We start from the raw sequence: 143624 nt of genomic DNA on the forward strand, positions 1-143624 counted from the left end.
TGGTAACCATGGCAACACTTTGTGAAGGCACAGCATTAAATATTAAGAAAATTTATCTACATTCTCCACAGAGGTTTTTTTTTTAACACTGGATAATGAATGGAGAGTATAAAAAAGACCATTTCAAATTTAAGAAATGTCTGCATGGAGTATATTTTAATACAGTGTAAATTGAGATCATGGAATAAGAAAAGGCAACACTGCTCATCACCTTGTCCTACTAGGTTATATTGCAAGGGAAGCAGTCGACATCTGTGTAAGCACAAAGACTCCCCAGCTTGGTTTTTCTCAGTCAACTCTGTGAATGTGGTGCACTGTCCTTTAAATAGCTGACCTGGCCAGGTTTACACCCTGCAGCTCCCCAAAGGCAGAGCGCTCAGCGACTGAGACGTGATGCTTGAGGCCGGCCGACTCAAATCGAAAACTTGTTCACTTCCTGCAGTGGTCTGATAAAACACAGACCCTGCTCTTAAAGTGTCCACTATTTGCAGCAATGTTTTGTGTCCTTTACATTATATACTACATCAGTATGAGTGACCTGTCCTGTAAAACAAAACATAATTATACACTTGTTAGTGTAGTTACAGAGACACACGCATTATAATATCCAGCCACAGCATGAACCAACATAGCACTGACACTTACAACATCTCTATCTGCTTATGTGAAAGTCACCTGATGGAGGTTAATAAAACCTTAAACCTTGGTAGCTTCGGCTGACCCTTTTGACATTAATGTGTATTTACACATTGATGCAACGAGATCCCCACTTGCTGAAGAAAAAAATATTCGCATTTTATAAAACACTTAAAGCTCCTGTGAAAGCTTTAAACTGGTAAGTTTAAATTCAAAACACTTTTTTTCTAATACCTACAAAACCAAACGAGACTATGAGCCACAAGAGTGGTTATTCCTCTGTTGTTATTATTAGTGCCTGAAACCACAACGTGTCTTTCTGTTGCAGAAATAAAGCTGCAAAGCCAAAAGTACATCAATCATGTATCTTCTGAAGGGCCAGTAGGTTTCTTATGTACTATTGGACGAAGCTACAGCTGTTTGGCTCGGTTTCTAGTCATAATGCTAACATAAGCTAAAGCTTTCCTGCCTAATATTTGCTATGAAGACTGGCTGTGTCTTATACACTGGTCCAACCAAAATACAGGGTAAAATGATAAGTCATGCATCGTCATGAACACAACTGCAGCCTCCATGGTCCCCCACTGCATGCGACGTGACATGTTTGAATATTCACTCATGTTGTATTGCAGAAGGATACTTTGTCACTCAAAGGTGCTGGGATAAATCTCACAGACCAAGCTGGAGGTACCACCTTTTGGGCAGCTTTTATCCCTCACTAAATTACATCAACACATTCAATAAAATCAGTGGTAAATAGGTCTTGTAAAGTGCTGGATAAAAGTCAACAACTGGCGAAGTTGGATAGTACCACTCTTGGTTAGTTATGGTCTTTGTACTGCACAATCACCGTTACTGTAGGCAGAGAAACTTCCAGTGGAATTACAAACACACATGGTGTGATTTTAAATTCCATACTTTCCGGAAATAAGCTTCAGTTAGTTATTGGTACAAACAAAAAGGTAACATACTGTCCACCAGAGTGACGTTCCACAGAAGGCTATTTACCTATAAAAAGCCATCTTGCAGGTTTCAGATTAAAAAAAAACCTTGTTGCCGAAAGGGTAAACCATCTGACAGCTTGTTGCTCAAAGGACACAATGTACCTACTGCTTCTTTACTGTGTCACAACATCCTTACACCCACCTCCCATTTTCCAAATTCCCCAGCTGATGTATTTGAAGAGACAGAGAAAACTCTGTTGCCCAAAGAAACCGCATTCAGCTGCACTGACAGCACTCTGTCTGCAGGAAGACACACGATGCCAGGGAACACTCTTCCTGTCAGAGGCACAGACAGCCAATTTCTCCGTCTTATCTTCTAATTGTAACAAGCTTGTCCTTTCTGATGGTGAGGTTTCGGGGTCTAATTAGCGAGACAATAGAGGAGAGCTTCAGGGGTGTCATTATGTCACTTGAGGGTTTTTTTTTTAAACCCAGCTTGAAAGAATGACAAAGCAGGATAGCACACCACAAGGAAACACAAATCCACAGAGAGGGAGAGCTAAACCTCCGAAACAAAACAAAAACATATATCAGCTTTTTTTTTTTGCTTTAGACTAAAAACAACACAAGTTTCACACTGAGTCAGAATTCCCAGAATGTATTTTTCATGTTTGGAGTAAGACTAACAAACAAAAGAAAAGCCTAGTAGAGTTGTCTGCTTGTGTTCTCCGCCGTCTGACGATAAAAATGTAGCTCGCTGATATTTGTGTCTGACAGTGTTTGTGTTTGCGTGCTGCGAGGTATTCAGAAGGGGCAGGTTGTAATCAGTGGAGACGGAGCTGTGAGTCACACGGTGCATACCAGGTGCTGAAGGTCTCCATGAACACAGAGGCTGAGGTGTTGTCAAATACAATGTGTAGGCGGGGCTGTGCTGTGTTGTGTGCTTGAAATCAGTCTCATTGTTTGGAATGAAGAAGAATGGTGAATGTCGACAATAGCACATATTTAGTCTTGGATGTTCATTATTAATGTCACGATGTGTGATATTTCCAAACAATCTGGAAGAACATTTCTGTAATCTTTTCTTTTTTTTTTCTTTGTGCTTAAAAACCAGATGGTTCCCTCATGATTTGGTTTTATCTCTGCAGTAGCTCATTGAAAAATAAAAATAAAGAAATCCATTTCAGAGTCATAAAGCCTGACATAACTCCCCCTTATTGGAGGAGAGTGAGGGGTTGCTTCACATACCACCAGCATATACAACCTTAAACTTACATATAGCATTTGAGTATTGCTTTAAGATGTACTTGCTACACGTCCTGATGTACATTTATTCAGTGTTAAGTTTCCCACCCTTTTTTAAATCTTGAAAAAAAAAAACTTTGGTCACTTTAGTGAATTGGTGTTTGGTTCCCTTAAGTGTAGCCGAGGCCTCGCATTTAGCAGCCCAAGATCGCATTGACCCAAAGTGATACAGAGCTAACTCAGTGCCTGGGTAACTCAGGAATAAACAAACCACTTTAATAACTTTCCCTCTTGCTGGCTGGGACAATATGGTTCCCCGAGGCTACTCGCCAATGTCTTCCATCGAAAAATAAGGACGCCTTAAAACTTCCCCCGAGCTGACATCTCCCATGACCTATTTTTCGTCATGGCGGGTGGTTTGTGAGTAGTCGCAGAGTACTAAATGGAGAAAGCACAATACATAGATGAGAGCACACAATGTGATGATAGCTGTTTGCCCGGAATCTGACCTGTGTTAAGTGATGACTAATGCCACCGTCTAATTTCAGACTTGCGCTATCGGCTAAATGCTGAGAAAAGAATAAAAACAGGGGAAAAGTGATAAGATACCCCGAGGACAAGGAAGCGGGGGTATTTATAGTTTCACTAGGGACATTGCCCCACAAAAGATGGAGGAAAGGAAGTTGTTGATCTCCTCTGAGATGATGAAGAGGTCAGGCAGGAGACCAAAGCAAAGACAAGATGGGAAAAGCAGCCTGCGGTCCCCCAGGAGCAGTTGAGCTGAGCAGGGGTTGGAGGCTTACAGTGTGATGTCTCCGGAGATGATGGAGGGGGAAGGGGGAGTCGGGAACAAGGAAAGCTTACAAGAAGCAGCAGCACTTTAGCACAAGACACATCCTCAGGGTTAACTTTGAGCACTTTGTTTAGTGTCCATGTTGAGCCTTGGATATTGTGACCACTAGCACACTTGCCATTTTCCGATACAGCATATACGCAGTATCAGAGGCCTTTTCGATAATGGTATACGTATCAGAGCAGCTCTACTTCTACTTCCACCATATACAGTATAAAGAACCTCAAGGACCCAGAGGATTCAAACACTGCACTAAGTCAGCTCAATATCCTCCACCTCATTCGAGCTTGTGACATTTGCAGAGAGCCTTAAAGAGGGGGGATAAAGAGGGATGAGAGCAAGAGAAGGGGGGGGGGGGGGGGGGAGGGTTGCATCCTTCTCTCCTCCCTCATTAGAATTCTCTCATCAGTCTTTCCCGGTGGAGGAGGAGAGGGGGTGGACATGTCAGGGTTTATTAATCGCTCCAGGAAATATTATTGACCTGGACCTTCTGCTCCCTCTCTCCCTGCTGCAGTCAGTGTCTCTGCTCTGCTGCCTCCACATTCCTCCGGTGTCCTGCTTGGACACATTACAGGACACTGCGGCACAGCATGGAGGCTCCAACACACAGTGTCTTCATTGACGATGCACTCGGCCTGGGCTTTTCTTTTCACCACAGCTGCAAAGCCCCACACACACCCAAACACACCTGCAGTCCCGAGGAGACAAAGCACACCCTGCTCTTCTTCATTATGGATGTGAAAGCAGCTCTGTGCTCTTTTTTTTTTTTTTTATTAAATTTGGCACTTTTTTTGTGCTTTTGCACAAAGAAAAGAAAATCACAGAAACATCTTTAAATCTCATGGCCTAATGGTTTTTTAAATCTAACCAGTAGCTTTCAAAATAAAAGAGGTGTGTAAATCAATATCAAGTGAACCCCTTTCTGAATGCTGAAACAGAGACACTGATTAGAGATGGTCCTTTATCCTCCCCCCTCTGCTTTCTTCAACAAGGAGAAAATAAGTGAACGATCCGAATCATTCAGCGAAGACTCCTGCTGGGGTCATGATGCGTTTCGGTGCTTGCATGCAATGTGTGTGTTTGTGTGTGTTGAGTGTGAGTCTTTGTGCAAGTGTTTGTAAGATGGCAAAGGGCAGAGTATGAGAGTGAAGGTGCTAAGCCTCTTGCTGCATGCACCCCATGGTCTGATGCTTCCACTTTAACTTTGCTTATCCTCTTATTCTGCAATGTCGTGCGTGTTACTCTTCATGTATCAACGGGTGTTTCTAGCACACTAAGACCCTACACATGCTATATCCTAGAAATCACATGCGTCAGTATGGCATTGCCACGGAAACAGCTGAAGGAAAACAGCTGTTATCAGCTTAGAGTGTCATTTCCTTGACTTCCTTTTGCACAATTTGACAATGCACCGATTTCAACATAAATAAATGCCCTTTTAGAAGATCAGTAAGGAGCATTGTAGTGAGTGTGAATGAATGCATCACCTTTCCTTATCATGCAAACGACAAAAATGTGCAAAGACTTAAATTCTCAAAGAGTAAACTGTCATCATATTTGTTAGTTGTATGAGCTAACATGTATGTAAAATGTCCAGTTCTCCCCTGGTATGGATGTTACAGTTGTAAGTTTTTCTCAATGGGTTTGTGATACCAGCATGTGATCGCAGCCAGCCTTGTTTTTATAATATTGGATTATTGTGCCTCCCTGTGGCCTTAGAAGACATTACACTGCAAGAGTTTTTTTTTCTTTATGACAGGAGGACTAATGAATGACCAGGATATGAGTGTTGTTCCATTGTGTCTCAGTGAACTTTGCACCGATGTGCACATTCCTGAAAGAAGCAGTCATCCAATAAAGAAATATGCTTTAGATCTGTCAATAGCATTTGTGCTCTCTGAATGGTGATATTATCCAGCAGGGCATGTTCTCATGAATCTTCACTTTGCAAAGATGTCTGGCACTAAATTTAATATCCGTCTTGAATTTGTTTTCTTGCAGTCACAATGGTCCCACTTCTGTTTTTAGTGGCAACCACAACAACATCCAATTCCACCGGTAGTGGCAACAGTACAAAAGGTAAGAGCAACAACATGAGCAATGCACCTCGACATGTGAGACTGAGCAGCACTTAAGCTGAGATGGCAACAAAAAACATTGCAGCCCACAGCAGTCATCCCTTTTCCGAGAGATATGATTGTTCTATACCTTCTGCCTCATGGCATTCATCTGCGTGATAATAGCCCTTTTCAACAGCCTTCTTATTACCAGATCACAATAAACTTCAGCAGCCTTGGACAGTAATTTACGGCTCATTTTGCATCCTTGTGAACACAGTTAATTGTCGGCTGTGTGGTTGTGACTCTTGGCTGAGTAGGCACTCTCAGCACTGCTCATTTTCTGTTAGTTGATACTTATCTTTGCCAACAAAATACTGCTGAAGACAGTTATTAAATCAGGCCTGTGGCCATAAGAGAGCACGGGTGGCACATTGCTGTGCATGCAGAATTGATTTTGTGTTTTTTACGTGGCTTTAAAGCATGTATGAGGCCAAGCTTTTGCACACACAAACATATATATCGTTTGCCTTGCCCCTTCTTCCTGCTTCTTTGTTGCCGGTGCTCCCTGACCCCCGGCTCTGCCTCTCCTTCTTCCTTAGAAGACGTTACATCCCCCAGCCAACACATCCTCCCCACCGTGCTGGTCCTGTCCCTGCTGCTGCTCATCATCGCACTGCTAGTCTGGTACTTAAGAAGGTAAAAAAAAAAAAAAAAAACGAACAACCAAAAAACCTCCCCACCCAGCAAGGACTCACCCACCTTACCTTGTCACCCGCCCTGCTCTCTGGGCTTTGCTGACGGGCTGTGGGCAGAGCTCAGGGTGACAAACACTTCCTCCTTTAGTCACTGAGGCGGAGTCCTGTCAGGAAGTGCAGCGAGCTGACTCCCTCTCATGCCTAGTCAGAAGAGAACAAGCTTCAACATTGAACCTACAGAGAACAGCGGAGAACAAATTCTGTACCACAAGTGGACTAGAACACTCTTATTCGACATCAGCTAATGAGAAAGAATAACTTCTCAAGTTTTAGATGGTAGGATAAAATACTGCATTGCTTTGTTATTAATATAAATGGAACTTAGTTACTTATGACATGTTCTGTCGTTGCATGTTATTTAAATGTTTTATTTTGACAGGTTAAAAAACCAGAGAAAAGCTGTTGTCACAACAGTCGACAAGAAGGTACCCAATGGCATCCTGGAGGAACAAGGTAACATTGTCTTTATTTGGACTTTATGAGAAACACAATGATAGGCTATTCAAGCAACAGAAAGGCATTTAAGAAAGACTTTCTGAAAAACGATAATGAAAGTGGTCAAGCCAAACGGCTAGAGGTATACTGAAGCATTGACTTGGTTTGAATTGTATGTGCATTTTGCAGGTTGTCACATTTTACATTGTGGTGAATTTAGACTTCCTGTGGTTAATGTCATGAAAAAATGAGCTTGCTATCTTCCCCACTTTTAATAGCGTTTGCCACTGCATGTGAAAAAGAAATGTGAACCATCATCTGTGCATAGACCCGAGCAGATTTCACTCTATTTTAATTTTAGGTTGTGATAAAGTTTGCTAACAGCAGCTGTTGTGAAGGACTTGTTTTCTTATCTGACATGACAATGGCAAGTTTAATTCTGAAGGAGGTTGTAACATAAATTAACAGCAAGAAACACACAGCCCGGCTCAAAGTAGATGTGACAAACTCAGTGTTAATGTCATAGTATTAGCCATTTTCCTATGAAGTGATGTTACATGTCATTTTGACTTTTAAAATTTGCTGTGCTGGGAGATCTTTATATGTATATTTAATGTTGGCTTGGTTCAGGATTGAAATGTTCTGTAATTGATGAAAAAGTAAAAGCAGAAGGGTCTTGTGAACACAGTGATGTCCAAATGATTTAATAGTACAGTATTATTTTGCATTTGTGACTCTGTACATGTCTGCTGTTTGTGATATGTTTGACATGTGTTGTGTTTTAGAGTGTGGATACAGTACTGAGTCCCTATACACCACTATACCTCCAGGTCAGGTATTCAGTGTGGTGTTATTAGAAACCACATTACTAACACTCTCTGAGTACTTTTTTATTCTACATTTTCCAAATTGAAAGAGCTAACCAAATGGCTAGTCGAGTCCCTAAGAGAGGTTTCCGCTCATAAAATCTGACTACATGGTGCTGAAAGTGGCTTATCTCTTAGGGTCCATTTGTTCCCTAACACCTGATTGGGGGCTGATATTAATACGTGTCTCCTATTTTTAAACCATTGAGGTGTTTGTAGGGAGACAACAAGACACCATTATGTCATAAAATTTCAGATCAGTAGGTAGTTATTTTGTTCTTTTATTAATTTTACACATCTCGTGATTTTCAGTGATTTCCAACCAGGGATAGGGCTATTTTCATTACAAGTACACACATTTAAGAAATGTGATTCGAGAAGTTTTAGTCAAAAATGTAATTCCATTCTGTTGAATTCTGTCAACATAGAGTATCATAAAAGAGCTGCAGTTGGTAGTGAGTGAAAACCAGTCAGACAGCAAGCAGAGATAGACAAGTGATTGAAAAGTTAGCTTAAAGTTATGAATACATGGGCAAAGGCAATAACCAAAACTTAATTTAGAATATAAAACTTAAAGTAATGGCTAGATAGCAAAACAATATAGTTAACAGTTTTAGTTGTAGCTAGATGTCAAGTCATTGATAAATGGTTCAACTAAATAGCTTGTAGTTAAAGTTGGTTTGATAGCTAAATTATATGGATACTAGAATAACAGACCAAATAAGGGCTTAACATCAGTAAGTGCCATATTGAGCGTGTGCCCCCCTAAGTGGTACTTATAATGCTAAGTTGACCAAATAAACTCAGACACACACACAGTTCTTTGAAAACATTGTAGAAAAATGTATCCCCGAAATACATGTATTAGTTTTAGAAACTTACATTTTGAATGATCCAAACGGACTCACTTTGAGGTGTTGGTATGAAGAGATTCTTGAATGTATCTGACTGTAAATTTTGTCTAAAGTAAACGTGAAATCCTGGTCTAATTTAACCGAATCATTTCTCGCAGAAAGTAAGTTAATAATAACTGAATAAACTACAAAGTGAAAATCAGTTATTTTCTTTAACTCACCAAAAATGTCACCGCCCCAACGTTAAACTCAATCAGTTCAGCCGGGATGATGAACTTTTAACTGTTCTCCACACAGAGCAACAAACGGTGGTCCTTCTCCCAAGATCCCCCACAGCCTCCAAGACTTACCTACCCATCCCGGTGGAACACCTGGAGGAGGAGTACCGGCTCCGCTCAGCTGATGATGGCAAGCTCTTCAGGGAGGAGTACAATGTAAGCAACCTTTTCACCTGGTAGTTACAGTAAAAGGTGGTCATAAAGCAGGAAGGGGATTTTACATCGGGCGTTAGTTGTAAAAGTAGTGGGACATTGAAAGTTGAGTTGGTCCAAAACGATTGTGATAGAGAATGATGATCAGCCTCTGGTACTGCCTATGTCAGTGTGCCAGCCAATCAGCCCCCCAACCAATCATATGGCTTTAAGTTAATTATTTTGACACAATAACAAACATATACACATGACATTTGCAGAAATGCTAATGTTAGTCAAAGCAAGCAAATTGTAAAATATCTGTTTTAAAACCAATACTCTGTTTTTTATTACACTTAAGCTGAAGGGGTATTTGAAATTAACCAATAGTTAAGTCTGGCTTTTGGAATTGGTATGGGAAAGGAATAATTTTTAGTGCTTTTAAGTTGTGCAACAACCCCCCCCCCAATAAAATACCTAAAATTGGACTTAAAGGGTTTTCCCACATCTGTGATACTAAGTGTGTCCATGGAAAGACAGATATATTTGTGTGTATTTCGTTCAGGAAAACTACTGGAACTATTCATCACATTTACCATGACACATTGTACACATGTCCCCTTCCTATTTGTGACTCTGACTGAGGGTCTGAGTCAAAATAAAGATTATCACTCAGGTTTCATGTAACACTTGTAAATGTTTAAGCAGCTTTTAAGCACAGACAGAGGAAGTCCAAGTTCTCAACATTAATAATGTCTGTTTTCTGTTGGTAGCAGAGGAACTGCATATCAATGCAGAACAAATCCATGCCAAAATGCACTTTTTAAAAGTCACACTGTTTATCTGTGTGGTAGGCATATAATTTAACTTTAATTATGTGTTGCAGTCGTTGCCAGGAGGTAATGCCCAAGGGACGTATGAGGAGGCCAACAAGGACGAGAACAAGGAGAAGAACAGATACCCCAACATCCTCCCCTGTGAGTGTACTCTCTGTGCTATAGGAACTAGATTTTCTTTTGACTCACACCCACAGCTCACAGTTTCCTGTCTGTGTGAGCATGTGTCGTTATGGGTGTTTTTTCTTTTTTGTTACAGTTCAGATACAGTAGATCCCTCCCCACAGCCCATGTATTCACTCACAATGAAACACATCAGCCTGCATAGCTTCCTCCCTTGTCTTCCTTTTTGCAGCTTATATTCCAATAACTCATCTCTGATTAATAATGGGTTTATTTTTTCATCAATTACATATGTAGTTTAAGATATATTTCACACCTTAAATAGACTTTTTCAATAGACATTTTCATTTTCCTGCTGAGGTTTAGCTTAAAAAAGATAAATATCAATTTCATAGTCAATGGCTAAATATTTGCATGTGCTTATACTGTATGTCCCAGTGTTTTATCTCAACTCTTTTTGTTTCTTGTAAAGTTTTTTGTCAAACATACAGAGATGCACTATCACAGACAAAATAAATGATAACTGGTGGTAACTGGTGCACGTTAGCTCTGGACTGGCTAGCTTTTTTACCATTATTTCAAGTCTTTATGCTAAGCTAAGCTAACTGGCTGTTACAGCACAGACATGGAAGGGTTATTGTTTTTGTTCTATTGCTTAAATATAGAGCTAGCTTATCATTTATCGTTCTTCATGTCATCTTAATGTAGTGCAGTTGCTCCTGTAACCTTTTTTCCATGGAGTCCCCCTCACTGTTATCTGAGAAAAGCTACACTCCCCCCTTACTTGTATACTTTGTGTAACAAGTGTTTTTATTCTGAGACAAAAGTCTCAGACTGCTCTAACAGACTTATGTGGTTTGATTTTTACACTGTAAACCTTTAATCTTTTTCAATGTTATTTCCACAAACAGATGATCATTCCAGAGTGGTGTTGACTCAGCTGGATGCAAATCCCTGTTCAGACTATGTGAATGCTTCTTATATTGATGTGAGTGTTTCTGTTTGTTTTTCCATCATTCACTTAATTAATGGTTTATTCCAATGAGAAATTTCAACACCAACCGCACCAGAGAAATGAGTCATACATTACTGTTTCTTGCTTCTTATGTTCTGTTTATGAGCTCCATGAATTAACTCAGACTTTGCTGCTCTTTGTTATAAGCTATTTAGTATTGATCAATTTCATTTTTGTCTGAGCTGTCTATGAACGTCATAGTTATGTTGCTAATTAAGTTGTTATTCCGTTCTTACAGGGTTTCACAGAAAAGAACAAATTCATAGCAGCACAAGGTAAGATACAATGCACATGATAATAGTACATGTCATTTTTACATTGTTAGATTGATATTTAGGTTCATGTCTTTCAAATTCACGTGGAAAAATCTATTATCTATAATCAAGATTCTGATCTTTACATTCTTATCTTCTAGATTAACTCGGTAGAATGCCAAATAGAGCAGCAAGACATTCAGGATCTACTCCAGTCATCATAGATGACTGGAGTAGATCCTGAAGTATGTGCTAAATCATAAATAGACTTTAAAACCATGGAGAAATGAATCCAGAATCGTTTTGGGTTGAAAATAGATTCTAAATCGAATGATGACCCCAAGAATCGAAATCGAACTGAATCATTAGGCACCCAAAGATTCCCAGCCCTATGTGACGATAATAGTCTTTTTAATGTCTCGACAGGTCCCAAAGAAGATACTGTAGCAGATTTCTGGAGGATGATATGGGAGCAGAAAGTAGCAACTGTTGTCATGTTGACAAATCTTAAAGAAAGGAAAGAAGTGAGTAGTTTTCAGCTTTATTTATTTCATGCTGAAGCATCCAAATGGGGGGAAAAAAAGCCTTCAGTGTTTCTATTCGAGCCAAGTCTTTGATTCTGTGAAGGGAATAATGGAGTGTTACGAAAAGGATTTCAGAAGGAGCATGCTTCAAATAGACTCCATCAGTTATGGTCAAAGGTTAAACCACGGACTTTAATTTGAACTATTCATTTCACCCGTGTGATCTCCCCTCTGACATCTCCTTTATCTGCTGTAATTGTTTCTATTGTGAAGCATGTGAAACAGAGCTTATTCACTGAACAAGAGCGAGGCTTTAAAAAAATCAATAAAAAGAGAATTGGCGAAGATTTAAATCAGCATGTGGACGAGTTAAAATCAATACCCACATAATGTGCAATTAGGTCCTCGAAGGGAGTTGTCATAATCACCCTCAGAGTCCTTTATCGAGTGCTTTCTCCTCACCCACTTAAACCAATGTGGACTGGCTGTGAAATTAGAGCATGCGTGATTTTACATTTGAAACACTTTGCCTCCTTCAAGGGAAGTCCTCTTGAAAAGTATTGAATAATGGCTGCGCTCTCCCCCAGGATAAGTGTTACCAGTACTGGCCGGATCAGGGCTGTTGGACCTACGGGAACGTGAGAGTGGCCGTAGAAGACTTCACTGTGCTCGTCGATTACACCATACGCAAGTTCTGCGTACAGTATGTGAGTTAAAAGAAGTGCTTGTGTTGTTCACAGAAATTGTATGTTAACTGACGCAGAGGGGGTGTTTGTGAAACAAGTTGTATCCTGTGTGTCTTGGTTCCCTTTTCATAGTAAAAAACAAACAGTTGCTGAACTCTTACCAGCTTTGAATTCTAACTAACTTGAATCACAGAACACCAAAGCGTAGACTGTGACAGGACTGAAGGTGTGACGTAAGAACTCTTCTTAACATTCAGATAATAGTTCTTATTCTGTAATTCAAAAAACAAACTTTTTTTTTATTATCATTTGAACTTCCTGTGTTGCTTTACAAACTCTGTGCATAAAGATGGATTCATTATTTGTCATGTGTTGCTGTTGGCCCAGTTACATAATATTTTTGTGGAGGAATCAGGTGCGCTTCGAGAACAGAGAACAAAATAGTCTAATAGATAATACAAAAGAAGGAACTGTTCAGATGATAAACTAAGTTTGAGGTGGCAGTCTAAACTGAAAGTCCGAGGCCTCTGATGTCTAATAGTGTACGTGGCTTTGAACAATGTTAAATATTTTAAGCAACTCCAGGGACGATGGTGGTCCCCAGTCTCTAGCACCGTTATATTGGGGGTCACAGGCTGAAACGTTTGGGAACCCAGCTGCCTTAGGTTACAAGAAATGTTTCAATCATTGCTCTGTTAAGTAGGGGTGCGACAAAATGTAAATAGTGCAATATATTGTTGTCCTGGCTCGTGTGATGAAATTACTGACTCATCGCATCACTACTTCTTGATTCCTCCGGGGGGGGGGTGCTGATGGTAGGATGAGGGTAACTCGGACAGAAACAATTTACAAGACAAGAAGCGGACCGCAGGATAAAAGTAAAAGACCGCAGGAAAATGTTGGACTGCGGGAAAAAGAAGTTAATAAAAGAAGCATGATACGATGTGAAACTGACCAACTTGCAGGGAAAAATACATTAATCCTGGACTTTACCTTTTTACGGGTCTCCTATTGTTTTTCTGTTAATCAAATATCCTGATATATCATTATAGGACAACTGATATATGTGTATTGTATTTCACATTGTATCATATATGGTGTTATATTAAACCATGTATTATAGGGTGAGTAACCCTGTGATATCCATCCCTGGTATGCAATTTTTCCATTCTACTACATTTTTCAATTTTGTTGTCTGTGCTTTGTGTCTCTGTGTAGCAAGCTAGCGATGCTGCCAAGACTCCCAGGCTCGTCACCCAGCTTCACTTCACCAGCTGGCCCGACTTTGGAGTTCCTTTCTCCCCCATCGGCATGCTCAAGTTTCTCAAAAAGGTCAAAGCGGTCAATCCACCGTTCGCCGGACCGATTGTGGTCCACTGCAGGTATCAGAACACTTGTTTGTTTTTGAGTCCTTGGTGCTTTAAATGGTGTTATTGTCTTATTAGTTTCTATGGAGATAGATATTTGGCAGCATGAGTATCTGCTTTGTTTGTCCGCTGGAAAACAAGCTGTCATCCACAGCTGGAAATATTTTGAATGACTTGGACAAATGCCCCTTTGTTTCACTGCTGTTGTCCATTAACATGCAAGTGTCAGCTGAGGATTGGACTTTGTTTGGTGTCTCTGCAGCGCTGGTGTTGGGAGGACAGGAACCTTCATCGTAATAGACGCCATGATCGACATTATGCACGCAGAGCAGAAAGTTGATGTCTTTGGCTTCGTTGCCAAGATACGAGAGCAGCGCTCACAGCTCATTCAGACAGATGTGAGTCGGAAAAGGGGACAATTTCTGTCAGCCACATGATATAAAAATAATACTTGACAGCTAATGTGTAATTGAGTCTATGTGCTCAATGAAAGTGTTCTTACACGTGTTGATCTGATGTTATCCACCCCGACACAGATGCAGTACTCATTCGTCTACCAGGCTCTGCTTGAATACTACCTCTACGGAGACACAGAGTTGGATGTGTCGTCTCTGGAAGGACATCTGAGCAAACTGCACAACACCTTCGTGACCGGTGACCGGGTCGGCCTCGAGGAGGAGTTTAAGGTTCAAACTCTTCTTCCCAATCCGGGCTCATAAAAAATCCTAATTGATTAAATATCAACAAGTAACACAAGAAAAGAGACCAAATAACCTTTGTGAATAACAGGAGTACACATACAACCGCAACATTTTTATACAACCACCACAAAGAAACATCCCAAGCATGAGACCAGGATTTTTATTAGCTTGAATCAAACAATGTATTGCAAATGTCCATATAAGTGATGTTGTCTTCATGCTGCTCTTTACAGACCTCCATGTTTAAAGTGTCCATGTATGTGTTTGCAACATTGTACTTCACACTTACGGTTCCATCTTGCTTGCTTTCGTTTTGAATAGAAACTGACCAACATGCGAATAATGAAGGAGAACATGAGAACGGGGAACCTTCCTGCCAACATGAAGAAGAACCGAGTTCTTCAAATTATTCCCTGTAAGAAAAAAAAAAAAAAAAGACAGCTATTAAACGTCTTTGAAATGTTTGAGCATGTTTTTCTTTTAACCCTGTGTGGCAGGGTTTCATTTCTATTTGTTTGTTTCCTCAGTGGCTCACTCGTCTCACCTGATACACTGTGAACATGTTTACAAGCTGATCTATTCTGAAGGGTTAAAAAAAAAAAAAAAAGAAAGAATTTCCTGTTTTTCTTCCATTTCAGATGACTTCAACAGAGTTATTCTCTCCATGAGAAGAGGTCAGGAGTTCACGGACTACGTCAATGCATCCTTTATAGATGTGAGCATAAATTTTTTTTGTGCCTCAGACCTTTATTCTTGCATTCATATCAGTGACAGCCCAGAAGCATTTCCTAAAAAGCACATATTGAAGGACACGTGAAGCTAAACTGAAGAGTTTGTTTGGCTCTGATTTAGGGCTATCGACAGAAGGACTACTTCATTGCCACCCAGGGCCCTCTGGCGACCACATTGGAGGATTTCTGGAGGATGGTGTGGGAGTGGAAATGTCACTCCATTGTCATGCTCACTGAGCTCCAGGAGAGGGAGCAGGTAAGCTGTGGAAGCTGATGACTGCAAGTTTGCAATGACTGATGGCTTCATTTATTTATTATGTGCGAAAAATAAATATCTCGTCTCATTTCCTGCCTCTGCAACTAAATTATGTTCACAACTCCATGTTTGTTTTCTGTCGGGGGAGAATTCACTCTGTTTTGGTCTTTATTTTGCAGGACAAATGTTGCCAGTACTGGCCCACAGAGGACTCAGTCACATATGGAGATTACACAGTGGAGTTGAAGGGAGACACTTTGTGTGACACCTTCAGTCTAAGAGACTTGGTACTCACCTTTGTTCCGGTAAGCAAATACACGTGCACTATCACACAGCTGTTAGTGAGGCAGTAAAAACACACAACATTTGACTGCGGGAGGTAACAAGCTTTTATTGTCTCCCTTGGTGTAATTCTGTTCAGCCTTCCAGCCCTTTGCAAAGAAAATAAAATAATTATTTTAAATGACCTGCTTATTTACAGTAAGACCTGTATTGCAGCCAGTTGAATACATTTGTAATAATGTCTTCCATTTTTATCATTTTCTTAAGAAGTCAAATTGTGATTTTCTAGAGAAACATGCATTTGTCATCTGGTGTCTAAATGTTATAAAAAGCATGCTTCTTTAAAACTAGATTCAGTAATAACTCTCACATTGTTTGTTGGTCAACCAGCAGAATGCTCGCCCTGCTAGCTTCTTAGTCTGAAAATAATCTTGACTCGCTGGGTATTTTGGGAATGTTTCGTTTCTCAGGCATTATTTGTCTGACTTGAAATAGTGGCGGTAATGCGACTGCTACATAGCACCACCTAGTGGAGAAGTCACAACTGATGCTGAGTTGCCCTGTGGTGATTAAACGGATAAGAAATGAGTTTGTTTTTGTACTTTTCTGCAATCTTTGCAATTAACCTTGTTACACCTAAAACAGTGATAAACACTGAAGCATCTGAAAGGAATAAACTAAAAGGTGAAGCTACCGACAAGTTAGAAGCTTTTACAAACCTTTACGGTGAAAGAAAAGTAAAACATTTAACCTAATCCCTGGATATTCCAAAGGACAAAAAAATGTAGATTTTAAGCGTGTCTCTGTGTAAAAAGCTACTTATTACCAAACAAAACTATCTTCTACAGAAGGAAAACTCTTCTGGCTAGCAGAGTAAATGTGTTTGGCAGGAAGTGTTTAGTTGGATCAGATGGGAGCCTCCCATCTGATCATATATCATATATTTCATTACATTCCACCCATACCACCTCTCAGAAGCTCGGCGGAACACCCCAGCCTCCAGAATCAGCAACCCATCAGTCCACCACTCATCTGCTGCACACTTAACCTACACTGACATTGCACCTGCCATTACACTTTCATATGCTGGTAATAAATCACATTTGAAAGGTATAATGATGTCTTGTCTGCCCATGCATTTCCTCTCAAAGGAGAAGCAGACGAGGGTGATCAGGCACTTCCACTTCCACGGCTGGCCAGAGGTCGGCATCCCGGCCGAGGGGAAGGGCATGATCGACATCATCGCCTCGGTGCAGAGACAGCAGCAGCAGTCTGGGAACCATCCCATCGTCGTACACTGCAGGTAGCTACCGATTCCTGTTTTAGCCATGCTTTTCACCAATGCGTGATCATATTTAGAGATTCTACAGCAACAACTTAACAGGGTATTTGCCAGCTTGATTGACTTTCTAAGAGTTGTTGTGTTTGCTCTTGCTGCAGTGCTGGTGCAGGGCGAACAGGTACGTTCATTGCACTGAGCAATATCTTGGAGCGCGTCAAAGCAGAAGGCCTGCTCGATGTGTTCCAAACTGTGAAGAGTTTACGCATGCAGAGGCCTCATATGGTCCAAACTGTGGTAAGCACCTGTGGAAGTGTTTATTAAATTCATTTAAGAGCTAAAAAGAAAAGGAAAAAAAAGATCTACTTCCTGTTACTTGTTTTAACTTTTAACTAACCATCTTTTCTGTTTGTCTTTTTACCTTCTACAGGAACAATACGACTTCTGCTACAGGGTGGTACAAGACTTTGTCGACATTTTCTCAGACTATGCCAATTTTAAATGACGAGATTTGCCTTAAACATGGTTTTTAATGTTGTTTTTTAAAGCTGCTTTGTCAGTTCGATGTGTTTCTTTAACTCAGTCAAATGATCTATTTTGCTATGCACTTGTCCTCCCATTAACTGAGACTCCATCCATCGCTGTAATATAATGTATGTCAGTGGATGAAAATTGTACATGGAAAAAAAGTTAGATTAATAATGTATATTTCACATCATTTATGATAATTATTTTGTCATTTCTGTTTGGTTGTATAATAATGTACCTTAAGTGTTTAAGTGTTATTTTGGATTGACCACGTAATATTTTTCAAAGTTGTAGTTATTGTAAAAGTATTTATGTATCGAAGATGACATTCCACTCTTGTGTTTGGAGAACATGATAGGAATGTTAAAATGTGTGTGTATTTTTTTTATGTAAACATACAGCACATGCTTTTGTTAATTCATGACTTCTGAGATTTAAGGCGATATTTGAACTATTTGTCATGTTCTCATGCTACGTGCCCATCACCAATGTGATAGTCTTTCCAATGGAAATACTGTCTGTAAAGGATTAATCACTTCAGCCATAAAGTTATGCAACAGAAGAGGAGTGACAACTAGAACCTGACCGATTAATTAGCGAGCTGATAATATCAGCCGATATGTCCAGTGACTATCGTATCGGCTAATTTTATCGTAGATTTGCAACCATATTATTAAATTGAATCACCTGTCAAAAGGTATTTAATTTGAGTTGCATTTTATTATGCTAGCAGTTTTCTTTCACAAGCAGAGCGTGCTACGGATTACAACAAACATCACTCTCCAGAGTGTGAAGCGAGGATGAACATTAGTGATCATGTTCTCCGCTAAACTGTATATCTTTTACAAAAAGATGGAACACAGGTCTGAGAAAGAGTTCGGCTGATACATCAGTATCAGCATCAATATCGGTATTGGAACCAAAAATCTCACATCGGTCGGGCCCTAGTGACCACTCAGGAGTCGATTTTCCAACATGGATTCAGGCAGAAGATTCACATTTTGATGTATCAAACACAGAGTCTTTAAGAAATCATTCAAACGGATCTGAAACGAAACATGGTATGCAACTGCATTTAACATGATTGTAACATTACTGCAGTCTGCCTTTTGTGTGTAGACAGCAAACGTATTTTGCTCGAACAACTGCACATTAAAAAAAAGCACATATAACTAAGCCTTTTGCAGATAACTGACAACACTCAAGAGAACGGTTATTGCTTTATTTATATTAGAGATTAGAGATTGTTCACAAATCAGTGCCATACATGTACCTTTTTGAAGACATGGATAAGAAAAGAAACCCCATGTTTGCTCTTAAGAAAAGGCTTGAGTCGGGGCTAAATGCAGTAGAGGCTGTAGGATCTCATGACTAAGTGTCAAATGCACAGCGCATACAGGACGTTATTCACCGACAACCACATCATAGAAATGTGATGCTTCAGTGCCTGCTTAACGACAGAGCTACAAAAACATTATACAATGCTTAGTTACTAATACATGTTTGTTTTTTTTAGATTACTTAGTTCTCATTGGTCAACATGAAGAACCAGATTGTTTGGAAACAAAAGCATTTATTGACTTCATTCATTAGAAGGTATCTGATTGTCAAACATGCAGTAACCCCCGTCCCTGTGGTACTCCAAACATGAATCCAAACGTTTGAAAGATTCTGACCTGGCTCTGCTTTCACCCTCAGTGACGTCATTTTGTTGATCCCGTATATGTAAACCCTACATGACAAAGTGCTAACATTGTGAACGTAAGGAGCTGTAAAGTGATCAGTTAAATTGGGTGTGTATCTGTGGAAGGTGCAGCACAAGACGAGACTAAACAAAACCGTGTGTTTCCCTTCATGGCTTCTCTGAAAAGAATATCAAGAGGTGCTGTGTAGACGTCAGCTCTTTGCCTTTGCTCTCTCTGTGAGTTGTCCATCCCCCTTTTCGGATTCTCAATGTCTTTCAAATGCAAGTTGCTATAATAAATTCTTCTGAAAAGGCTTTGGGAGTCAGTGCAAGTTTTCTTGTTGTTATTTTAACAATATAGGTTTATCTAGTCTATCTCTATCTTTTAGATGTGGTTTAAATTTGAAAAATGCACTTAATAAACTACATTTCCCTTTTAAAACAATGGCATCCTGGCCTGAATGAACAAGAAAAATTCAAGAATATAAGACCAGGCAAGAAAATTTCAGTGAGTCGATATCCTGCAGTCACATGTTGAAGTGTCCTTCAAGGGCAAGACACTGAACCAAACACTGACCAACTCGCTTGCACAGCTGCTTCGGCAGTGCAAATGAAAATATATTAGTGGCCACTTTATATAGCAGCCTCTATTATCAGTGTGTGAATGGGGTAGGCGTGATCTGCACTGTGAAAAGCACTTTGAGAAGTCAGAAGAGTAGAAGAGAGCTGTTCAAGTCTATAATGTTAAGCTATTTATGGAGCAGGCAATTCAAAGCGCTTAACACAAAAAGAAATGTAAAAATGATCAAAACAACCGATTAAGAAAGAGAAATAGGATAAGATTATTAAAATACAAGTGTAAAAGTGACAGTGCAGTCTATATATATATCAAATTATCTTCATTCTGAGATAATTTGTTAAAAGTGAGTATGAAAACTGGGGCTTAAAGGCGCTTGCCTTTAACAGGAACAGAGAAAAACATGTGACTCAGTGATAAAACCACAACGACTGACATCCAAAGAAAATCCTGAAATCCTCAAACTAATACAAAACATGCACAGCGGTTCAGCTGTTCCTGTCAAAAACAATTTCCTTTCAGCTTAATGACAAAAAAAAGAAAACATTCCCCACTGTGGGTACCTTTAGTATCATCTTCTCCTCACAGACTGCCGGCAGCACTCAACACATTTAACATTAAAGCTGAAATCGCACTGGTTATGTAATGACAGAAGTCTTGTGCTGTTGAAGTAGAATTGTTGGCCAACAGGGGGCAGTGCACCTTAATCTTTATGCATATGAGAATTTGCACCAATTAAAATCGAAAATTAAAGTTGTCAGTGAATGTCTTTTTATATTTTATTCTTTAGTCATGAATTTGTAATTCTGCTTTATCCTCATGAAGAGGAAATTTGACGATGTCATCAGGAAAAAGAAATGCTGGATGATGATTAAGGTAATTACTCCTACTGATAAACAGAACAGAAACTGTGACTCAGTTGTCAGAAAGTGATTCACTCAAAGTAATTCAGGTGTAATTCTCAGGACCTGTTGCAAGACCTCTCTTTATCTTTTGATTGATTAAATGAATAAATGTTAGGTGAACAGTGTGAGGTTTTACAGGTTCCAGCTCAGATAATTCCTTCTTATGTACTCATCTTGAAGTTGAATCTAGTTTCACCTCCATGCAAATACTCGTACAATTTATGTTGTCATAAAAAAAGTTATGTAATTTCAATAGAAATGTCTTCATCAGAAGGAAAACATTTTTCCTCTTTAAGGGTGTCATAAGATAAACAAACAAAAAAATAATGACTTTCTCCCATGTCTTAATGTGAGCCCACATAAAGCTTTAATTTGTGTGATAGCCATCTGAGTGATGTAACATGAGCAGTGAATATGTGAGATATTTTTTGCCTAACAATCATGTTTCTTATCTCACAGAGAAATCCAAGTGACAAAAAGGCTCTTTGTAGACATTTTCCGTTTCCTCTGACTCTCCATGCCATGGTTACACTACTCAGTGGGAGGAGCAAGAGCCCCCATAAAAGGTCAACATGAGTGAGGCGGTCACATGAATTATGTATTAACCCTAACCGACTCTCTTATTAAGATTGAACTCTTACTTATTATATTTTCTCTTGCACAATGCTTGCATTTAGCTTTCTGCTATAATTCGGAAAATTTATTGGCAGGCTGACCTCTGAGCGCTGACCCCGCCGCTGAGATGCTTTCATGTGTGTCTTCTGAAACTAAAAACTAGAAATGTCACTTTTTCGTGTTTTGTCATATTGAATCCATATTACATTGTTAACTGACCCTTACCAAACAGTTAAACATCTGAGACGATAGAGACTGGCTAGCTTTGTTGCTGAATAAGGAGTGAAAACTACAAGACAAAAGAAAATGCACAGATTACTGTCATACCAAAGGTTGATATAAAAAAATTAGGGGTCGGGGCGCAGATAGCTCAGCGGCAGCGACTGCGCGCGTACCATGTTGCGAGGCCTTGCTCCTCGCGCGGGCGGCCCGGGTTCGCGTCCGGCCTGTGGCCACTTTCCTGCATGTCTCTCCCCACTCTCTCCCCCCTTCCGACTCTATCTGTCCTATCAATAAAGGCAAAAAGGCCAAAAAAAATCCTTAAAAAAAAAAAAAAAAAATTAGGGGTGGGCTTTGATTTAAAAAAATTAACTAATTAACTCAGGGCTTTCTAATCAATTAATCGCGTTTTAAGTGCATCACAATATTGCCCTAAGAAGCAACACTTCTTAATCTAAACTGAATGAATGCAATGCATGCAATGTTATTTGCTTCTCAGTTTCATAAAGCTGTTGGATCTTGTTTGAAATAGTTTTTCAGCACAGCAGTTGGAAAGTTGGGTCACACGTTGCTATCTTAAGCACATTTTCTAACCCCTTATCTTCTACCACTAATAGTGGTCTAGACTCCAGAGCAATCAATTTAGCGAGTGAATTTGTAAGTTTATCAGATGTTGAATTACAGATTTTGGTCCTGAAGCAAGTCATTTGGTCGAGTTTAGGCTGCAAATGCTTCTTGTTTGTACTTGTTTGCACAAAGCTAGCAAGGAGCAATGACAAACAGTTCTGTGCTGTTTATGAGGAAAACTGTGATTAAATTATTTTCTTGTTCTTCAAATAATACTTAGTTGCCACTAATGCTATGCTACATGCTATGCTACCTCAGTTGTATTACATAAAACACAGCAACAAGGCTAATGCTATGCTACATCACAAGCTCAGAAGAAATATATGACACATAACACCCAGGCTAATGCTAACGCTACACATAGTCACTTAAGTATACTGATACTTCCAATAAATGCTGCAGCAAAGGCTAACCACATTACAAATGCACATGGTAATTGCAATGTTCAAACAGGACAGAACACCTATATTAGAATAGTTTCCATTTGCAGCTTTTGGGGACTCAGATTCTAATTTGTTGAGTTGAGACTTTGTTTGTTTAGCATGACTAGCAACATGTGCTTTATGTAAATAAGTTATGATAAAACTTAAGAATAACTCATTGACAAATGACATCAAACATTATTTTAACCCAAAAAAAAACACACATTGACTATTTTACATTAAAATATGTTATTTATTAGTGATGTTACGAGATGTGCCGAGGCTTTGAAGCGTGTGTCGAGCAATGGAGGGGGCGGTTCTGCGAAGCGCGTATTGAGGCTTGCTTCATTTAGGGGAGGAGCAGAAAATGATGACGTCTGAAGCCTCGCTGCCCCGCTGTACCACGTGACTGCTTCGGGAAGTGGTTCAGATTTTGCCGCGGAGGCTGGAAAACCCTCTGGAGTACTGGGAGAGGCAAAAATTACTGTACCCAACTTTATACGATCTTGCTCTTGCGTTTTTGTGCACACCGGCATCTTCTGTACCCTGTGAAAGGGTGTTTTCAATGGCCGGAGAGGTTGTGTCAAAAAAAAGGAATCGCTTAAAACCAAAAACTGTTGAGAAACTGTTATTTCTGAATAAAAATGAATAAAATTTCCCCTTTTCTGTACATCATTGTCCAAGTTACACAAGCATATTCAGTGCCCTTTTCCTAGTTCCACAAGCCCTTTAACTGTCCTATGCCTGCTTAAGGCCATGCCATTTTCCTAAAGTGACAGAAAAACACTACACAACCTGTCATATATATACTACCATTTTTTGAAAATGTACACACAGAAAAAATTTAAAAATACTTTATTATACACATGTGGGATAATTTATGTAGAGAAATTATTTGGTCATACATTTTTTTGTAATTCATAGTAATTCTCAAGAGCCATTACAGACACAAAAATTCAATGCATCACACATTATGTGGTTAAGATCATAGATTAAGATACAGCTGCCTGTAATTATAAACCTGGCCAGTAGGTGGTTTCGTGTGCACATGAAGCTTCGTGAGATGAACCCTTTCTCGAACCAATTGGCTCAAGTGGTCACCATCACTATTATTTATTGTTACACATCAAATATATCTCGTTAGTCATCTCTTGCTCCACAGACTTGAGTGCACTATTCTCTCTCAACCAGGAAGTGTCAAACAGAGCTGAACCCAGCCTTGGGTTCATATGGGGGTGTGTCAAGTGGAAGGTGCCATGTTTGGTAGAAGTGGAGAGATGTTTGTTGTGTAAAAATGTTATTTAAAAGGCAGTTTCAGTATTTACTTAACTGAAATGTATTTTGACATGCTTTAGCTTTATTGCATATAGTATGTGTTGTTTGTAAAACAGGTAATACTCACCTGAAAGTGAACTAATTTCCACCCCCTTTTGGTTGGTTCCAGCTCCTATATAAGAGGACGCTTAAGGGACTCTTATGCAGTTGGAGTTTGGAGTTGAAGTGGAGCAGAGCAGAGCAGAGCAGAGCTGGTGACTTTCCAAAAAATGTCAAAGAGTGTAAAGAGCTGCAAAGGCCCAGACTGGTATTGTTTAGAGCTCAGTCTCTTCGTTTGTTTCTTTTTGCCTAATCTATATTTTTCTTGCAAGAATTATTAATTCAATTTTTACAGAGTTGGACATCATAAGTGACAAGTGTATCTTACAAATTGCATCAACTATGTTCAAAAAGAGTCAGCGTTGCAGCTAGTGGTTGCCCAAACACCATGCCTGCTTTGGGGCCATCTGTACGGCATACATTTTAGGACATCCTCAGGTCTCAGACGAAGGTGTCAGACCTCAGACGAAAAAGCATCAGTTCTCAGGAAAACCTCCGTCGGGTGTCAGACCTCAGACGAAACGGCCTCAGATGAAAAAGCCTCAGACGAAACGGCCTCAGACGAAAAAGCCTCAGACGAAACGGCCTCAGACGAAAAAGCCTCAGACGAAACGGCCTCAGACGAAAAAGCCTCAGACGAAAAAGCCTCAGACGAAACGGCCTCAGACGAAAAAGCCTCAGACGAAACGGCCTCAGACGAAAAAGCCTCAGACGAAAAAGCCTCAGACGAAAAAGCCTCAGACGAAACGGCCTCAGATGAAAAAGCCTCAGACGAAACGGCCTCAGACGAAAAAGCCTCAGACGAAACTGACTCAGACATATTTATTTTATTTATTTTTAAATTCGAGGGGGGGGGGGTGACTAAACGGCTTCAGATATAATTATTTTATTTATTTATATATTTTTAAATTGGGGGGGAAGCGGAGCGTTGCCGGGGAACATGAAACGTCATCAAGATGCGACCACAACAACCCTGGCGCTCCGCTTCCCCCCCAATTTAAAAATATCTGGGCAAACACAAACAAGGCTTGCATTAAAAAAAACTTTTTTTTTTTTTTTTAGGATTTTGTTAAATCTTTGTGTATTGTCAGGATAAGTACATTATGGAAAGAACTTTGTAGCATTGATTTTTGGTGCTCTGGGTAAAAAAATAAGGTATAACAGATTGAAATACAACAAGAAACAGTTGCACAAAGTTAAAAGGCCTGTTGGAAAAAACGATTGTTGAATATTTTCTGTTTGCTTTAAAGGAGTGAGGAAGAAAGTGGTGGAGGAAAACTCCAGTATGTCCCTGACAGTGAGGTGAGTTCTGTGCTCTCACTTGAAGCTGTGAGAACAAGTATATAAGCCTTTTTTTGTCTTTTTTTTTTTCTACAGATACCCTGAGTCAAGACAAGTCATAAGTCAGGTATTTGAACAATTCCTATCAAGAACTGTGATGTGATTTTCACGATACTGTTTAGATTTCGCCAGCTGCCTCACACTCGGCAGCTGGAGTGCGCACTCGAGGTCCAGGTTCGATGGCGCCACCAGGACAACATCATCCGCAATAAGCAGAGACGGGATCCTCTTAATCTGAGGCCATGGTTCTCGACTGGAAAAAGGTGGCATCGATGACTGTTTGTTACACTGGATGTATCTTTAGCCTTCTGTCTCATCCAGACAAAAATAAACATGGTAAACATCAACACTTATGATGGTGCTAAATTGATCTTGCATGCATTAAATAAATTAATGTCTGCACATTTAAGTAACATATTTTTCTCTTTCTGATTTCAGGATACCATTTATTTAGTTTACAGCATTTGTGAAAACCCAGAAAGGAAGGATGTGTTTGATGTGCTGTTAGATAACAATCAAAAATAAATTATTGGAACATCTAAATAAAGAATTGTTTGTGGTAAGAAGTTTGACGATTAAGCTAAAATGATAAATAAATTGATTTCTGTATGCAAACTGATCACATGTGACGTAATAAAATGTATAATATGGATGGGGAAAGTTAATGGGTACCGTTTTTAGATTTAAGTAAGGTTAACAGATTCAGGGATAAACTGGCATAATTCTGACGGTCAGACCAAGAGAGGAGCGACGGCTGCCAAGCAGATAAAATCACAGGTAAGGATTTGTTGTTTTAAATGTGTTAAAGGGTGGCAGATTGACACACAAATGACAACTTTTTGATGTGTATATTTACATCGTAGAGACTTCCCAGGGAAGACTCGAATTTGTGTAAATATCACACGGTCAGTGTCAACCATATTGGGAACAAAGGGTGGTTATAGGTAACTAGTGGGATATACATTTTGAATTAGAAATTAGGGTGTGGTCACTACAGTCCGAATTTAAAGCCGATCCGGAGGATCTACGATTGGAAGGCCCGGACTCTCAAATTAGTTGAGAGCCTAGAAGCTTGGCCTTCACTCCTTGAACGGTAATGAATCATCAAACGTATTGCTGAGACATTATTCGGACTGAATTTATTCACACATGTATGATCTGTTTGAACCTCATAAATTAATAATGGCAGAAAAAGTGATTGTAAAGTGGGAGGATGGAAAAAGAAAGAAAGAAACATCATTGGTCAGGTTTGATCCTACATCAATAATGTATTCATTTTCAGGCCCAGGAGGCGTGACGCGGGGTCGTGTGAAAGATGTATATATGTATACATATCAATATTTGAAAACATGTAAAATATGTTTCTTTTCGTCAATCAAAAACACAAAACCTTCACACTTCTGTTTCAATAACTGTGTCGAAATAGGGGCAAAGGAGAATGTATACAAACACACTTTATTTAAAATGTAACTATGATTGCTGTTGAGTTTTACAAACGCTCAACAAGTGTCATTCTTGTCCTCTCAAAGTGTAGTTTGACCACTTTGGCTGTTTTATCTGAACTAACATGTCTTGTTGATTTGGTTTAAAGGTTTTCCAAGAAGACAGATGTTATCGTCTAGAAGAAGTCTCCTGCAGCCAACATGTCTCCATGCTACTGAAGAAACCCTCTGACTCTGAATGGGACTTCATACAGGTCAGTTTGCTCTTTCATTTCTCTCTCCATGTGTTGTTTCAGTTGTTTGACATTGCTACATTAAGTCACACAAAAATTGGTGTTATCTTTTTTTTTTTTTTAAAGATTTATTTTTGGCCTTTTTGCCTTTATTGATAGAGAGGAAAGTGGATAGAGCCGAAAATCAGGGAGAGAGCGGGGAGAGACATGCAGGAAAAGAGCCACAGGCCACCCGCGCAAGGAGCATAGCCTTGCTACATGGGACACGCGTGTTGCCGCTGCGCCACCAGCGCCCCAAAATTGGAATTATTATCTTTATAAGCATTGCTTTTTAGTATATATTGTTTATTTCTGATTGATTATGAATTTGTAGTTTTTTGTTTTACAGAGCGACACTGGAATAATGCTGCAGAGGGGAACTAAAAAAAGAGTCCTTTTTTTATCCTGAAGTCAAACACATGGCAACATAAGGCTTTTTTAAAAGGACTAATGAAGCTTAGTTCGCAGTGACAGCGGACCTACTACACATTTTCTTACCTAAATGTTTTGATGCATATTTTTAGAGACAATTTGTTTGTTTTGTTTGCTCAGTCATAAAATCAATCAGTATATGAAGTAGAAGATCCTCTTCCCCATACTACATATCGCACTTCTAGGACATAAAATGTAATGTTAGAATGAAACATATCTGCCTTTATTACATCTGTGTTTTTAATAACTAAAATTTGCAGTATTATTGCTAAAACTGTTTATAGTCGCCCATATGTTCCGATATTGACAGTGTCAAAGCTCGTCCGTCTCTATCGTATCAGATGTTTTAATGTTTGGTAAGGGTCAGTAACACACAAGAAATTAAAGAGATTACATTTATTGCATACTTTATATAGTTGAAAGCAGTTGCTAAGCTACGTCTGTTTACTACTCAAAACCTTTTGAACTGGAATCTTTGGGTCACCTTACAGTTTATTTGTTGTTGTTTCAATTTGACAGTAGCAGCATTCATGTTGACATTGCCCTTACAAATAACACTAACTTTATTTCAATCGTTTATAAGTTCGTATTGCTTATTTTGTACATCACATTAAAGCATTTTTTTGGCAGTTTTGTGGAGCCTACAGAATCATATATTTGTATTATTAGTTGCACTGTATTATCGCCGCAACCTCTGACCTCCCCGCTGGCCCTCCATCGTAGATGTGGGAGTAAGGCGGGTTCAGCGGAGGTCGCCCGAAAAAAATCAGAGGGGTATCACCATTATTGCCACCAGCAAAGTGTACAAGTAATTGTGAGGGTTGCATGATTGTAGAAGTAAATATCAAAGCAATCCATTAGATCATTTAGGAAATACTTTTGTCTGGACCAATTTGGGGACTAGCTAACTTATAGACCTGTAATATCAAAGAAGTTATGATGCCAGAAACCCGATAAATGTAAAGAGAAAAAAGGTCTAATCTTGAACATGTTTTTGCAATCTAATGCTTTGCCTCAGTCTGCTTTTGTGTAGCCTATGTGATAAAGAGACAGGCACCGAGTAGAACATGGAGTCTCTATCATTAGCATCTTAAGAATGAACTGGAGATCCTGACTGTCTATCTTTTGTCTCCTCCACATCACTGAGTCACGGGCTGGATAATGACTTGTTGTTAAATGTGTTCTCTCACGCTCTCTTCCTCTTCTCTTTCACAGTGCAGTGTCATGCTACACTAAACAGATTCTCAACAAAGGCTTTAAGTCTTGCCAGAACTCAATCACACAGCTCTTACTGGGGTGTTAATGTGACACAATGACCCCAAAGTGCATTATAGGCCTTACCTCCCTTGTTCCATCAGGCTAAATAGGTTTTCAATTTTCTTATTCAGGAAATACAGTGGAAGCTCAGATGACACAGCTGGTTGGTTTTGATCTGTGGTTTAAAAATAAGATATACAGAGAGAGCAACTCAAATCCTAGAGGATATGAAATCAAGATTGTGTGCATGCTTGTGAGGATTTTATCTTTTATAAATTAAACATAAAACCTGGTGATATTTTATTGTTTGCTTTTAAATAAAACAGCTAAAACTAGATACAGTAATTGTAATGCTTCACAATATTTCCTTCCCTATCTGTGGCTTTTAAATCTTTAAATTCTCCTCAGAACTACGTTAACCCGCTGTTGAAACAACACGTCCTGATATGGCTCTGTCATATTTAAAGCAAGAACAGAACATTTTCAAAAAAAAGTTCAAGCACAACATATAGGGGTTACAGTGGGGCGCTCTTTTGAGCAAGATTCACAGCCACAGTCCTCTTCATTAAATCAAATTGAACTTTAGTAATGAAGACGCAAATCCAACCGTTGCTTTGCTTTGTGAGCATCAGAGCAAAAAATGCAGAAGACCGCGGAACATAATCCGAGCTGTTGTCACAAATCACGCTTTAACATTACTTACTGTGTTGACTTGTGTTTGAGCACTACATCTCTATGTGTGTATTTAAACAGTTGATAGCAGCTAACAAATCCATGTCATAGCAGAACATAATATCTGTGCCTGTATTGATCACGGTTAACCACCCTTCTCTGGGTGAAGGCAAACATTTCTTTTTAAAAGTAAAATATTTTCTCTAGGGCTATTATGCTACTGATGGACTTCTTGTGAGCAGGGATAAAACATTTTGATTATGTCTTAATGTAAAGATTTGATTTGTTTATTTGAATTAGATACTATATTAAGTATCTATCATATTTTAATGGGCCCAAATCTGACCCCTGTGCAACTCCATACATATGTTTCTAATTTAAAGTCATAAAGGGAGATGAAAACGTCTCCAATTTTAAATGACTGATTCATTTAGGTCACTGTTAAAATATAATCAACCATTTCAAATAAATTAAATCATTCTGTCATGTGCTATTGTTTCCTAGAAAATCTGACTGGACGCTATCCAATCCTGACAGCTGAATAATTACTTCAGTATCAGTACGTTGGTTATAGGCCTATAATTTTAATTACAGAATTCACTCTCCAGTTTATTGACTTGTTTACATTCTTGATGAGAAATAAAGCCCAACAAAAGCAGAAAGTGAAACAACAGAAAAAAAATAATAATGAGAACAATCTGTAAATATGGAATCAATCAAAACACATAAAAAATAATTGATAGGCCACAAAATTGCATTAAAATGTATGCCTCCCTTTTTTTCTCAGTGAGAGGCACAGCCAGATTACAACATTAAGTTTTGTTGATTGTAGTTTGGTAGGGATTCTACATAATGAATGACAATCAATGATTTAGATAGTGGGAGAGTAGACGCCGTATGATTTTAACTGCAGTGCCTTTCTAGTTTGTTTTAGAGTAATTCACATTTTGATTTGTAGCTTTTAATATTGTTCTTTAATAAAGTTATTTTTGTTTGATTTTTTGGTTTCTCTTATTGGTGGTTTCCATTGCAGCATAAATTGTGGATTTTCTCACATGAAATTTACAGATTTTTGAGTGTTCGTCTTTCTTGCTATATATCGATAAAAAATGGAAATGTAACACCCAATGTTTTTTTTTTTACTGTCTTTGAAAAACAAGCTGTGATATAAGTCTTAATCTTTACTGTCAGAATAAGTAACTTAAATGAAATTGGGGTGGCTGTAGATCAGTCTGTAGGGACTTAGGTTGGGAACCGGAGGGTTGCCGGATCATGGTTCAAGTCCCGATGTGGAAAAAAGTATAGACATTGGTCTGGTTCCTGTAGAGGTATCAGGTCACTAGAGGTCTTAAATACTTTCAGCAGCACTTTCTGCAGCTCAAGTAGCAGTGCATCACTCTAGACATGGTTGACAATATAAATGATGTACAACATTCTTTGATAAGGTTGCAAGGAAAGCAGACTTTTACATTTTTAAATTTTGTTTCTCTTTTGAGGTGAAACAGCGGCTGGTGACTGCAACTTTTTTATCCATTTTAGATTATAGAGACCTGTTATATATGAATGCCTCAGCTAAATGTCTAAGCAAGATTGATGCTGTATACCAGGCTTCTTTCAGATTTGTTACTAATTGTGGAGGCCGGACTCATCATTGTGAACTGTATTCCCGAGTGGGATGGCCTTCTTTGTCCACCAGGAGGCTAAGACACTGGTGCACTTTTATTTACAAGGCCATGCTTGGGCTCCTGCCCTCATACATCTGTGACCTTATTGTACGGAGAAGTAATGATTCTTACAGTTTGCGTTCCAATGATCAGTTGTTGCTGTCTGTTCCATTTGCCCGGACAAAACTGGGAAAAAAGGCTTTCGTCCACTCCGCTCCTTCTACATGGAACATGCTACAAAAAGACTGGAAAATAACTGAACTGATTTCTTTAAATGCTTTTAAATCCAAGCTGAGAGAACTTGAGACACACTCCTTTACTTGTAACTGTTTTTAAAAATGTTTTATTACTCATTGTCTTTTATAATTTTAATTTCTCTTAATTGTCTGTATGTTGTCAGTCTGACTGTGTAATGTTTGCTGCCTCTTGGCCAGGACTCAGTTGAAAAAGAGGTTTTTAATCTCAATGGGATTTTTTTCCTGGATAAATAAAGGTTAAATTAAATATAAGCACTATTTCATCATCATATCTCCACAACATAGTGTTAAAATAATGTAGAAGGAGCACAAATTGATACCGATCTAAACGGGTCTGATAATCTGAAATCAGTAACAGTACTGTTAGTGGTGTCAGTATCAACATCAGGGGTCCTACAGTCACACATTTTGTTTTATTATATAAAATTTGTTAGGTGTTCAGCATTGGATCAAAGCCACTAAAGGTGTCTGCTGGCTCTGCTTTTTTTGGATTTCCAACAGCAGGCTGTTACATTTTTAAGCATCATCAATAGCTCAGTAAATTAAGTAAATAATGGAAAGATAAGAAAGGAAATATAACGTTCTCTGACTATGCAATGTGTTGAAAGCAGACCATATGAACTGAGTAATGTACACTGTTCAGACATTACCCATGATATATTGTAGTTGTGGTTGCATTTCATTAACCAGCTGCTCTCTGACTAAAAGCCCTCTGGGCGCCAGTCAGGCAAAAAGCCACAGAATTAAACATTTGATTTATTCATTGTCACGTTTCAGTGATTGATGATTGAACATGTGGGCCAACAAATATCATGAGCCATGTCTGGGCGATTTTTTTTTTAAATAGCTGTCCGCCTCCATCTTGTCTGTCATTTCCGTCTCATTGCCCGGAGGAAGTGTCAGATGTTGCATCAGTAAGCGATTTGTAAAATGAGGAAACCTAGAATTGTGAAAGGCCAACAAAAAAAAAAAAAAAAAGTTCTTGTTGCAACAGCTTCATCAGGATTATTTCAGATAACACTATTTCATTCTGTTACTTTTCAAGGTGATGATGTAAGTGTTTTCAGACAATGTAACATGTATCGAATTCTGTCCTGAACCTGATTTGTTGAAAAAAGTTAAAGGTCAGTCCCATTTGGAAAATACTGAATATATCAATAGCAGCCAGAACTACTGTATATAAGGATTTAGATCAAACATTGGTTGGATTACATTATGCTTATTTAAGGATAAAAGGGTCTGGGTTTTCTTTAAAGGAAAACATGAAGTAGTGCATACAGTTCAAATGTTCTTGGAAATAAAGAGATGTCATGAAAGCATCCAAGTGTTGAGCAGGAGGTAAATGTGAAGTGAGCTGTATTGGACTGATCAGTTCTCCTCCCTGTGCAATTTGTGCTGAGATGTTTCATCTGTGAGGGTAACATCGTAACGATCATTTCAGAGATAATGCTTTCAGTTCAAGTGGTAAAAGTATCAATCTGCAGTCATTTTTATGACCTATCCTGCCTAACCTAATGACAGTGTATGAATAAAAGAGGGGGCGTTTTTATTGGATATTTGTAGCATAGCAGAAGATTCATCTCAGATTGCAGCTGTAACGTAAATATACCTTACTGAAAAAATACAAATCTATTATTAAACTTCAGCAGTTGATAAAAAAGAAGAAAAAAACACAGCCAGCCAAGGAAGAGAGTATCACCATGAAGGGGAAATGACAAACATGAATAGAGGCTTCTTGGGTAGCTGAGGAGCTTTAACTTGTGTGAACCACTGTTACACAAGCAGGTATAGGGAGATAGACAGGCAGGTATGAAATGAACTGTGCATGCCTTCAACAGTCTGATATCTGTTTTCTTTCTTTTCACAGCATTTGTTCTGAAATTGTTTGCCATCAGGATGTATAGAAGATGTCAGCAAAAAACACAAAGAATGCCTCTAAAATAATTGCCTACGGTAGCATTAAAGTGTGGCTTTCTGAGCTTTAGTACCAGAGGCAGTAACCTCCTCTGCCCTCTCACTGTGCACACCACTGCAGAGATAGATATTCACCATGACTAATGATGATTTTCATTTTCACTGACAGACTGATGGAGCGCTTACAGATTCCAGCCCAACAACAGAACATTACTTACATCTCAAAGGAACTATTCTGCTTGTCATTTAGAATATTATTAATTGAGGTTTAATGTTGTCATAATAAATTGTGTTTGTTGTTTTATCAGTGTAGGAACAATACAGGGTGTGCTGCCTGTAAAATAATACCTCAGCCTGTGGTTCTATAGTTAAAAACTAAACTAAAAACAAAACAAAAAACGAGCTTCATACTACTTGGACTAATTGCACTATGCATTACGATGCACAGATCACACCCATATATGAAGTGTTTTCTGCTGATGGTGGCAGATTTTTCTCATGCTTGGTACCAGGGCTTAGCAGTGGTGGTTTATTGTCGTGGTTAAAGTGTAGCCTGGTGTGTGTGTGTGTGTGTGTGTGGATCTGAATCTGGTGTCCCTTGTGACCATCAACAGACAGAGCTTTGTGTTTCAGCCTTGGTAGTGTGTGGAATGAGCACACATACAGGTAGAAGAGTCAATGAGTTAGCCTTTGACTCAATGTTTGTTTTTTTTATCATTCTAAACTGTCTTATTTTGCATATTGATCTCATAGAAATGCCTTTGACAGTTGACTTTATAGTTCAGTATTGGTTTAAATACTTAAGATCCATTACATTTAGAGACTTTTTTCCCCCCACAGAGTTTAGTTTTCACTAAAATACGGTGTCAAGAATTTCAGCGGGAGGCATCAGTTCGCTGCTTTTTTCTGTAATTTCCCTCCAGCTTCAGCTCTCATCCAGATCTAGCACTGCTTTCATGTTTGACCCACTTTTCCAAGACAGAGCCAATGACAAAAAAATAAATAAAAAACGCAGAAGAGAGGCAGAAGGAGAAATTATGAAAATGACACAAGTGGAGGAGAGCTGGAGAGGGATCGAGGCAGAGGTACAATGAGAAGGGGAGACGCGAAAAGTGTGGACAGGAGGAATGAGTGGAGGAGTCGTGAAAAGGAAGAAAACGATACAAGGTGTAAAGACAGAAAGAGAGAGAGAGAGAGAGAGGAAAGGGGGAAACAGAAGGCAAAGCTATAGCGGAGCCTGGGAAGGAGGGGAGTGGGCTGAGCAGGAGGAGGAGGAGGGAAGCTCTGCTTGTCTTAATAAAACGAGTGTATGTGAAAGGAGGTGCTGAAAACGTTAGACTGAGCCGAGAGAGAGCTGTGTTACAAGAGAGAGAGAGAGAGAGAGAGAGAGAGAGAGAGAGAGAGAGAGAGAGAGAGAGAGAGAGAGAGAGAGAGTGAGGGGCAAAGAATAGAACGAGCATTGTGTTGCTGCTGAGAGAGAACCCATGTCTGCACAAAGAGGTAGGTGTACTGCTATGACTGGCTCACACACACACACACACACACACATACACACACACAAACACACGGGAGCAGGAAGTCCTTCTGACCCAACAGAGGGATAAACCAGAAGTCCCTACAGTACATGTAAAGTGTCAGGTGAGTGCGTGTTCTCTTCAGATTGTGTGACTTGCTTCACTGCATGTAGCAGCTGTGTAACAGTGTGAGACTTTTCCATAACATGTGTGGACTGTGTGGTAGAAGCAGGTGCCTCCATTGTGTGTGTGTGTGTGTGTGTGTGTGTGTGTGTGTTTTGCCTGTGGGATTCTATGCTCTCATGTCGCTGAGGATACTGGCTCACTTTCAGATCATGTGAGATTTATTGTACTTTATATGAAAGCATGTGACTGACAGTCTGTGTGCAGTGTTATCTGATTTGATAGAGTTTGATAATGACTACATCTGATCCTTGACCTAATATCTCACTGATGTTCAAATAGCTACACACATCTTTTTTTCCCCCAACAATATTTTCAGTATGTTAAACAAAGAAAGAGGCATTTAAGAGCAGACTTTGACATTATTACTACCTGTGTATTACTAAACGGTCTAGGTATACATGAATTGAAGAATGTTTCTTCAACTAAAAAATTTAAACACAACAAATGATCATATTTGACGAAATTTGAGCCAAAAGGTTATTTTTAAAAATTGAAATTGTACGAGTGTCGATTTTCGAAACTGAACTTTAAGATTCACGTCTGTTTCTGCCTATAACCTGATAGTGGTATTATTTTGTTTGAATAAATACATGTTTCTCACCTACCGTTAGTCTTCTAAGTTAATAAAAGTGTTGTGTAAGTGCAAAAAGCAGAAACGTCCGAGAACTGAAAGCAGAACTGTTTGTTTTCTATTCAGGCAACTTAAACTTTCAAAGCATACTTTTCCAATTTGTTGACTCCTAAAGAGGATTGTTGTTTGCTCTTCAGGCACTAGAATCAAGAATGTTTAGAGAATCCCAAAGATGTACACACACGTCAAATTTGTTTGCACAAATTGGCTGATACCTCTTCTGAACTTTCAGGATGAGAAACATGGCTCTCTGGTGTATCAAAGGTCAGTTCAACGGATTTATTCGCCATCCAAAGTTTGGGTTGAACATCGAGACAGACAATTTCAACATATTTCGTACATTGTTGCCTCCAACTTAATGGAGCTCATGGGCATTTAATTTACTTTTTGAATTTTACTTTTCAAAACGGATTCTATTTAACTCCAGCCAATAGTTTTGAAGCAAAAAAAAAAGAAAGACAGACAAATGGACTGTAATGTTTTAAAATGAAAGACGCTCCATGCTCAAAGTAGATGAAAAGTTCAGTAGCCAAAGAGAAACAATAACACTCTCTCAAATCAACTTATTAGAGTTCTTTAAAGTTCAACCGTAAACTGACTTGTATGCCGCTTTTCTAGTCGTCTGACAACTCAAAGCGCTCTTACATTACATGTCACATTCGCACCGCTTTCACACACTGATGGCAGAGGCTTCAACATGAAGTGATCATTCACCACCAAGGGTACTACTCCATTGATATGATGCAGTGGGAGCAATTGAAGGTTCAGTGTCTCGCTCAAGGGCACTTCAACATGTGGCTGTGTGAGCTGGGGATCAAACCCCTAACCTGCTGTTGAGAGGCAGCGATCTCCATCATCATTCATACATCCATCATCATTTGTCTGGATTGAAATTGTCTTATACCCTCTCTCTCTCTCTCTCACTCTCTCTCTCTCTCTCTATTACATACAAAAGCAAACCAGACCATTAGAGAGAGCCTGACTGTGTCTATATCATTGTTATTCTAACCCTGCTTCGGGGTAGGTGAACAAGGCATTAACAGAATTTAATTAATGTAAACTTGCTCATAGCTGTTCTTCTTTGCTGTTGATGCTGTCCATATGACCTATTTTACTGTTCTTTTGGAGCTGCTGTAACACCTGAATTTCCCCCATTGGGGATCAATAAAGTCTATCCTTATCCTTTTTTTAAATTTCCATGCCACTTATTTATTGTGAGATGCAGGTAAATTAAGGAGGAGATTGCTTTAATTGGGAAATGAACATGTATACATGTACAAGACAAGGTCAGCAAAGAGATTAATTGCCCGCCTCAACATGGGTTGCCAAATCCCCCCTGCCCCCCCAGAATGTTCTTTAAAAGAATTTTCAGGTCATTTATATGTCTAAAGTGTTTAGACGATTCCCCCAAAGTGTATACAGAAGAGAGATGTGCTATATTATTTCACTTCACTGAGGGATGTGCAAATTCTTAGAAAATGATCCAACACTACCAATGTTTTTTTTTTCTCTGCTGAAGGTTATAGGTAGCTGAGCCCACCCCGGGGTCAGTGTCAGCGTATGCTTTAGCTGAGGTCAGACTAGACCGAACACTTCTCTGTGGCAGCAGGACATGCTTCCTCTCATTTATCATAGCGCGCCGACAGAGGTTCCCTTTTTACAGGAAGCAGCAGACGGTGCCCTTTCACAATAGTTAGAACAAGAATATTTATAGAGCTGCTAAGTGTGTTGTCTCGTTATAGGGACAAAAAAGTTTCCTGGTTAACTGGAAAAAAAGTAGCACAAAGCCCAGTGACAACTCAAGGCCGCTCTGTTCACAGGCACAATGTGGTGTGTGTGTGAGTGTATGTGTGTGTGTGCTTCTGTGGGAAGCGTTTTTATTAGCACTAAGTTGTTTTTTGTGGGTGTATTTTCATTTGTGTTCCGTTTCGGAACAGTCCATCGACTCTAGCGAACATAATTGAACACAAGAGTTCAATGTTTCTAAACTTCAAATCCATCATTTTAAAGACTTTACTTTCCAATAATGTCTTCTTCTATAATTGGAAAAAATAGGTTTTTTGCCTTAGAGCATGCCTCTTGTATATGCCTCTAAGGCATGCATGCCTCTTTTGCATATAGGCAACTCAATATGCAATTACAACTTTGAGCTACTCGAGTGTTTCAGCATCAACCATTTTGACACTTCCTGACCAACCCATTTGTTTGCAACACCTGTTTTTGTAATTGCTTTTTAGCTCCAGGTATACCAGTGAAACAGCTCATAGTATTTCAATTTATTAATAATAATTACGTACAACTTTACTCCTTTTTTTTTCTATTATTATGTCACCCCATACCTCCTCTCAGTTTTGATTATTTCTTCCCTTCTTAAACTGCCTTGCGCAGCCGCAGAATTAAGAATTAAGAACTTTAAATGTGTATATAATGTGTATATTTACACTGCTTTTATTTCCGGACATTACCTTCAAAATCTGTATTTTTCCCCTTATATTTACTTGAAAGCTTTAAACGCCTGTTGTACAGTAAGGCGTGTTGTGGTGGCCCAATCTAGCCGAGTCATGTGTTTGTTCCACAATGTTCATGTTTCCAAACATGGGCATATGACTTGTTAGTCTAACCACAAAAGCAGAACAACAAATGTCAGATCAGACCTTGCTGGGATGTTGTTGCCTTGTCGTCCCTGTCATTACGAAACCACACGGTCGATCCCCAACTGTGCCACACTTTGACTCATGTCCCGAGTGTGGAAAAAAAACAAGCCTCTTGGTATGTGCTGATTCATTTTTTTTTCTACCTCTCTTTTGTTATTCCATCGCTTTTTCTCAGGAGTTTTATGGGCCCAGTTACAAATCAGCAGGGTTGTGGACTCTGTTAGGTCATATCTCGTAAAATATATAACAAGAACAAGCTGGACTGCAACATATTGCCTGTAAAAACTCCAGAGTTGTTACAGTCTTTGTATACAGTATTGCATGATGTCAGAGCCAATGTTTGAGATGTGCATCTTGGACTTTTTGCACATTGACGTGAGTGTGTATCTATGTTTGTTTGTATGAGTCCTTAAGCGAGGTGCTTTTGAAACTGTATTGGTAAAATGAGGTCATTTGCCTGGACTTGTGTATTAAATATCCTTCTTTAGAATCGGGACAGAATCAGGACAGTGACCGGCTGCTGTGCCAGAGCGCTTGTTTATTCTGTGTATTTACGTGTTTGTTTTGAAAGCTACAAAGGAAGCTAATGGAGGCGTTTCTAGTTGACTAGTTTCCTGGTCGCTTAAACAGAAATTTCAATGTAAGACTAATTGAATTGTCTAACAAGAAAAAAACAACAACAGTCAATTGAGCACAGTTCATTTTGAAATTGTCTGCAGGTAAATGATGTGATTTGGTTTGCTGAGTGTTGCTAACGCCAGCCTGTGGTCCTTCCTGCTGGTGCTAAATGTGTTAAAGGTTAATGCAGTCGATATGTCAGTTCAACCAGACTGCCTATGTACATTTTATTATTATGGGAGGGAAAGTTTTGGGGGGGGGGTTTTGTGCCTGTTTTGGAGACAGGAATAAGATACTGTCAAGCTGCACTGCTACTATGAGATGCTAACGGTTCACTGTGCTTGTTTATATCTGGGTTGTAGAGAGGCCAGAGCTGTCTCACTAACCAACGGTCACAGCCAGTCAATTTTGACAGATATTTGAGTTTAAGACCACAACTAGGTGTTACGTAGACTTCATCATTGTTGGAGATTAAAAGAAGGAGTTGGAAATGATTCGCCAGAGTCTGGACTTGAAATTATGACTGAGTTGATTGTTTGGCATCTTGAGAGGAAACTCCAATGTTAGGCAACGATGCCAGTGAGCCCAGGGACTAATGATTAGCCAATCAGCACCCTAAGCAGACAACAGCTGTTGTCAAGCACTGGTGAGCCTTGTGTTGACAATGTGAAAGAAGGAAGGTAGTTTACAAACAATTATGCCAGCTAACATGATTTGCTTGGCTTCTACAAGAAAAGAGAAGAATTTTCTCTGTTCGTTTTCACACCTAAAACAACGGCAAATCCAATACATTGGCGCTGACTCAGCATGTGGTGAGTTTTACAAATGAGTGCTGACTTCACATCAGATTATGAGTCATGCAGACTTTGTCTCTAACTAAATAGTTCACCTTGAAATATTTTAGTTGTGCAATATCGGAATAAAGATATAAATGGATTAAAACAAGTTGACAAGTTTGTACGATATAATTTAATGGATTGAATGTAGTCAGTGAGCATTAGCCGTTACGTTATTTTTAAATGTCGAAGTTGTTGAACAATGTTTTTGTAGGTTAATGATCTGACTGCTGCTCATCTAAGCAACACTGACTTTTTTTCTGCAGGCAAAAGAACTTTATTAAACCTGGAGTTTCCCTCCAAATTGCTTTTTCTTGAAGCGTCCTTCTAAACCAGACCAATACAATTTAGTGAGAAAAATGCTCTGTTATTTACTTATCTTGCCAGAAATCTATAAAAAATGCTTCAAATATTTGCATTAAACTCATAAAAAGGGCGAGACGCCGAGTGATAGCAGAAGTTGTTTACCCCTACTGTCTTCCTGTCGCCCTCACCTTCCCTCTACATTCATGGTCACACAGGCGTCCCAATTGACAGAGTTAGGACTGAATTAGTTTGGGATATGATAACATGTAGCAGTTATTATTAGGGATGCATTAGGGTCATACAATCATTCACAATCAGATATACAAAATTGGTGTGAGTGAGGTCTAAACGCCTGTGTTCCAGTCCGTGCTGATGTCCCTTTATGATCTGACGCTTTTAATTTACTGCTCAGGTAAGCCCTGTTTTCTGTCTCAGCATGTGTGTTTGTAACTGTGTTCAGCCAACTGCCAACAGTGTCGTCATCACTGAGTGATTGCACCTTATGCAACAATCTTTCCCTACTTTAAAGTAAAAGCAAAAAAAGGACTTTGGCTTTAATCTCTACCAAAACACTTTCCTCAAAGTCAACAACGCCTGGAAGGAAGGGAGAAGTTCAGGTCAGCCCAGTGAACCTCCTGCTCTTGCCACTTCCCTCGCAGACTTGGATTATCACCATAGAGAAGCTGGAGTTTGTTGTTGGAGCCAGATGTCATTAACAGAGTCATTCATTAATGCCAAAGCTTGTTATTCATGATACAGTCAGACACACTGCAGATGTTCACATGCATTTCAGATTTACCAGACTAACTCTCTGCGTAACGTCAGTATAAATCAAGGCATGCGAAAGAGTCGTAAAACGTAAACGTAAATGTAAACATATGTTGAAACCTCATGTGGTTTCATTCATGCTGCAGTGTGGTCGCATGTCTTGGAAGAAAGGTTTGATGAATCCCACAATGCCACTGAAGCAACACACTAGTCTTGTATGATTAGAATCAGACAGTCATGCAGGCAAGGTTTTGTGGTTTAACCAAGACTGGATCAGGATAAGCCTTTCATCACGCTCGTGTACTTGTGTGTTGTGTCGTGTCCATTGTCTTGGCCTTTTTTTTTTTCACTTTTATACCAACAATTTCAAAAAGATTTCCCCCATACCATCTAAAAAATTAAAGACAACTGAAAGAAGGTTTTTTTTCACAATATAATGGCTATCAAGTTTAATATGTTTTTGGCGTGTGAGCTGCACCAGCTGTCACTTTCTTTCATTCACCATACATTAATATTTGCTGCCGTCTGATTTGACATTATCACCACAGTTTTAAAATAAAGAAAGCCTCACAAATAGCTTCAAATATATTATATATTTTTTAAGCCAAATATATTGTTATTGATTTTTTATGGAAAAAATTCACAGATTGCCAATTTTCGGGCCAATGGAGAACATTTTTAAGCTGCATTGCAAAGAAACCTTTTCCTTTGTGGCTCTTTCCCAAATTCTGCATCAAAATAAAAACTTAAAAGCTACAAAAAAACACTTAGTGAAGCCTTTTAAGCACATGCACTCTAATTCCATAATGGGCATGATGGGACGAAGCGGAAATGGCGGAAATGTGCCTTTATATCAATGCTACGTGTTACTGGACGTATCAAAGAATGAGAGATAAGAACATGCACTAGAAAAAGAGTAATAAGCAGCTTTCACGATGTGCACGGCAATCACACCAGTTGCTCATCGGCCCCAGCCTTACAATCACAGTTAAGTTTCCTAAATGCTGCTGTTCACACGTGCTCAACCCAACTTGAATGGCACAAAAAGAAATGTGTATGGTAAAAAAAAAAAAATCCCCCATTTGCATTCAGAAATGCAGATCCACCTGAGAATTTTGTGAAGTTTTCAGGAGTTTTATGTACATTAATTTTGGCTTATGTTGAAAGTGTGCACGCAGAATGCTGACATGAGTTAATCTACAATAGAGAAATATCGGCCAGGAGACGAATCAGACAAAAACAAAGAACTTAAGGCTATTTAAATGGCATAATTCTTGCTGTCGTCATAGAGGATCATTCATGAAATGGTAACAAAAGCTGGGCGTGCACTAACATGATACTGAGACTTAAACCAAGAATGTTTTGTGGCTTGTTTGTTTTAAATGTCAGGTGTCTTAGCCTGACAGTAAGCCCTAGTTGTCTCTTACCTGAGTTAGCCCAACTCCACCCAGACTGTGCCACCTCAGCCAACAGAGCTGTAAACTGATAGCCATGAAAACACTGAGATACTTAAGGGTGACATCAAGTGTCTGTTATTTTCTAGAGCCATAAGTGTTATCATGGGGGGGGGGGGTGCGCGCCATGGTGGTTTATATTTTGAATCATTCATTTATTTGATTTCAAGCTTGAGAGGAAATCGAGACTTTAAAGATTTAATTTGTGCATTTGCATGAAAGCTGTTACAGAAACAACACCAAATGGAAGGTGAAAAATGTGTTCTCATTCACCGAGTGAATTAATAGCCAGACTAGACTGACTAGTCCGACATTCTCTATCTAGTTTGAACACCGCTTTGTAATGTTTAAAAGAGAGAAAAGCAGAGCCATGGAAAAGTGAAACAATTACAGGATACTTCTGGGTGGAGACGACTGCGTGTATGTGAGACGAGTGTATGTGCGTTTCCTTACCGTTGGCTTTGACTCACACAGCTCCCTCCAGACTAGGAAAAGTTAGGGAGTGATACGACATATTTCAATTTAGCATTGACAGTGTGTCTCCCGTGCATGTTTAAATATGTGCGATCTTGTATCTACACGCTTGCAGCGAGAGAGGCAAGTGACAGAATGTAACAGTGAATAGTGGGGCAAATTGGCATGCAAGACATGATTTGAAACAGCAGACTCAAAAGCACACATACACACTTGCACGCGCACACTCTCTGCACCAAGCCCCCCTTTCTTCTAAAACACACACGAGACGCACACACACTGACCCAGAGAAAAGCAGGGGATTCCAATCCGTCACACAGATGACATCACAGCCTGCAAGTAATAAAAAACAGCCAAACAAGGGAGTCCCCACTTCCCCTCCCTCCTACACATCTCACAGAGAGAGGGAGAGAGAGGGAGAGAGAGAGAGAATGCTGGGGCTCTCATTAGTTAACAGAGAGAAAAGGAGAGTCCATTTTAAGGGGGCCACATGCACACAAAAAGTGCACTGACACACGCACAAACTCACTCTAGTGTCTCCATAGAGACAGGCTCTGCTTCCCCAGCTTGGAGAGGAAATGCCAAACTCTGTGTTCCACTAGAAATACACACACACACACACACACACACACACACACAGCTCTTTTTGAGCCTCTGTCCGGCCCGATGGAAAAACCTCTCATCTTATCACCCTGCTACCTCCCTCTGTCCATTCTTTCCTTTTCCTGTCTTTTGCAGATTTTCCTCTCCTCTCCACTTCCACTCTCCCTCCCTCCCTCCCTCCCTCCCTCCCTCCCTCCCTCCCTCTCTCTCTCTATCTCTCTCTCTCTCTCGTTCTCAGTCTCTTGCTCTCCCCTCTCAGTTGTAAGTTCATTGAAGTAGACAGCAGAGGTAAGTACTCTCTTCCGCTCTGTGCTCGCTGCCTTTAGCTCGGTGTAACTTTCAGTCTCTGTGTGTTTTCCCACAGTGGACAAAGGTTAGGTTTGTTGTCCCTGCTGCAGAAAAAAAAAAAAACATGTGAGTGTACCTGTGTGTTTATGTTGTTTGTGCATTACTGACATGTGTACAGCACTCTACAGTGCGGTCTGTTTCTATAAGGTTTGTGTGTACGAGGCTTTCACGTGCACCTAGATAGAGTCTGCCGGTTTACTCATCCTGGTTTTATTCAAACAACCATGTGTGTATGTGAGTGTGTTTGGATAAAGTTGGTATCTGTTAACTCCCTTTTTTGTCCTCTTATAAACACTGGATATACAAGCTCATGTATTGCACATGTGTGTTTTGTTTAAAGTAGTCTCTTTCAATGTGTACTGAAAAAGAAATTGGAACGAAAATGTAACATTATTTTAATTTAATATTTAAAGCCTACCTGCACCACAATGTGGTAACCAATAGTATGTGTTGGCTGACACTGACTCTTACTTAAAGCATTAATCAGGATATAGGGAAGCAATTCTCTTTTTGATTGAATTCATCCGCTCCTTTGTTTTGTACACACTCTCCACTCTACTTTCCATAATAATGACTGTGAAACCTGTTGCCTTTTTCATCAACTTCCAAAGAGGAAATCTTGTTGATCTTTCAGCATTAGCTAAGTACTTAGGTGGAAATCCCTCTCAAACGCGTGGTTAAAATAACAACATCCCCCCCTCGAGAATCAGAGAACAGCTTGGCTTGAGTTCAGACATTCCAAATCAGAAATCCATCTGTAGTCGTTGGTTACAAAACAACACAATTAAACACTCTCTATGCAACACCCGGGAGAAGGGTCATACATCAAAGAACACAAGCTGTGACATCACCCACATCTGGACGCAAGACGTACGACTAACACTCCTCATTTTTTCCTCTTTTTTTTTTTTTGTCCCCATCTTCCTCTGTTTCGTCTCCGGCTACCCCTCTCACTTCTGCTTCCTGTCTGTCTGTTATTCCCGCCCACGCTCTCAGAGATGAAAGAGAAGAACCCCTGGAAAACGCCTGTGACCATCATCATCACTGTGATTGGTGTCATAGCGATTGTTGCCCTGGTGACGGTAGCAGTTTTGCAGAACAGGCCCCTCCTCCAAAAGTACAAGGTATGGTAGAGGAAAAATGTTAAAATGTTGTATAGCCTGTTCACTTTGTAACAGTGGGATCTCTGTGCAAAGTCCACAGGATAAATATGGTCTCTCATGTCAATATGACCTCAACCTTTACTACTGGTTCTGGGAATGTACGACCAAATAAGGCCAGTGGATGTTGATAAGAATTTTAAATCACCAAGTTAGTCAAATGCAGGCCCAGGTATCAGCTGAACAGAGTAGGTGCTGTTTTATGAAGCACTTCAGCTGAGCAGTAAAATCTATATTCACTTGGGTCTTTTTCATTATTTTACTGAATGTTTAAATTGAAGAGGCGTGTCTGATTTACGTCCCATAGCGCTGACCTGGTTTTCTCCCCTTTCTGTCTCCTCTCCAGTATGGGATTGTGCTGGACGCTGGTTCCTCCCACACAGCTCTGTACATCTATGAGTGGCCGGCAGAGAAGGATAACAACACAGGGAGAGTGGAACAGAAGCACTCGTGCAAAGTCGAAGGTAAAAGGTAGCAGCACACATGAACAACTTCCCCCACATGTTCACACGTACAACCACTGAAGCACTTCAATGTAACATATAAGGAAGAGATTCCATTGTGTCCACATATCCTCTCACAGTAATTACTCCTGAAATAAAAGCAGACAGTCACAACCAAAATGTTTTCTTTATGCAAACTATTAATCAATTCTCAATAAACTTTCAGATTAATTATGATCAAATGCTTGTTTGCTATAAAACACTTACTTGTTAAATACTTTCTTAATACCTAATAGATGATTGAACGTTGTAATTTACAGACATTCATGGCAGCAGAGTTAATTGCTCATCATAAAGATAAAAAGCCCTTCACAATCTTCTGATGACTTTCTCGCTGTGTGATAAGAGTAATAAAGTCATAAGTAAAGTAAAGTAGGGTTTGGCTTTCTTAAAGGTTCTCCACATGTTGTCAATCTGTAAATAATAAGTTCTTCACATGAAGCTAGCAGTGTTTTTTTTTTTTTTTTTTTTACAGCAGTTAAGTGTAGAAGCATTGTGTTAGGCTGTCCTTACTGGAAGTTGTTACACACCTGCCAAATACATCTTCACAACATTTAAAGCCAGATGTTTTGTAGCAACAATTAGCTTCATAAAGTCATTATTATGAGCTTTCAAGCACCTTCAGCGAGGGCGTTACTGAGCAACAAAGAAAGAAACAGCCCCTGTGAAACCACAATAAGTTTTTGGTCAATGAAGTAAACAAACCCTGTCCATGATTAAGTGTTTTATACATATTTGAAGTCAAGTTTGATTTTTTGCTGAGACTGGCATAAAAATCCAAACCAGTGTGCCCAAAAGTCTCAGCCTCAGGCATCTTTTACCAGCTGTTTCTGCTGCAGAGCTACAAAAGCACTTCTCAACTCTTAATGTAATATGTCTATCAGACTTATTCCTTCTGTGAGATGCTCGTCTGTAATTTGATTAAAAAAAAGGATTTTTACCTATCAGAGCACATTCTGCGTATGCCGGCCTCTCTCTTCATGTAATGTACTTTGGTTGTCAAAGTTTGAAGTGGGGCACTTTCATAACAGCAGACAGTGGATTCCCACGGATAATAGGATCGACATGCTCTGAGTGGGGTTCGCTTCAAAGCTGCAGTGCAGATGTTTTACCAAGGCCTGTTTAATGTAAAGCTATACGAGTTTGAGAGGTTTTCAATTGTGCAACATTTCAGATAAAGAGAGTCGTGACCTTATCGTCATTTTTTTCCCCAGGAAGAGTTAGTGAAAGAGTTATAACTGATACCACATTAGGTAGAAGTTGCATGTTCATGCTGGATATCTATTCAGGGCTACCTCTGGCCATAATTTACCCTCTGGGAGGCTCACATAGATTAAGTTAAGTACTTGCTTTAGGTGGAGTGCGTCAGACACGCTTACAGGAAGCAGATAACTTGATAACATTTTCACCAAACTCCCTACTCAACAGTGAACGTCTTTTCCAGCTCTTACATTTTCTACAGATCTCCTTCAACTCTCAAACAGGCCAACATCTCTGATTGTATTCGACAGGAATTTTGACTGAATTGCTTCAAACATCTTTGAACATTTTGCAGGTCCAGGTATCTCCAGCTATGCCTCCGCTCCACTGAAAGCCGGGGAGTCTCTGAAAGCATGCATGCAGGAGGCCGAGCAGTGGGTCCCTGAAAGAAGACACCACGAAACCCCTCTTTACCTGGGGGCCACTGCTGGAATGAGACTGTTAAAGTACGGCACATGTTTACATCAACGTCCCCGTAGTAAAACTTACGTCTAATGACAAGCATTCCTTCTCTTGCTAGCTCTAGGGACCCTAAGTCTTGACGGTGATCAGTGTTTCCACTAGCAGCCAAAGTGCTGTAGTCTGTAGCCTTTTCTGTCCGCCTATTTTGTGATTTATCCGCACATGAACGAAACTGCCAGAGCAGCGAATATGTTACTGTCATATCCATTATATACGACACAGTCTGTCAATTATTTATGGGCTGCTGTATTGATTTGAATTATGGATGTGAATCACTCTAATGAATTTATGTTGTGTGTGCAGTCTGGAGAATAGCTCTGCATCAGATAAGGTCTTCAGAGCTGTGGAGGGAACCCTACAGAAGACTCCCTTCTCCTTTCAAGGAGCAAGAATACTGAGCGGACAGGAGGAGGGCGCCTTCGGCTGGGTCACTGTCAACTACTTGGATGATCGCCTTGAACAGGTACAAGCAACTCTGACCACTTTTAGACAGTGTCACCCAATACCATTACCAGTATTGTAACACTATTGATATCTGTATCAGTACCAAAACACATATCAGCTCAGTCTACATACTTCAAGGTTTAAAGCCATTTTTAATGAAACACCAATAAAAAGAAAGAACGTGATCGCTGATCCTGGTAATGGTACCCAAAAATAATTAAACCGTTGATATTGGTATAAAATGGTCAGTAAACACATCAACAACAGTGAGGTGCTTGCAGAAAGTTGAACGTTAGTTTAAGCTAAAAAAACTGTTTTACCACATAGCATGGAAGGGATACTATGTATCAGCCAATACTCAAGTTAAGACATTATTGTAATTATGTATTGTCAGGAGAGATGATCAGAACATTGCTTCTTTTAGATTCTGATATAGGGATGCATGTCAGTCAATTGGTTCCTGTTGTGCACTGACCTCAATGCCTTTTGTCCCTACTGCAGGGTTTAGAAACCACAGGGGCCCTTGACCTTGGCGGGGCCTCCACTCAGATTAGCTTCATATCTGATAAATTTGACGGCTCGGAATCACAGATCAACTCTGTGACCTTCCGACTCTATGGAAACGACTACAACCTGTACACCCACAGCTTCCTGTGTTACGGGAAAGACCAAGCATTGCGACTGATGCTGGCACACCAGACGCAGGTAAATAAAAATATCTTCTCCTTTTCAACTTTGATAGACTAATTAGATTTAATACGAGATCGAAGAAATAATCATTCTGAGTGATATGAATCTTTGAAACAATATTGACTTTCAATCTAATTAGCTTCCTCTCTCTGACTTACACCTCTTTATCTCTCACTCTATATCCTAGTCAGGTCCAAATTCAATACTAGATCCTTGTTTTCACCCTGGCTACACTTCAACAAAGAACTACTCAGCCCTCTATGACAGCCCCTGCGTGTCGAACAGGAAACCCCAAGGAGCACCTCAGGCATTTACTCAACAGGGAAAAGGAAACTTCCAAGAATGCCAGGACGTGGTCAAAAATGTCTTCAACTTTACCCACTGCAAATACAGCCAATGCTCCTTCAATGGGGTCTTCCAGCCACTTCTGCAGGGGCCATTTGGGGTAAAATAGCTGTTGTTGTTTACTGTGTGCATGCATCAACCATTCCGTTTTTTGCTTTTTTTGCTTAAATTTTTTACGATATTTTGGGAAAACTGTTAACTTGTTGAATGGAAATGAATTTTTAGGGTGGGGCTTTACTTCTCGACATGCATTCAGACTGTTATGATGTAAACTCTTGCAAGCGCAACTTCCTCTTTCCTTTGTCAAAACACCTTCTTGAAACATTCAGTGTTGTTGTGATATTTACACATGTTCTGGGTAAATTTCATAATGTTAACCATAGGTAATAAATTTCCCAATAGACTAGAAATGTGATGATGTAATTTTGGAGGCCAACCCGGAAGTAACTTCGCCATGGGTTCGAACAAGAATTTCCGTATTGGATTTTTGCATGTACTGTTTACAGGTGAACACCATTTATAGGAAGTTTGAAGCGTTAATGCGGCCGAGAGAAGTAAAAAGTTAACGTTATGCTACAATCAACTACACCGTGGCCAGTTGATTCTGATGTCAGGAACGTTATGCTTCATTGATCTATTCAGCAGTTTTGACAAGCTAGCAAAACCGTAGCTCAACAAGAGGTTTATTAACCTAATATTAGCGAAACTACTATCTACTTTTAAGTCACAGACAGGTCTGAGTCATGGAGGTCAGCAAAAGCCTTCTGCGTCAAAATGTTAGTGCTAAGTATTATTTATTTATAAAGGGGTTTCCTCGTAGTTTATGTCTTTTAGACTTATCTTTTCCTTCCCGCCTCTCACTCTGTAGGCTTTCTCTGCTTACTACTTTGTGATGAACTTCCTCAACCTGACCGACACATCCATCCCTCTGGACACTGTCAAGGAAAAGCTAACAAGCTACTGTGCTACTCCTTGGAGTCAGGTCAGTGTATACAGGACATAAAAAAACCCCTTCCGCCATATCTATCATATCATCATATCTACTTTCCTGTCTTTAACTTGTCCTACAGTCTCTCAGTACTTCTCATTTGTTTTTGAACAGATTATACAGCAGCATCCCAAGGTTAAGGTGAAATATCTGGCTGACTATTGTTTCTCTGGCACGTACATCCTCACTCTGCTAACAGAAGGATACAACTTCACCTCAGAGAGCTACTCGGATATTAAATTCATCAAAAAGGTCAGCAGATCACTGTCCACTCCTTTCCTGTTTAACACACCCAATAGCCCAGACTTCCTGATTTCCGTCATAAAATATTGGTTACATGCTTTTCCTAGCATGGAATCTGATTTGACAAGAGGCACTTAAAGAGTGAGGAGAGAGTAAAACAGCACTTTTAACTACAGTATCTCCCCGCCTAGGTGTTCTGAATAACGTAAATTAACATCTCAATAAGCAAATGGCCTTCGTCATAATTGTCTTCCAGGCAGAGAGGCAGAAAGGAGGATTTTTTCCCTCAGTGTTTGCATCTAATTTGATCTGAAAAAAGGAGATTAAGGTACAAATAAAAAGAAGCTGCTCTTTACTAAGGTATACCAAGTGTGTAAGAAAATGTATTTCTTGGCAGGGCAAGTTCCCCTCAAGTTCGCACAACTTTAGATGTTTGACTCTTTGTTTCTTGTAAAACCTTATGTATTAAAGGAACATCACACTGGAGATGGCGCTGTTGTGCTAAATATAAGCAGAGCTATGATCATCCTTGTCTGAATTACAGCAGTACTGAAATGAACGACAAAAATCCCTCCTGTTTGATATTGCTTAATAAATACAAATAAGATGTGTTTTTTTTATAGCTTACAGTTGACTGTCTTTGATTGTTAGCCTTTACATTACTTTGTCCATCTACTGAGCTCCTAGTTGACCATTCAGCACTTTCAAACACATACTTTAACAACATCACCAGCCAAACACTGTAATGGATTGCCCAACTGAAACACAAACTGTGTTATCCATCAAATACTGGCTCTCAGTCTAGCTTTAAGCAATCCTATCAGCGAAAATCAGACAAATCCAAGACACCTGATACACACTTCCTCAGGTCAAAGACAGTGGTGTTAAGGAATTGACCGTTATAGTAAATGGTAATGTGGTTATTTCTTCTAGAAAAGACAGTGTTTGAGCTTCTGAAGAATCCAAACAGCTACAATGACTCTGCTGACAGACCGCCATCAAACAAATGTTGGTTTCCTGCTTTTAAAATCAAGACAAAGGGGAACTCTTCAAATGTATCTGCCAATGTCTTATAATGCACCAAAAGCCTCATTTACACACCAGCTGCCTAACACTATGCCTTAGAATAATAATAAGTGAGATATGAACAGATTTATTGTTACAAATTAATTCCCATCTTAGCTGTAACTTGAAACAGATTCTCTCATTGTGATAGGCCAATCAGGATTTTCCAAAGAATCTTAGTAGGAAAGGCAGTTTGCAATCTGCCTCCTTTCCACTGATTCGACATCACATTTTTCTTCCACAAGGAGGAGCCAGGAAATTGGACCACCAGCCATGTGATTAATGTACGATCTTTGCTTCCACAAAGACACAGCAGCAGCCCCACAAACATATCATCAGTGTGGGGAGATAAATGAACTGTGTCTATGGATAGGAATGCTCTACAATACATGCAAGCCAAATTCCCTGTTACTAAAAACCAGCAAGAACAGCCTTAATAATGGTATAAAACAATATAAAGAGGCGTAGATGTTTTCTATAACATCTTACCTGATTCCTTACACACACACACACACACACACACACACACACACACACACACACACACACACACATAATAATGATAATTAAAGCTATTGACCACTCTTTTTTTTTTCTTCTTTTTTTTTATAATTTCCACAAGATAGCAGCAACGTGACCAATATTATCTGCTGCTTGAGATCTGTATATTGCAGTGATACAGCATTAGGAGTCTTGGGGGAGATTAAAATAAAAAAATATCATGAAGTCACTTCAATCGTCCAACATGATTCAGATTACATAATTTACATAAGCAAAACTACATTTCTGTTGGGCAGTGGGCCCATCAGAGAATAAACCTTCATAGAGGCAAATAAGGTGGTGAACAAACACATCTGGAATGACCTACACAAACACAAAGTAATTTAACACTTAGAAATAATGTCAGCAATCCCATTAAATCAAAGCCTATATTCAATTAAGTGAGGTTGTATAAACATCACCAATTGTTTTAGAGTACTGTCTGATACATTTAAAGCTTAATACAAGTTAATAAATAAATAAAATAAATCCTCTATGTAAGTTAAAGTATCTCATATCATAGTGTATTTATTTAGTGTATTTACTCTGTTATTTTTTCCTTCCTGTGTTTGTGTGCAGATAAAAGGCAGTGATGCAGGCTGGACTCTGGGCTACATGTTGAATCTGACCAACATGATTCCAGCTGAGGCTCCTGACTCCCCCCCTCTACCACACGCCGGCTACGTTTCTATAGTCACCATTATGGCAATACTGCTCTTTATCCTCTTCATCGTTAGCCTGCGTCCTCTATGGCCCCGTTGTTCCAAACAGCCCCAGATCGTATAAACACACACACACACACAAATATATATATATATTAATTTGAGAAGGGGAATATCTGTGAGGGCCTGTTCGTGTGAAGTATCTCCCGATTTGTGAAACGATAGTCGACTGTACATTTCCCAGATTCTGTCGGGAGGTCTAAGGTCAAAATCTGCTGCACTACGACAGTCCCATAGCTCATGTGGATTCAAGGACATTTCAGAAGGACGAAACCTTTCTCTCTCAGGGGAGTGAGTTCTGCTTCTCTGGTTGAAGGACATTCTCTGTGTGTGTTTGTTTGTGTGTGTATGTGTGAGTCTGAATGTGTGAGTGTGAATGCCTGCTTGATTGTGTGTTCCCACATCAGTTTGCATGTTGGTGTCTTGAATTATGATGTGAATATGTTAATGTATAAATAAAATAACCCAAGTTTATATAAAAGTTTGATATGCTTGTCATGTGTACATTTTTTAAGTCATATAATCAGGTATAAGTTTAACGTTGCATGATTTGATTGTTCTTTATTTAGAGTTGACTTGATTCAAATACAATTACTATTCAGATTTTTATTAATACCTTAAAATATACAAAATAACAATGGAAATAGAAGAAAAAATATATTTGGAAGACATCTTGAATTTTCCCCTTTTTTTGAGTTGCTTTTGATCACTATCTACAAAGACATGACATAAAACATACTTTAAACAGCACAGGACTAGGACTACTATAACTGGGGCAGCTGTGCCAAAAGGTAGCCTAATAAAAAGTGTAACATGTAACATTGTGTCCCCTCACCTTCAGGTGTAACACTAACATGTTCTTTCAGTTGCATTACTGAAGGAAAACAAGCTTGAGATTCATAATGTAATCTGTCTTTTTAGTGTATAAAATGAAAGTGCTGCCCTCTAGTGGGTAAATATTGCACTATGATTATCCCAGAGACAAACATTCAGAAACCAGTGTATCAGCTAAACAGCCCAACAATGAACCCCTAAGTTTCTGAAGGTTATAATGTGATAATGTACAGGTTTTTGTCTGAATTGAATTAGAGAAGGTTTGATTCAACTGTATAGTCAAAATGACATGTTTCACAGACAGGTTTCTATTATTTTCTCTCTTCTCATCAATGATAATAGAATAAATAGGAAGTCAGGAGGAGGACAAAATTTCGATTGACAATTTGTGATCACATTGACTTGTGTGAATTCTAACAAATATAGAAACGCTGATGATGCCACAGATACCAATATTTTAATAAATTACCCCCCCCCCCCCCCCCCCCCCACCCAAAAAAAAAGAAAAAAAATATTCCCTGACACTCCTCACAAAGGTGCCACAATTTATAGCCGACAGAAGAAGTTGACATATACAAGAAGATGAAGTCAAAGTAAAAGACATAGAAGAGGAGCAGTTTCAGCCAACAGTGAAAGTTAGAGGATGAAGTGTGATAGACTGCAGTGAATAAACACATCAATCCTGCTCTCGTCCCCTTTGTGAGGGGCATTTCATATTTTTCAGTAAGTCATATATTGTGATGCCATTAAATGATTGTCTACATATAAATTGCACTTTTCTTTTATCATGATACTATATTTGTCTGTGCTATATATCCTGTACTGTATCTTGTCCTGTTGTGAGTTACCCCCAGTGATTCGCATTGCTTAATATCTCTCGGATACAAACGCTGCAAGAACTGCAGCAATTACTTGCAGTTGAATCACCACCTGTATAACCCCCCCCCCCCCCACAAAAACACATATTTTCCTCAAGTTTAAGGCTACTTGGTTGCAATAAGGACTACCTTGTACAATACACTGAGTGTATTTCAACATGCAGGATGATAAGTCCAATAACAATCTGTCGCAACCAGGAAGAGAATGATGTTTATTTTGCATCATTCAATCTTCATCTTGGAATCCCAACAGACCAAGACATGCTACGCCTAAGTCTCCTGGTACCAGTCTCCTACTTCCAACTAGGCAGATTTCCCATGCAAACACCCCGGTTTGTTATATAATATGCATAAAGCGGGTGTGAAATCATCCAGGGGCAAACTGGGATTACAACGCTGCGTCGTTGGCAGGAAGAGGAGCCTTGTGAGGTTTCCCTCCGTTTGAGGGCACAGCCTTTCCTCTGTGTCACAGATCTAGGTCTTATCTACAGGGAATAATAATACAACAGGGGGAGAACAAGAAGCAAAGCCATCCTGATCCTGTTACGTCTGTGGGTGGTTCCTGCTTTTATGCCAAAAATGCCTGTTGGTGTTGGCACTGGAGGAAAGGAATCTATTTTAAAGCAATTAAGTGACTCAGATTAAATACAGATAACCAAATAAAAATGTGCTCAGGCTCCTAATATACTCATATACTGTATGCACTTTAAGGCGGAGGTATGTCTTTAGCAGCCATAATGCGGAATCCATTTAATGAAATCCGTCACGTCAGTTTTCTATCAGAAGGAGACCCTAATGCTTGGGTGTAAGGTGTTGATTTGCTATCCCTCCGAAGAGTAGCCGCCTGGTCTGACACAGAAGGGATGACAGGTACGTGATCAAAGGTATCGGTCAGCTCGTCACTCAAGTGGTCCCTGTTGATGATGTTGGTGGTCTCAGAGTCCAGCTCCCGAACGTTTACCTCGCAGAACCTCTGCCTGAGACGCTTCATCTGAGGAAGCTCACAACACGTCTCCAGAACAACCAGGACACACACCAAGCCCAGCAGCAGGTAGACTGGAAAAAGCAAATAGCACATACTGTTTATTACACACAATGGTAGCATGACTCAACAAAGACCAGGGCAGGGTGACTGGTTTAATCAAGGATTGGTCAGTGTATCAAGGGTGTAGTGGCCAAGAGTTGTTGCTTTGTATAACTTTACCGTTTAGAAACTCTGAACAAGTGTTCAAAATCATGTTGATCCTGTCGGAGCGCATAATTCATATTCAATGGGAAAAAAGTCGTCTCCGAGTTGAGAGAACTCTTTAATGCAGATCAGATTATCTTCTCAGCTAATAGATGTGTGCATTTAAATAATTACTAGCTTTCAAGTTGCACTGACAACCCTGCAAGACTGACATTCTCCTCAGCGTCGTCTGTGCTTTACTTTAGTACAAAGAAGCAAATGTAAAGATGTTAGCAGGTTCAAACATGCTGGCAAACTCGGTAAAGAATTACCTTTAAAAACCACCATGTCCACTCTGTCTTTGTGAGCCTGTAAGCCTCATGATAGTAATTTGGCTGACAGTTCCACTCTGCCTATTTCTGTATGTCAATTAAACTAAGACGTGAATTCCTGGGTTCTACAGATTTTTACACTTGAACACATTATGAAGATGCATTTCCCACTCAGGAAAACATTAAAACATGATCAACCCCTATCTCAAAACCAAAAACCGATAGAAATTAATGCTAGTAAAATATGTAGATGCATACCCTTTATTAGCACTTTTGTACTTTTTTTTTTGCTTCATCAAATCAGCTATTTAATGGGCTGACATCAAGTGAGCCAAGTAATTGCTTGAGGCAAACCCATTTCCCCCACATCGTGAAATCTTATCCGTCTCTTTGTATTCGAACATGGTCAACTTGGGTGTTTCCTGCCATGACTTCAACTTCCATTTTCTAATGAGTCTGATCAAAATCAAAACAAATGCCTCAACCTTTAGAACTAAAAGTCTGTTCGGTAGCCTTAGCCATCAGTATCTTTACCCTTCAACTCACCTGTAATTGCTAGCCTGTAGAGTTGTGGATGTGGGTTGTCGTCCTTACTGTGCGTCTCTCCGGGAACATAATCCCCGAGGCCGATGGTTGTCAGAGAGATAAAACAGAAATACAGAGACTCCAGAAAGTCCCAGTCCTTTTCCAGGCTGACAAATATCCAGGCGGGGATGATTAGGAGCAGCAGGGTCATGATGAGGGCTAAGCAGGTAGCGTGTATGGCGGCTAGCTTGGGCTTAGACATGGCCCATCGACGATGAAAGTAGGCCACTGGACGTCGAGTCACCAGGACCATGATCCTCTGCACCACAACAGAGAGGAAGAAGAGGGTGACAGGAATCCCCATGAGGGAGTAGAAGATGCAGAATGCCTTCCCTTCATCTGAGAGAGGAACAGCATGGCCATAACCTGAAAACAGAGAAAAACAAGTACTGTAGTATAGTTTGAATTGACTATAGTTCAGATATGTTCCTTTCTCATAATGCAGGAAGCCTATCTGCTGCTATAAGGATGTACAGCTTTTTTGAGAGAACTTTTTTTTCATTTGTTGTACACATTTAACTGTGTTGAACCTGTCTAATATCTACTATCTGTTTTATTACAGATATATTTACATGCTTTAAGTCTAATTTGCTCTGCATGATGATCTTCACAGCCATGATAGGATTGCATTTAGTTAACAAGTAAGTATATATTAGGGAGCCATAGTGCTGCAAGTCTCTGTGCATCATATCTTTGTGGGTTTTTTTACAACTCAGCACCTAAGTGGTGTGTGTGTGTGTGTGTGTGTGTGTGTGTGTGTGTGTGTGTGTGTGTGTGCTGACTTCTTCTTAACTTTGCATAACATGTGGTAAATTAAAATGAAAAGGCACGTTAAAATGTGATGCACGTTTGTTGGATACAAATTTTGCATCTGAAAAAATGTTTTAAAAGGGGGGGGAAAAAATCAAGCCTTCTGCCATGATATCTGTGAAATGCGAGGAGTTCCAAGAGACAATGTTTTTCTGTCATTTCAAAACCCAACTTTAGCTTCACTGTGCATGATGTCAGAAGAAAATGACAGCTGTGTGTAATGTGTGGACAATTACAGGGTTATAATAAGAGGTGCAGTCCCTCCCCAGGCACTTGGCCTCTGTGAAGATCTACACACAGAATCAAAATTATAGGCTGGAAGGAAAGAGAACAGATGTTCATTAGAAAGCAGCTTGTCTTCATATGAAACACCAATCAGATCCAAAATCATAAATCTATCAATAACAAATTAGTTATACATCAAGTTTGAGTCCTGCTTTTCACAGCCTGGCTGAGGGGTGAAAGAACCTCTTATTTTGTAGGTTAAACTACTTTGTGTGTTATTGTATCGTTAAGGGCGTCAACTAAAAACATTAGAATTCCACTTTCTAAACTTACTTCAACTAACTATCTCTGAAGGGGAAAACTATCAAATCCAAATTCAGACTGTAGGGATCAACACACAGCTCACACTTTGCCAGTATGGACCATAGGTATGTCTGGACACACCTGTGTCCCGGGCCTCACCTGTTGTGGTCAGCACGGTGCTGGTGAAGAACAGTGAAGCCACAAAGTCCCAGTTATGGTTACTGTTGTTACCCAGCACGGACACTCCATAGTTATTGGCGTCGAGCGCGCGGGCCAGCAGCTCCTCGAGACGCTCGTCGGACACACACGGGTTGCTGCTCAGGAAGTCCTGCCGGTCCTCTAACAGTTCCTGGCGAAGTTCGTGCTCGTAGGGCAACTCGATGGCGGAGAAAATCGCGGCGCCGACTATGAGATAAAAGATATATCCAAAAACCAGGAGCGCAAAATACAGCCCCGAATAGTGTCTCTCCACAAACTGAGAGCAACAACCTGAGGGACAGACGCGAGACATCCCTCAAGTACCAACAAAAACTTGTACAAACACAAAAATATATGTTTCTAGTTTAAAAGAAAGTGGTTGTCTGCTGTAGATGGACTTGTCTTCCTCATTCTCCGCATCTCAATGGAAACAAGCACGAGTGACGTCACTCCCTCACCGCATCAGGTAGTGTGTGTGTGTGTGTGTGTGTGTGTGTGTGTGTGTGTGTGTGAAAGGAAACCTCTCTCACCGGTTCAACAGGTTTGATGTTTTGAGTCACTACAAAGGATTTATTTTCCCTGAGGCTCAAGGTCAGACCAGATTTATTTGTGGACTAACTTTTCCCCCTCACTTGTAATACTTACACAATGTTAAACACTTGCTCAAACAATCAATTAATATGAAACGTTACTGGAGCTGCACTTTAGTACTATTTTATCACTAGGCTTGGATTATTTTCATTTTTTGACTTCTTATAGAACTGAAGCCTTGAAGGGAACAATTATTTGGATTTTTACAAGACAGGTCCTTTTATGTCCAAAATTGAACAAACAAAACATTAAATCAGTACACATCACCTAACATTCTTTACAGCCAATGAATACTTTGAGTTGTAGTACTTAAAGTACACATCTGGTAATGTTTATGTACGCTCACATCTCTTTTTATTAATAGTGATTCTTAATAACTTGTACTTGTATTTTTAAATAATGCTTTTACTTCAGTTAAGAACTTGACAGAATATGAAATGATTTTAAGACTTCCTTTGCCAAACTTTACCAACTTTAAATAACCCAACCTGTTCTGCTGCTTTGACTTATACTATATGAGATGTAATTAGTACTTCTACCAGCAGAGAGTGATACAGACCACATTTCCACAGAGGTACATGCTTGGTATATACTGTATATGTGTGTGTGTGTGTGTGTGTGTGTGTGTATATATATATATATATATATATATATATATATATATATACACACACACACACACACACACACACACACACACATGTATATATATATGTATGTATGATAAAAAATATAAAAATTAAAAGTAAATAAGAAATGAAACAAGTATTTTATTGATAATTTACTGTACCTCAAGAGATATACACAACGTTCTCTTTAATCCAGCATCAACTCACCTTCATTCTCTTTTTTTGGCATCTGGCAATAAATAATTATTTACACCATTAAAGGAAAAGCTGATAAAAGTAGCAAGAGGTAACTGTCACGAGAAATGCAATCTGAGTTTTACACTTAAACACAGCGAATGAGACAGCAGTCTTTGGCACAGAAAGCTGATAGATAGATAAAAACGTATTGATAGTCTTTGCAGGTTGAAGGCCCGGCCGCTGTGCATAATAATCCATCTTTCTTAGTTTTGTTAACATTTTCTGAAATGTTTAAGGATCTCTGGTGGGTCTCTTCAGTTGTCTGAGGAAAAGAATGCAGACGAATCATCAGAGGATCATGTTTCATGAGAGGAATGTAGTGCTGTACTAGGAGTGTAGTTACCCAGGTACTTAATATTTCAATCTTAAATCTCATGTTACTACTGCTCCATTGAAGGTCAGAGGTCAATATATTACACATTTTCTCCAATGCCTCCTCCATAATTGTGGCTCCTGTATGGCTAATAAATAAATGACTGTCCTGATTACAAACAAAGTTCATCATAAAGAAAAGGAAGTCCGAGGCACTCTGATAGGATATAAAAAAATCCTTTCTTAAGCAGGTATGTGTCTATGCGTTTCTACTCAACGAAGTCCAAACTGTTGAGTAGAAACCTGGAGAAAAATACCCGTTTTATAAAAGATTATTATGTCCCACCAGAGAGTCTCTGACTTGTATTTTATACTTTTTTTCTTCACAATGACCTTTGTATGTAATCATGACAGTCATTACTGAATTAGCAAAGTTATTAAAAAGTTATCACAATACAAACCACATTTGAAAAGCATGGTCATCGTCAGAAAGTTTCAGAATAAATTTCTCCATCTTCATTTAGAGGTCTAACAGATTTTAGGACTTTTTTATATATTTCTCGCTATTTTAGAATAAAAGTACGGACAGAGGACGACTTTGTCTTCTTTCCTAATTCACAATTCTCAAATATGTAATAAAACAATATAATAGAAAGTTAAAAGGAACTGGTTTTATACAGACTCACCTGTTCTGAAAACTAAGTACATATAAAGAAATTACCCAGCTGTCTAGATTGAGACCATCGACTCATTCTGTACACTAAACTGTGAATTACTTGAGGACATTTACTCGTAATAGAATATATTTAAATTGTTGAATAATCACATGAACTGAAATAAAAGAGTCATATACAACCTCCAATCAGGAGTCAGGAGAAACAAGTGTCAGAATGTCTTACCTCTGCACTCATATCTGAGGTCTGAGAAGAGGACGTGTTCCTGAGAGAAGACAAACAGTCCCAGTCGGCCTCCAGCCAGGGTGTGATCGTAAACGGCCCCCGAGTCAGATAAAATGTTCCTGCCATCGTACACCACCACCCTGCAAATTGAACACAAATCAGCAAGCATGAGGCTCAGTGGTTAAATCTGGCGTCCCGTGTTGAGCCCTCCTGGGTTTTCACTCCCTCTCTTGGTTGATTATAGCATGTCATCTCCCACTCCCTCACCCCTTCACCCAGCTATACCCACTGTCCTGTCCTCTCCTTAAAAGGCCCAAAGAGCCCCTCCCAGCATGCTAGCATCATGAGTGTAGCATTTGTTGTGTTTTTACCAAATGATGCAGACTACCTGTAACTGATGGCATCTGATGGAAAAGGTAAGATATCAATCGTTTGAGCTTATCAAATCAGAAGTGAGGCGTAATGAAACACATTTACTCAATAATGTAGCCTACTTATCTTCCCTTTTTTTTTTTTTTTTTAACTTCTCCCTCACAACTTTTCAGATAAACAAAAAAAAACATTGATCTGCGTTAATTGCTTAAATGTTTCTGTATTCGCCTCGTCGGTTAAACATTTAAAAACGCCTTAAGTAAAAACATAATGTTACATGACCAGGTTCATATGTTCAGCCACATCACATAGGCGACTTTATTCAGAGCACATTGAGCGTTCTCTATACCGCCCACCTGTGGTCTAACTGCAATTAAGCAGAATTGAATTAACTGGAAGTAGCACACAATGATGCAACCAGAATCTTGCTCAGAAGAGGTTGGTGTAGCACCAGTGAAACATTTGTATTTGCAGTAGATAGATAGATGGATAGATGGATAGATACTTTATTGATCCCGAGGGAAATTCAAGCAGTAAATACGCTGCAAACAGTCTTTAGAAACCCTTATTTATAAATGTATTTGCCGGCTTAGTAAATCACAAAATGCTTTACAAAAACTGTCTCCCTAAAGTACTGAAACTTCTTATTCACAAGGCCATCAGGCTAGTCACAGTTGTTTACCTAATTACTGTGTCAATTTAAGAGCTGGTGAGGCATAAATGCAACAGCCTGTATCCACTCTTGTGTTTTTATTGATCAAACTGGATGTACGTACAAGTTGCAGGTTTTGGCTGCTCACTCTCGCCTCGTCTATTGTCCTTGTGCTGGGTTGATGGAAAGCCGAGTAAATTGTATAACCACCATTTTGCACTGATTTGTTGATAGTTTATCAATTTGTCATGACTCACCTGTTCTGAGAACTTCCTTTCCTTTTTTGAGGAAGCTTTCTCAAAAAAGACTACATCTAACATTTGGTACAATAAAGATTTTTTTTGAAATGGAAGCAGCTCTTTGTCAGTATCGGGCGTCTTTGGAGTGACTGCTGTCTGTTAGTGTGTTCATCTTTTTTTGTCAATTTGTGAGCAATAAGTGTTTCGGTCTAACACAATCTGACTGTGAGAACATGACGTCAAATGGAGCTATATTAAAAACAGTCCACGGCAACTGACAAAACATCAATGTGTGTGTGTGTCCTTCACAAACAAAGAGCAGGAGCCTCTTTTCAGTGAGCCATTCAATAAGCATACAGTCATCCTACAATCATTCAGAGCACAGAATGCAACACTTGCGTCCTCAAAGACAGACTCTGAGTATATTTTCAGAATAACTTGGCCTTGAACATTGCGGTTTTGTCCTTTAGTTCTGTCGCTTTAAAACCTAGTTCTTGTTCTGATACTGTCCTCTCAACGTGCACATTAAAAATAACACATTGCCCGGGGCCTGTTTTTAAAAGTCCATTAATGAGAATGACAACTAAGTAGAAGTAGATGTGGCAGGTTGTGGAGAACTCGGTACAACACTTAAAGTGAATAACATGGTTGTGATCAAATAACTCTCGGAGATTGATGATAGTCTCTCGGTGTAAGGACATCCAAGGGCAACTTTTGTTCTCAAAAAGGAGGAACTGGATAAAATTCGGCAATTTCAAGAAGTCATTCAGCATATTGTTGCTGCATGACCTGAGCCGTGAATGTGTCATTTAACGCAGCGGTTCTTAACTGTGTGTGTGTCATGACCCACAAGTTGGATTGCAAAGTGGTTTTCAGTGGATCATGAATGTACAGTATGCCTGTAAATAATGGTGTAAAAAAAGTCTATGAGGAGATTTTGAATCGTGTGTGTTTTGTTTCTTCTCTTTGTCCTGTAACATGTTTTGTACCGTTTCTTCTGTAGGTCCACACTGCACCATATTTCAGGGAATATTCTGATTGGTTGTTTAGAAATGTGGGTTGCCATCTCTCATTGAGGAGTTGGTAGAGTTGGTTGTGAGTCCTGAGGCTCCTTTAAGATAAATCACATGTACTTTACAGAATTGTTTGAGGGTTTTATTTTTTGCAGGCCTTCAAATGTTAGTGTTTAGAATTTCTCATATGTTTTCCCTCTTCAAACGATTGTATTTCTTCGTTAAAGCTACAGAGAGAAACCTTTGGTTTTTGCACAGTTTTGGTGCAAAGTCTTTGCCAGTGAACAAAACAAAAACAAAAAAAGTAGCAGAGTGCAGTCAATCCTTCTGTCTGACACCTACCACGAGGTAGCAGTTTCAGGCCACAAAAAGAACCGTGTAGATACAGTGTTTCTTCCTGCTCATCATCTCATTTTCTCTTTTGTGTCATAAAGTGGCATCGTTACTATTTTCAGGCTGTTTTGTAACCATTTAAAAACACCTCACAGGAGCTTCAAACACGCGCCTCCCCCTGCTGGCAGCGAGTGTAACTACACACACGGTGATCCTGCGTGCATCGCTTCACTCCTTGGAAGGCTTTCAATCATTTTAATCAGAGGGAAAGCGAACGCTCATGTTTATCATCCCTGTTGATCTATTTCATTTCCTTTGAGCCAAATCCATAGCCGTGCTCACTTCCTCTGAATGTCGCCACAGAAACTCGATTTTAAAGTCCCCAGAGAACTGCAGAGACATTAACCCCGTCTGAACTAATTGGCAAGTGCTTCAATGTGAAATCCTGTTGTTATCCAGCTTTAGAAGAGCAACATAACAACCTGCTTTTACTTTAGTGATCTCCTGTGTGGATAATGTCATTTTTTATTGTAAAAGGTAGCTCGATAAGTTCTGACTCAACGGAAGAAAACAAGATGCAACGAATAGTTAAACTGAAAATGTCTACAGGCTCATAGATCAAAATACTTGCTTGTGATTTTCCTTGCCAATTACAATGAGTGTTTTTTCTGGATATTTTGAGTTGGGTCTCATGTCAGTGTTATTTACCTGATGAATCCAGTCTTGGGTCTGTGGATGAGGTGCATTCGATAAGCTGTGTAGTCCTTCCAGCCTATTTTATTGGGGTCATGCCACAATGTTCTGACCTGAACAAACCGACATAAACAAACGCATGTCAGACAAGAAAACGGGTCCAGCATCTGAGCTTTACTTCTACTACAGAAGGTCTGTTCAAGGTTTCTGAGGAAAGTTTTCAAATTAGCAACGGAGAGTGAGTTCAAGCGAGCAGAATATAAAAGAGAGACAAAGTTTGCTGATTCATGCCTGGTGTCTGGTGTTTCCGGTGTGCCACAGAGCATTGCGCAGATACTCCCCCGGTCCTGTGGTGGAGTTGACCAGTTTGATGGAGACCCCCGCTGTGCCGAAAGCTTTGAACGGCTTTTTCTCCCAGTACGCCTGAGACACCTGCGCCCCCGGGAAGAAAGAATGTGGAGGTGTTGTTGTGGATGCTTTTAACGAAGGAGAGGACTGTTGCTGTGCACATAAAGCTTAGGAAAAAATGGTTTCTTTTACAGACTTTTCACTTCATTTGCAAATGAGAATATAAATATAACACTGAAGAAAAACCCAAAGTTGAAGGAGATAAATGTAGGTGAGTAAAGAGAGATTTAAACTTTGATTTAAGTGTTTTATAATGAAGTTTTGGGTAAGTTCAGACCACCATTAATGAAGCTAACTGAAGTAACAATAAGGATCGGTGGGCATTGCAATATTTGATATTCCAATACTAAATCCATAAACACATTATTGATCTTTCACTATAGGGATTGATTGAGTCAAACATTCATTCGTTTTATGAGGTTTTTTTTCTGCAGTAAGAATAAAGTGGGATAAAAAGATATATTGATGACGTTTTTGATGGAAAGATTTGACACATTTTCAGCTTAAAATGTGTCAAGAAAAGCAATACTAGACATTTTCCTAATGGTTTCAAATAGCATGAAGTTATCTTGATGTGAGTATTGCGGTAATATGGCATCATTTTGTCTGAGGGGATTCTTCCCTTTAGTCATAATCGTATCCACACCTCACCTGTTTCCACATGACAACATAGAAGCGCTGGCTGGACTGGTAAGCGAACACGATGCCTGCGTAGTCGTCATCTCGGTTGGTGTTCACATAAAATGTCACACTGAAGTCCACCGAATTGAACTTGTCATATCCTGTGAAAAAGGAATCCTTTTTTTCTTTTCAGTTCAACAACTTGAGGTTTTCTCTCTCTTTCTCTTTTTTCTGGTTTCAATCTTACCTAAAGCGATGCCGGGATCCGAGTTGGCTGTCTGAAGCAGCTCGGTGCCTTGGCTGCGGATCACCCAAAGAGGATCAGACTGCGTGGTGCCTTTAGGGTCCAACAACACAACCTGATACTTCCTGAAGTCTGTAGAGCTGATATCCTGGTTCAGTGGACAGGGATCCAACGCATCTGGAATACTGTCATTGTCAAAGTCGTCGAAGCATGCATCCCCGCTGCCATCACCTGCAGAAAGAGGGAGATAAAAAAGGCAGAGTCGCACTCTCTTCCAAATGTGATTTCCTGGATTCCTTTTTGCAAAAGACTCTACTTGGAGCTGTAAAGTGTTTGTGCTTATGTCCAACATTAACATGACCTGAATCACTGCAGACAGACTGGATGGGACTAAAAGGTTTTACTGCATGACTGTTAAATACATTTCTCATAAATGATACAAAATAATCTTCCCCGTGTGACAGCAAATCATCCGTCATTCGTTTCCATCTTGTTCATGATATTTGTGAATAAAGATATTAAGCCCCATTGTTTGATTTAAAGCCTGTTGTAGGTGAAAGTGACACTTCTTTCTGCCAACATCATCTTGAATAACTTGAACAACACTGACCATCAGAGTCCAGCTGGTCTTTGTTGGGCACCAGTCTACAGTTGTCTCGATCATCGGGGATACCGTCATTATCGTCATCGTGGTCACAGGCGTCTCCCTTTCCGTCGTTGTCGTGGTCCGCCTGGTTACTGTTGGTGACGTAAGGACAATTATCGAGAGAGTTCTGGAGTCCATCTTCATCGATATCCTCGTTGTTGTCGCACTTATCGCCCACCAGGTCGTTGTCAGAGTCAAGCTGCAAAAAAAAAAAAAAAAAACGACACGTGCAAACTTTACTCATGTTCTTTGTATAATTGTTTTCATAGATGGACAAGAAATACGTCTAAACCTCCTCCCTTAGTACTAAAAGGGAAGAAAACATATCCCTGTTATGGGTGCTGACATTTTGCACAGGTGAAGAGCCAGGCTTGCCCAGTAGAATCTTTTGTCGTCCTGCCTTTCTGAGATAAAATGTAAGATCTCTCATGTCGAGAAAGTCTTTAATATGACAGATTCTTGTGGCGGTGTGGAGCAGACCCTCAAGGTCACAGGAAGTGAAATGACGAGTGTTCATTAAATCTTGACTGGCTGCTCTTCTTCTTCTACTCTGCTCACCTGGTGCACAAAGCGCTAGAGGAGATGCTTTTGTCGACAGAGCTGTCAATCCTGGTCTTTTACACCCTTTCATAAAGCATCAAATGACCAATCGAAACGAAGCGTCTCAGAAAAATGAACACTTTAGTAAGTGTTATTGGAGGGTACTTTCACTCAGAGTTAGATAAGAGCAATGACGTATGTGTCTGGAATGTATACACGAGTTTCGTGTGCCATGCACATGCTCCCTTTAAAACAACAGTGCCATCACGTGCAGTTGAGTTACATGTCGACTACAAGTCCGAAATCTATCAGCACTTTAAGAACTTACTTAAAGACAGAAACCATTTTAGATTAAAATGTACATGATGCATATTAATGCTCTAGTTTGAAACATGTCTCATCTGTTACCATGGAGGAGATGGAGCTTAAAACCTATATCGCAGCCGGTCAGCAGGGGGCGCTCCAAATGTTTAGGTTTCACACTTGTGGAGTCAGTTGCCTGTCTTTTTATTCAGTGTATGCTTTGTATAATCCCGAAAGTTAGACAGGTTTATATGCATACATTCACCATTACTGGAATTCACTTCCAAGATGTTCCTGTAATATTTCCTTGATTGATAGCCAGCATTAAAATGTAATCCCCTACCAGATGTTCTTTGAGGCACAGGGACAAATCCAAGTTGTGATTTAAGGACATTTCTAAGTGGACAGATGAATGTTGTTTTTAAATGGACCTGCTGTGGGTTGTGCAGAAGAGGACAGTTGTCACACTGGTCTCCAACACCATCCAGGTCTGTGTCCCTCTGGTCAGTGTTGTAGACTAAAGGACAGTTGTCCCGGTCATTCAGAACATCTGGAGAAACATGGACAAAAACACAGACATAACACATAAATAACATTTGTTTGTGCTAGTTTTGAACAGTTTTATTACACACTAAAGAAATCAAGACAATATTTGGTTAAATGCAATTAAATCCATATTTCATTCTGTGCTCATTACTTCTGGATTTCATTTCCTTTTATAAAAAATGCATACAGTTATTTGATCTGTGTAAAATCTATGATATATCAAATCTATGATATATCTCCTGAAAAAATAAACTGCTAGGCGCTAAAGAAATATATCCATCTTCTTAGTGGTTTAATTTACAGTAACTGAGTAGACAATAGATAATAGATGGGTTAAGCATCACAGTGAAAGGTTCAACTGTATTTTTTTTCATTGGGATAAAGCTGCGGTAAAAAACTGCTCTTTAAAGTCAAGTTTGCACTCTTCCATTTAACATATACTTGATGCTGATTAAAGCTCTCAAGAACTGCCGTCAGTGCTGTGCTTTGCCTCTTAATGCCTGTCAGCATCTGTGTGCCCGATCGGACTCAAAGCTGGTTGTTTGTACTAACTCACATTGTTTCCTCTTTTCTAGATCCTTGCCTGTGTTATTATGAAGCAAAACAAGACAATAATCAACATGGCTGTTATTTCATATGCCTTTAACCCCGGCTGCAGGGGTGTCAGACGATGTAAATGTAAATAACAGCACACTGCTGAATCAGCATTTTTTATTTTTACTCCGCTCCAAAGATTCATAGACGTTTTGAAATACAGAAGGATGAGATTGTTGTCATAAAACACGTTTTTACATGTGTGCAGGAAGAGATGAGCAGGAGATAAGAGGTACCACATTGTTATCTGGGACATTATATTTGGTTTATTGAACATAATGAGATCCTTCGACTCTCTTTGCATACTGAATTTATGGGGTTTTTAAAAAAGGCTGGTATAATCAGATAAGTAAACTGCATATTTTTGTTCCTGTTCAGTGAGTAGTTCCCACCGTCTCCATCAATGTCGATGCTGCAGGCGTCTCCCTCTCCGTTCCCATCAGTGTCTGTCTGCAGTGGGTTGCTTTCAAACGGGCAGTTATCACAGCGATCGCCGACCCCGTCTCTGTCAGAGTCAAACTGCCGAGGGTTGTATACCAGCGGGCAGTTGTCCTATCACAGACACACATTTGTGCAACCACATTTGTATATTTTGCCTGTTTGAGCGATTTTATCCTCAGAATGACTTTGTTTTTGAGCGACAGCCTCACCCTTTCATCGAAGATGCTATCATTGTCATCGTCAGGATCGCAGGCGTCTCCCTGTCCGTCCTGGTCCAGGTCCTCCTGTCCAGAGTTTGGTAGCATTGGACAGTTATCCTGGAACCAATCACAGCCAACTTTAGTGAACTCTCATTAAACCACAAAACTTACAGCCAACCAAAATAAGCCTTTTTTTTTTCTTTTTTTTTTTAATTGTACCTTTTCACAGTGATATGTTGCATTCTGCTTGCAGGTTATACTCTCGTTAGGCCAACCATCCAGATCAGAGTCTTCCCCACACAGAGAGCCGTCACCTGCAAACCCGACAGCGCACACACACTTGTACAAAACCTCAGACGCCAGGCCCAGGTACGCACAGTCTGCAAACTTGTGGCAGGTGTGTGTGCCGTCTTTGCAAGGATTGTATGGTTCACAAACCTAAAACGAGGATACCGAAGAGATTTATGACTTTAGTTCAGAGAAAGGAAAAGTTGTCGAGACCAAAAAAAAAAAAAAAAAAAAAAGTTTATCACTGAGGGAAAACGCACACCTGCTTGATTTTCAGGGCTTCCTGCATTCCCAGGCCGTACGGCTGGGAGCCTTTATAACGAGGAGGACAGGGCAGACAGTAGAACCCAGGATCTGTGTTTACACACTGTGTGACACACACGCCCTCCACCTCACACTGCAGCGATAGAATAAAAATCCACATTAAGGACATCTCGCACTAGCATAAGAACAAAAAAAGACAGGCGGTGTTTATGAGATGGAACCCTTGTCCTGGATCACTTAACATTGACTTCTTTTTCAGATGTACGTAGTATCAGAACAGATAACCAATCACGGCTCTCACAGCCTCCATGAAGTGCTAAAGTCATCAGGGAGGATTAGGGAAAAAACTTCCACCAAACCTGAGATTTATTGTGCATGTCGCAGATTTTGTGGGAAAAAGGCAGAGACGGTAAATTTGAAAGTTTACAGTTCACTTTTTTTTTTTTTTGTACGTTTACAATGACAAAGCTTACATGCTGATAATGTAATCAGCTCAATGTGTTTGCACACTGAGATTTATTGACTGTCAGTAAACACAAAGTTCAGCTGGGGTTGATGGGAAAATCATTTGTTATGAAGGTAATGTGTACTAAAGCAGAGCGAAACACAAAATAAAACTTTGACTTGGTGGTAGAATTCATCTGGAGGGAAACATAAATGGGTGTAAAAAGATTCATTCGGTTGTGTCCAGTTGATGTGAGGCGTTTAACTCCAAACCTCGACATCAACCTGCTCCTTGCATTAGAAGAACCGTTCGGGAAACATCAATTTTTACAAGGATACGTGGTCTGGGAACCTTGAATACCTGGACTAAATTCAATGCCAATCCATCTGCCATATGTTAACAAATGTTGTATGTAACATGTTGTTTATCTAGAAGCCAAAGATCTTTGGTCGCACTGTTAAGATTTGGGTTTCTTCCTCTGGCCATTGGAGTTGGCTTGATTTGGATGAAGTGGAAACGGAGTCCCATTTCCTTTTGCGTTGTACAAAATATGATGACTTAGGAGAGTTATTGTTTCAAAAACCTGAAATATTGGGGTGAACAGATGTGCGAAAACTGGCGCGGCTGTTTAAGTTTGATCATTTTGTCTCAAAAGCTTGGAAAAGAAGACAAGATACTCTTTTTGTTCCATGACATTGAGACTTACTCTGCACTCTGATCCTGGAACATATAAATTCATGGTGTCATGTGGGCTGGGCATATAAATGAACTATTAGGGATAATTCATACTTTTTCAAGCTACTGTATTTGTGTCACCAAAGTGGTGGTGTTACCTCGCAGTTTAAGTTCTGAGATGGAGGAGCTGACTTCAGATACAAGTGCATGCCTACATTACCTCGTCCTCGTCTTCACAGTGGGTGCCATTTCCCTTTAAACCCAGCGGGCAGTGTCCACATTCCCATGATCCATTGCTATGTGACGAACACTTCACCCCCGGAAAACATGGATTTGAGAGCAAACATAAATCTAAACAAAGCAAAGTAATCCAAATAGGGGTTAAAGGTGCTTGGATTATCTCAGGAATTTCAGATATGAATCATTTGCCTTTTGTGTGAAGTTCGAGGACATCGTACGGGTTTACCTATAGGACAGGATTGTTTGTTACACGCTTCATAATCTGTGGCGTCTCCAGCGCAGGGTTTCCCTCCGTTCTGAGGAGCCGGGTTTAAACACTCCCTCTGGCGACTTTTAAGGCCTCCGCCACATGTCGCCGAGCATAGTGACCATCCACTCCAGCCGGTCCAACCTCCAGCGACTGAAGGTGATGACATAATTTGAAAGAGTTAAGGTCTACAGTGGAGCGAGTTTGTGCGTTTCTATTCACAAAACTCACCGGGGCACAGCGTGTTGTTGCAGGATTGTGTCTCCCTGGAGCTGCCTGAGCACCCTCTGCCCCCTTTCTGTGGTGGAGGGCTGTTGCAGAGGCGAACCCGCGTGATGTTACCGTGTCCACATGTGGTCGTGCACGCAGACCAAGGAGACCAAAGTCCCCACTTTCCATCAGCACGACCTGAGACATGAAACAAACACAGGAAAGTTTGTAAAAAAGTCCAGATTTTTTGGGTCGTAGCCAGAAAAAAAAGTCTTCAACACGGACCACCGCCAAAGCTCCACACTGTGTATACATCCCCAAAGCTAACACATGTTTCCAATTATGATCATAATCTCCTGAATCCATTACTCTGAAGTTCCATATTTTTTTGCTTTTTGAGGAAGGTTCAATCACTCCCTTCGAGCGGCTGTGCTAAATCAATCACTAGAATAAATGAAAGCATGACATCAGGCGTGCCGAGTGACGTCCCTCCTACCCTTGCGGTCGCACTGTGTCAGCATGCAGCTGCGGGTTTGGACCGACGGGCCGGAGCAGGACGGCAGGACGCTGTTGCACGATCGGCCTCTTTGCTGACCTCCACGTCCACAGGTGACGGAGCAGCGCGTCCACTCAGACCACGGAGACCAGCCAGTTTCATTATCTTAACGCACACGACGGAGACACACACACAGTGAGCACAGCTTCGTCATGCCTGCTTTACATCATATCGAGGACAGTTTTCCTTTGTAGGAACTCACTGAGACACACTGGACAGCACTCTCCTTCAATGAAAGAAGGATTGATACAGGAAACAGGAGGGCATGACATCTGCTGACACACCGCCTTTCCTCCCTACACAAAATGGAGAAACAAAGGAAGAAAGTGGCAAACATTATTCAAACTACGTCACGCTGAGCCACATCAGCCCGCCCTTAAAGATGAATTTTTTGCTGTCATGACTCATAGTAAGTTTGGCTACTCCATACAATCCACCCTTGACTAAAACTAATTATGTTTCATAAAGAGAAACAGACGTAGAGAGGAGGACGAAGCAAGCATGAAATATGGACTGGAAAACGGCAGCAGTGGAATTAAATGAAACCACACTGGGTTTAAGTCAAACTTTAGCATCTCCCCAACTGGTTAATAAATTACGGTGAAATTGTTTCACGTTTTGGAAAATATGCTTATTTGATTTCTTACCAAGAGCGAGATGAGAAGATCGATTGTACTCTTCAGTCTGAAAGTGGAATTGATTTTTTAAATCTAACTATAGGCATGAAAGGGAATAAGTGCATTTTCCAAACTGTTGAACCCTTCCCGTAAGGTGAAACTACAACAGAGGAGGAAGATTTGTGGATTTTTTTTTAAATCCCAGAAGTAAAAAAGGAATATCTGCAAAAAGAATATTTAAGGTTACACCTGACGTCAACAATAGAGTCAACTCCCAAGTAATCAAAGCCTTGCAGAAGTCAGATACAAGTGCAGAGAGGAAATTAATCCTCTTAATAATTATTTAAAAAAAAGAGACTTGAATATGGAGTTAGACTTTAACCGAAACAGGAATTGAGACATTATCCAGATCGGTTTTTATTGTCAAGTACATTTGCATATATGTGTATTGGTGCAAAAAAATGTTTTAAGGTCTGTTCTCTGTGCATGAAAAATCTTACATTTAATCAGAGACTTGACAGCTTACCGTCTGCCTTGAACATCTCACACGTTAGTTGCATCAGCTTTGTGAAACACTGACCTGGCAGGCACAGAAGGTGCAGCTGTCCACCTCCCAGTCCTCCCCTTGGTCGTACACCCGCCCGTCCTGAACGCACCACACCTCCCCAGCTCTGTCTACATCGGGGTCATAACCATCAAGGTCCCCTCCACCGTAGTCATCGCCGCGGCCGTCACCGTGCCAATCACCTGGGCCGTTGTTTCTACGACTGCTGCTGCTGCTGCTGCTGCTGTTGCTCTGGCTGCTGCTGTTGCTGCTCAGCTCAGCCAAAGAAAGACGCATCTCTTCATTTTCTTTTGACTGTGAGTGCAAAATCAAACGCTTAGCAATAGCAAAACGATAGAAGCATCATCATTTGCATCTATTCCCCTCCATGGTACACAGAGAGCTTTTGAATTCGACTTGAATGGTGCTTGAGTTAATTCACTGGCAACATTTTAACACCCGTGGTTTCTCTTTCTGTTTCCCCCCCAAATAACCAAGACATTGACCGCAAACCACAGAGCTTCCTGCCAGAAAGTTATTATGCCACTTGTTCCATTTTCCTTGGAAGAAGACCGATTTCATCATAAAACCTTCCCCGGCAAACACAGTGTGAAGTGCTGATTTAGCCAGCACTCACATGAACTGTCTCGATTTGCTGAAAACCACAACAAAGTTTTTTTTTTTTGTAATGTTTTATTGATATTGAAAAGTTAAACTGCAAACGGCCTTTTCAATTACTTTTCAGAATATTAAAGTGATGAATTTAAACGTGCAGACAGAGCACCTTTAAACACAAACACAGGAGGATCGTTTTGCATCATGTTGTCATTTACTTTTCTTTTTAATTCAGTTGACCCCTCCCAAAACTCCTTTGCAAATTGTCCGTGCAAACCGGCAGACTTCAATAGACTCATTTTCCTGCATACAAAAATATAATATATGGGGTGACAAATAAATCGACTGCAATAAGGTAATCATTTTCATTTGATTTTATACCTTCAGTTTATCCATAATTAAACAGCGTTAAAGAACCTTATTTGACCTATTAGTCACTGATTAAAAAGGTCTGCACAACCACTGCATATTCTAATAATATTTATTTGATCTTAAGTTCAATTAAAAGCAATCCAATCCAATTGAAATAAAAGCAGCATCAGAGAGTTACATACAAAGGAAAAAATTAAATAATCGCCAACATGCAGATCAAACATGTGGCTACTTACTACTCTGTCCAGGTCTTCCAGCAGGTTGCCGGTTACAATCCTCAGGCCGTGGATCTCAGTGAGCAAACCCACCAGCTCGTCACACGGATGACGACAGATTCGTGACGACACATTTTCCACCTTTACACCACCCACACCTGTAAGAGAAGGCACACGTGTAAGTCATCACTGTCAGATTGCAGATCGAGAAGGAAACGAGGGGAAGAATGTGGCTTTGCAAATGCAGATGTATAGATAGAGTGTCTGTTTGAGGATGTTTTGGTACCTGCACGCACAGCTGCTGCATGGAGGAATATCAGAATCAAACTTCTCAGCGGACTCATTCCTGTTCACACATAAATCACATATGCATTCACCATGAAGTATACCTGCTAAACTGCAGCACCAGCACACAGCACCAGCAGGGCTGCAGCAGAGGAGATAAAAGAAGAAGAAGATGAAGAGGGAATTAACCTTGCATACCTGCGTGCTCCTCGCTGCTCCGCTTTTCTCAGCAATTAAAAATCCCAGCTGGTAGGATCGTCCCTGCTACAGCTCCACAGAGGCTGTGATGGAATCTCTACCTCCCTTTTCCTCTCTCTTGTTTCCTGTCTCCTTGCCACCTTGGAATCTTGACTGTCACAGCTTTCAGAAATGAGTTTCAGCAGGTATCAAAATTAAAAAGGGGAAAGGTTGGTACGAGTGGAGAACATGCAGACAGCTCTGCAGAAAGTCCTAAAGTGGTTATGCATTTCTTTGAGCGTGTGTGTGTGTGTGTCATGGTGTGTGTGCGCCTGTGTGTGTTTGTGTGTGAAGCAGGAGCGGGGGCCATATTTTACCCGTCTGTCTGGCGATGAGCTGGGCTGCATATCTCCCAGCAAGAAACCCAGCTGGATGGAAGGATCTGTGTGTGTGTGTGTGTGTACTGTGTGTGTTTGTTGATGTCTCTATGCAGGTTTTCGAGACACGTCATTTATACTTGTCACTCAACCAACTCAAACACAAACAAAACACACACACACACACACACACACACACACACACACACATATAGATTGGCTGTCCGAGTTTCCATAAATGTTTGGAGCAAGAAAACTGGCACCCTATTTAATCCCTGGTGAAAATGAGAGGCTTGATGCTTCATGTGTTCATGTGTGTTTCTTACGATTCTTTTGTCTTGATGTCTGCAGGTTCAGAGGTAAAGATGAATAAAGTTGTGTAATAAAAAAAACCTCTTCCACTGGGACCATCATCTCTCTATCTTTTCTTTCCCTCTTTTTATTTCTCTCTTTTCTCTGTTTGGTCGTCTCCCCGCCGAGTCAAAGAGCCATCATCATCCTCCTGAATCATATTTTCCATCTGTAGCCTCCACTTGTGGAATAATGAATCTCACAGATGTGTGCGACTGTGCCCATACAAATACAGACTTTCGCACAAACACATCAACAAATTCCCCATTTCCAGAGAGCAGAAAAAAAACATTGCAACGAGGAACAAACAGGGACAGAGTCTATGCTTCTTTTGGGATGTGGGTCATTGGTAGAGACAGTGAAAACAGGTGCTGCCTGTCACTTCTCTGAGAAGCCACAAAAAAGTAATAAAATCTAAGAAAAAGAAGGAGACCTTGGGAAAAAGTTCTGGTACGCTAAGTAAAAGGCACACTCAGTTCTAGCAGCCTGAAGTTAGCTCTTTTGTCTATAGAGCGAGAGAGAGAGAGAGAGAGAGAGAGAGTAGTTTTAAAGATATCACATGGCTCAGGTTGTGATACGATGCAGGCAGACCACAAAAGCAACAAAAACACCACCGGTAAGATTGAAGCCAGGTTGAGAAACAGGGCACTTTATGCAATGAGGCGGCACAAGAAAAAAGGCTGAGGCATGCAGCGATTGGCCCATTTCTCTAAAGGTAACCAGACCAGTGAAGTCAAAGGGGGCTTTGTGCATTACACGCTAAGCCATGACTGTGAGACCTGACTGCTGCGATGAAGGCCAGAAAGACCATCCTGTGATAACAGCTCTAAGTATGTAGTGGTCAGAGAATTACACTGGCTTAAAGTAAAGAGATTTACATGGTAGGGGGCACATGCAAGAGTGGAGGAGGTCAGGGGGGCAATGGTTTCAATTGTAAGTCCCTTTGTAAGACATACTTTCACCTCAGAGCCCCTGTGATATTGTTACCCTATTTAAATTATTATGTTCTTATATTAATTTACATTTTTGTTCCCTAATGATAGATATATATATATATATATATATATATATATATATATATATATAGATAGATAGATAGATAGATAGATAGATAGATAGATAGATAGATAGATAGATAGATAGATAGATAGATAGATAGATTTTTTGGTGTATTAGACACTGAGACAACACTCAGTACACATCCTTCCTAAAAGTCATTCACTGTGGGTCAGTAGAACAGCACAGCCGAGGGTAATTAATCCAGTTACTGCTTTAGCAAATCCTATTATTTGTGCAGATTAGTTTACAGCCGCGAATTTGCACAGACTCTGGGACTTGTAGTCCACCATGACTCCTCCCAGCCAAGGCTTCTACCTAGGAAGCGAGCAACACCTGTTAGCCTATCCATTAGCACCTGTATATTGAAGTCTTCACATTTCAGATCCATCCCGTCTAGCCTGCTCACGAAATACAACTCCAGCTACAGCGAAAAACGACTTTGTGTTTGCCTTTTGTTCGCAGGTATAATCTTCAACGAAATCCTGGCGAGTGCACGCCAGGTTGTTTTTCTTTCAACTTTATTGAACAGTGTTTAGAGACACAAACACAGACATTGCAAACGTGCTTATCCAAAGATTTGATATTGTGACTTAACATTATGTAAATAATAATAATAATAATAATGATGATAATGATAATTGAACAAAACAAAACAAACCCGAATCGTGTCATTTAAAAACTTAATGATAATTTGTCATGTTGAAAATTAATAGTGATTAATAGTGATTTTTGATTCATTTTAAGCATAGGCTAAAGGCATATAGTGATATATCCAAAATGTATACAATATATCCTCGTATTTTACACAAAGAGTTGTTAAATATTTGCTGCAGTTGGGTAACTGTAATCTATGAGGTGAGAGTTGACGCAGCGCCTGACGTTGCAGGTTAGAGTGGACCTGTACCTGGCCGCGCTGCGCTCGGGGCTTTACTTAGCTCAATTAACGTGACACACTTTCCCCAGTGATCGCCTGTCTTCCGCCCAGCTCCTGAACACAGCGGATTATGCGCACTAACTTCAGCTCTGCGCTTCCGAGAAGACACTGAGTTTGTTCTGCTCCCTTTTACGCACGCATAACAGCAGAGAAGTGTCCAGATATGGTTGTGGAGGGGGACACCGCTGGGTTCATCCCCCAGAAGGAGATCGTGTATAACGGCTTGCTGCCGTATTCGGACAGGTTGGACCGGGAGGCCACGGAGCTGCTGGCGGAGATAAAAGCGAACCTATCCAGAGCTGTCCTCCTCAGGGAGCTTTGGCCCGGGGTCGCTTTCTGGTCCAGGAAACTCTTCTCGTAAGTGTTTTAGCAAGGTCGACAAAATGAAATCCAGAATGTGATTCAAATTATCTACGTGCAGTCCCTTAATTAGGCCCTTAAGTTTTAAGCGAATGTATGTTTTCGTTCTGTAATGCAAGCAGTCCCACAAAAAAATCCCAACCCTGAGCTTCACAAATTATCAATGAGTTGTATTAATATTTATCTGACTCAGAAACAATAACAAGAAAAATAACTGAGGTTTGTCAAATTTATGCTATCTTCAATTTTGTTGTGCAGTGGCCACAGCTGTTGTAAATTCTAACTTTTTAAAATAACTCAAATGCTCAATATCAGGGAATAAAGGCGCAAAGAGAAGTATAATTAGCCTATCTGTTTAAGTAGTATTTAATGATAGGCCAATTTAGTTTGTGTCTGGACTTACAGACAAGCACTGTCAGCCTTCAGAGATTTACCCTTTTAACTGTAAATAAAACTGACTTTTAAATCACTTTTTCTTATTTGCATCAACTCTGAGTAGAGGGTAAGATAAGGTCTTAAAATTAGAAAGTGGGCCACTGAAGCTCCATAATTTTAGTCTGGGTGAGGATGTGGGTCAGCTACAGGAAGCAGGTAGGGATCTGCTGCCCACTTCTCTTCTAGATGAGCCATTTAAATACAGTGACTAAAAATACCTGAAATTACAACTACAGAAATGTGGTATTGGGTATGCACAGATCCATAACAGTAATTTATAAGCCCCTGTCAGAAAGCTTTATTTCTTCTATCTGTAGTTTAGAGAATGAAAACAAGTATAAACACTAAATAAAGCAGTTTTTATGCCATGTCAGCTTAAACCAACAACATAAAAGCAATCATGATTTCCTTTCTTCTTCTTTTTCATGCTAAGATAATCATAATAAATTTATTTGGAAAGCATTTTCAGGTCAATGTGCTGTACAGAGCAAAATACAACAAAGCATAACTAAAACAGATTAAAACTTAAGTTTTTGTAAAATAACAGCCCAGAAATAAAAAAAGATTTGAAAGAGCCACTAGCAGAGTCGGTTTCATATGTAGGCTAATACTGCAAAATATTAACAGTCTGTGTTTTCCCATCCCAAATGTTAAGGCTGCATTTTCTTTTTCAGATAAATCACTGTAAAAGTTTAGATTGTTAACAGGTTTTAACACAAAACGAAGCATTTTTAACTTCACTTTAAAAACAGCATTTCAACTCACATCGAGCTGCTGCTAACGTTAGCTCAGCTTGTTTTTAATTTAGGATATTTTGAGTTGCATTTATTAAAATTCATTATCGTGTGTTTTTTTTAATCGTATTGCTATAGTAGGGATACTCACTAATGATAATGAACACTGAATGTTTTAAGTCAACACCCCTTCCACTTCAACCTCAGGTTTCTGCAGCTATACGGACGAAGATTCAGCAAAGAGGACCACATCCTCTTCATCAAGCTGCTGTATGAGTTGGTCACGCTGCCGAACCTGGAGCCTCACATGATGCAGAGCTACGCAAAGCTGCTCATCCAGCTTCTCAAGTGGGTGTGAAAGAAACGCACAAATACACAAAATGCTTACACAAATATATCTGAGTCCCTCAACCACAAAGGCAGGGTGAGAGGCTTGGAGAATCACTACTTCTTCATATAAATACAGTAAAAGGTTGAAGGGTTTCAGGCCTCTCTGTGCATTACAGAGCAGACCCAGATCATGAGAAGTTGGATTTTCCATCTGGCCTGGGAAAACCTTGGGATCCCCCAAGGAGGAGCTGGAGGACGTGGCTGGGGAGAAACATGTCATGTGCTGCCCGCCCCTTGATTTTGAGATGGGTTATAAAACTCAGTACAAATAAAAGTATAATATTTTAATCTCTTTTTTTTTTTTTTTTTTTCTCAATGCGTGCTCTTGACGTCAGAAAGCTGGACTCCCCAGCATCAGCATGTTGTGTACTTTGGTATCCTTTAATGAGATCAGAGAGCAGTCCGATTGGTAAACAGTGTGTGCCGCCAGTAGTATAATGATTGGAATACCTGTGACATGGATGTTTCACTTACCTTGCTGGTTCTTTAAATGCTGCTATTTATATTTTAACAACCCACAGACTCGAGTGATTCTCTCTGACTCTTTCTGAGTTTGGCCTAAATCTACATCAATGATCATTTAAGTCCTGACCTATGTCATCATTTCTTTGCTTTTGTCTCTGAAATAACATCTTCCAAACTCGAGCGTCTGTGAGACATTCTCCGAGACGCCCTCATTCATCACTTCCATTTGTCTCTAGTTGTTTCCATAATTTCCACATCCATCACAAAACGACACCTTAAGTTAGATGTCATTTATCTGAGTGTTTTCCATGAGATGAAAAGAGAAAGATCTGGGCTAACCGTATATGAAGTACCAGGTTTTCACAGCTTACAGATGAATTTGATACTCAAAGTCACGCATCAGGTCTCAATAGGCCTTTTTTGTTTTTAAAGTCTTGCCTCGCATTTCACAGTCATTTCCCTGATTGACTCTTCTTCTCTTCATTTTTCAAATGTCCCCATTGAGACTCTGTAACCATTGATGAATGAGCGGGGGAGGAGACGAGACAGGAGACAAGAGAAATCTGAGGAAGGGGAAACTGCTATTTCTCACGACTGGGACTCTTACAACTGTTACTGTTTTATTTTTCATAAATTGGGAATTTAGAAAAAAGATTAAGTAACAGTGTAATGAAAGCGGCATCAGCGAAGTACCTCAGAGGGGGTTTAAAGCTTTTAAAGCACTCTGTGGTAATCCAGTAACTGTACAAACTAATAGCTCAACAGGGTGTTCGACAAATCAAAAATCATAGTAAAAGATAACTTCAATGCTGGTTTGCTAACAGATAAACATTTGTATCGACTTCAATATTTAAAGTCCTTCCTCCCTGTGGAGCGACAATGAAGCCAGAGAAATGTGTTTGGGGAGCTTGATCGTTTATAGCAAATGCTAATCATTTAAAACATTAAAAAAATCATTCATCCTGGGTTGGCCTATATGTGGTTATTAAATGTACAACGCAAGCATGATTAATCAGAAAACTATACTTTAACCACAAACTAATGTTGCTGCAAACTAATTCAGTTGATTTCAGTTGTTGCTTCCATTACTACACATCCCTCCATATGTTCCTATGGATTTTCACTGTCCATTGTTTCATGTATTTTGTCTTTTACATCACCTCTGTAGGTGTGGTATTAATTCAGTTAAATGCTAAACGTTTTGCTATATTTTCCATAATCAGCCGATTAGAAAAATGATTGTAGCTTGCTTGACGTGAAAAGTTCATCATGAAGCACATTCATTTACAGTTAATGTGAAAATGGCGACACACAATCCTGCTAGCGACCACTGCTAGCTCTGGCTAATATTGACCTGAGGAACACAGCATTCAGCAGTAGTAGCTAACTTTCAGCTAACGTGCGAACTAACAATAATGCAAGACAGCCAGACACTTCTCAATAGCCTCCCTTTGTGGCATTACATCGTTTTCCAGAATGTAGACATTTTTGTGATTGGAACAACGTCACTATGGCCTTGAGGCCTTGGGTCCTCCCACTCCCTCTCAAAACATGGTTTATGTTGTGTACATTTTATACCAGCCGAGTCTACACCTGCAAATCACCGTCACCTGCAGCTGTCATCCTCTTTATGCTTTATTGACCTAAGAGTTACAGTAATGTTTGCACACAAGTCAAATGGCTGGCAGACATCATGTTGAGCACAGCTCCTCGAGGGACTGACTCATTATCCCACAATTACTGAGTCAATCAGACACTCTGTAGTTTCTCCCTCCAATGCATCATTAGTACTGTCACCTTGTCTTGACTTAGGTTTTTATTTTGAGAGGCTTGCACCTGACACGCACTCAATATTTGACTCCTTTTTTTTTTTTTTTTAAATAGGAAAAAGGAACTGCTGTCAAGGGAAGACATTCAATTGCCATGGCGACCGCTCTATGATCTGTACGAGAGGGTCGTCTACTCCAAGACTGAGCACCTCGGACTCATCTGGTTCCCCACGTATGTTTTCAATTTACGTGTATTTTCTAAATGTCCGTGTACTTCTTGACACTTTAAATGGCTTAATATCCAGTGTTTCATTGTATTAACTTTTTTAATTACTTTTTTAGAAATCATATCCATAATATAAAAGTTGGACATTTTTAAACGTTCTTTTGCTGAGAGTTTGATGTGAAGATTCATGCAACTTTAATGAAGCTAAAAATTAGACAAATGCAAGCAGCTAGCTAACTTAGCTTAGCCATAGACGGAGAACAGACTTGGTATCCTTTAGTGTAATGAGATAAGCGAGAGGAGCCCTTTTGGTAAAAGTGACTGAGCCAAAAGTGGTTTACTGATGGCAAGACACATGACTTGTTCAAGGAGATTTTTCACTTACCTCTGTGCCCTTTGGAGTTCTGCCATGCACGTAAACAACCTGCAGCTATGAGAAAGGGATTCAAGAAGTGATGGACCGACAGATACGTCTATATTCCTTCCATAATGCTTTTTAATGAATTATTTTTAAATACAAAATGGATTTGTCTGGCACACTGAAGTTTTGGCAGATCAGTTTTAGCCTGGATGGATGGCTAATTCACGATTGCTTTCGGTTCGATCAAGTAAAAATGTATTTGCGGTTTAGTCTGCAGACAACTTTCGCTTTTTTACATTGTACCCCAAAAGGATCTTAACTCTTATGGCTGGGAAAAATATTAAAGATAAATCAGTATATATTTTTTTAAAGAGGTATAGGGTAAGCCAATATTGTTTATGTAAAGTTGGTTGGTTTAAAACATGTTATACATTTCTTCCATAGAGCTTGCTCCGCCTCTCTCCCGCTCTGAGCAAAACTCAAAAACCACCTGCACGATAAAATAATTAGCTGTGTGTATTCTTTCATGCAGGAAAGGTACATTTTTATTCAATTTAAGGAGTTTTGTTTTTTTTTTTAAATTTTGTTTTCGGCCTTTTTGCCTTTATTGATAGAGGAGGACAGTGGATAGAGTCGGAAAGGGGGAGAGACATGCGGGAAATGGGCCACAGGCCGGACGTGAACCCGGGCCGCCCGCGCGCGAGGACTGAGCCTCAATACATGGGGTCGCGCGCCCTGCCGCTGCGCCACCGGCGACCCCTGAGTTTTTTTTTTTAGTTATTATTATTGTTTTTTTCACAAATGGTTCGTTTATTGAGTCATTTTTGTGTTTATAAAAGGCCCTGTGTGATATTTGGCATTTGGCCCATGTGGACTTGACTTAGAACCTACTTTGTTCATTTACATTTCTGTACAGAAAAAAAATATCGAGATGTATTGTGTCTCACCAATCAGCTAAAGGAATATCGATCCATATTTTTGGTCCATAACGTCCAGCCCAGCTAACAGACAAAACTTAAACATGGAGTCAGAAGAAATGTTCCCTGCAGCCCTTCCTCCTGGGCTCATCTTACCCAGTAGCACACACTCACTGCAGGACTTTAACGTGCATGTTTACTGCTTTTACCTTCACTGGAAGCTACCCAAAAATGTTACATTTGTTTGAAAGGAAAAGCAGAAAAGTTCTCACGCTAGCACAAGCTAACTGCTGGTGTTTTTCTCCAGCCGTCCAACAGAAGGCAGACCACCCACGCTTGTTTCAGAATGAGCTTTATCCGCTTGGCGTTTCGCCTCGCTATGACTGTATTTTATTTTTCCTCCTGCTTCAACCAGGTCTTTCATATTTATCAGTTTGAATCGCTTCCAGTCGCTGAGTTGTATCCACTCCAAACTCACCTGTTTGCTGTCATTGGCTGGAGGAAAGATATCAGCTTCCCACCTAGAAACGTCCCGAGTCAACCAAAAAACATCACGGTCTATCAAAATCCAGGCAGAGGACTTGGTCTCTGCAGACACAGTCACCACCACTCATAAATGATGATTGAGCAGCATTACTTCAGCAGAAGGCCAGATATTATCTTTCAGGAGAAATAATGAACTGATTTGTAAATGTATTGAGTTCTTTATTGATGGTAAACAAACTTTGATTGTCTTGATTACATTTTTAAACCATGACGGTTTTATTAGCAATACTTCTCCCAGAGCACAGGAAAACTGTTTAATGTGTGTAACGTTATCCCAACGTCTGTGTGCCAAGAAGGCCAAACCTTTAAGAAAGACGTCTCAATCAGTCCAACCAGTCTTCTTTCTTTTTCCTTATAAGGATTTTTATAATCGCTCTGTTTTATGTCTTTCAGACTGTTGGCGTTACGTTTGTATTTGAAAATGTTACCTTGGGCACTGCAAACATTTCAGTCGCCACCTTTTTTTTATTGACTCAAAGAGTTATCCCAAATATTAAGCAAAGAAAAAAGCTCAAAGCATCATCCATTTTCTCGCTCTCACACACCTCGTGTCTGTGCTTGTTTGCAGCTCAGTGGACCACATTCTGAAGGCTTTGGTCAAAAGCTGCAGGCTGTAAGTCTTATCCCCAGTGATCGGGCCATTTCTGTGCTGGATAATGTATAACTTTGATCTTTAGATGTGTACAGTAGATTTGTATTTGTGTATTTGTATATCCAGCTTGTCTTTATCTCTTTGGGCTTATGCCTGTCCTTCCTGCGTGTTTGTGTGAATTTCCCAGGTATTTCCCAGTGTCATCCACACAGGAGATGCTGGATGAGTGGCGCCCCCTGTTGTGTGTGTTTGACGTGGTCATGCAGAAGGCCATCAGCAACATGGAGCTCTTCCTGCCCACCATCATGACCCCACAGGAGCACAGCCAGGGCTTCCAGTAAGTGACAGAGGCGGCTATGTGCAGAAATTAGATTTAAATGCCAAGTGCAGCTCGACTCAGCCAGAGCAAAGAATTCATTAAGCTTCAGGAAGAGAAGTGTTTATTTATAGAACAATCAGGGCCAGGGCAGAAAAAGGTAAAATGTGTTGCTTTTTTTTTCATCATTGTTTGGTTCTGTGGAGGAGACTTAACTTTTAGCGTGTCGTTAACTCATTAATTCTTTGAACGTCATTTGTTGCTTTAAGAGTGTATGTAATGGATAACCTCATGTTTGTGCTCTGTATTCATTAAAACCTCCTTAAAATCAAATCATCTCTCGCCTTTGAGCAATGTAATTTAGGGTTTATGTGCATAAAAGTACACATGAAAGTTAGACATTAGTTTTTTGTTCTTAACAGTAACGATTATAATTTAAGTTTCTGAAAAGTGACCTGATGTTGAACATTGTTATAAGAAAATATTTCTGCTTCCATTTACAACAGGACATGGTCTGCATTATTTAATATAAAAAGTCGGATTGAAGTTGGTTGTAAAACTTTGTAGTCTTTTTTTTTTTCTTTTTTCTTTTTGGCTATCTTGCTGCCAGAATGAGCTTGAGGAGAGAGGTGTCATCACATTCGTTAGTCTCAATGAATAATGTGCTTCTTACGTGACCACCGCTCCCGCTCTCCTTATTTTGTTAATATTTCGCTTCCTTGGAAAACCTTTGCTCCTTTCCTTTCTCACCCTTCTCGGCTTGCTTCCAGCTTTAGAGCCTCTTCACAGCTTTCACGGCATTCTTCAGTGTGCTCTCTCTCTCTCTCGCTCTCTCAGGAGCGATTTGTCTGGATTAAGTCCTGGAATTATCTGCAAAGTTTCCACAAGACATCATCTTTTTCCCTTTCAGTTTTTCCACGAGATCCACATGAGAGTGGGGCTGGGGGGGGGAATATCATATTTTTGTAGGGACTGTAGATCGATGAAGGGACATTAGCTTCAGATGTGTGTTTGCGTCACGGGTCTCAGATCACTGTCTGCTTTGTGTTTGTGTGTTTTCAGGCTGTGGTTCGATGAACTGATGAATCTTTGGATGTCAGTGCAGAATCAGCCAAGCTGGGAAGGGGTGAGGTCCAAACAAACAAACAAACACACACACGCACACAGTTGCACAATCCTTTCTTTTTTTAAGTATACAAATTTACAGTGCTAACTTCACTTTATAAACGACCACAGCCCCCATCAACCCCCCATATCAAACCCAGTAACAACAAAGAGGAGAAAGGAAATGCAACAAGCGCACACTTTGTTTATTTCCCTCCTGTTTTTTATTGCCTTAAATGTCTTAATTCTATTAAACACAAGTTGAAAGTGCTGACCACTCCCCTTTTTTTTAAATCGACACATAAGTCGGCAAAAAGAACAACAAATGGTTGAGCAATACAGAACTAAGCTTTGCAGTTTTCTTAGACTCAACAGACACTTCACTTCCTGTTGATTGAAACGTTTCAAATCTTACACATTTTGGCAGTTTCCACTCGGCATGCAGATTACATTTTCCATGTGTGCCTTTGCTCTGTTTTCTTTCAACTTTCAAGACCGATTTGACCTGGCTCTGCTCTCTCTTCTTCTCTTCTCTTGGACTTCAACATTTTTCATATATTATCTGTAAATCTTGTTTTAACAGCCTTTGCTTCTGGGAATGTTCTCTGTGTTCAAGTGTTGGTCTGGTGTTTTTCTCGCAGCACCTAGTGAACCTGTTAGCTCGTCTGGCCAACGATAACATCGGATACGTGGACTGGACACCTTATATTCCCACAGTGAGTCATTAGCAGAATTATGGGGATGCATTAATATGTCTGTTAATGTGTTTATTGGAAGACTGCTGGCCTGTGTGTGTGTGTGTGTGTGTGTGTGTGTGTGTGTGTGTGTGAGGTAAAACTGTACAATATGTGTGTGTCTAGATCTTCACGAGGATCCTGCGCAGTTTCAATCTTCCAGTTGGGGTCAGTCAGATGGTCACACCAAGGTATCTGACAAACTCCTATGACCCTGGGCACTTGGTGTTGTGGATCACAGCACTTCTGGTACTCATTTTGAATACTTTGTTCTTTCAAATAACATTTCACAAAAATCTGTTTTTACTTTTTGTTTGGCTGAGGTTGTTACCTCTTTTGTTTTCCCTGCAGGGTGGACCAGGAAACCCTGCACAGAAGGAGCTGACCTGCCTCTTCAACAGCATCGCCTCCTTCTACCATCCATCCAATCATGGTCGCTGGCAGGTACACACACACACACACACACACACACACACACACACACACACACACACACACACACACACCCTTAGCCCGCTGCAAACACATTCTAAGCTGCTTCTTGTCACCCTCGTGTGATTTATAACCTGTCATTCAGCACTCTGCAGGCTCTCCTCGTGCTAACAACGCTATAATGAAGTGCACAACTGCTGAAGAAAAGAGCGATATCACAGATCTGTTTACTGCACACTGTGTGAATCTGTGTCTGGATGATAACGGTGATGTTTAATGTGCGTGTGTGCGTGCGTGTGCAGGCCCGACTGATGAGGCTGCTTCAGCGTCTCCCAGCCAGCGTCGTTCGCCGCGTGCATCGGGAGCGCCATGCAGCCCCCAGCTGGATTACACTGGTTCCTGAGAGCCAGAAGCTGACTGATGAGGACTTACAGGAGTTCACCCGCAGCCTGACCGGGGCCGCCCTGCTGGCCATGTTCAGGTACTGCTGTATGGTAGTTGTTGGTCGTGACATGGCAGAATACAGAATACATTTAAAAGAATCCTTAAAAAATACAAGGGATGTCTGTACAGGCTCTCCAAAAAGTTTAAAGCAGGGACTTAAAAAAACAACCACAGTTTACAATCTCACAATTACGACTTCATGAGAAATATTTCATTGAGGAGGAGTAATACAAAGATGGGCAGTAACACTCCTAACAGCTTGATCTCTACAAATACAACAAAATAACTGAGCTCCACTCAGGGAGTGTTTTATTTATAGAGCTTTTTTTCAGCATAATGTACAAAGTGTTAAGACAACAGACAGAGAAACATGAACATAAAACGAGATATTATTCCCTGTGATGAATACTTTATAGCTGGAAAAACTCAAAGCACCGTAACATTGAACAAAGATACATTTACAACACAACAGTTTTAATGAGAGCAGCTCGATGACATTTCAAACAAAGGCAGTGTGTAGGAAGGCCGACAGAAACTATTTCCACTCAGGCAGAATTAGAAACCAAAGGTGTCATTGTGGGAGAAGGTGTTAGCGTTGTTTTACATAGTCAAAGCCAATCAGTGTTCATGCTAATCTGCTTTCAATGACCAATAACAAACTCTCTTTTGGGCCTGATTCTGGTTCACAAATAGTTTCTGTGTGTTATCAGTAGTGATAAAAACATACAGCTAAATATCACGGCCACCCTGTGGCTGAAGAGGAAGTTTAGGCGTTATTTAGGTTGCATTATATAACAGCACTTCAAAATGATACTACTTCCGTGTATTGGTTGGCGGTGCTTTTATAAAAAATTGCTGCCTTTGAGATTGAAGTTACAGCCATGTTGAATCTTACGTAAAGCCTAACTTTATTAATCCCAGAGAAAATTCTAGTGTCAGATTTCTCTGCATAAAAAACATACATTGTAAAATTGACAGCATGAAGATTTGAGTAACACAACAAAGCATTGATCGTAAGTGACATAAAGAAAATAGAAACGTAACCTTCACTTTACTGACAAATTTAGCACCTAAAATTCATCCTATCACGGCTAAACGTGGTTTGTCTTACAGTTCACCCTCTCATTGATTACTGGATGGTTGCCATGACATTTGAGTCAGTGCTAAGCAGTTATGTAACAAGTCCAAACCCTCCTGAGTCTTACTAGCTCGATCAGTCTCTGACCTCGAGATGGAGGCCTCGGAAACACCAATCCTAATCTGCACAAAGACGGGTCACCTGGCTTGATCTGACTGTATGTGTGTGTGTGTGTGTGTCTGTGTGCTTTTGTTGATGACGCACTGATGTATGTCATTGTGCGTTCACTTCCATCTGATTTGATTTTCAGTAAAACCGGGAGCACAGATGCAGCCTACGCTCTGCAGAACCTCGCTCTCCTCACACCAGAACTCGTCATACCACCCGTACTTGAGAAGTGAGTCTTTTTGAGATTGTAAAAAAAAACAAAACAACAGTTACATATCTTTTCTAACTTTTCATCTGGGAGACATTCTTGTTTTATGTTTCTGGTTACTTCAGGGATAGGTATTTATTATTTATTTATTATATTTGAACAATATAGTATCATTAATTGTATTATAATCTAGCTTGTTGCGTTGCATGTTGTGTCCATTAAATGTCTCTACAATAGTAAATTTCACTGGATTACCTCAACTCAACTTTATTTAATTGGCATCTGTTTTGCAAACAGGAAGTACTAAGAAGTTCAAATTGCACAAACTAAAGCAACACTTAAAAAACAAAAACAATGTTCAATATTCTTAAGCATGAACTAAAAATGACAAAATCAACACGTAAAGTAAGTTAGTTAGCTAATTATTTACCTCCTCGTATGTTCTGAAAACCAGGATGTACGCGGCGATGGAGACCCTGACGGAGCCGCACACCCTAACAGCCACACTCAGCTGCATGATCGGCATGGCTCGGAGCCTGGTTTCCCCTAACAACCATTATCCAGAGGGCCGTGCACACGTGCTCCCATTGCTCATGGGCTCTCTGCCAGGGATTGACCCAAATGACTTCAGCAAGTGCATGGTGAGTAATGGATGTGTTGATTAGTAATGAAGAAGAATTGTTAGACAAGTAGACAATTCAGCTCATGCTGATTAAATTCCCTCTCAGCGTACTCTGGTCTATCCTATTTATAATTCCTGAAAGTGGAATGAATATCTCAGTTTCAAGAAGTCGTAATTACCCAGTCCCAGCCCTCACTTTCTGCTTGGATTGTGAAATGGATTGGTTTTATTCCTCCGTGTGCTCATTGTCTCCTGACTAAATTCATCCATCAACTCAGAATAAATGAATACATTTGGAGAAATCATTCCTTCGACATGTGGTCGATCATTCAACTTTAGGCCCTCATCATGTCGGATGATGTGAATCTGTTTCTCGCCGTGTCCCTCTTTTTCAGATAACTTTCCAATTCATCGCCACTTTCACCACCCTGGTGCCTTTAGTGGACTGTTCGTCTGCTCCTTCCCAGTACAGCGATCTCACAGAGGTACACACACAAAAACATGCGTCAGCGTTTCAGTCATGAAGGAGAACGCTGTCGTCTCTTTGAGATTGTCAACGCCCGGCTGCTAAGAATTTCTTGTTAAATAAATAGTCTGAGATCTTCTTAGAGATACATACCACTTTTGTGTGTTAAATACACAGCCTGTAGGCAAAAAACTGGAAACAGAGGAAAATGGTTAGTCACTCTCTCACTAACACATTCTCTTACACATACTGTAACCAAAATAGCACACATTGCCATTGCTAATTATCTGATTTTGTACTTTATACAAACCAGACATATTCTGTCTTTAAGAGGTCTCAGTAGGTTTTAAAGCAAAGCGAACCATCCCTATGGCAACAAACCTGAGGAAGCTACAGGCGAAGCGTGTTGTTCACTCGTGATAAAAACATATAGTAAAGTGGTTTTCAGTGTCACAGACTTTTGATTTAGTTCGTGGTGTGTTCCTTCAACAGTGTGCACCTGAGAATGTGTTCACGCTGTGCATGTGGTTACCCAATTATTGGCCAATTATATAATGCATTTATTGTCATAGAGCACACTCATGTTACAGAAATACACTGACCCATCATTTCCGTTTCTCCCTGTTAGATTGAAAAAGACCTGTGCTTTGCTTCCGCTGAGTTTGAAGACTTCGTTCTCCAGTTTCTGGACAGGTAGAGATAAATGAACTACTCAGACTGTCACTGTGTAAAGACTTGTTGTCAGTGTCTGAGTATGAGTGTACCTCTGTCTGTTTGAAATGCATCTGTGTGCATCACTGGCTCTGCTGGCCATGTAAAACCGCCTTCCTGTTTTGTTTTTTTTCACCGTAATGTTGTTTTTTTTATACATTTTCATCGCTGTCAAGTATAAGTGTTTTGTGTGTGTGTGCGTGCGTGTGTGCTTGCAGGTGTTTTGGTCTGATAGACAGCAGCACTCTGGAACAGACGAGGGACGAGATGGAGACAGATACCCAGACTCATCTGGAGAGTCTGGTGGAGCTGGGCCTTTCGTCTACTGTTAGCACCATCCTCACACAATGCTCCATACAGATATACAAGGTAGTGCAATCCACCCACCCACCCACACACGCACGCATGCACGCACGCACGCACGCACGCACGCACACACACACACACACACACACACACACAGAAGCTCTATCTTTGAATTCAAGGTCATGGAATCGAGCGGCCTTAAAGCTACCGTTTTTTAAAAATATTTCTTATTTCCAGTGCTATCTAAACAAAACTAATTCTTTGAGATTGTTGTCATGTTTAATTCATCTTCAATGCTGTAACTTTGAAGGTTCAAACTTTAAAGTGTAGAAGAAGCGTCATCTGATCTTTCCAATCATTGTCTTTGTGTCAGATGGCATTGCAGAAGGTCTATAACTTCGCCACCTGCAACATCTTTGAGACGTGTGTGTCGGGCAGGATGGTGGCTGACATGTGCAGAGCTGCAGCAAAGGTACATGTGTGCGTATAGGTTATATCTGCAGGAATCCCCGACCTTGTAAAGTCATGACAACACAAACTAATCACTCAGTTTTGTTTGCCTTGCATTACATTGTCACATTGTCGTCACATCCTCATTTTCTGTCTCTTGTCTTCTTCACCTCTGATGTGTGCGTTGTGTTTTTGGTGGTGTCACTTTCCGCCTGCTCATGCTTTCACTCGTGTGTCTAAATGTGTGTGTCTGTTTGCAGTGTCATCCTGCTGAGTCTCTCCGTCTGTTCGTTCCTCACTGCTGCAGCGTCATTTTCCACATAACAGACAGTCAGTACCATGTTGTGTGTTTCTGTGTGTCTCTGTGTGTGTAGAACAGTGGAGTTTAAGTGTACATAGTAGTTTTAACTGAGCATAGTAGATTCTGTGCTTTTCATGAAGGTTGCCCAAAAATCTGTCGTAGTGACTCTCAAGTCAAGCAGCGAGGCAAAGTGAGGTTAACTTTCTGGCCGCCAATGCAGTGACTGAATATAACTAAATAAGTGCTAGATTTCAAGAAAATGTATGTTTAATTAAATGACTTTACAACATAAAGTGTAGGAACTACAAGGGAAGCTCTTAGCAGACTTGCATCTATACTTCTAATTGACTCTGTGTTTTTCAATAGAACAGAATCACAAAATCACAAATGTAGATTAAAGCATTTGTGTGGGCAATGGCAGCATGGCATGTCCTTGTCTGCCTGGCCTATCACAGTGAACACCCCATTGATCTGTCTTGTTTTTCTAGAATGCCAGAAAATGATCCCTCCATGACAAAAAATCAAGGTTGTTATCTGGAGATAATAAGATAAATCATTCCATGAAAACTCGCTTTTATATCCTACTTTTGATGGAAATAACAACTGAAACTGACTCATCACTGGAAAACCAACATTTTTATCTTAAGATAATAAGATAAGTAAATCAAGGATATCAAGAAAACAACTTGTAGTTTTTTGTAGTCACAGAAAAACGAAGTGTATGGATACATGTCCCCTTTGGGCTTCCGTAGGCTACAGTCTGCACAGTACTTAGCTACATACTATATTTGTTTTTCAAGCAAAAAACTAACTTGTGCATGATTACATGGTTACTACTACAATGCTATTGAACATGGGTGATAGTCGTGAAGATTTAATTTGCCTGTTACAGGCTGCTAGCTCTGCTTAAAAAATGACTGAAATGACCCCAGATTTCAGCTGTAAGAGCTCATTCTGTCAGGGGAGCAATGCAGTACATTACTCAGCTCCTTCACACAGAGTGTGTGTGTGTGTGTGTGTGTGTGTGTGTGTGTGTGTGTGTGTGTGTGTGTGTGTGTGTGTGTGTGTGTGTGTGTGTGTGTGTGTGTGTGTGTGTGTGTGTGTGTGTGTGTGTGTGTGTGTGTGTGTGTGTGTGTGTGTGTGTGTGTGTGTGTGTGCAGATGAGGAGCTGCGGAGTTTGGACGAGCTGGATAAGGAGCTCCTGTGGAACCTCCAGCTGCTCTCTGAGGTGAGAGGAGGATCCATCACATCCGGAGTACTTCAACGCTGGAAAAAAAAAAAAAAAAAAAAGTTCTGTTTCATATCGTTCTCGCCTGTAAAATGTTATCTGAAAAAGACTGGCACTAGGTTATGGAAATTAACTTGGTCTCTTTAACGGATCAATTTGATCTATGAAATATTGGAGGTCAGGCATCATTACCTCACCACTACTGAAGGGATTTATCGTTAATTATACTTCAGATGTGTTTCTATGAGGCTCCAGGATCAAATAAAACACCTAGCGTGCGTGGACTAGAGGGAGATATTTGCCCATTTGGAAAAAATTATAATATAAAAGCAACATTGTATGAGGAAAAAGTGATGACTGGAGTGGCATTTTTTGCAGCGTTAACCCTGTTGGGTCATAAATATCCAAGAGCTTTGTCGTTAACCAGAACATATTGATACCCTCCCTCTTTTGTTTTATTACTCCTGGGAGCTTAATGCGAGTGGGAGCGAGCCAGATGCAGTGATTTACAGGAGAAACTCAATATTTAAGACAGAACCCTTCACTAAACTGCTTGTTGTGTGAATGTGTGTGTGTGCATGTTCTCGTCCCTGTGCTTTGTGTGTGTGTTGTTTTTAGGTAACCCGTGTGGATGGCGAACAGCTGTTAAAATACCAAGGGGACCTGGAGCGGATCCTGTGTGTGTGCGTGCGTCTGCGCTGTAAAAGAGCGTACACACTCGCCTGCAATCTGCTGGAGCACACACTCCGCTCGCTGTCCCTCATATATCCAACCGAGTATCGCAGCACCCCCGGAGGCTTCGATACTGACCTCCCTATACGGGTAAACACACACAAGCACCTTTTTAATGCTCTGCAACATGCATAAAGGTTTAACTCATGCCATCATAAATGTGTTTATCTTGCACATCTGTAATAGCCATCGATTGGGCCTGTTTCGTTATATTGCTCCTCAAAAGCTAGTGACCATCTGAGAGGTCATTTTTGCACAGAGGGTCAAACTAGAGTAGAATGATGATGTCAGCTTGTGCTAGAAATGCTAATTATAGCTATCCAAACGTTACTCTTGACGTGCAGTCTGGAAAAACAAACAGAAGAATCGAAATGAACCTTGAACAATGTAGTTCAGGATTTTGTTAGCATTTTAAAGTCAACCGTGAAGTAGCCATGCTTGAAGGTGTACAATAATTTATCAGCAATGTAACTCTAAATGAAACCTCCAGTTCAAAAGTCAGCATCATTTGTACAGAGGAATATGTCCAATAAATGATTGAGTATGTTATATGATGTATTTAATCAAGTGAGTAGAGGCTTCTTCCATTCAGAGACTTACTGTATATTGCAGCTAGTGGTGCTGCCCCCTGTTGGCCATTTAAAATAAGCAGAATAAAGATACTTTAATATTTCTGTAGCTTTAGCTTTCAAACCCAGGGGTTATGTGTATTCCATATACTCTCTAACGGCATGTTCCTACATATAAAGCTCGGATTGGTTGGGTTAGGGACAATGTTTATTTCTTAATAATCGGGGAAGAGAAGCAGATAGAGTGAAGGGTTAAGAAGTCAGCACAGTTAATCAGTAAAGTCTGCTACACTGATTGCTAACATTCTGTTCACTCCAGAACATTAAAGCAGTAGCTGCAAATGTTCCTTTTCATAAGATTAACCCTTAGTTTGTTTTTAAATGAATTTGCATTCTGCATTCACAAAAGCAGCATTATGTTCCTGTCAAGCTGATGGATGCAAGTTTGAGGTTTATTTGTCCTTCGTCTGTGCCAGCAAGAGATGAACTGAGCCACTGTGTTTCCTCTGAGAGATATTTTTATCAAAACCTTGAAATTGTTTTGAGCGCAGGTGAAGTGTGTTTTGATGTACAGTGGGCGTTTGCAATTATACCTCCATTACTCTGTAGAGTTTAAATATTCGCTTCTTTTAATCTACAGTTCAGTTTTGTTTGGTTTAGATTTTCTTTGAATTTTCTCTTGTTGAGTTATTTTATTTTCATCCGGCACACGAAAGTATGTCTTTTTCCTCAACAAGAAGTTAAATCCCACATGTTGGGACAGGATTGTAATTATGAGGCATAAAGTAGTGGTTGAGCTGTTCCAGTGGGGGGGACTCTCGCTCTGTCTCTCTCTCTCTCTCTCTCTCTCTCTCTCTCTCATCCTCTTATCCTCTTCCTCTTCCTCCTCCAGGACTGGGGCAGAGCTGGAGATGTGGCAGCATTGGGTGTGTGTTGGCACGTGCCCGGTAAGGAGGAGGAGAACTTTGTCTTCCAGCTGCTGTCCCGCCTCCTGCACCCGGAGCTGCAGCGAATCAAGAGCCACATCTCTGGAGATCAGCCAATGAGCAGGTGTCCTGCTGTTCCATTAATTAGTTTTAAATGTAGTCAGGCACAGATACAAACAAAACAAAGAAACCTATAACCTTCCAGTAATGATGAATGAGATTAATTTGAAATCGAAAATAAAGTTTAACATCTGTTTTTAATATTTGTAGACCTTTTGATGAAACTAACCTGGGACAGAAGTGGGGGGAAAGTTATTAGTCAAGTCCAAGTTGCTTTTATTTATGTTGCATGATTTTAACACAAAGGCATTTAAATGTGCCTAACATATGCAAGGACAGTTTGAAGTTAACATAATAAAACACTCGTCATACTGTTTAAATGTTGTGTCAGATGTGTTTCACAATAAAACAGCATGTGTTGGATTAAATGGTTAAAAATAAGAAGTGAAATCAAATACAGCTATGATGCAGTTCGATTTATTTTTAAGGTGCCACATGTTCTACGGGGACAATAAGGGAGCAGTTACTCAGTTTTGAACTTTTACTTTGAAAGGGTCTTGCATTTAATTAAACATTAACTTTGTCCCACAAAGTGAGTGATTTGTGTTGGGCTCTTCACCTATGCTGCAACCTTAATTCAGCATCTTCCACATCAACATAAAACATCCAATATTATTAAATGAATAAGGTGCAAAAGAGTTGAATCCAAGTTAAAGACATACGTACATACATTCAGGACGCTACCTTTAAAAAGCTGTAACGTGTGCTCTGACTCACAGGGAGGAGCTGTTGCAGAGTCTTGCCATCGTGCAGCACTGCCTCCTCGGAGCTGGGAGCATGCTGCCCCCTCTGGATGGACCGCACGTATCTGACCTGTGAGTCCTGCAGCTACACACACACACAAACACACACACACACGTCTAAATGAACACACATTTTCCTGCAGGCTTGTCACGTTTTCCCCGTGTACATTTTGTTTCCTCTCAGCGTGCCCTCCATGGTAAATCTGGGGGAGATCAAGCTGCACATAGGCGTTGAATACGGTAAGACAAAACAACACAGACGAACATCCACACATGCACAAGCAGCAGCTCCCTCATCAGTTTCAGTGTGCGATAAGGCCGCTCATTTTGCATTCTGTGTCCATACGGGACGTCTGCGTGTCTCCTCCCCTCCAGATGATTCACGGGAGAACTACAGAGAGTCCATCTGCCAAACCATGAGACTGCTGCTACGTGAGTGAAGACGTTAACTCCGAAACACTCCTCACTCCTCTCTCTGTTTTGAAAACGTGAAGCACAATTAATCTGTATCCACTCCCCTCCATCCAGATCACATCCTGGAGCACTCTGAGGATGACACAAAGTCGCTCTTTGTCATCATTAAGGTGTCCTGCCCTTGTGATTTTTCTATTATTCATGTCTGGGGATGTTATTATTGTATCCTGCGGTAGGCCAGCAAAAGGTCTCACAGCACCCTTTGTGTGTTTCTGTCCGACTACAGATCATCAGTGACCTCATGTTTTTCCGCGGCACTCACAAGAAAGAGTTTGACTCGCGCTGGAAAAGCTTCACTCTGGTGAAGAAGTCGATGGAAAACAGGGTGAGTTTGACAAAGGGCTTGTTGTCCGTTTGAATAAGTCTCTAGCAGAGTGATTTGAGTGTTTCTGCTTTGCTTCTGCAGCTTCTCGGGAAAAAGCAGCACATCAGAGCACTGCTCATTGACAGGGTTCTGCTCCAACATGAGGTGAGCTCAACGACACCGACACACTCTGAGAAAAACCTTTTATCGAGGATTACTTTTGCTGTCGGGGCTTTTGTTTGGGTAAAACAGCACCACCGATTTTTGGAGCCATAAATGTTGAGAAAAAGGCTTGTTGTTAGTAACAACAACAATTAGAAACGTTTTGGTTTCATCAAGCACCAACAACATAAGCAGACTGGTTGAATTTTGATGTATGAAACTGAAGTAATAAAACCTTAAATCTTTAGACATGGGACAGTGTGGTATTATAAGTGTTCAGGTTTCCATTTAAGGTTAACATAGCCTTGTTCACTTTTAGCAGGCATTGGCTTTTCATTGGAGAACCGTGTTGGTGAAGAAGGGAAACCCATTGGCAGTCATCTTATAAGGATTTAGCTTTAATTCACGTCTCAAGAATCTATACGTCAGAAGGGATACGATACGATATTATACAATGAGATGCACTTTGCTGTCGCCTCGGGGAGATTTATCTTGGACCCAAGCGCTCCCCCACAGCAGCATCAATAAATAAAAACAACAATCCACATGTAAACGGAGAAGCACAAGCACACAAACATCTAATCGTGCACATTAACAATATTGGACAAGATCCCATAAACAACATGACCCTTTGCACATAGTTTAAATAAATTAGATCACATTTGGCATAAATAAGACTGTTCTGTTTTCTGCTGATAATCCTTCTTAGGTTATTATTTTAAATACCAACTTCATTCTTTCTTCACATTTAAACTCTGGACCACGGATGACATCAGACTGGCCCGCGGATCAGTTCTATGTCCAACTAAAAAATAAACAAATAATGAACGAGGGACAACTTGGGAGTGACTGTCATGAATGCCACAGTAAAGTGTTGAAAACAGCAGAGCGCTCCCGTTTAATAGAACATCTTTGGTCCTGTGCTCGCAGCCTATCACAAGCTTGCGTTGTTGTTGTTGTAGAAAACGGCTGTCGCGCAGTCTTCTGCTGTGGCCGTTGCTTTGCCGCCGGATCCTTAGCTTTCTGAAACTGTGGCCCTCTGAACTATGCAGTTAAATGTCACTGCTCTGCACCGTGAGACGATCGAAAGCTGATTCTGAGATTGGTTTATTGTAGCTCCCTTAGGATCTTTCCTACACATGGAGTCTTAGGCTTTTGATATACGTTTATATTTCTTTGTACGATCGTGTTTTTAGTTCGTGAATCATTCATTTGAATAAAAAGACGTATTGAACAAACTCTAGTCTGTGACCTACACAGACACACTTTGCACAGGGTCGCGGCTGTAGCAGTATCTAACTTGTGTGTTGTGTTATATTTAGTGAGAAGTCCGTGGTTTGATAATGCTCTAAAATTGCCTTTCTGTGTGAGTAGATGAGGAAGCTGGTGGTGGACGGCAGTGAATATAAAGTGGTTCATCAGGAGCTGCTCTGTAATCTGCTGCTGCTTTCGACCAGCACTTACAGCCAGGTGAGAGTGACACGACACACAAGGAACATTAACGACAACGTTTCCATCACAGCATCAGCTGCTTCTCATTTACCTGATGGTATTGACACAGAAATGTTCGTCCAGTTATGAATGAATTAAAGATTTATGCATACGCGTCAGATCCTGTATGTGAATGTTTACATGCAAGTTTGTGTGTGTGTGTGTGTGTGTGTGTGTGTACGTGCATGCAGGTTCGCAGCAGGGCCCAGAATGTGCTGATGGCCACTCTGGGAACATTTAGCTTCTCCTACAGAGACCTGATTCCCCAAATCCTCCAACTGCTGTCCCCACAACTTACCACAGGCTCAAAGCAGCAGTTTAAGGTAACACACACACACACACTCACAGATTCAAAAACCATGTTATTTTAGTTGTTTTCCTCGGCTTGCTGATAACAGTAGCTGTCCGTGGTGCTGAAACTTAAATGGATTCTTAAACTGCAGCTTTTATTTGACACATTTGTCGGCTCCATTCACCTCTCAGCACTTGTCTCCCTTGAATATGGGAGAGGAGTTGTGTACGTTTTTGTACATTACATCATTCTACTGTACGTATACTACAATGATGCCAAAGAGTCTGCATCAAGTCAAAACACTGAAGAACGTGCATAAGATGGCACTCATAGCTCCTCCTTCCTTTGCATGTTAGGCATTGTTTCTAAAATGAACATTAAAGCCACAAAGATCGTCAAACTCTAATAGAGCAGTGAACATTTGACAGATTTTCTTTCCCCACAACTTTATAATAAGTTAAATATTTGAAAGCTGACAACTTGAAAAGTCCTTAAATGATGAAAGACAAAAAGGAGACGGGGTCAGAATCCTTGATGCAGTTGTTTAACTTGTTCTAGAGAAATGGTAAAGCGTGTTTTTAAAAGTTAATCGAGAGCAGCTTCAATAAACTCAGCAGATGCTTTTATCTAAAGCAGCGTACATCTACTTTTCATCCTGTTATAAAATCAACTTGATGTCAGATAAAAACAGTTTTTACTTGTTTTCTAGCTTGAACTTCTTCATGTGATTCGTCCTTGAAAATCAGCTAACATGACCGTGTTTGTGTTTTTTGGATGGATCGACCTTATTCAGACACAGGATGCGCTTGCCAATTTAAAAGTGCATCTTCCATATGTTTGTGTCTGTGTGTTTGTGTCCGTGTGTTTGTGTTGCTTAGGGCGCTTTATACTGCCTCCTGAGTCTGCACAGCGGCATGTGTCTGGCCAGTACAAGGGACTGGGACTGTGTTGGAGCTGTGTGGCCCGCTCTGGTCCGTTGTGGCCTCTCTTCAACCATGACCCTGGACGATCCCTCCATTGGTCGACTGCTGGATGAAATCAATGACCGGATCCATCGGCAGCACGACACCATCGGGATCTATTTTACTGTGAGAAAATGATCTTTAACAGTCAAGAAACCAGCGTCAGTTTGATTCACTTTAGCTTATTGCTCTCCTTTTATCTCTCTTGTCTTTTAGATGTCTGAAGCTTGTGTAGATGTAGCCAATTGCATCGCTCAGTCCAAAAACCCCGCCCCTTGCTTCGAAGCACCGTCTATAGAGGAGCTGAAAGAAGGGCTTCAACGCCAACGAATCAGAAATGTGGTTACACCAAGGTGGGAATTTAAACCGCAGCACATTCATCCATTTTTACAGCAGTCTTGTTTTTCTCTCTCTCTCGAGGTTACAGAGGAGCTCCAGCGCCGGCTGAGCTCATATTATTTTCACTTTCATTGCCATGGTACTTTTAGTCGAAGAAGTGCTCATGAGAAATTCCTCTTCTTTTTCTAATGCAGAAAATATGAGAAGCTGATCAATGATCTTTTGGATTGCCTTGAGGACAGAGACCTGTAAGTTTTCTAACAACCTGTTTATGAATTATGAGTAAAAGTCTAGAAGTAACGTGATGTACTGTGCAAGATGAGTTATATATACTGTATTTGAAATGCAGCTACATTCCTCCTATAGTTTCTAGAGCGTGATTAGGACTTGTGACTTCAGAAAGAATACGGTTTAATGGATGCTAAATAGATTTTTGAGCTTGTTTGGTGAAATGCCACAATCATTTCAATACTGACATTTTATTCCCCCAAAAAAACATTTCTCTGTTTGTGTCTGTTTTCGTCTTAGACCCTGGAAGTTTGAGCACATGGCCACAGACTTGTTGTCTCTCCAGCTGAGAGACGATCACCCTCTGCCCCACGACGCCGTCCTCTTCTTCACACAGGGCCTCATACACGACTCCATCAGTATACGCAAGGTCTGCACCGTGTGTGTGTGAGATGAGTTTAGAGTTGTTTGTGTTTAAAAGGTCCAAAAGATGACAAATAGTAGTACAGATGGTTTATACTCGACCTGTAGACGAGAAACTTTTAACACCTTACATCTTTCTGTCCTGCAGGTGGCGATCTCAGCGCTGGCCGGAATCCTGAAACAGCTAAAAAGACCGACAAAGAAAGAAGCTGTTAAACCCTCAGATATCAGTGAGTTTGATCCCAAACAGTATAAATACATGAATCCTTAAAGGGACAGTTCATTTATGTCTTCTCTCAGTGAAGCTACACAGCAACAGCTGCAACTTTATCGTCTAATATAAATGAGATAATGCATCCGACCACACAGTGAGTAAATCCTCAATCATAAAACTGCATTTTCATGAAATAAAATAAAAAACATGGTCTGCAGTCACCACAGACACATAATTACACACTAATGAGATTAATCATGTGAACACTGAATGTTAGACATGTTGCGATACACTTTTTCCTTCCACATCCTTTTTTATACACAGAGGAGATCAGAAGACGACTTCATGCCAGAACAATGTCAAAATTTAAACACTGCATTGGTATTTAAAAAAAAGACTTTTGGAATATGTTTCACTCTCTAGTGGCACGCCAACTGCTGCTGATTGTTAAAGTCACAGAATGACCTCGGATCATTTTCCATTATGCTGTGTAGTCTACCGGTGTGTAGCTCCTTCTGTTTGTTGAAATTATTTATTGTTTCAGTTTCAGCAACTTTATCATTTTATTCAGTCATCCTTTTTTTTTTCTTTTTTTTTTGTAGTTGTGTCTTTATGATTAATAGATAGTTAACACCTTCGAACTACACTTTTACAAACCAAAAACTTTACCCCAGCTTAGAGCAAAGTACTTGGAAAAGCAAAATTATATATAAGCAAGATTAATAAGAATGGGAAAAGGGGGAAGGAGGGTCATGGGGAGGGGGGGGGGGGGTGTAGCTGCATATGCACTGAGATGCCTCTAGCGTCCATAGGAAAACATACAGGGACAATTCCTAATGTGGAGGCAGATTAAAATCACTTCAGTGAATCAGTCTGCGTTTGCTGTTTGTTCCATGTGGTAAACGTCCCAAACCTTCTTAGTCTTATTATTATATATATCTCAGGTGGTCAGTTCAATCACTCATGGCTGATTGACACACATCCTACTGCTACTATTGTCCATATTTGTAAGATGCATTTTTTTTAATTTAGCTTTCAACTTTTCATGTACTCCTTACTGTTTGCATGTGTGCTCAGGTGGTTTCGAGGATCCAGAGGGTGTGTGTGTCGGGGATCGCGAGGGGAACGTCTGGCTTCAGTACGACAGCAACAACCTCCCTCTGAGTCAGGAGCAGTGGGACTCTCAGCACTTTGTGGAGAAAACACACATTGGCTACTACACATGGCCGAGGTAAGGAGGACGGCGGAGTGGATTTAGAAACTGGACGGCTGATTGACTGCTTGCTTGGATGGAGCTAAGTAGCCAATTGACTTAACTGCCGGGTTGATTTGATGCTTCTCTTTGCTGCTAACTTAACGTCTGACTGACTGATCTGTGACTGATCTGGGCGGGTGCATAACTAGCAGGGTGTCGAAGTGACTTCCTGTCAAGGCCTGGCCTAGATAAGGCTGACTGAACGGCTTACTGTTTGGCCTAGATAGAGGAATTGATGTATAGGTGGAGGGCCTGCTGACTGACTGGCTTTTTAATCACTCATTTATCCTCGCTGCTTATTTGAAGCCAGTGTGTGTCTGTCTATATTTTCTCTTGTTTGTTGTTTTCTATAAATCACAGCCACCTTCTCTTTGTCTCCCACTCCTCTTTAGAGAAGTAATGATCTATGCAGCTTCGGAGAAGTCAAAAGATGACCTGCAGTATGAAGAGATGAGCGAGGTGCGTGCTCAGACACAAAATTCCCCTCATCTTCTGCCTCGGCATTGCTATTATTTAATTTTGCCGTTTCTCTGTTTTGTCACTCAGGGTGAAAAGATCATCTTTGAATATTTCTCCGACGCGGAGTTTATCGACCAGCTAATAGAGTTCCTCTCTCTGGAGGATCGGAAGGGAAAAGACAGCTTCAACCCTCGACGCTTCTGCCTTTTCAAGGTGCAAATTCAAACTCTCAGCTTCAATCGATCCGACAAACCTTTAACAAAGTAGTGACACAGCATACCGCGTCTAGCCAAGGCTGAATTGAGCAACAAAGAGGTGGAATTTGTGCCATCAACTCCCCTGATTCATTGTTTCCCATCAGGCAGCTGACAGTTTCCCTGCCACAAACGAATGACTGTAATCTGTCTTACTGATGTGTAAAAAAGAAAAAAGAAAATGGTTCCTCTACATCCAACAAACGTCTTCATTTGATTGACAGGGGTTGTTTCGTAACTATGGCGACGTGTTCCTGCCGTTACTATGGCCTCACCTGGAGCAGCTTGCCAGCGATCCCCATGAGAGCTCGCAGCGCTGTGTGTGTGAGATTACTGCCGGACTAATCAGGGGCAGCAAACTCTGGAGTTTCAGCCAGGTACTGCACACACACACAGACACACACTCACACACACAAATAAACACACACACACACACACACACACACTGCAGCACTTTTTGATAAGAAAAGTCAATATTAATAAAAAACTTTCATTATTGTGTGTGTGTTTGGTCAGGTGGACAGGCTATGGAAGCTTTTGTGCCCTTTGATCAGAACAGCTTTAACCAACATCACAGTGGAGACCTACACAGACTGGGGCACCTGCATCGCCACTGCCTGTGTGAGTGTCTCAATGCATACAAAGACTGTACACCACATGCTACATGGCATGGTGCATAGTGGAAGAAACATGGGAGTCATCTGTGTATGGGTTAGAGATCCCTTTTTTTTTCCGAGGTCATCTGCATCCGTGAATATTTGGATGAAAATGGATTTTTAAAGCACAATATCCGCACAAACACTCTTCAACATCTCTAGTTATGTTAATCACTAACATGACTTTAGATGTATCTTATCTGAAAACACATCTTTTTAAACATATTGGCATATTCAGTCTGATCATTCCCTTCCGGTCTCATAAATCCACTACATCCTGTAAGTTGTCTTTTTAATGTTCATTTGATGGATGTAATTGTAACTTTGCGGTTTTTATCTTTGCCTTGTAAGGTGACCTTGAGACTTTTGAAAGGCGCCTTTAAATAAAATGCATTATCATTATTATTATTATTATTATTATTATTATTATTATAAAAATGATTTTCACAAGTTGCGTTAAATTTCAGATAAATAGTTTAAACCTTCAACCTGTAATAAACCATAATAAACTAATACTGTACTTACCCACAGATTACATTGATAAGGACCATGGGTCGATAATGATGTTGCTTACGAGAAAATACTGCTCTAGAAAATGGAGCCTCTTTTTTTCTTGTTTTGTTTGCTGTCCAATAGGAGGGCCGGGACCCCAGGAAACTCCACTGGCTGTTGGAGCTACTGATGGAGAGCCCGCTCAGCGGAGAGGGCGGCTCGTTCAGAGACGCCAGGTATGTGTGTGCGTCCATCTGCATGAAATAACCCCACACACACACACACGCACACGCACACACACGCACACACACACACACACAGAGTATATGTTTATGTCTCGCAGCATTTCTGAGGTTTCTGATGTCAGGCTGCAGTGGTAACCTGAGCTGACGTGCTGCAGTAACACAACGACCCCTCTGTTTGTCAGTTTGCTGTACGTGCTTCAGGGGGGTCTGGCCCAGCAGCAGTGGAGAGTTTCTGAGCTGCTGCACCGGCTGCTGGCGTACCTGGAGCCCAAACTTACCCAGGTGTATAAGAATGTCAGGGAGCGCATTGGAAGGTACTAAATGAACTCTGTGTTATCTCTTATGGATTAAATAATGAAGGTTATAAAGGTTAAACTAATTAACTTGTGTGCAATGTTTGGTCTTTGAAATTCTAAGCCTCTATATCTCCACTTCTGTCTCAATTGTTTTTTTTCCCCCTTTCCCTTTTTTCTCTCTTTTCCCCCCGCTCTCTCTCTCTCCAGTGTCCTGACCTATATCTTTATGATAGACGTGGCTCTGCCCCACACGGCGCCCACGTCCTCCCCCCACGTGGCAGAGTTTGTCACCCGGGTCCTGGAGCGGCTCAAGCCCCTCACGTCGGAGCCGGAGATCCACAACCACGTCCACGAGGAGAACACCCAGGAGACAGACGAGCGCACCCAGGCTGTCAAACTGCTCAAGACGGGTCAGAATGTAGATGCAAGCATGTAAACTGACATGGTATAGGCCGGGGATAGACTGAAGGAGAGGAGGGAAATACGCCAGGGTCGCTCGTTCTCTCGGTGAAAAAGACTGACACAGTGATGCCAAGTGAAACGAGCTCATTCATTTAATAGATAATATTCTACATTTTCATCACTTCTCTTTTGTGATGTGTCGCTATGCTGTCGTGGTTTTTTTGGGGAAGGATTTCGAATATCTGCCTTTACCCTCGAAGTCAGTTTCAACATTAATTTCACTAAAGAATCAGGAGAGACAAGTGATCTTAAGAAAAATAATTTATTACAATAATAATATGAAAATGTGACCTGACAGAAAGTCTTTGGTGCTTGGACTCTACGGGGTGGATGATGAGTTTGGAGAATGACATTTATTAGCGTCATTAGGACAAATCCCACCCATGGAGTCTGGACCCTGGTGGTGGTGAAGCTGAGGACTAGAGACCGAGTGGGATAGAGAGTTGATGGATGATTCTGCCGCTGACGATGGCGGTGATAGGGAGGTGGAGGGGCGCACGAACACCAGCATGAAGGTGGTCTCTTGGGTAGAGAAAGAATCCTATTTGAAAGGGGAGCAGAACGATGATAGGCTGAAAATGAGGGAGGAACGCCGTGCCATTGGTCAGATGAGGTCCGCTGACAGGACAGCTAATTGACCCAAAGACAGCCCAGACTGACAGCGGAAATGTGATAGCGTGAGATGGGGTGAATGAGAAAGACCTGAATCATGCATCACTTATAGTCTTCCTAACTGAACTTACACTAGAGCTTCATTTAAACACTAACCAGAAAGGAACGTGTCATATTTCAATCTCTCACAATGTCAAAGGTGTCTCCCCCCCTTCACAGAGTGAAATAAAAAGGTTTTATTATTTAGCTCCTTGAGGTCAGGGGTGTGTTTCTGTTGTTCAGTTCTGCACACTTTCAGAGATAAGATAATTATCTTTGAATGAATGTTTCGTCTTCTATTTGTATTTCCACCTGCTGAATATTACATGTTGTTACAAACCGAATACTTGAATTGAGATCTATTTTCTTGCCCGAGTAATTTTTTTGTGTGTTGTTGCTCTTTCAGTTTCGGTTACTACTCCAGTCTCCATCATTCAGATAAAAACTCATTAGAAGATTATCCAAATCGTTAGATACTAAATTATGATCGATTGTGTTTTATTAGCAGTGCAATGCAGTCAGGTCACAGCGCACAGTCTGTTGTTTTTTGTTATTTGGCAGTGACCCAAAAATCCCTCCCTGTGTGTGTGTGTGTGTGTGTCTGTGTGTGTGTGTGTGTGTGTGTGTTCTTCTGCAGTGTTGAAATGGTTGATGGCGAGCGCAGGGCGAACTTTCACCACCCCTTTCGAGCAGCAGCTCCAGCTCCTGCCTTTACTCTTCAAGGTAACAACACACACAAACACACCACGCGTACGTACGCACACACACGTACGCGCATACACACACACACACACACACAGGTCCCAGCGCAGCGTTATTACCCACTCAATCTTACTTGCCCATTAAACTCAATTTCTCTCTTCATTTACTCAAAATGGTGCGTAGCTGTGTGTCGACCTACCTCTCTCTCTCTCTCTCTCTCTCTCTCTCTCTCTCTCTCCTCTCTCTCTCTCTCTCTCTCTCTCTCTCTCTCTCTCTCTCTCTCCTCTCTCTCTCTCTCTCTCTCTCTCTCTCCCTCTGTAGATCGCCCCGGTGGAGATTGATGAGAGCTATGATGAGATGAAGCAGGATGCACGCACGTGTCTCTCTCTCATGTCCCAGGGCCTGCTGTATCCTGAACACATCCCTCTGGTGCTGGCCGCGCTGGAAGAGGTAAAACGCACACATTTAAACACACAGACACATTGCCCCACCTGCCTGCTGTCACCGCACGGAGCCTAATGCTGCCCACGGTGGTGTTAGACTAAAAAAAAACAACCTGTGCTATTTTAATTTGCCTACTTCGTGATGCTTACAGAATCTCTGATGCGGTGTTTTTCTTCTCACGAGAACGCCTTTAAAATACATACAAACATCATGGAGACGCCGGCAGCACACGCGTCCCCACGTATGGAGGCTACAGTCATCACACGGACGGCCCGGGTTCGACTCCAGCCTGTGGCCTCTCTCCCACATGTTGATCCCCTCTCTCGCTCCCTGATTTACAACCCGATAATCTGTCTCTCTCTAACTAAGGCAAAAAGGCTAAAAGCATATCTTAAAAATAATAAAATAAAAGTACACCATCATTTATATTTTATATTTATATATACATTGATTGTCGGTGGGATAAGGGGGCGTTTCAGCAACAACGTTTGGTTTCCTGTGGACATACAATTTTCCTCTTTTCGGAACAACGTCTCATGTCGTGGTGAAGTTATTTACATGCATTTTGCTTTTTGAGTAAGATTTATGAGAGAGCGGCGCCGCCCCGCATGGACAGGTGGTTTTGTGGTTTTCATTCACTCTCTGTTCATGGGTGGATGGTTTCTATTCTTTTTATTTATTGGTTCCACAGTCGAAGCAGCTTAATGTGTGCAGCCCTCGAGTCTGTTACCTTTAGAGAGGCTCCTTTTTCTTTTTGAGACCTTAAAGGAGCATGGAGGACTTAAAACCATCGTCTATAAAGCTCTAAGTAGATATAGTCAAGAAAGAAAAGAGATAGGGAATCATGCTATTTGCGTATGTGTGGGTGTGTGCACACAACTTAATGCTACCTCTGCATAACTAGTTTCCCAAATTGAGCCACCCAGGGCAAATAAAAGAAATCAGGACAGGTTCCTGGCCGCCACACATGAAGTATGTACTGTAAGCATGTTTATTTCAAGCAGTCGTATATTAGCTTTAGCTCAAAGCGCTGCTGCACCTAGATAAAGCCTCACAAACCTCAAGCATGGTTGTTAATATTTCAGTTTTATGATAGGTAAAAAAAAAGAGAAGAGTAGCAATGGAAACATAATTATCTTTGTAATGGCTTTTGCACATAACCTTTTAATCTTCTGTCAACATAATAATGTTCAGGGTTTTTTTTTTTTTTTAAACTCTCCCTCTCTCTCCTCTCTCTGTGTAGATGGCAGGCAGCAGGTCATGGCACGCCCGTTTCTCAGTGCTGACCTACCTCCAGATTATGGTTTTCTACAACTTGTTTATCCTGCTCAGTGTGCCTGCCGAGGTCCTCTGCATCCGTGAGCTCGTAATGCAGCTGCTGCTTGATGAACAACTCGAGGTAATGTATGCACAAATAAGGGCAGCGCACACGCTGGCTTTATTACAGCTCCGGCCCCTCTGTAAGGTGTAACAGTCACAGGATTATAAATGGGCGCTTATTGTCCCCTAGTCTTTCCTCGCTAAATCTTAATCCTTTCTTTCTGTTCACGGTTATAGCTTAAAAATAACACTCAACCAGACTGCTCAGCTCTTAATTTCTTTTCCTATTCTGTGCTTTTGTCTTTGTTGGATGTTGATAGAGCACAGTGGCGGCCTTGAGATTCTTTGACTGCGTATCTTGACTAATGAGTTATTAATGTCGACTGTTAATGAAATCAACTGTACTGCTGCTGCAGAGAATAAACAGAAACCTTGTTGAGTTGTGTGTCATCGTAGGTACCGTCCACATCTTACTCTACTCTACTCTTTTTTTTTTTTTTTTTTGCATTGAGCTGGAGGTGCAAAAATCAAGAAGCTCCAGACTTCACCTGGGTTTTCTTTCCCACTATGAATCCACTCTTGGAGTATTTTGTAAACTGCGTAGGTGTGAGACTGTGTGACTTTTGTCTTCGTCTCGTCTATTTCGATGCATCAGTCGTCACTCGGCGCTTATTCATAATTTATGCAAAGCGATGCAGGAAGGCGGCGACGTTCTGCAAGTGAATGTTACCTCGGCTCAACTCAGCATCCATCCCTCCTCCTCCTCCTCCTCCTCATCCCTCCTGTGTGCCTCCCTCTTTCCCACCGATCCTTTTGCCTCTTTTAATAAATTGCGAAAGCATTTCTCGCCCTGAAACATTCTCCTGCTCTCCACTCCTCTTCTCTATTTGTCTGTTCTGTTTTTAAACCCATATCTAAAACACATTTTCCACTCTCTCCTTCTCTTCCTCCCTTGTGTCCTACATTCCTCCCTCTCTCCTTCCTTTCCTTCTCCTCCCTGTAGGTGAGGGACATGGCAGGCACCACCCTCAGTGGTTTACTGCAGTGCCAGTTCTTCCCCCTGGACTCCAGTCTGCAGACACAGCTCCAGACGCTGAGTCAGACTCCCCTCCCCAAGGCCAGAGGAGAGCTGTCCTCCACCGGTACACACACACACACACACACACACACACACAAAACATGCACCTCGAAATAACACAATAAGGCAATCACAGTAATACTTGCCCTATTACCCTTTCTTATCCCAGGGGAATTGCGAACCTTGAAATTCTAAGGCCCATTTTAACTTGAATGTGGGTTTGTGTGTGTCTGTGTGTGTGTGTGTGTGTGTGTGTGTGTGTCTGTGTGTGTGTGTGTGTGTGTGTGTGTGTGTGCAGACTTGGTGCGGCGCCATGCTGGAGTGCTCGGCCTCAGTGCATGCATTCTGTCGAGCCCCTATGACGTCCCGGACTGGATGCCTCAGATACTGATGGACCTGAGCGACCACCTCAATGACCCACAGCCTATAGAGGTATACACACACACACACACACACACACACACACACACACACACACAGTATATACACACACACACACACACACAGTATATACACACAAACATCCAGCTCGACACTGTGTGAGCTGAAAGAACACAATTTCATTGTCCAATTGAGGAGAAAATTGTGTCTTTGGTCTCACATCAGGCATGAAAAAGACATACAATGTAATCCGTAGTGCAGAGTTTGAATAATACATTACAGTGATGGGGAGCCGGTGATGATGATAATTTGACGCTTCTCCTGTTGCAAAGTGAAAGAGATGAGAAGGAAAAACACAAAGGAACACATTAAAAAATATATATATATTTGCAAGTAGCTGAATAACAAAAGCTGCTGGAAAGAAAACGGAGGATTTTATTCAGGACATAAAGGAGTATAATGTGTCTTAGTTTCCTCAGGCGTACTAATCTGTAGTCTGTTAAGTTGTTCAGGCAGCAGCTCTCCCTCTCCTGAAATCAAAAATTCTTGTCGAAGGCCATCATGTTTCTGAAATGTACTCAATGATTAAATCATGTATACATCGGTGGTTACATTGATTAGTGGTTTAATGTCTTATCAAACTACACCCATAATCATAACTTCATTCGAAATGATTTCAGCAGTGTTCGCTTTACATTTATCTTGAACAATAATTTATAATGACTTCATTAGAGTTTGATTCTAGTCAATGACAAACTCCAGCTGCAGGTCAGAAGTCATCAGCGTCTTTGTTCTTCTTCAGTTGTGAATGTTCTGACTCGTTCCAGCTCCGCTCTCAAACCCGAGGCGATCTCTCTTTGTTGAAGCTCTTTTTTTAAAGGCTTTCATCAGCTCTTCACTTTTTACTTCTTAAAAAAAAAGAACACACAAATGAGGCAACATAAAAAGAACAATCAACATCCCGTTTATTGTGGGAGTTTACTGCAGACTCTAATGGAAATGTCCACATTGTGAGACCCAAACACAGCGCTCTGAAATGTTTACTACAATGATGGAGCATTATAGTTCTCTATGAGCAGATAAGAGCACTATGCTGGCATTAAGACGGCCGATACAAAGTTCAAACATGTATCATATTGATTTGATTTGAATCTATGTCAGATAAGCTTTCACTCAAGCTTTATAAAAGAAAGGAATTCACTTTTTTTGGGGGCGTAACCCAAATATACTGTTTTTAACTTGAAGGATGCTGCAGAATGATCATGTGTCACAAATCACACTAGATCACATGTAGCATGTGATAGCCTTGTTCTCTTAATACATGCATGTTACAGATCATCTTGTAGTGTCTGATCCTGTAGCCTCTCTCAAGTCTGCATAGATTTGTGTTCACCATTCATTCACTGTTTTTTTGTTTTTTTTGGTTAATAATGAGTTTGTTTGTTTTTGTCCAAAGCTGACGGTGAAGAAGACCCTCTCTGAGTTCAGGCGTACCCACCACGATAACTGGCAGGAGCACCGTCAGTCTTTTACCGATGACCAGCTGCTGGTGCTCACAGACCTGCTGGTGTCGCCCTGTTACTACGCCTAGACAGCCAGCTGCCTTCCCACGTCCTCTACGCAGACCGACCCACCTGTCCATCCAAAAAAATCTGATTTGACTTTTGAACACTTGCTGGAAACTCGTGTCTTCAGTGCCGCCTGTTAACATAACCTCTGATGTTGTCGCAGTGGCTGAAAGCCCTGCGTCTGGAACCTCACAGCCGATGTTGGCCTTCAGTAAACCAAGCACACATTTGAAAAAAAAAACAGTCCTGGGCAAAAGTATTTCCAATATTTAACCTACGTAGTGGGTTAATTTTGTCCCAACAAGCAGTTCAGCAGCCCCAAAGGAGGCTATCTTGCTTGAGACTAACCACCCTATAGATATATTATTTTTTGTTTGTTGTAAAATATATTTATTCATGGTTCAGAAATATCTTTTCAAATCACTGTTTTGTATTTATGTACTTGACTGTACCTACTTTTAAAAGTTATTTAAATATGACTTAAAAGTTGGAACTCAATTTGTATTCTGTAAATATAACACAACATATAGTATATAATGACATTGAACTACAATTTTATATCAATAGAAAACTACAAACACTAAATGCAAAAATACATGAATAATATAGAACTTAACATGCAATGTGCAAGTAAGATTAGAAACTTTATTCATCTTTTATTGGGTGGAATTCACTTTAACAGCAGCTCAAGAGTCAAGGGTAAAACTACATTATAATATATCGTATTATTGATATAAAATGTGATAACTACTGCAAAGAATATACAACTATAAATGATATAATGATTCTGTAATGTCACTTGTATCTTTTTCCCATACAACACATTATGTTGTAGCTCCTCCATGATCATTAACTATGTTATTGCAGTGAATAAATTCACTTCATCCTTTATAAAGAGTGTTTTGTTTGTTTGTCAGAGATTTTTTTTTTTTAAATACTGCTTTAATCTGCAAACATTCATATGACGCCTCACACAGCATTTCATAATTCTGCAATGATGTTTCTTTCTGGGTGGGCAGCATTTCACTTTGAGCTAAACATGTTGTACACATGTTGCTATAGGCCGCAGTGAGTCAATAAACACCGGTAACTGGCTGCATCTGGCTGTGAGTATTTAGGAGGAACAACATCAAAGATCGAGCTGTCACTATTTTCAGTCTGCATGCTGATTTTTCTGATGCAGTGATGTTGACTTTGATGTGTTTACTGTGCTGAGAGGTACGCTGACAGAATCAGAAGCCTACTGGTGAGCTCTGTGTGGAATAAGCAGGGTGTTGTACAGCTGGAAACTGTGACAGTGTTGTAACAAGATGCAGTTTTCGAATTTTATTTTACGTTTAAATATGCAAAGGAAAACCATCCATCCAGCCTGTTTTGGGTCAACCTATGCAAAATGGCACATTTAAAATAATTGTTGTTTAATATTGTTGAGCCTTTTTCAAGGATGTCGCTCTTAAAAGATTCCAGTCTGGACCTTGCTTGTTATTTCCCAGTAAAAAATTGGCAATATAGAAACTAACATTGCAGAAATTCCTCTACATTGTTTGAAAGTCAAGGATGAATTTAAATGAGTTAGTGTATCAGTGATGCGAATTGGAGTATCATTCAAACTCTTCTCAAAAGAAGAAAGCAGAATAGTAAATCATGCCTGTATGTGGCAGTGATAACATTATGTCAAGGAATGTAGACCGACATCAGAATAAATGTTTAAAAGTTATTCTGGATACCTGAAAGCCTTACTGTGTTATCCTGCACCAATCTTAAATGATCATCAGCATATACAAACTGGGCTGTAAACAAAGCTTTTTTTTAAATTCACAGGTGAAGGATGAACTGCCACACCTCTCTAGGTGTATTTTCACGTGATTGCCTTCGTCCAATCATATGCCTGATATGTTTTAGGAGAAAAAAAAAAAAGATGGCTGCTCATGTGAAAGGTTTTGAATGTGGAAAACGTCAGTACTGAAAAGAAGGTCATGATGAGATGTAAGTGGTTTTCAAATCATGTCACTGTGAAACGTTAAATGTTGAGCCCGAGTTTAAAACTAGCTCGCTAGCCTAGCAGCCTCATGTTTATTTCTGATGACTTTATTGTGCAGATCTACTGCATTTAATAACCCCATTTTGACCAGAAAAAAGAATAGAGATGTCGAGCATTTATTAAAATCAGGGTCCTCTGTTAGACTTTACGCTTTGATTCGTGTCTTAAAAAATGGTGTGGATCAAAAGAGTTTCAGATTTGTTGTTCTGAGAATGCTAGTTTGCTTCTAGCCTAATCTGGCAAACTAGGGTTCAAGGTTGTGGCTTCACATATTGAGACTTTTAAACCATAGCCTTGCTAGCGCATGAGGAGCTTACAGTCTCAGCTATATGCTCCAACAAAGCCTGCCAGCATGCTTAGATTGACCGTGCTAACATATTATCTGTAGGCAAAGCTATTGCTAACCATCAGTTACTTAGCATGTCAGCTGAATAACACTTTCTCATCAGCAGATGATTGCAGAGGTTGACTGGGATGACATTAGTTTTAATGATATCGGTTCATAATCAAAAGTAATCAAAATGTTCAAAATGTGTTTATAGAGATAGGAAAATAAATGTTTCAAGCAAATCTGTCCAGCGTTTGCACAAAGTTGTTTTTTCCCTACATGATATTCATCTTTAGCAGGCCACATCTAAACGGAACCAAAATGATTTCCAACCCACCAGGTAGCTGTTTAAATACAAGGCGATGCTGGACAGACAATAATTGGCCATTTGCATTTAGAAAAAGCTATCCTGAACATCATTATCAAAGTCATGCTGAAATGTATTCTTTTTACCCCGACAACATTTTTAAATATAATCCAACATATGCAAACAAACAAAGACAAAGACAATTTTGTTGAAGAAGTTTAGCCAGTGGCTTTTGAATTTTTAATTTTCATAAATTACCAGAACCAAGCTAACATTTCATGTTAGCTGTGAGAGAGGAGATCACTTACAAGATCACTCATTGGTCTTACAAGATGTCAGACGTTAAAGGCAGGGTGGTAATATATAAAAAACAAACTAGCATGCATTTGAGAGTAGCATTCCCTCATTGCTCTGTCTGCACCCGGCCCCTCCCCTCTGTGCTCCCTCAAAAGCCACGCCCCTCACTTACATGCATGATCGGCATTGCTTTGAGTGTGGGCTTGAGCATGCATGAGGTAGAGAGGCTTGATTGGTTTATGAAACTGGTAACAAGTGCAGACATTAGTCGAAGATTTTACGTGTTTACAACTGCTACAGATGAAGGATTTTCTTTGTTTGTTTTTCAGAGCGCAAGAATTATTCATTTCTGTCAGGACCTAAAGAATTTCAATCATAATCTTAAGTGTATCTTAGTAGAAAATTACCTATCCAGCCTTTAAGGATGATTACATACATCAGTGACTGCAGAGCATTTGTCATTTATAAGTCATAACAGTTCTCCTTTGTGCTGATGAATGACGGACAAGAAAATCAAGTTAATCCTTATCATAGAGTGATCAGACAACATGAAGGTTGTATGCCACCTACAGAACCTTCAAGTGTTCGTCATATTTTCATATTCTAATGGCATTTGATGCATAAGTGCAGTGTATTATAGAGATACTCATTTCTTTTATGTGACACCAACAGACTTATCAACCTATTTTCTGGTACCTCGTAACCTGAGATTTGACTTCTCCAGCCTCTTTATCATTCAAGTTTTCTTCATCACAATCAGCCCGTTCGAGTGTGCAAATGTTTGTCTGTTTCATATTCTTTCTCTCACAAGAGTTTCTAGAGAAAACAGGTGTGCGTCTGAGTCCTCAGGTAGAATTGTCCTTAAAGCATCGGCAAGCTGAAACAAATACTCTGAATTCTTCCCACTTGGACCGGTAGAGCTGACGATCTGGTTGGCTATCTCCTCCAGAGGGGCGGGGCCAAGGTAGTCCGGATTGTCTTGAGAACCGATGTAAAGCAGCGTCTGGCTGGGCGGAGGCGTGTGTGGTGGACGGGGGTGAAATGTTACAGTGATGACTTGGTAACCACCCTTTTCTCGATAGTCGAGGTAGCGCTTCACTTCCTGCTCTCGACCCGTCGGCAGCTTGTAGGCGACGCCCCAAACGCAGCCCTTATGACAGAGAGTCAGAAGAAGAACCAGTCAGTGGGGTGAATAAGGAGCGGCGAACTGTATGAAAAAAGGCGTGTTAAGATAATTCCTTGAATGATGTAACTGTGACTGGCCCAGTTAAAGGGAATGAAGCAGTTAGCCACTCACAGAGAATAACAAACAAACCTGATCAGAGGCCAAGTTTTTCTTTTCGTCATATTTAAGTTATGATGATTTTAATGAAAAAAATTTGAGGAGCAGTAACATGTAATTTATTTATGTCATATCATTTGAAAGGGTTTTTTGTGATCAGAATTTTAGTGTTTTTGTTTTTGACTTCTGGTCATACAAAATTGACATTTGAGCACATAACCTCAGACATTACGAGAGTATTAGAAATATTTTTGGACAGCTTTAATAGCGAGACCAGTTAAAGCAGCAGGCCTTCTGTCTTTGATCAGAACCTGGGACGGCTTGGGTAAGACTATGAAAGCTTTACTTTAACCTTATCGGTAACATTTTCAAGATATTCATCAGTCACCTTGAAATACATGTTTTCGAGAAGCCTTCCATGTTCTCGCTGCATTACTAGACTCACTCTACATCTCTCTATCTCATTCACCATCAGCCGGAACAAATTATCTCTCGTCCAAGGTCACAAAACAAAACACTGTGCTCTCCTTTGTTTCAGCTGTATGAGATACAATCTTCTTTCCTCCCGAGCAGTACAAAGTCTTCTTCACCTTGAGCAGTACATGTTTTTGTCTCATACAATTATGCCTATACATGGGAGAAAAAGAGATGAAAACAGGAAGTGGGTTTGTATTGCTTAAAAAACCCATTATGTGGAATATAAAAGGCAAAACCTTGATGATATGCTAAATGAGAGGTAAAATGCATAAATGACCAAAAGTCAGGACTTATTTAGTCAATCTTTGAATCACCGAATGAAAGCATCGTATAAAACTACATCATTGGATGTTTTCCTTAATCACAGACTAATTTATTTCAGGTTTTGAGAGTAAGTAGCATCTCCATGATCTGATAAAGTCCTTTTTTTTGTTTACTCTCTTCTTCAAGTAACATCTTAAAACATGAAGTGCAAAAGGTGTTTTACCTCAGGATCTTCCACGAGTGTCACGACCCGGCCAGGCTGTAAAGGACACAGGATGAGAATGTAGGGCACTGTATGCTAAATGGGATACAGTAAATGTGACAAGTAAAAAGGGATCTGTAAATATGTCAACTAACCGAGATTTGTTTTATATGCAAGTTATGGGAACAATACAAGCAGCTATAATGTCTTGTTATGTTTAGAAAAATCCTTTACTAATCCCCATAGTGCAGTCTGAACTTTATGAAAAATGCAATTGATGAGAAATAATGTAAAGCTGCAACCGCTGCAGGACAAGGTTACACTGTGTGTAGAAAATCAATGTCTTTTGACATTGAAATTTCCCAAAAGATGTGTAAGATTAATCGTAGAATCGTGATAAATCGATTCGAAACCGCTCCGCATTTAACCCACACCTCCCATTATTGAGTAAAAGAAACAAAAACATTAAAAGACCAAACTCACAAACGGGTTAGTAACCCCTAAAGGAAAGTTTTTCTCACTCAAAATTTATCGGCAGTCTCATTTTGTAAAATAAATTGTATCGTAAGTTGCATCATATCGTGAGTTGAGTGAATCGTTACATCCCTAATTTACAACAACTTACTTAACATTTTATCTAAACTCTAATAAGTAGTAGTACCATTTATTATTGTGCAACACCTTCTTGTGAAGTCATTATTTAAATAACGTTCGATACTATTTTTCATTATATTGATAATAACTTGTCATCATTACAGTAGCTGTATGTTATCAGTTGACCACAGTAAACCATCAGCTTGTATTCATTCATTCCCAGTCAGGACGGGACTGTTGTCATGGTGATAATAAGCTCGGTATAAGTTATACTCACTTTACCCGGTACTCCCCGGTGGTCGGTACTGCCCTGCCAAAACCGACGACTGAAACCTGTAATGTAGCCAACTCTCTTCTCTTCGTAAGGAAAGTCCACTTTCCATATGAGAGAGCCATAACCGAAGACCCACATTATGAGCAGACGTCTGGCTAACGGAGGGCAAAGAGGACGGAGTAAATGGCGGCGTTAATGTGAACTAACGGGAAGCAGCTAGTTTACGGCGCAGATGAGAAAAACATCACAGTGATTAGCATGCAAACACCTGCTGCAGTTTTAATTGCTATTCAATGGTAGTGAAAGTGGTATTTACACCTCGCTACAGGGCAAAATTGTCAAGTCATCTTGGTTACGTAAGTACGCTTACTTCCGCTCAACAACCTTCAAGATAAAATTCAATTTCTAATTAAATTGTTCCAATTTTGCAAACAGCCACCCGTTGTAATTCGCAGCAGTCCATAACAATCCAACGATTTTTTTTATTTTAGTTTTGTCCTCCGAGCTCATATGGTATAGCGACAGGTGCGCCTTGAAGAGCATCTCTGATTTTATTGTGAAGGCAAGCAATCATACATGTTTTTTTGGGCTATTTCTGTAACAACAATCTTAACATGGTACCTTACCAATCACACCTTATTACCACAGCCAGTTTAGATACAGATGTGTATCCCTTTGTTGAAATGCCAATACATTCTTATCGTCTGAAGACGATATGTAAATGTTAAATGTTAACTAAACTGAATTTTACTTTTTTTCTTACTCCTTACTTTTTTCTTTTTTTTTAATTACAGAAAACTGCATTTTTTTAATCAAATATTTCTTTACAACTTTAAATGCCTTTTAGAATCTAAAGTTCTTTTTGGCCAGAAACAAAGAAAGCTTTGCGATGTTTTCAACCTTTTGGTGTCTGTGATTTTGTAACTGACTTATAAAATAATAATGTGAAGCACAATTTGAAAAAAGGGAAACCATTATAAATTATAAGTGTTAATGTGACATTGTCCTCTTGTAGGAAAAGCATCCATTATGCATCAGCAATAATGTTCTTTTCTGTTTAATGAACCTGTACTTAACCTGTTGTTTTTGTAACATGCACATATTTTTTTATTTTTCCTCAAAGACCGTTTTCTTGTACCTTTGCACTACTGAAAACATGAGCTAAGTCAACTCACACAGGAAAATGAGCTTTCATCCTGACACCAGGGGGTGCTGACTTTCCATTTCCCCTTAATGTGTGTTCTCCAAATAACATGCACGTCATGTGTGCTGTGTGATCACTGATTCAGAACCAAATAAAGTGGACAGCTACAGTCTGGCCTGTAATGTAAACTCCATGGACAGCAGCCGTGCTCATTTCTCTGCCTCAAAAAAGAGCCTAGTCAGCAAACCTTTTATGTCCCACCAGCTCCTGTTTTGAAGAAGGGCGCAGATCTGTTTACTTACACAGCTGTGCTGGAAAATATTGCTGAGGACACATCTGCCATAAACATACCCTTGGTGTTCAAGACACCAAACCCAAACTTGGGGCAGTGAAGCAAGCTGAAAGCAGAACAAAAAGCAAATCAAATCTAAAATATAAAACAAGGGATGACAGATAGTGTATGGGAAGGAGCTTGACCACTGCAGGATTCAAAAACAAGCAGTAAAATCTATTCTGAAACTAGCTGGTAACCAGTGAAGGGCATCAAGGATTGATGTGCCGTCTCTGGTTCTCTCTAGAACATGTTTAAATCTTGGGGAAAGCAACCTTTGGATTTTTTTGCCTGCTGACAGATTAAAGTATGCATCACTCGTCAAATCTGGAGGAGATTAAAGTATGGCTGACCTTTTCTACATCTGCAGACAAAAGGAATGACCAGCTCTGGGTTAAATGCCTCATTGGGATAAATTATGCTTGCCAATTCAGGAAAAAAAGTGAGGAATAAAACACTTCAGTTATATATAGAGCTCCTGTGCATTATTTGATTAGGCATTCGGATTTAAGTAGAGTTAGTAAAGGCTGCAAGCTTTTTGGAAAGAAAAAGGGTAATCCTATTTTTATTTCCAGATTTTGAATTGTTCAACTTCAGGGAGTTAAACATCCAATCTTTAATTTGAGCAAGAAAGACATTAAAAGAATAAAGTGCTACCAGGCATTAACAGGACATATAAAAGCAATTATGCTTTTGCATGATTTGACCAAAGGGTAATAACGTTAATAAGAGGGGGGCTTGGAATAGACCCCTGGGGGAACCCCCAAAAATGAGAAGAACATAAAAGGAGAGGTGTCTATAAGCATGACAGGGGAATATCAATATGAAATGAACCAAAGCTGAGCCAGGGGTGTGTGATGAAGAATTGGTTAATGCTGAAGGTAAATGCCCTCTAGGTTGCCCATCAGGTAGAGAAAATGATATCCAGTCGACATAATGACTGTCAAATCTCAGAGAGATGTTTGTGTGTTAGAATGCATGAATAAAAATATTAGGTGCTCTTTAAACCTTAAGTCACCAAGTCAACAGTATGTTCTTATGCAGTTTAACCTCCGTATTTGTAGGCTAAATTACTGTCATTACACTCTGTGGGAATTTAAAGCATGTTGTTCTCACAAACTTCCCTACTGTGAAAATAATGAGGTGTTTACATGAACTATAAATCTCAACAGAGCTGCACAGTAAGTGTACTCACGGGCTAAATCCAGCTCCAAATATCTTAAACCTATTGTACACATGATCGTTGCCTCATTACTATGTAGATAAACACAAAAAAAGCTTGCAAACTGTCCTCCAGTCTGACCTTTAGTGCAGTATTTCTCATTGACAGGGAGACGTTTCTTTAGTAAAATATGAGGTTGTGTATCTGTTTTTGGAAAATGCAGAACATTTCTACCTGATAAACAATAATATAGAAATGTAGGGAGCTAGATTGAAGCAGGGGATTGTATGTTAATGACAACTGTGCTTTATTTACAGTATGCTTGTAGCATGATGTGCTCTCACTTTGGTAATTTTGCTTCTTTTTTTTTTTTTGAAGATGCAAGCAGAGATGTTGCAGTCAATGTGATGATAACTCAGGAGCAATGAATGTTAATAGAATTTACGGGGGGGGGGGGGGAGTAATGTGGTCTGCGCCTGCAAACAAGGAACACTTTTCCTCTATAATGTTATAGCTTTCAAGTCTAATACTGACCACAAGCAATTAAATGATTAAAAGATTCCACATTAAACTGCTGTAATCCAATCTTATTCACGATAATAGAGTCACTATTAAAACAATAATTACACTCAATCAGATCATTCATTTCCGATGTCTCCTCCTCAGTCAGAGTTTCTCCCCAGTTCTCGATACATGTTTTAACACTTGATCTATTCCCTCCTCTTTAGGCACAGCTTCTTAGTTTCAGTTTCTTTTCCTTGTGCACCACACTCATTTTTTTTTGTTCCTTCTCCAACTGCAGAACTGTTGTTTAACCTTCCTCTTCTTTTTCCCCAGACTCTTCAAAGATAGAGATCTACCCCATTTTTTCTCATCTCCTTTTTTACTCGTTCTCCTTCATTAGGAAAAAAAACATGCATACTTTCCATTAAAAACAATATGCTGATGGTTCTTGCATTTAAGAGAGCAGTCTTCAAGTTGTGCACATCACAGTTAGTTTTACTTACTGTGGCATAACAAGCTCCAAACAGCCTTTGGAAACAGATGTATATATTCTTCCATTACTCTGTCGGGAGATCTCCAAAGTCTAAACAAAAAACTAAGTAGCTTGTTGCCACTTGAGACAAATGTTCATTAGCTGTTTTCTCCTGACAGCCTCGTTGTTTCTTTCTTTAAATCACCACAGTTATTCTCTTTACATGACCAAAGACTAAAAACGTTTCATTATCTTAACTGTGTTTTTTAAAAGATTATACCCAACATTAACTTACTTGTTTATTAGACAGACGTTTACATTACATTACGTTACATTATTGACATCTTGAACTGTATTGTTACATGTAAGAATGTAATTCCAGATATGTAGAATTATTATTATAATAATTGTTACAGAAATCAGTTTGTAATATGTAAAATGCTTATCTTGAATTCACATTTCAATTCACATGTCAACATAACATTTCGACATTTTGAAATGTAATTTTCACTTATGAAAACTAAATCGCTACTTGTCAGTCAGACTTTTTTTTATGTTAAAAGGGATTGCCATATAATCAGTCCAATATCCCATTTAAAAATTACACCAATATTGGATCTGATACTGATATAAGATATTATGGGTCTCATCTCTAATAGGTAAGTATGTGTTTAATGAAACAACATTCTCAAGCTGCTTTCTTTTAACAGTCAAATATACAGTATCACTCATCTTGACAACTTGCTGTAAATGAAAGTGTTAAAAAAGAAAAGAAAAACAGCCTTTTTTTTTTTTTGTCTGTGTCAGAGGTTACAGGCATTAAAAGCTGTAATGTAAAAATAATCAATCTTGTCTCATTTGTTTATGTCACTTTGGATGTAAGACAATTTCAACAAAAAGACATTTTTTAAAAAGTAATGTTTTAAACGTCATTGCCTTCCCTAGCTTAAACTCCTCACTTTCTGTTTGTTTCCACGTCGGCTCTGTCCCTGCTCTGAGTGGGTTTTCTTGTTAAACCCCCCCAAAAAAAGATCCAGGAGAATGTGTCTGTTCTCCTCTCAGGCCTTTGTATTTTGTGCCAAGGCTGTATTCTCATTAACCCAGTTACATTGTACATAACTGAGTGGAGCTTTTTAACATTTAGATCTTCATTTGAGTTTGATTGTTCCAGCCAAGGTTCGACGTTATATGGTTTTACTGCCAGGCAGTCGATGTTTTTGCAAACATGAGGCACGACTGATTCTTTTTTTCAGACCATCCTTGCGAGAAGTTTACAGGGTCTTAATATCTTTAACCTGTTTTTTTCCCCTTGCTTTGAAAGGGGATTTCTTCAGGTAGTAGACTTTCTTTTTTTCTCTACCATCCACCTGCGAGGCGTTCTAACTAACCTCCGATATTTAGCTGCTCCTGCAGCGATTGAGGTCTGAAAAACCCATCCAAAGGTCTCCTCTGTATTGACTCACTCCCGCAGCAGTGGTTTGAACAACAAAAAAGGCTGTTGAACCTCTGACTTCATCTCAGCAGCCGTAGTGAGGAATGGGCCAGCCGAGCCATAACAGACCAGTATATGTGGCGAGCAGAGCTGAGTGGGCCATTTTGGGCTCTGAGGCCTCCTACTGTTTGATCCTGAACTGCTCATAGGACTCCTGAGATTTCTCGCTGAACGCTCCCACTTCTATCAGCCCTGTTGCCTGAGAATGAGATTCTATTCTGAGTATATCAACTAATAATGATGATGTGAAGGACCGTAAGATAAGAAAGCCATTATTAGCGAGTCAATATTATCTTTTTTTTATGCTCCGTTTTTAAACCTCATTTGTAATAATGTTAGACCAGCATTGACTGAGAATAATGGAATCATGTTCACATTGGCATGACAGATTATCTTCATTTGTATGAGTTCTAATAGAATTGATGAACGTTGTCATCAGAAACAAAAGCCAAACCTTAAGATTATGTTAAGACAATGTGATTGTCATCGCTTACTCTAATACATATATGTTCAAAATGTGATGGTTTATTTCCCATTTCTGCTAAAAAAGAAACACATAAGACAAAAGTCCTCGCTTCTGTCATTCTCTTTAACTGAAGCATATTAAAATGAAAGAAGAAGTGGCCATGCAGACTCATATATTGGGTTTTCAATGCCACTAAGAAAAGAGTAATATCACTTTTATTCATTCTTTGCTAAATTAGGCTCTCCGCCCCGCTAAATTAGATTACTGCTGATCTTAATTTATTTCATAATAATGCACCACAGGCTACTTTTCCTCGTTGACTGATATTAAAGTAAAACCTCAGTCAGCAGCGCCGTAAAACATTGCTCCTTTTTAATCTTTAAATTGGATAAACTAAAAGTCTAAATTGGGGTCATTGTTACCTTTTTGAAAGTCTTTCAAAAAAAAAGTGGCCAATCATTCATCACGATTTTTTATTCCTCCTGCATGTGGCGTGTAACTACTTATATACATATTTGTCATGTGAGACTGACATTGCTGAAGGGATTTTGAGATATTTCACTCTTAAAATTGGTATAAATAAGGCTTAAGTCCAGTCACAGCAATGTGAGCTAATACTTTAAATCTTCCTCAAGCTCGAGCAAAGTCGAACTTTATCAGCGTGTTTGAGTGAGAACCGTGAAGTGTTTGAGGAGACTGATCAGGAGGGACTCCCCTTATTTGGTTTACTTTGCTGCGGGATTGTCCAGTTTAATATAAAATATATATACTTGGAGCTGCAGGAAAAATGACAGACACTTTGAAGAGGCGCGAATGATGTTTGAGAATCTAAAATCTAAATGAATTCAATGAAAAGGTGACAACATACTGCAGAGACACTTGAGTAAAATCTCTGCAGGTACAACTCTTTCCACGGATTGTTTTTATACGAGTGTTGTTTTTCCTTTTTTTTTTTTAAGAATATGAATGGATCAGATTTATTATTTACAAGAGAAACCATTACAGTGCTACATGTTGAACATGTTGTTTTGTCCTCCTGTGCCCTTGACATTCAGTGAGCATTACCTCAGCTCTCGTTGGTTCTACATTATTTTGAGTGATGGAAATCCTTAAGCAGCTATGACAGGTACTCCATATCTATTTGGTATTTTAGGAGACTCTTCAGTTAAGGTAAACACTAATTCTAAAAGGCTGCATTGCTGTGAGATATCAAGGAGGGTCGAAGCAGACAAAGCCTAATGTCGCGCTAGCATCTGTGTCGAGTTATGCTTAATGTTGGGCTAACTTTGGAATGTACAGCCATAACTTATGGATTTCCAGGGAAAATAGTCTTGTTTTTGAGATTAAGGGGCAGAGATGAGCCAATAGCAAGAGCTGGTGGTCAGCTGGCATGGGTTCAAAATGGGTTTAAGGTCAAAGCCGAGTCATAGCCATGAGAGAAGAGACTTTCTTGGCACCAATCTGGCACAAGAACCACAAAGGATGTGAAGCTCATTTTGAGCCAGAGAGAAAATAGTGCAAAGCTAGATCTGATGCCCACTCTGGAGATGAGTGGGAGTGGAAGTCAGCGAGGGAGTCTCGCTTAAACAGAAGAAGCGAGAGCTGATGACGAAGAACACGATGAGTGGAGTCTGAGTTGCGTCAGAGTGGAACCAAGCAAATAATTGCTGGAGACGAGCCAGCGTAAAGCTGCTGGAGTCTCTACTGAAATCAGAGACAGAGCAGGAGTGGGGGAGGAGAACTGAGATGAAGAGGTGTTAGAGACTGGGAATTCATGAAAGTTCTCTCTCTTTCTCTCTCCGTTTGATTCCTTTTTTTTTTTTTTTTTATCTTAACAATGTGTTGAATTTAGAGGCAGAGAACAGCATGAAGCTGACGAAGAAAAATTGTGCTGTCAGTGAATATGTTGAGCTTGGCAGGTGAAGAGGCCTGATTTGAAATGATGAAAGGAGTCTGTCACTCTGGCAAGAGAACATTTTTGCTGCTGACACTTGACAGACTTGCTGCTAGTTGTCATCGAAAAAAGAGCAGTTTGTTTCTGTTTTTCTTTCTGTAAATATTGTCATCATTCGCTCTTGTTCTGACCATAAGCCGCCAAAAAACTCAGAGCTTAAAATGAAATCTGACATCTAATTTTCAGATATAATTATCTATTGAGGTAGACGGTTTATTAAGGTTTCTTGATAGTATTGTCATCTTGTCTAACTCAATAAACTTGTGTGTCTCCTACTGGCTGCAAATACATTTCATTTGTGTGTCTTCTGAAACTGAAACCCTGTTGGTTGCTCTTTTTTTCAGTAAACAACAGTACAAAAGTGTTTTTACCTTTCCCCCTTAAGGAAGGAACACACTGTTCTCGTTAACAGCCTCATCCATGAACAGCAGGTCTAATCATAACCTTTATGCACCCTTGATGTATTGACACATCCCTATACTCTGACTGTTTTTCTCGAGCCACCATCAACTCAAACCACTCACTTTAAGACCTGTACGATGAATATCTACTTAATTCATTTGCACAATGATTTGCACAGACTTTCCTGGTCCATGAAGGATGATTTCTTCTTGACTTTGGTAATTCTCAGACCTTTTGGTATTTTGTATGGACATTTGTAGTTCCCAGAGCAGGAAGCTGAACAGCTTTGGTAGATATCTGATTTTTTGTCATAAACCAACACTTTGCTAAACATAAACAAAATTGATTTTCACAAGGTTTTTTTTTTTTTTTTTTTTTAAATTGAAAGTTAATTACTCTGGAATATTGTTGTCAAAAGTATCCTCTTTCCATCAGTAGGTATAAGCTTTTACACATTCTGCCAAACACAAATGTGTGATTCTCAGTGATTAACCTTCAGACATTTTATATTTAGCAGCAGGCCAAAGCTTTTTCAATATCCAACACTTGTATTGGTACAACACTTTGCATTGACATTCATTGTATAGACCTTTTAGTTCCTCGGGTAATCAAGCCAATTATGTTCCTTCAACTTATTTTCTTGTACCACCAGCCCATAAGAGTTCACTTAATTTTGAAAAATGTCTTTAGTATCGACAAAGTTGATTGGCACTCAGGACGTTGCACAGACATTCTTGGTCCCTTGAGGATAGATCTGCACAACCATGGTCATTCTCTGACTGATACTCTTGTGCCAAATAAGATTTTAAAGCTTTCAATTAGTCTGTAAAACACATTGTCTGCCAGATTTATTTACACAACCTTTAAACAGACAATTTTGGTCCTCAAAGGATTAACTCTTGACTTTGGTAATCCTTTGACTTCCTCACTTGTGCAACCAGAAGTCTTATCTTATTCTGCAAAACAACTCAATGTCATCAATATCTAATGGCATGTTTACCTATACATTAAGATAACTGGAGGTTATCTCTTTCACCGTCTTTCATCTAGTGCCACCATCAGGCCAACTGTTAATCTGGCTGCTAAATGTTTTTAGTTTATGCTTTTTGTCTCTTTACAGATGCACTTCAAGGTTTTTATGTCAATGAACCGGTCTTTTGTCTGTGTCCAAACCTTGTGAAGAGCTTTTTTTCTTTTCTACTTTTTTCTTCTGAAAGAAGATATAATACAAAAGCAATTTCTCAGAAAATCATTCTGAAAATATTGCAACTATTCAGTGCACTACTTAAAACACTGAAATATGCATTATATTGTGTATCGAATGAAAAGACACTCACAAAAACTCTGGAGGGAAAGGAAGGACATCAACGCTCATGGTCGCTGCCGTTTCCTTTGACATTTTTCATGTGGATGCATTTAATACAAAAACATACTTTAACTTTCAAATTCGTGAAATGAGTCACTGCATTGATAAAAAAAAAAAAGTAAAAAAACTTGCAACTAAATTCAAGTGGTTAGAAAGGTAACAACACTAAGCTGATCAAAACAGATTTGAATATTGCTTACAGCGGCTGCTGATTGAACATCCTTAGAATTTGAACCCAAACTAGCTGGGCCCCATGTGGGCTTATTATGGGTCCCTGATGGTACCCATAAGGGTAGTAACCATTATTATTATAGGAAAACAAACCCAGCAAACACATACAGTTGGGGCCCATGTGGGCCTCACTTGGGCTGGTTGGGCTTTGGGTGGGCATGGGCTTAGAGTGGGCTTCTTTGTTGGGCCCCACATGGGCAGTAGGTGGGCAGTAGACCCTGTCAACACACCCATGCGGGGCCCATGTGGGTCAGATATGGGCTGGTGAATGGGCCCCATCTGGGCGGCCCAGCTGGGTCCTGGTTAATTTTGTCCGTTGGTTCCATGGTGGCCCCATGTGGGCAAGCCCAGATGGGCTCAAGGTGAGCATTATATAGGCCCTAGTTTAGACCCACATGGGCAACCCAGGTTCCTCCCATCTGGGGCCCAAACTAGCTGGGCCCCATGTGGGCTTATTATGGGTCCCTGATGGTACCCTTAAGGGTATTAAATATTATTAATATGGGCAAACAAACCCAGCAAACATGTACAGTTTGGGCCCATATGGGCCTCACTTGGGCTGGTTGGGCTTTGGGTGGGCATGGGCTTAGAGTGGGCTTCTTTGTTGGGCCCCACATGAGCAGTAGGTGGGCGGTTGCCCATGTGGGTCTAAGCTAGGGCCCATGTAATGCCCACCTTGAGCCCATCTGGGCTTGCCCACATGGAGCCCATTCACCAGCCCATAATCAGCATGGGCCCCGCATGGGTGTGTTGACAGGGCTAAATATCATATTATAAGTAAACAGTATTCAAGCATGAAACATGTTAGGCAACATGTTACATGAAACATGCACAATATGTATAAATACGCCAAGACACCTGAAATGACAGATGGAATATTTGCAACATTTGCATTTTCAATAAATGTATACTCCTCTATTTTACACCACAATATTGGACTTATTGCCACTTACAGACTCTACCTCTTTCTCTCACCCATCGTTGTTTCATTTCATTGTGACAGCGAGTGTTATATGCGCTGAAGTGGAGGCGCAAATGGAATGGAACCAGTTTGTAGCTGGCGATGATGAGATGGCCGTGACTGTGTGATGGGTCAGATTGGAAATTTAACCAGGCCAGCAGGGAAAGTAATTGTTTTCCAGGGATGGCAAGGGTTACATGGGAAATCCAATGGGAAAGAAGAAAGGGAATGAGTGAGGATACAAGAGAGGAAGTATATGAGTAGGTAGGCAAACTAAAGAGCCATTTTCTCCTCCTCCTCCTTTTTTCTTTTGTCATTTGTATCACTTCGTCCCTCCTCCCTCTCTCCTGTTCCTTGTCCTTATCAGATTAGCAATGACGCCTTCGTTCTAAAGGTGCTACTAGACATCTCAAATAACTGTGTACGTGTGTGTGTGTGCGTGTGTGTGTTTGCATGACAGTTATGGGAGCTTGTCATCATGCTCCTCCAGATCAATGGAGCACAGTTGCCTAGCAACCTGCTGATCGGGAAAAAAAAAGGAGGCGGGGGAAGAGAGCAAGGGAGAGCGGCGTAAGATTAGAAAAAGAGAGCGATGGAGAGGTCTGGAGAGGAAAGGGAAGTGGGTGAGCTCAACAGTAAAGAATGCTGTGGTTGGATGACAGGAAATGGGAGCTAAGACAGTAGAGCTTTGTGTGTCTTTGTGCGTACTGTAAGAGGAGGCTGAGGAGGAGGAGGGAGGCAGTGGGTGTGAATGCATAAATCAGGCACATACACATGATTGTGTGTAAGTGTGCAACAGTAGTTTGGGACTGATGAGTTGATGTTGATGCTATCTAGCCGCAAAAGCACATCAAAGCCTCACCATAGTGACGCCAGCAGCACACGCTCTCATTTAGCTGCTGATTTAATTATCTTTATCTTAAAGGGGAACAAAGTGGTTAAACGCACTGCGTAGGGAGGGAGCGGCGGTGGAGATAAACAGCGGGGAATGTGCAAGGAGGGAGGGGGGAAGAAAATGGAGAGGAAACTTGGAGGGAGATGAATTTGGACAGGAGGAAATGAGGAGAGCAAGGACAAGGCGAGCGAGAAAGAGAGAGATGGATGGAAAGAGAGGATGATGATCAGGTGTTGGATGGCCTCAAGAGAGACGCACACATATGCTCCGGATCGTCTATGATATTTACACAGGCTCCCTCTCACTGGCAGGAGGAAGGAGGAGGAGATGAAGGGAGGATGAGATGTCATTATAAACGAAAAAAGAAAGAGAGGGGGATGGAGCAATAGCTGTACATCCCAGAGGTATACTCTGTGACTGAGTTAGAATAACATGTGGAGGCAGAGAGGCTGTTAAACTTTATGGAGGATTGAAAATGGACAATTAGCATCTCAACGATCTCACTGTCACCTGGAACATTCTCCCCCCGTTGTCATAGTAACACTCCTCTCCCTAACTGCTCACACTTCCTAATTCATGACCCCCCTCTTTAGCTTGGACAGTGCGCACATACTTAAACACACAGGTGCACAAATGGGCCACTTTATGTGTGTGATCAATACAAACTGTATCTCGTGTGCTTTTGGTCTGGGGCTGTTTTTCATTAAAGGAACTCTTAATGCCACAGCACACAATGACGGTTCCCAGAATAAAGTCTGTGGAAACAGTTTGGGGAAGGCCCCTGTCCAGTTTCAACACAACAAAGCCATCATACACACAAAGATAAATCCTTGAAGAAATTCTTCTTCCAAGTTGGGTTTAGAGGAACTTGTTTGCACTATCCAGCAGCCTTGGGACGAACAGTAAGCTAGGCCAACAGCCAGCATCCGTACTCAACCCCACTCAAGCTCTTGAGGCTGAATGGAAGCGAATCCCTGCAACCAGGTTCCAACATCTTGTGAAAAGCCTCCATAAAAAAGTGGAAGCTGTAAAAGCAGCCAACAATTTTAGAGTGACATACACAATAACAGGCCTTTTTATAGCAGTAGACATTTGGCTTTGAAAAGGTGTTTCTTTAACATTGCTGCTTATAAGTGGCCCTCACTCCCTTCATATTGAGCTATTGGATAGTAGTTGTGACATTGAAAATGAAGTAAGTGAAGCCTGGTAACAGAGACAAAGCTGCACAACGACTTGCTGATGTGATTGGATGACCTAATAATGGAGTGCAAAGACATAGTAAGAGAGGAAAAACAAAAGGAAGCAGTCGGGACAATCAATATCTTTTCAGAGTTCAGACCTATAGAACATTAGAGGAAAAACTTGATAAGATAAAACTTATTGTATAATTATTCATCATTCACCAAAAAAAAAAAAGAACTACCATTTCTGAAAAAGTCGAGTTACCCAAAGAGGGATGATTAATGTGGACTTTTCTTATGAACAGCCATTTGAAGTAAACGAAAACAGTGTGAAAGTGAGCTGGCATGCACAGCATCAGGACCATCAACTGGGAGTAAAAGTAGATACTGCATGTCCGCAGTAAGAATAACCATTGTGGTTTGAAATACCCTCAAGGTTGGAATTTTGCCAATAGCCATCTTTAATTTTTTTTAACCACAAGAGAAAATCTTTGGAGATATGGGAAATATTGGATAAGCTTTGACATATCAATATTTGTTGATCAGTCGTTGAGTCTGTGACCTGTCAATCAAAGGTATAGCCACGCCCTAAAGCATATTGTCCATCTCTCTATATAGATTCATGGTCATTTTCTTACCACGTTTAATTCCATTGCCTTTTTTTTGCAACCAGTCGCTTCCTGCTGTCGATTCACACAACACTTGAATCAGCTAGATAGAGTTCATCCATCAATAACTTTGTTCCTAATTACCTAATTCCAGGACTCATGATTTTTTAAGACTTTGACTTAGACCTTAAGTTTGACTCAAGGTTTGGTACTTGACTAAAACACTGTTTCCCTCTGATATTAAAAATGCCTTCAAGGAAATATTATTTAATCCTGTTGGGATCTGTGTGTGTGTGTGTGTGTGTGTGTGTGTGTGTGTGTGTGTGTGTGTGTGTGTGTGTGTGTGTGTGTGTGTGTGTGTGTGTGTGTGTGTGTGTGTGTGTGTGTGTGTGTGTAGGTGTGTGTGTGTGTGTGTAGGTGTGTGTGTAGGTGTGTGTGTGTGTGTGTAGGTGTGTGTGTAGGTGTGTTTACTGTGCTCCAGTAAGCAACTGTATACAATTCATTAAATTTCCTCCCTTGTTCTGTGAGGTCCTTATAGCTGCAGTGTTAAGGGGACTGGAGTGAGGCTTTCATGACATTTAGGAGGTCTCAAGGCAAAAGGCCAAGAGTGAAAGGTAAAAGGAAGCGTTGTGTTCCTTGTTTTTGGTTCCTCGGTTCGTTATCGGCTCTTAAAGTGTGTTCCACTGCACGACACCGCCTTGACCCCTGACCCTTTATTGTAGGCCATGGAGGGCTGTGGGCTGAGTGTGGCTGTGTTGCCTTGACAACTAGTAGCACCTCGTAAGTCCAGATTTATGGTCTCTCTGATGAGCAGGGACACACACAGAGCTCTGCACATGTGCACGCACACACAAACGTAAATCAGTGGTGCAAAGGCTAATGAACTATGGATCTTGAGCGTTTTTTCCACTTAGCCACACATGTAAGCAAGTCACACATTCCTCCCCTCACTTCTGCACACACAAAGATACACACACACACACACACACACACACACACACACACACACACAATCAGACAGGCTTTGTTTGGTTCTTGTCGGTCACTCTCCATCTGCTAGTCAGATGATCAATGCTAATGCCTGTTGAGAGTTCTAATGACACACAGATCCATACACAGATAGACTGCACGTTTGCTCTTGTGCTCCTGTGTGTGTGTGTGTGTGTGTGTGTGTGTGTGTGTGTGTGTGTGTGTGTGTGTGTGTGTGTGTGTGTGTGTGTGTGTGTGTGTGTGTGTGTGTGTGTGTGTGTGTGTGTGTGTGTGTGTGTGTGTGTGTGTGTGTGTGTGTGTGTCTGAGCATACATGTATGTGTGTGTCCCTGTTCTAATGTGTGGGCGTCCATGTGTGCATGTCTGTGCACATGAGCTAATGCTATTTGTGTTTAGAAATTGCGATCCTTTGATGAGGACAGGTCAGCACTATTGTTATAAATGAGAGTAAGATTGCAGGTAGGTGACCTCTCCCAGAAACGCACACACACTAACACACCCACATATACACTGATGTTTCACGTGGCTGTTTGCACTATTGGCAAGTGGAATTAGTAAATGTATGAGCTACACAGAAACTCATTACAACACGATTAGAGACAAACCTCCCATTTAATCTCATTTAGAGAAGGGTGGTTGGCTGTCAAGCACGCACGCGCACACACACACACACACACACACACACACACACACACACACACACAAACACACACTAACTCACTTATACACATGCACAGATGCACACAATTGTACTTGCATGAAGACTAGCCTCTCTGTGTGAATTAGGTGTCTGACTCATAAAATGATACCCTCATAATCATGTGCTCTCACCACTGTGTAACTACAGTGTTTGAAATCACACACTAGGTCTTCTACATAAATACAATCCCACTGTTTCTACAAAATCACTGTTAAAAACCTAATATTTCCCTACATGTGGTGCTGCAGCTCCCACCTCCCTCTCCACCCCTCTGTGCCGTTTGTCACTATTCGCAGCACAAACTAGGTAAACCTCCCCGTCTCAAGCTCAGCGCCAAACACTGTCGCACAAACTGACATAAATGCAAGCACAAAAGTACGGGTGCACACACACGCACACACACCCGCTGGATGCTGACAGATGAGTTTTTATTTTTGGCTGTATATTCACTCTGCTGGCAGTTCAGACACATACTACCCATGCACAAACTCTCCTGCACACACAAAGAAAATATGTCTGCACACACTCACTCACACACACACACACACACACATACACGTATACAGTGACCTTCTCTCTGCTGAGTAGGCAAAAAGTCAGGGGTCAGTGCCTGCTGTCAGCCTGTCAGAGGCAGGAAGGGAGTGGGGAGGTGGGAAGAGCAAACATGGTCGGAGAAATACACAGAATGGAGCTCCTCTATACCTCATCATTCAATAAGGAATAATGCAATCAGAGGCAGCCCATATCTGTCACGGTTAATGTTGGCTGATAGAGTCACAGCAATTTAAAATGCTCATGGTATAATGCATTTCTCCGTGCCTCTTACAGGCTGATGATGCATCACATCACACCCTGATGGCTCTTGGAGAAACGGATAACCTGCTCTAAAGCGTGCCAAATGAGGCCTCCATTATACCTGACCATTTTATTGGTTTTTATCTTAATCGCCAACAAGGAAGTCTCATTTTAACATCCATTAAAAAAAAAAAAAAAGTTACCTGAAGTTCAGAGTCTAATCTCTCAGAATTATTGCAGATAATTATGTTCTCCGTAGTGAATCAATCAGGCAAAAGCGAATGCTCTCACAAAGGGCACAAAAGATATCCGTCACTGAGTTTTAATCTAGCAAGCGCTTTCTTAGAATGGATTGTTTTGCCAGATATTTTTAGAATATCTTTTCTGCAAAAGTCACCACATCATTAAGTGTATAATTACTGAATCATGAAACGATCTTTTTTTCCCCCTAAAGGGAGCTCTTTGTTTCATCTCTCTGTAAATCAGTGTGGGAGGTATGTGTAGTCAGTTATGCTATAGATTCCTGTGTATGCGTTCTATGTTAATTGATAGAAATGTGCTCCCCTGCTCACCAAGCTTGCCTTGTACTACCAGGATGCATTGCAAAGGAGTAACTGCAGCCTTGACTGAATATGTGAATCAGCCAAATGTAACATTATCCATAACATCTATTGCTCTAATATTTTTGAGTTACCATTTATGTTGTTGGAAGAAGAAATGTTCTGATACTTTTTTTTTTCTCTCCGCCGTGATACATTTTCCATTGAGTATTTGCTCACATAGAGCACTGCTGCTACACCAACAGCATAAATCAGCATCTCAAACCGTGATACATCTTACTTTTTTGTTTTACTATGTTGAACTTCAAATTCTAAATAAAACAGACTTAAACTGTACGATGGGAAAACCCAGACTGCATGCTGTTATTTTACGAGCTTGTTGTTGTTAGACTCTACTTCGGCATCACACAGATGTATACTTTTGTCAAATGATAATATCTGCAATAATTCTGTTCCATTAAAAAAAGACAGTTTATGCCAGTTTTAGCAGTAATATGTGTTATTGCAGGCTACTGTTTTGGATGCGTCTTGTGAAGTATTGCATTTGATTGAATCAATTATTGGCGTACTCACGGAAACCTGATACCATACTTCTAACCTTTTGGGACCCAATTCCAATACTGTTATTAATATCAGAAGAACTCTGGTTGGAAATGTTTCTAATTTGCATTGAAAGTGAGGGAAGACAACCGAATTCCAAGCTGAAATGCCATAGACTTGTTTCAACTAATCATAAATAGATGACCATCAGACATTGCAGCTGCAGCCCTGAATCTCAGGGAGCATTTGAAAAATAGCGCAGGCACTGGTTAATGCAGATAGAAAGACATAACATTAAGAATTCCTAAGCAATCCCTTTTCTACGAGAGATTAAAAAATGCATGTGTAATGTAATATTTAGCATGTTACCATCGCTACAAATCGATTTGTTGCAAGAATTTCATAGAGTGATTCTGGTTGCTTTTCTATTTTTGTTAGTTACAGTGCAGCAGTGTCCTTCTTTCTGCCTTCTTTCTTTCATCATACTGGAATGTGGTTCAATAACATCTTTGAAAAAAAGGGCTAAGATTTGTACTTGGAAGAGCTTGATAAAAATACACATTTTCCCCAATTTATTTGCAAACACTCTACTTGACAGAATATTTTAGATTTTCAGTATGTGGTATATATATTAATTTGATCTGTACATGATTTCAAATCATCTCTCATTCTTTAAGCTGAAAAAACCTTTGCATGTGCAATTTACTTTTTCTGTGCACCTAAAATGTTTTCCAGCCAGAAATGTCCTTACTGATTTCCTTTGCATGCATTGTGACCGAGATTGAAGAATGTTATTATTTGATAATGCCATTTGGTCCAAAAGGTCAACCTGGCCTCGTGATGGGGGGATAGAGAGAGAAAGCAGGTTGGGGGGGAGGAGAAGAGAAGAGAGTTTTTAGGGGGGGTTGAGGAGGAGGCGTGGTGGTCTTGGTCAGTCCAATGGGAAACCAGGTGCTGATATTGAGATAGTTTCCATAGTAACTCCTCCTCCTCCCCAAGTCTCCCCTCAAAAACATTTGTACAGAGCTGCATGTTTAGACTTCCACTTTTGATCCCAGCAGCGGTCTCAACGGTAAACCCCCCTTTTCTCTTATAATATCTGTTGCTGAAATCAATTTGAGGCCTACCTTGTTGGATTAAAACCCTACAGAAAGAAAGCTATCATCGCACTAGTGCTAGCATGGACTGTACATTTCACTGCAAACACACAGAGATACAGTTGACAGCTATTGTGCTAAAACAGGAATGATGTATGTGTGTGCAGTCGACGGCTTCACATCATTAAGTGCTGAATGCAGCTCCATTCATCGCTTCTGTAGAGTGCATTTTGAAACAGAGTGTCTGCGATCAGGTCAGGGTTGTTCTTTTAACTGGAGGCCCCCAGTCTTCACATGCCAATGTTCCATCTCTACTACTCTACCTCCTTCAGCTCCAGCACTCTATGAAGGTGAGTGGTAAAGCACGTTGAAATGAGGAAAGCAGATGTGTTTACTAGTCAGAGGGAGAGAGAGAGCAGAAGCAGCAGATAGCCCCAGGAGACCAGGGAGAGCACCTCTGAGCTGGACCAAACACAGCTTGAGCCCAGCCCCCCCCCCCCCCCCCCCCCCCCCCCCCGAAAGTAAAAAAAAATCCCTGTGTACGTGTGTATCTGCATGTGTTGTACGGTGGCTGACAAGGGCAGACATGCTGCAAACTCAGATAGCGCAGATGTTGAAAAGCAGTAAAAGTCCCCAAAAATCTGTTTGAAGCGTGTTTCATACCAACGCATTTACTCGTCTTTTTTGCAGCATGTTTTTGTTGTTGTTGTTTCCAGTTTTCCATTTATTTTTTCATTTTTAGTGGACAAGGCCTTCTCCATTGCGGCTCCCATCCTCTGGAACTCACTCCCAAAAAAAGCACTCGAGACACCCCCACACTCGCTCCCTTCAAGAAATCCCTAAACTTCACCTTTTCACTCTACCACTATCTCTCATCCTCTCCCCTTACATTACTCGTTTCTTTTTTGTTTTTGTTTATCGGTTGTTGTTTTTGTTGAAACGTCTTTGAGTATTCAGAAAAGTGCTATAAAAAAACACATTAATTTATTATTATTATCCATTTGTTTTCCCTTATTTAGGGCCGGACTGGCCTCCTGCTCCTCTACAATGTTTTCCATGTCCTCCTTGGAGATCCAGTGGCGTTCCTAGGCCAGATGGGGTGTTCTGGTGTAATCCCTGCTATGAGCTTTGCATCTGCCCTGGGGTCTCCTCTAGCGCCTACAAAGCATCCTGATCAGAATTATGAGCCACATAAACTGGCCCCTTTGAATGAGAAGGAGCAGCAGACTTACTTTGAGTTGCCTCCAGATCTCTGAGGTCCTTATCCTATCTCTAAGCCTGCGCCCAGCCAATATATGGGAGACGGTCATTTAATTTCCACAACCAAAGTCTGTTAAGTTACCAGCTCAAGGTCATGACCTACGTGTAAAGGTTAGAATGCAGATCTTCTGAAAATATATTGCATATTGTTCAGCTTTGTCAACACACTGATGTGATGCAATACAATGCTCTCATGCTGGGCCAAGCAGTCTGTAGATCAGGATCTATTTTACCTTCACTTTGTTCTCCATCTGTGCTTCTTTTACGTCCTTCTTTCTTTAAGGGACGTTTTCCATAAGATTTTAGAAATCAAGCTGCAGGGATTGGCTTTCATTTAGCCTCAACAAGTATTTGCTAAGTTGGACACTGATGCTGGGTGACAAGGCTGGATCACATTTGGCATTCCAGTTTATCCCAAAGTCAAACAAATTGTTAAGATCTCAAAAATGTTGTTAATGCTTTCAGCACCAGCATCATCATTTCACATGAAAATGTAAAAAAAAAAAAAACATGTTCAGTGTGAATCTATTTATAATCCTCACCTCCTGTGGCAAATGTTTCCAACAATACCCCAGCATAGTTTGAGATATTTAGAGACAAGGATATATTTCAGATAAGTTTGGATTTGGTTATTCAGTGGATTTGAGCCAGAGCAAGTTATGTCTGTAGAACTGCAGCAGAGCAAAGGTTGCACCTTTACCATCAACACTGATTGGACATCCACCTGATTGGAAAAAAAAATCCTGCAATTCTTGTGACTCCATTAAAGCCTTTTATGGTCAGAGATGTTCTCCTGCAAATGTTTTCTCATTTGGAGAATCAATCAGATCTAAGTGAGAAAAACACGTTAAAAAATTCCCGAAGAGGTCTTCACATTAAACTGAGAAAACATTTTCCTACGGACCTGATAATGTGGGCACATCAGTAAATCCTTTCTTCAAGAGTTTGCCACAGCTGTTTAAAAGGTAGCTATGGCTGTCAAGACCAGTGTTTGTTGTTAAAGGGGTCAGAGCCTGAAAATTATTAAGTTGTTCTAGTCAATACAGATGTTATCCTTTAAATTCAAATCCATCTTCATTTATAAAGCACGTGCTGTACACTTTAAAAATCAGTAAAAAGATGATACAAGTGAACTCAGTGTGTGAACTATGCAATTTGTGTGAAACTGCACACACACACACACACACACACACACACACACACACACACACACACACACACACACACACACAGTAAACTGAATTGCTCTCTTCCTTACACACTTTTGGCACGAGACAGATAAAGGCCGTATTCTCTGCCACTTAATCAATCAAATCTAGCCCGGATTTTTCGCCTTATTTTCTGCCTCCCTGTAATTGCATTTCTGTTTCGTGCGGGCGATGAGTGCGCGCTGTCCAAGGTGCTGCAGCAGCGCGCGCCCCGCCCATCCTCTCTCTCTCTCTCACACACACACATACACACACACTTATTCCTCTCTCGTGCGACCACGTGACACACTCCCTCTGCCGAGTCTCGCGGAGAGCATCAGACTGCACCTTTTCCTTCTCAAGAAAACGGAAAGAGAGAGAGAGAAGAGAGAGAGAAAGACATTGAGTCAGAGAGAGGAAGCGCGAGAGAGGAAAAGGAGAGAGAGAGTGAAAGCGCGCGCGCGAGGGGGGAAACCAATAGCACCTTGTCGCCTGGAGGCGAGCCTGTGATAATTTTGTCCCTGTCCGGTAGACCGGCTCTATCTACCACCGGGCGAGCCTGTGCTGTTTCTTTTCTCGCGGCTGCCAGTTTCTTCTCAAATGGGAAGGTAAATCGATGAGTCGCGCGCCGCACTGTTGCCACGGAACCAACGGATGTGCTTGAGGTAGGTCGGTTTTCTGAGCTGTGTGTAGACTGCACTAAGGAAAAACCGCTGGTGGGTTATATTTAATTTACCGGGGCGAGGCTGTCACATCCCCATTTACAGGTTGTGTGGTGTCAACTGAAATAGTAACCGTATGAGGGGGGGAAAAAGTAATTACCGTGTGTAACCAGTTCGCTCAGCTGTAGATAACGGCGCAGGTGATGATGAGACTCAACCTCCGGTGTAGGCAAGTAAAGGGCGCGTAGGAGGAAAAATGGAGACGAGGTATGGCCGCAAATCGAGAATCGATATTTCAACCGCAGTCACTCACCCCGTCTATCAATAACTGTGATGTCGCCTCTTTTCCTTCGAAGATTTGAGTCGCGGGGGAGAAACTGCGAGTAGCTTTTGTCTGTTTGTATTTGTATTTGTACATATTCACTCGGGGTGTTTTTGTGTGAATGTGTGAATGTGTCCAGTTATTAGAAAAGCAGCTCTGGTGTCGTTAATTCGATAAAGGGACGTGGTTTGAGTCATCCGCCGCAGCGCGCGAGCTGCTCTCGCTCTTTGTGATGAAGCTGGCGCGAGTTGCCAACAGCTCACCGTCATTAAATCCTTTACAAATAAGACGAACTTTAAAAAAAACCCAGCAACAGCAAAACGATTTGTTTGAGGTTTCTCGTTTAACTCTCATAAAGTAAAAAAAAAAATGTTTACATGATGTTGGCAGTTGCAGATAGCCTGTGCCACCTTATAAAATTCTCCTGCGGCATGATGGGAGCCTTACTGAGGAGCTGCTGTTTGTGTATTTGCGCGTGCCTTCACTGCACAGTATGTGTTAGCTTATAAGACCTTATATGTGTGTGGACTTGTGTGTAAGTAAAGACTCGTTTTTATTGTATGTCTAGTAAGTTCAGTCTTTTTGGGGGGGCTTTTTAAATGTGCAATATGTGAAATGTGATGATGAATTGTGTGTGTGTGTGTGTGTGTGCCCAAAATGCATGAGAGAGAGTAATTTGAGATTTATAGCAGGCTTGGGTTGTTGTGTGTGAGTGTGTTTGTTAGAGAGAGAGTGTTTTTGCACGAGTGTTTGTGTGTGTGTGTGTGTGTGACCCTGGTTGATTGTGCTGTCTCTGTTCTCTCTGTAGGTCGCTGGAGAGAGTGATGACGTGGCAGTGAGAGACACACATACCTCACTTTTACACACATAAACTCACAAACACACATATTGGCCCACACACACACAGACTTTAAGTCTTGCCCTACTAAGACAGGAAAGAGGGGGAGAAAAAATTCAGCTATGACGGGGTCATTTCTCTCCATTACCAATGTGTGAGCCACAAAGCCACACACACACGTACTCCGTGGGGAGTTGCCTTCATGGGGGATAAGGCCCTATCTAGGGCACAAAGATGGAGTTTGCATCCTATTTGTCATGTCTCTAACACTCACTCAGCTGCACACAAAAATACAACGATCTGGAGTCTCATATGTGAGAAGTGAAAAATGAAAGACTGAATGGAGAGAAGACACTGACCATCCCAGAGAAGACACGAACACCGTGAGAGAAAGAAGATTCCCACAACTACTGAAGGTCGGGGGGGAAACCGCAGATTGACTCTCTTCTTCAATGTGTAATCACTTCCTGTTTTAAAGAGAACCCCTGTAAAAAGCAGGGCACACTAGAGACACATAGAAAGTGTTCAACGAAGTGCCCTACAGTTGTCACCATGAGCTGTAGGCTAGAGCGAACATCCCAGCTCTAGCCTCTATCTCCTGCCGTGTGTGTGTGTGAGTGTGAGAACGGGTGTGTGTATGAGTGTGATGGCAGTGTGTGTTTGGGCGGCAGCCCCCCTACTTTTCCTGGGGCTGTGCCTGTGTACTGTTGGGGGTCAAGCCCAAGGCGAGGTCCTGGAGTTTGGAGGCGTGTCCAGCCAGTGGGGGCGGTTCCCAGTGTGGAATGCCTGCTGTGAAAGCGTGCTGAGCTTCAGCCTGCGGACTCACAGCCAGGAGGGCCTGCTACTTTACCTCGATGACGAGGGCTTCTGCGACTTCCTGGAGCTTTTGCTTCTCCACGGCCACCTCCGCCTGCGTTTCTCAATTTTCTGTGCTGAGCCGGCAGAGCTGCAGTCAGGCGTGGCGGTGAGTGACGGGCACTGGCATGCAGTGCGTGTTAAGCGGGACTGGAGGAACACCTCGTTGGAGGTGGATGGACGACTGGAGGGATGGGCAGAAGTGAAGAGCAAAAGAAGAGATATGACAGTTTTCAGCCACACCTTCATGGGCGGGGTGACTCCAGAACTCCACTCCTCGCCGCTGCGCCTTACCTCCCCTTCTGTGCGGGAACATCCCGCCTTCCGTGGCTGGATCACGGCAGTAAACATCAACGGCTCACTGGCGAATCTGGACAGCTCAGAGGGTGTCACGGTAACAGCTGGATGTGGGCCGGACCACCAGTGCCAGAATGGAGGGGTGTGTAGTGTGGTCAACGACCAGGCCGTCTGCGACTGCTCCGACACCGGTTACCAAGGCAACGACTGCAGCGAAGGTAAGGCCCAGTACCATGCTGACCCCATCATTAACATCTCATCTTTTACGTACACAATTACATACGCCATACACCCAAACACAAACAAAGACAGTTCAATGCCGGACACAGGTGCTGCAGTAGATAAATATGATTCATTCACACCTTCACCAAGTGCCTTCAATTCGTGTGTTGACTGACAGCCTTTCAAAAACAGTGGAAGACATACTTACTGGTTATGTTTGATATTGATTTTTTTATGGTTGCCAGTAGAGAGTATATACCACTTCAGCAGAGAGTTTAAAAGTGTGTCCAGTTTAGGGGGTGCTGGAGCTAAGAGCCTGATTCAAGCTGCATTCAAGCTTGCGAGTGGAGATCTGAGACGAATTCCTGGAACTGAGTAAAAAAGCTTTACCTGACTGTTGGCAGCGTCAAAGCCTTGTTGGGCTCAGCTGGTGTGTTTGGCAAAACACAATAAACCATATAGATCCATTATTATGGATGTGGCTGTTGGCTTGCATTGAGAGACTTTAATTGGAAGTTGGCTGAGAGGCTGGAAATCAGTGGCTGTTACATGGCTGACATCTGGCAGCCTGTGTTAATGGATTTGCATTGATTTTAGTTGGCCCTTCACAGGTACAATGCAAAGGGTGTTGAAATGAAGTGTGTACAATCTATAATCTGCCATTTATCTGCGTTTGCATCCTGTTAGAATGCTGTTGGTTGTGTACAGTATCTAAGTATGTGTTTTTACCTGATGAAAGAAGAAACCGTTTCCTGTTGGTTGTACTTTATAAGTAGTAAAAATGATGAAGACAAATGGCCTCATGGATAAATTAAACTTATTTGCAGGAAAGGCTGAAGAAAATTATGTTTCACAAATGATATAATATCTAACCGCTACAAGAACTACCTTTGTTTAATACTGTCAAACAAGCCTTTGGTCAATACAAGTGCCAATATACAGAACAGGGCTTGGTAATGACGGCCATTACAAAATGAAACAGCTGCTTAATGAACTCAGATACCTTGTTATGGCCACGACTGCAAATGCTTGTATTTCCCTTGCACAGTTGTGTGCGTTGTGAGGTTCATTTGAAGCAAATCTGCATTCCTAATCAATAGCTCTTTCAGCGCTTGTACCCCTCTCAGCTCTCAGCCCCCTCTCAGTGATTGATATTCTTATGACACACATTTGTTTAGACGCCAAAACCCGGCAGAGTGTCCTTGCTGTGTGGCCGCAGTTTGTCACCGACTTGGCCTCACACCCCACCCAGCACCGCTGTAAGCATCACACCTCGCTTCCGCCACCCACCATGTCACACCCTTGCATTTGGTGAACGGTGGGATGGCCTAGGTTACCATGGAGACGTGACTTATAAGGAGACCTCATGCCAGGAGTGATCCTCTGTCCTTGCTCTTCCTCCCTAACCCCATACCTCAGCTCCAGTCCCCTCCTGCTGGACTCCTCGGCTGCTGGCTACCCCAAACCAGCTGTTAGCATCCTCAGGCATCATGTCTGCCATACAAATCTACTTTCATTACATCTTTTGGTGATGATTGTGTATTCATCTTTGTATGTTAAACAGTCATCCTTATGGTGCTACTCCTAATTATCAGAGCAGGTGAGGGAGCGAGTTTATGCTGCTTAAATCATTTGACCATAATAGAGTTTAGTGGCGCTGCAATGAGAAGTGATTAGTTGCTCGACAGGAGATATTCTGCAAATACTTAAATAATAGTTTTTTAAACGAAGTGCAGAAGATGCATATGTCATGTGTTTCAGTTTTGGGTCAGTGATTATACAAAACAAACATGATGAATTCATCAATCATAATTGTAGGTTGTAGAAGACAATCAGTTAATGTGTGATTAAAATAACTTTAAGTTACATATTAAGTGCAAACCTGCAACATACATGTACTGTGTTCAGTTATTTACCTGAGCAAATAATAATTTGATAAATCAAAACAACTGTCAGATTGATCCATAGTGTAGTGCTCGCCTTTGCATGTGGGGTGTCTGTATATTCAGGAAGTGACAGGTGACGCTATGATCATCTGCTTGCAGACACACGGTGCTGCTTCGCTGAGATTACGTGTGATCCAAGTCAGTCTAATCCAGTTGGCTGTTTTGCCGCTGGTTAGGAGCACAGCGGGAGACGCAGACAGCACTGATACAAGCATACCTGAACAAAAACACATCTAACACAAACATACAAGCACATAGAGAAAACATTCACACAGCTTACGGGCTGCAGCACCACCATTAGTCACATCACCACCAAGTTACCTGCGAGCAGTGGAGCTGTGCAGGCTGGATGGGAGGTGCAGACATTTTGTATATAAAGGCCCTCACCAGTACCTGGTTTGGACTGGCACTGTCGCTTAACAAGAGGCTACTTCGACCTAATAAGGGTTCTGCTTTATATTCCTAGACCTTCATTTCAACTGTGAGTGAGGCCAAAATAATGCTGTGGAGAACAAGTGCTAACAGTATATTTTCACTCAGCTATAGCAGCTGATATAAGTAGTTGTACTCATAAAATGGGATTCAGTTAGAAGGGCTACTTTAATGAATATACTGTATACATGTTATATAGGGTGTGCTGATATATTTGTTTTTCATATAAAAAGCTTATAAAACTTTTGTTTTTAGGCAAGATTTACTTTATTGTTTCTTCATTATTTGGTTTTTAAGATCAGCTGAGTAATCACAAAAGGTTTTTTTTTAAACAGATTGAATTAGTAGATTCAGTAAATCTGTATGTAGTTCTTCCTCGTGAAATTGTTTTCTCCCTCGATTTATTTATTCATGTAATTGTTTTATTGTCAAGCCAAATGATGACAGAAAGACTTACGAGACTTATTTCTTACATATTTAATCGTAACAAATGGTCTTACCAGATACAGGCCATACTACAATATTTACAATCTTATACCTTTAATACAATATAAAGTTTGAAGCATTTATTATTATTTTTTGTCCAACGGGGCAATATGCAAATTCTGAAATTTGCATATTTAAATGAATCAGAAAATCTCTACTGACGATAACACACGATGGGGAGTTTTTCATGGTAGAAGTGCTGTGACGCTGAAATAAATGACAAATAATCCTTCCAGCTTTTTTCTTGGTATGTCTGCAAAGTTTCAGACTGGTGTTCTGTAGGGATGCATCCTGAACTGTGCGGGCGTGTAGCTAATGGCTCCAAACAATTGTAAATTATTTGCTCCCTCTATCTTCCTCATAGCAATGCCAAAATAATATTAACAGACTACATATACTATTTTTATGCGTTGTGCAGAGATAGAATTGTTTTCCTTACCACTGGGAAGTTTGCATGTGACAACTCTTAGAAGTACTGCAGTTTTTGCATCTCTCAGTTTTTTCTCCACTCTTAACTGTGCGGCTGTTAGCTGTTATTTTGTAATGAGGCTGATTTTCATGGAAAGGAGATGGTTTTCACCCAAATGACTGCGTAATGTTACATTTAAGCCCAATGTGTAACCCAATTCTGTTTTAACATGAGATGTCGCACCTCAATTGAAGCATTAAAGTCGGGGACACATGAGCGGACTGCCTGGCACACACAAACAGAGCCCATTCAAAAAGGACTAAAATGCATGGAAGATAGATGTACTGAAATCTGAATTAACCTCAATTCACAAGAGCGTATTAAAAAGTGTTGCATTCCTAATGTCCTCTTCCCTCGGTTTCTCGTATTAACGTTTCAGACTTTAGGTAGAAAATGCAGCATCGTTTAGAGTGTAACAGAAAGAAACATGTTGGTAATTGAGAGCAGCTTAATGGCTGCTGTAATAAGTTACTTCATGTCTTGTCATCTGTAACTCGCTGATAGTGATTTTACAATAACTACTGGACATCAGCTAAAGAAAGAGATTCAATGTAAGGAGCATTCCCACATTTTCAGTTAAGATGGGGTCTGTCTAATGAGACCTGAACAAGTAGTGGATAAGGGCCAGAACGTTTAATGGACATCAGACTGCAACAATTATATGTTGTGTTTGTTTGTTTTT

The 143624-nt window shown here is 40.5% G+C and overlaps 7 protein-coding genes across 31 annotated transcripts in view; 4 read left to right on the forward strand and 3 right to left on the reverse strand.

The window, feature by feature from the left end:
- The window catches only part of ptprea (protein tyrosine phosphatase receptor type Ea), a 50184-nt gene extending 30545 nt beyond the window's left edge, over positions 1-19639 (forward strand). Inside the window, exons 3-21 of one of the 2 annotated variants that reach the window (XM_079372155.1) lie at positions 5680-5757; positions 6338-6434; positions 6873-6946; positions 8946-9082; positions 9945-10035; positions 10929-11005; positions 11271-11307; positions 11713-11810; positions 12398-12517; positions 13715-13878; positions 14126-14261; positions 14400-14549; positions 14886-14979; positions 15203-15279; positions 15417-15551; positions 15731-15856; positions 16985-17136; positions 17274-17409; positions 17543-19639. In XM_079372155.1, the coding sequence (XP_079228281.1) occupies positions 5685-5757; positions 6338-6434; positions 6873-6946; positions 8946-9082; positions 9945-10035; positions 10929-11005; positions 11271-11307; positions 11713-11810; positions 12398-12517; positions 13715-13878; positions 14126-14261; positions 14400-14549; positions 14886-14979; positions 15203-15279; positions 15417-15551; positions 15731-15856; positions 16985-17136; positions 17274-17409; positions 17543-17617 (2049 nt within the window). In that variant the 5' untranslated portion in view covers positions 5680-5684 and the 3' untranslated portion in view covers positions 17618-19639. The remainder of the gene's footprint in view (positions 1-5679; positions 5758-6337; positions 6435-6872; positions 6947-8945; positions 9083-9944; positions 10036-10928; positions 11006-11270; positions 11308-11712; positions 11811-12397; positions 12518-13714; positions 13879-14125; positions 14262-14399; positions 14550-14885; positions 14980-15202; positions 15280-15416; positions 15552-15730; positions 15857-16984; positions 17137-17273; positions 17410-17542) is intronic. The other variant, XM_079372156.1, reaches the window with a different exon arrangement.
- A 14679-nt stretch (positions 19640-34318) lies between these two features.
- Positions 34319-52615, forward strand: entpd1 (ectonucleoside triphosphate diphosphohydrolase 1). 5 transcript variants are annotated; one of them, XM_079333608.1, is made up of 11 exons: positions 34319-34672; positions 34709-34814; positions 44703-44830; positions 45213-45330; positions 46925-47075; positions 47395-47554; positions 48037-48240; positions 48413-48670; positions 49439-49552; positions 49673-49810; positions 51986-52615. In XM_079333608.1, the coding sequence occupies exons 2-11, from the start codon at positions 34799-34801 to the stop codon at positions 52190-52192; spliced, it is 1494 nt and encodes a 497-aa protein (XP_079189734.1). In that variant the 5' UTR covers positions 34319-34672; positions 34709-34798; the 3' UTR covers positions 52193-52615. The 5 variants fall into 5 exon arrangements, with proteins under 5 accessions (XP_079189734.1, XP_079189735.1, XP_079189736.1 ...); XM_079333609.1 differs by having other exon boundaries at positions 34715-34814; XM_079333610.1 differs by lacking the exons at positions 34319-34672; positions 34709-34814 and adding an exon at positions 34852-34952.
- An 875-nt stretch (positions 52616-53490) lies between these two features.
- On the reverse strand, positions 53491-57831 carry LOC306817517 (potassium channel subfamily K member 1-like). The gene is made up of 3 exons (XM_079334461.1): positions 57423-57831; positions 55887-56291; positions 53491-54896 (listed from the first exon to the last, which is right to left on the reverse strand). The coding sequence occupies exons 1-3, from the start codon at positions 57772-57774 to the stop codon at positions 54604-54606; spliced, it is 1050 nt and encodes a 349-aa protein (XP_079190587.1). The 5' UTR covers positions 57775-57831; the 3' UTR covers positions 53491-54603.
- A 971-nt stretch (positions 57832-58802) lies between these two features.
- On the reverse strand, positions 58803-74213 carry LOC306817151 (thrombospondin-2-like). The gene is made up of 21 exons (XM_079333804.1): positions 73737-74213; positions 73549-73608; positions 73284-73420; positions 72097-72375; positions 71102-71195; positions 70840-71004; positions 70365-70541; positions 70113-70286; positions 69867-69997; positions 68525-68659; positions 68194-68412; positions 67984-68091; positions 67726-67885; positions 66625-66743; positions 65315-65549; positions 64708-64935; positions 64491-64621; positions 63723-63863; positions 63447-63544; positions 60130-60269; positions 58803-59180 (listed from the first exon to the last, which is right to left on the reverse strand). Exons 1-21 carry the CDS (start codon positions 73741-73743, stop codon positions 59173-59175), a joined length of 2946 nt encoding a protein of 981 aa, XP_079189930.1. The 5' UTR covers positions 73744-74213; the 3' UTR covers positions 58803-59172.
- A 2165-nt stretch (positions 74214-76378) lies between these two features.
- LOC306842096 (proteasome activator complex subunit 4B-like) lies at positions 76379-110291 on the forward strand. 2 transcript variants are annotated; one of them, XM_079372154.1, is made up of 47 exons: positions 76379-76802; positions 78182-78322; positions 80714-80830; positions 83217-83261; positions 83428-83577; positions 84619-84682; positions 85302-85376; positions 85521-85643; positions 85746-85838; positions 86129-86307; positions 87659-87745; positions 88179-88365; positions 88742-88831; positions 89441-89505; positions 89742-89892; positions 90203-90301; positions 90540-90609; positions 91741-91808; positions 92427-92630; positions 94002-94159; positions 94875-94970; positions 95083-95138; positions 95274-95330; positions 95427-95482; positions 95599-95697; positions 95779-95841; positions 97213-97308; positions 97521-97652; positions 98500-98709; positions 98800-98936; positions 99117-99170; positions 99451-99580; positions 99722-99803; positions 100865-101018; positions 101435-101501; positions 101589-101714; positions 101980-102132; positions 102272-102376; positions 103048-103139; positions 103331-103462; positions 103652-103854; positions 105195-105280; positions 105581-105709; positions 106947-107102; positions 108027-108165; positions 108400-108533; positions 109939-110291. In XM_079372154.1, the coding sequence occupies exons 1-47, from the start codon at positions 76609-76611 to the stop codon at positions 110071-110073; spliced, it is 5439 nt and encodes a 1812-aa protein (XP_079228280.1). In that variant the 5' UTR covers positions 76379-76608; the 3' UTR covers positions 110074-110291. The 2 variants fall into 2 exon arrangements, with proteins under 2 accessions (XP_079228280.1, XP_079228279.1); XM_079372153.1 differs by having other exon boundaries at positions 85521-85838.
- A 2638-nt stretch (positions 110292-112929) lies between these two features.
- On the reverse strand, positions 112930-116802 carry chac2 (ChaC, cation transport regulator homolog 2 (E. coli)). Of its 2 annotated transcripts, XM_079334344.1 has the most exons (3): positions 116120-116793; positions 115270-115305; positions 112930-114173 (listed from the first exon to the last, which is right to left on the reverse strand). In XM_079334344.1, the coding sequence occupies exons 1-3, from the start codon at positions 116252-116254 to the stop codon at positions 113814-113816; spliced, it is 531 nt and encodes a 176-aa protein (XP_079190470.1). In that variant the 5' UTR covers positions 116255-116793; the 3' UTR covers positions 112930-113813. The 2 variants fall into 2 exon arrangements, with proteins under 2 accessions (XP_079190470.1, XP_079190471.1); XM_079334345.1 differs by lacking the exon at positions 115270-115305 and having other exon boundaries at positions 116120-116802.
- A 19868-nt stretch (positions 116803-136670) lies between these two features.
- Positions 136671-143624, forward strand: part of nrxn1a (neurexin 1a) — a 56895-nt gene continuing 49941 nt past the window's right edge. For 11 of the 18 annotated variants that reach the window (XM_079334264.1, XM_079334266.1, XM_079334277.1 and 8 more), the window contains exons 1-2: positions 136671-137078; positions 138206-139605. In XM_079334264.1, the coding sequence (XP_079190390.1) occupies positions 138873-139605 (733 nt within the window). In that variant the 5' untranslated portion in view covers positions 136671-137078; positions 138206-138872. Of the gene's footprint in view, positions 137079-137109; positions 137343-138205; positions 139606-143624 lie in introns of those variants that run through there. The other 7 variants (XM_079334278.1, XM_079334265.1, XM_079334276.1 and 4 more) reach the window with 2 other exon arrangements.

The sequence above is a fragment of the Symphodus melops genome (assembly GCF_947650265.1).
Source record: "Symphodus melops genome assembly, chromosome: 21".
NCBI lineage: Eukaryota > Metazoa > Chordata > Actinopteri > Labriformes > Labridae > Symphodus > Symphodus melops.

Bases quoted from the DNA above. Each gene is read 5' to 3' on its own strand.
- entpd1 (XM_079333607.1), top strand. From the start codon at position 39,615: ATGCCAGCTAACATGATTTGCTTGGCTTCTACAAGAAAAGAGAAGAAT. The intron at 48,241-48,412 runs GTAAATAAAAAT...TCTATATCCTAG, and splicing joins TGCTGGCACACCAGACGCAG to TCAGGTCCAAATTCAATACT. The intron at 49,811-51,985 runs GTCAGCAGATCA...GTTTGTGTGCAG, and splicing joins ATATTAAATTCATCAAAAAG to ATAAAAGGCAGTGATGCAGG.
- LOC306817517 (XM_079334461.1), bottom strand. From the start codon at position 57,774: ATGTCTCGCGTCTGTCCCTCAGGTTGTTGCTCTCAGTTTGTGGAGAGA. The intron at 56,292-57,422 runs GTGAGGCCCGGG...CTCTGTTTTCAG, and splicing joins CACCGTGCTGACCACAACAG to GTTATGGCCATGCTGTTCCT. The intron at 54,897-55,886 runs GTGAGTTGAAGG...TGCTTTTTCCAG, and splicing joins CTACAGGCTAGCAATTACAG to TCTACCTGCTGCTGGGCTTG.
- LOC306817151 (XM_079333804.1), bottom strand. The intron at 71,196-72,096 runs GTCAGTGTTTCA...CATTTTGTGTAG, and splicing joins GCACCTTCTGTGCCTGCCAG to GGAGGAAAGGCGGTGTGTCA. The intron at 63,545-63,722 runs GCATGAATCAGC...CGGTTTGTTCAG, and splicing joins CCGGAAACACCAGACACCAG to GTCAGAACATTGTGGCATGA.
- LOC306842096 (XM_079372153.1), top strand. From the start codon at position 76,609: ATGGTTGTGGAGGGGGACACCGCTGGGTTCATCCCCCAGAAGGAGATC. The intron at 83,262-83,427 runs GTAAGTCTTATC...TGAATTTCCCAG, and splicing joins TTGGTCAAAAGCTGCAGGCT to GTATTTCCCAGTGTCATCCA. The intron at 97,653-98,499 runs GTAACACACACA...TGTGTTGCTTAG, and splicing joins GCTCAAAGCAGCAGTTTAAG to GGCGCTTTATACTGCCTCCT.
- chac2 (XM_079334344.1), bottom strand. From the start codon at position 116,254: ATGTGGGTCTTCGGTTATGGCTCTCTCATATGGAAAGTGGACTTTCCT. The intron at 115,306-116,119 runs GTGAGTATAACT...TGTCCTTTACAG, and splicing joins ACCGGGGAGTACCGGGTAAA to CCTGGCCGGGTCGTGACACT. The intron at 114,174-115,269 runs GTAAAACACCTT...CTCTGTCATAAG, and splicing joins CACTCGTGGAAGATCCTGAG to GGCTGCGTTTGGGGCGTCGC.